This window comes from Pyrus communis, chromosome 2, assembly GCF_041283825.1.
Source record: "Pyrus communis isolate YQ-2024b chromosome 2, ASM4128382v1, whole genome shotgun sequence".
Classification (NCBI taxonomy): domain Eukaryota; kingdom Viridiplantae; phylum Streptophyta; class Magnoliopsida; order Rosales; family Rosaceae; genus Pyrus; species Pyrus communis.
This window is the reverse complement of record NC_142566.1, coordinates 5,808,007-5,946,122: the sequence shown is the minus strand read 5'-3', so window position 1 is coordinate 5,946,122 and position 138,116 is coordinate 5,808,007. Positions and strand designations below refer to the sequence as shown.

The window sequence follows — 138,116 nt, the reverse complement described above, 5'->3', positions numbered from 1 at the left end:
AACGGTCCAAATTTAAATCCAACGGCTAAAATAATTTAAAACAATTATTTAACTTAAAATTCAACCAAAAACTCTATAAATCCAACTTCTTCTTTTGCAAGGCCCCCGGGTAGAGATAAGCAAAAGGAAGCAAAGAGAAAAGGGAAGTCCCAAGATCCGACACATGCCCAATTTGCTAGCGAAATGGCAATAATGAACGAAATCTAGTGCCGTCGGCAAGAAGAATCGTCCCAAATGCTTTTGGCCATGAAGGAAGAAGGGGATAGGGAGCAAGAAGGTACGAAACTAATTTGATAATGGAGGACCTCGACAAATACACTCCAGACAGGAAGAGATACTTACGTGGTAAGCAAAAGGAAATTTTACGAAGGAATGCCACAAGGAGTATATTTCAAGATGATGATTCATCTCAAGACTATCACCCAAGTCCATCACCATGTTAAGATGGTGAATATCATTATTAAGTTTATGTAGTCTATGAGTTTTCGATTGTATTAAGTTTATGTAGTTTATTAATTGTTTTTTTTTTATTTTTTAAGTTTATGTGGTTTATTAATTGTCTTTTTTATTTTTTAAATTTATGTGGTTTATTAAATGTCGTTGGTATTAAGTTTATGTGGTTTATCTTGATTTTCATGTATTGATTTAGTGATTTTTCAAAATTTATCGGAATTTTAATATTTTTAGGTTAAAATGTTCATAACATTAATTTAGGATAGTCTACATAAATTTTTTTTTTTTAAAAAAAAGTTAATTTAAAAAAAAATAGCCTTAATTCATTCTTTGATAATCTGGGGCTAAAATTTTAAGCCAGAAGGGTTGGAATAGAAAAGCTGTTTCTGGGCTAAAACCTAAATTTTTTGGGCTAAATATTTTTAGGTTTTAGGTTACCATTGGAGATGGTCTTAAGGGGAACTCCAATCTGGTGAAACACTTGAATTACTAACCATGTTCATCACTAATTAAAATCAAAGCAATATAATTTAAATAACTAGTGACAAAATAGAACCTTTTGAACTAAAAACTCAAATTTAATTTTTCAGAAAAAGAAATCACATTCCCCCACAGAGTGGTTAGTAACAAAACTTGATTAATATTGTTTTTATTAATTTTCAGTTAACAAAAAACAATAGCAAGTGGTCATCTGCCACAATGGTGGAGAGGATCCGCTATCTAATCTAATATCTTGTCTAATAAATCTATAATTTGAATCACGAGCTGGTGACCTAGTGGTAAATGGCAGATTATGAGACTTTCTTTAAACTAAAAACTAGAGGTCTTGGGTTCGAAACCCGCTGCTGGTATAGAAGCCAGACTTGTGGCCAGGAGGAGGTTGAAATGCCTTAAAAAAAATCTATCGTTTGAAAAAAAAAAATATATATATATATATATTACACAACTATGATCTACGTACACATGTTTTCCAGATATATAAAATAAACCTAATACAAGATATATATATATATATATAGTACACAACTATGATATGCGTACACATGTTTTCCAGATATATAAAATAAACCTAATACAAGTTGATCCTTTCTACATTTTCATCAAATTAGTTGAGGTCCTCTTGGGAGTCGAGTAGACTGGGGAGGTGTTGAACGGGAAAACCCTCAACAAATAAGCCTCTTGCGGGTTGCACAAGGTTTGATGTTAACCCTATCATGGGGAGGCAATATTGTGGGGGAGGGCTTGTTTGGGGACACCCTCTTGTGTTTTTCTTCTTGGCTAAGAAAATAAGTTAATATTATGGGGAGAGCCTTTTGGGGAGGCACAGCGATATAGAAAGAAATGATTTTGGATTTTAGCTCTCTTGACCTTGACTTCGTCAGTGCTTGTTCAAATCCAATTCTCGTACTTAATCCAAGTTGCATTTTCATATTCTCTAACGGTCAACTTCTATCCATAAATATCCTCCTACATGCATGATGTTGGCAAATCAAAAGTTTCCTACATGCATGATGTTGGCAAACCAGAAGTTTGATAAAGTAGAACAGGAAAAATATGAAGAATAATGTGGGGGAATTCAACTAATAACGTATTTTCACCATAAAAATTTATAGTTGGAACCATGCAATGTCTTAATTTTCATTTAAAATTATTTTTGAAAAAAGATCATTTGAATTTGAAATCGTTTAGTCATCCAAATGCATCAAACAAATTGATAGTTCATCACGCATATGTTATTTGGTAATCATATAGTCAATTTGTTTCTACATTTAGATGCATAAACGATCTCCGGTTCAAATGATTTTTTTTCAAAGATAATTTTAAAATGAAAAATAAGAAAGTGAACGATTTCAATTATAAAATTTATATATAATAAACATATGTTATTTGCAATATATATATATGCATTCAGCATGCAAGTATTACAAAAAATGAAAAAAAAAAAAAAAAAAGGAACCACGACATTTAATTTTTATTTTTTTGAAGATATTTTGAATTCAAATTCCATATATTGTTAATGATGAAAAAAAATCATTTAGTACTACGATCTAGTAGCATTCTTCTTTACTTGTAAGTGAGAGGACTTATGTTCAATTTTCGCCAAAAACGAATTTCAACCACATTATTGCTAGCCCATTGTGTCACATCCCGGCCCGGGGCGGACCACTTCCCGGGCCCGCTCCACCACCGTAGCACGATATTGTCCGCTTTGGGCCCCGACCACGCCCTCACGGTTTTGTTTTTGGGAACTCACGAGCAACTTCCCAGTGGGTCACCCATCATGGGATTGCTCCAGCCTCCTTCTCGCTTAACTTCGGAGTTCCGATGGAACCCGAAGCCAGTGAGCTCCCAAAAGGCCTCATGCTAAGTAGGGATGGGAATATACATATAAGGATCACTCCCCTGGGCGATGTGGGATGTCACAATCCACCCCCCTTAGGGGCCCGACGTTCTCGTCGGCACATCACGACCAGGGTTAGGCTCTGATACCAAATTGTCACATCCCGGCCCGGGGCGGACCACTTCCCGGGCCCGCTCCACCACCGTAGCACGATATTGTCCGCTTTGGGCCCTGACCACGCCCTCACGATTTTGTTTTTGGGAACTCACGAGGAACTTCCCAGTGGGTCACCCATCATGGGATTGCTCCAGCCTCCTTCTCGCTTAACTTCGGAGTTCCGATGGAACCCGAAGCCAGTGAGCTCCCAAAAGGCCTCGTGCTAAGTAGGGATGGGAATATACATATAAGGATCACTCCCCTGAGCGATGTGGGATGTCACAATCCATCCCCCTTAGGGGCCCGACGTCCTCGTCGGCACATCACGGCCAGGGTTAGGCTCTGATACCAAATTGTCACATCCCGGCCCGGGGCGGACCACTTCCCGGGCCCGCTCTACCACCGTAGCACGATATTGTCCGCTTTGGGCCCTGACCACGCCCTCACGGTTTTGTTTTTGGGAACTCACGAGCAACTTCCCAGTGGGTCACCCATCATGGGATTGCTCCAGCCTCCTTCTCGCTTAACTTCGAAGTTCCGATGGAACCCGAAGCCAGTGAGCTCCCAAAAGGCCTCGTGCTAAGTAGGGATGGGAATATACATATAAGGATCACTCCCCTGGGCGATGTGGGATGTCACACATTGTGAGGCTAAGTCAACCCCCTTCCTCTTAGTGTAAATAATATCGTTATTAAAAAAAAAAAAAAAAAAAAGGTGTAGAGTGCAAGTTGAACCCATATGCTTATACCAAACAAGTTTGATTGGGTGCAGCCTGAAATATGTAAATAGCCAGAGGGCAGTTTGAAATTTATTTGGCGAACTTTGTTTATAGAGAACCAAGTTTGACCCTTCCATGAACTTTGAAATCTTCATTCTCTTTGTTGCAAAGGAAAAAAAAAACAAGGAAACAAGTTTGATTTAAACGGTTGATTTGACAAAATTCTACCAAAACAGAACAAACATTGTTAGCCTAATGGATGAACACTCAAGAAAAAAGGGGAGGGTGTCCGCTAAAGGGTTTACGATGCCTAAGTCAGAAAAAGTACAGAGAAAATAGAACTTGACAGAGTTATGAGTGGTAAGTGACGATTACCATTTTCTCTTAATGACACTTATAGGGAAGAAATCCTAGTAGGCAACTAGGAGGGGAAGCTGCAGAGCATACTAGGCAGTCAGTGATGATCAGGCAAGCCTTCACAATCCTGCCATCTAGCATTCCTGAATTTTTTTTAGGTCTAACCGGCCTAGTCAGGTCGAGTCTGGCTGTAATTTTTTTTTCTTCGTTCTTCTTAATTCAATCCACCTCAAACATTGTTATCAACATAAGCGATATTGGTTAAACTAAGGTCTTGCAAGTATTCTTTTGAAATTTCTTTGTTTCTTTGGCATGTGCAATGTCTTCTTCGAAGACAATGTTAAGCAGCATTGAATTTCTGTTGTACAAAAAGGGAGGAAACATTTCCATTGGCAAGAACTTTTCTCCAAACCTGCCATAACTGGACTCGAATGAGGCTTTCTTGACCTTGTTGGAAAAGAACTATGTAGCTTTTCCTTCGAACGTTAACATGGAGCTGGTGAAAGATTATATACCAATGATCTGACACACAAATCGAAGAGGAAGATAAAATTTCATCCATTCTACATCTCCTTGGGCTTCAAATTTCCAATAAGAGGATTAGTTAAAAAGGTGCTCTACAATGAGATGTACTCCTACTCAATATTCTCCAAATGTATATAGATACATGTTGGGGTTCTTGAACTTGAGTGAGTTCTTCGATCTAGGGCTGACCTTCCGGAAATTCTTTTACTTCCTTCAGGTTAGCAGGTTCAAGAAGTATGTACTATTGAAGTTAGTTCACAAGCTCTACAACAAAACGAGCACATGCAACCATAAGTGGAGGAAGGCGAAAATTTCTTGATGCCCATGAAGAGAGGCGAAAATCCTTTGCCCATATGTTGAAATTGAAAGCTCCTGGTACCCTACAAGAACATTGGGTAAACGAAGACAGGGCTTGTTTAATACCTGGCTAGATGAAGAACATTTTTCTTACGTTCCTGTTCCTGAATACAGATCAATTTCATTTAAAGTGTGGTTAGATCAAAAGGTTGGGGGACTTTCACTTCGGCCCTAAACAAGCCTTGGCCAAAAGGATTATCAATTCAATCGGGAAAAAGTTAGGCCGCCTATTCTTTCACCTGAAAAGAAGAATATGGTTAACCTGGAAGAAATTATTCAAGTTTCTAAGCCAAATACAAAAATTAGCTCAGGAGATGATTTATCAAAGGAGTACTCCAATGACGAACCAGGCCAAAACACCATGTCAAGTGATATGGTTATTGGAACTAAAGCTGATGCAAAGCAATCTCATTTAGCTGAATTGTTCGAGTTAACTTCCAATGTGGGCGAAGTGATTATGCTTGGGGGGCATAATAAATCAATACATTCGGCGATCGAGAATTGAAAATATTTGGCCAAATTAAGAATATTTGAAGATGGTCCCTTATTCGGCTTGGAGCAAAATCAAATCAAAGACAATGGTATAAAAAATGTCGGCTCAGAATAAAGCATTGTTGGCCTCTTTCTCGTTATGGTTTATCCAATTTTATTTCTGTTTGTTAAAAATAACTTTTATTTTCTCAACCATTCAGCTGTTTTAGCCGATGCTAGAGAAAATAAGGGAGGTAATAAGTGGCAGTTAAAAATAAAACAAAGAAAAAACAAAAGAAGGGCAATTTTAATGGCCACCCATTTTAGTTAGTAGGCCTTCATGTGGATTTGTCGATTAGTTCGTTCGAAAAGGTTCATATCTAGTTTAGCCGAAAAGGTTTATATTATTATCTTGTCGAGTGTGGCGGTATCTTACTTTCAGTCTTTTACTTCTTGACTGAGAGACTTCAGGAAGCCAACAGTCAAATGATTACTTTCCTTAACCATTCGGCTCATGGGCCAAAACTCAAGAAACTAAGGGGGCAATGTTTATACTTGATTTTGCAATCGATTTATAGGTTTGGAGCTGTCGGATTAAAAAAATGTCAATATAATTAGCAATAACTTTTTAGATATTATTATGATTTTGATTATCATAGTATTATCTAATGGGTTATTGGCAATTATTGTGAAAGTGCTTGAGAATCAGGATTGGATTCTGTATTGAGTTTGAATTAATTGTATGACCGGACTAGGTTTAGAATCTTAGTTTGAGCCAAAGAAGACGAGGCGGCCATAGATTTTCGGCCGAGAATAGCCAAGAATTGGAAAATCAGAATTATAATATTCGACAGACTTGGGCTTCGTTCTATTAATGCAAGGGGATTTACAACTTAGAAGACCTTCAACTCAACACACAAATGCTCTGTGCAAAATCTCACTCTACACGAACCATTCTCATAGTTTGAGAAATTACTAATTGCCTTAACTCCATCAACACATCTTCAGTTTGGAGTAACACCACTGTGTTGACAACCAACTACATCTTTAGTTTGGATTATCAACATTGGCGCCGTAGAATGAGGAGACCGAGAAGTACCTTCAATTTAGATTAACAACATTACTTCGAATTCGGGTTGTTACAAGTCTCTGCCAACGAGGAGTCGTTGATTTTCTCGCTGAAGGAGGTCATCTCATAGCCTTTTCAGCGAAGTGAGATGTTACCAGGTTATTTTTTGTTCCACGCATTGAAAGTCGAATCTTATTTGAACTTCATAGTGAACTAACAACCTTGTCTTTAGGTTCTAGGACCCAAAGCATAGGTGTGTTCCTTCTTCAGCCATGATCACTTGGATACAAAAGTTAGCACCGGATTCAACACCACCACTATATCAATTCTACCTCTTGGTCGAGAGTTGACACGCCCCGCATTCACCAAAACAGCGTAATTAGCTCTTAGTTACTTGTTATGTGCGCCACGTAAGTTTAATAGTTTTTAGGTTCAACATAATGGCCTAATTCTTTTTTCTTTTTTTTTTTTGGTTAATATGAGTACATTTTCTTTTGGTTAATATGTGTCATGAGAATGTCGTATGTGGACGTAGTGGAAGATGCCATGGCCAAGTCTTTGCCAGAAAAAAGATGTTGCTGTTTCTTTAGCTTGATATATGTTACCATTTAAGGAAAACAGTTAAAGGTAAATGGGGATAGTACGAACCCAAAGGAGTCATCTGACCTAAGAGGGAATGCTACACCATTATTTTGTGCATAAATAGTCATATCCGGTTGACCAAAAGGAAAACAAGAGAGAGAGAGAGAGAGAAGGGGGGGGGGGGGGGGGGAAGGGGGGGAGAATTAGGTTCGCATCCTTTTTTTGTTACTTTATTGATTAAAATCTTATTCATTTTGAATTTTTGATCAAGGTCCTTGGATATTAATGTTACATCCCACATCGTTCAGGGGAGTGGATCCTATAAGCCTTATATGTATATTCTCATCTCTACCTAGCACAAGGCCTTTTGAGAGCTCATTGGCTTCGGGTTCCATCAGAACTCCGAAGTTAAGTGAGTTCGAGCGAGAACATTTCCAGGTTGGGTGACCCACTGAGTTCTCGTGTGAGTTTCCAAAAACAAAACCATGAGAGCGTGGCCAAGGCCCAAAGCGGACAATATCGTGCTATGGTGGAGTCGAGCCTAGGATGTGGTGGGGGCCCGGGCCGGGATGTGACAATTAATAACATCATTAATTATTTGAATAATAAAATATTTTTATTTTTAAATATATTCCTTTAGTGTTAAAAATGTTACAATTAGTATATTTATATTTATGGCTAAATTTTTTATCGTATATTTTTATTTTTAGTTTGTACCTATTTTTAATTTGCAAATATTTTTTAATTTGTACCAATTTTGTTTTCATTTTTAATTTGTACCCATATATTAGTGTCTTTTTGTGCCCATAATTTTTTAAAATTTTATTTGTGTTTGTACCCATGTGTATACCGTCACGTAATATTGTATATTTAATCAATGATAGAAAAATTACATATGGTATATTTATGTTTTGTGCCTAAACTTTGTATCATATATTTATATTTTTAGTTTGTACCCACTTTTAATTTGCAACATTTTTTTTTAATTTGTAGTGTTTTCTTTTTAGTTTTATTTTGTACCCATGTATTAATTTCTTTTAGCGTCTATATTTTTAAAAATTCATTTGTACTCATAATTTTTAATCTTTTATCTGTACCCTAATTTGTTTATAATGTACCCATTCTTCTTTATTAATGTACCACTTTGTCATATGTGAAATGTGATTTTTTTAAAAGAAAAACTAATGAAAAGGGTTTGAAAACTTTAAGTTTTAATGATAAGGATAAAATAAAGGGTAAAGTGAATAGTACCAAGTTTGACTTTTTAGTGTAAAAATATGATTTTTCGTTAAAGTAAACAGTACCGTAGGTTTTTCGTTAAAACTTTTTTTTTTTAACACTATGGATACATTCTTTTGTCATTTATTATTTCTTATTTTTATGTAGTTTTTATCCATTTATTCAATCAAAATGTTTGAATTTTTTTATTGTAACCGTTTCTAATGGTATTATAATGAGGGATTTTAAAATTATAGGATTTTAAATCTCATAAAATATCAAACAATTAATGTCAAAACTAAAAAAATATAAATATTAATAGTAATATAATGAGATGTACAAAATCAAGGGATCTTAATCAAACTTTGAATACTATTAAGATTTTAATCAAAGAATGTTAAGGATTAGGGATCGCATTTAAATCATCCCTTGTAAAAAACAGTCATATCCTATAAACATTTATTAAAAGGTGATCGTTTTGAAGAAGTTTTTATATGAAAATAGAAACTAGGATTTGTATTTTGTTGCCTTGAAAGTTGTGTCGTCGATCACGGTGGGTCAAGTGCATTGTCGTTTTTTTATTTTTGTTTCTGTAGAACTTTGCTCGTGTAAAAGGTTTGATAATATATTCGTAGCAGGTGAAAGCCTATAAAAACATGTACGATGTTCACGGATGTCGGATATACTGGCAAGCTGCAAACACCGTTCTTCAAAGGGGCAATAGTATTCTACAGAACAAAACTCTTAAGTCTGGTGTTTCAACGGTTCGATATTCTACGTTCTCTTAGAATATAAGATATTTTGAGTGTTTTATCTATTAAATTTTTGTTTAAAGATATAAAATTATAATTTAATGGTTAAAACACTGGATATGTATTTCAGAGCATCATTGAATTTTTGTAAAGAAATTAAGAAAGAATTAAACATAAGTAGGATGAGTTTGTATTAGAGCCATTTTATCTGTTTTTCTCTTAACCTCGCACACGCAGCAGAGAGTTGGAAGCAAAGGGTGTGTGGATGGTATCGGGACTTCTGTAACACAGCATGTGGTACATGACAATATATAGTGCTTTGATGGCGACTAGGCAATGCAATGCAAACTTTTGTTCGGTAGGACCTTACACTATGGACCTATTGAATTGGAAGGTATCAGTCAATGAAGGGGAGTGTGATAAGTGGAGAGAAGGGTTTTTATTAAGTGGCCCTTAAAACATACTCCTATCATTAAGATAATCTGTAAAAATTGAAAATCAATTAATGCAATCCATGAATATGGGTGTCGCAAATTAATGTCGTCTTTTCATTAGAATTTTCATCAAAATTTCTGTTAGTTTAATAACGTAGCAAATATGTAAATCCACAAGTCTATTAAATATTTCCATATGGAAAGAATAAGAACGTGAAGAATCTTTTGAGACTTAATTATAAGAAGCATTCTTTTTGTGTGTATTATGTTGCCATCGTTCTTTTGTCATATTTTTGTGGATGTTGTGAAATACAATATTCTAGCTATGACATTTGATAATAGTGGTTCATAAATTTTTTTAGTACCATGACATATTCATATACTTAAAAAGATATGAGGTAATTGCATGATGGGATAACCATAATAATTTGAAGTTGATCTTGCCATTTATGAAGATCAAACTTAAAAGCTCATACTTACAAATGAAAAGAAATATCAGTAAATCGTACATAGTTGGAAATCGGTTAGAATAAGAATTAGGATAGGTTGAGATACCATTCCCTCCCTTGAATTTTTTTAAATAAATGATAATCATAAATTAATTCATAATCATCTCAACAACTTTGAGCTGAAGGGTCCGTCACGATCACTAATTTGCAAGATTTGGAATTATTTGGTTGTAGTCAACTTACATAATTTTGGGGCCACTTTGTATCAGAAATGTAATGATCTAATCTTTTATTCTTCCCAAGTCGGCACTTGGCTTTTATCCTCCCTCCCCACTGCCCCAAAAATAAAAAATATGTGCAGCCAACAATTCATGCGATAGAAATGCGATGCTTTCATATTTTGAGAGTATAGCCAACCAATCATACTTCCAATAGTAGCAAGCTAGGTGACCCATGCATTTGATAGAAATCGGCACAAGAGGTAATGCCCGAGCTATTTGCAATCTGGCATGGACTAAACGTTTTGAAATAAATCACTCTATAACAGGCAATGGAATGGGTTAACTGAAACTCACTTTGAAATTTGATACGATTCGAAAAATGCTGTTAACGTGATCGTACCACGAGAATTTGACTTTCGAATGCTAGTTGCGATAAAAATGAATAAACTATATGTATAACCTAGGATGTTGTTTTTCCTTTGCATCACTCTTGTTGATAGGATGTTGTTTGTTGCTTAAGATTTAAGATATCCTTTAATATATATATATATATATATATATATATATATATATATAAAAGTAATTGACTGCCCTTAATCCTTCGCCCTAACCTATTGACCTTATCTTGGCTGTTAAAAAATTGCCCATCCAAAATCTTTATACATTTTTTTTTTGGGAAGCTGTTGAAAAACCTATCACAGTTTCGAGGTCGGGATATGGTTTAGTTTATATATAAATATGGTAACGTCTAATTGTATTTGATCTAATTTATTTATTATTTGGTCAGAATAAAGTTGTTTTCTCCCACCATGTATGTCGCAATGATTGATTGAATGAACATGGATAGGAAGGCGTGTTTAGGGTGCAGTTGACTCGTTACATATGGGTTTGACTAACACAATTCGATCAGTTTGCTGTGCTCATCAATGAAGTTGCGTTGCAACTCTTGTTTTTTAGTTTCTTTTTTAAATACAATGTGAATATTATTCAAACCTTGGGGCGTTTGATGTTCCAACTTTTTTCATGTAGTTTTTTTTTTGTTACAAACGAAATTCTACACTTAGAAAATGAGGAAGAGTTTAAACTCGAAATATAGTAAATAAAAGAAGAAGAGACAATAACCACCAAGGCAATCAACCACATGCATTTTCTAAACCTAATGTAAAGCAATTCACCCCACTTAATTTATTTTTGGTCACTTCCAAATTTTTTGACTTAAGAATTATTTGTGGTGAATTGTATTCTCCTTCATTCAAGAAAGAAAAAAATTTCCTTGCCACACCATCCACAGTAGGTACATTTTAATTTAAGTTTGCATTCTTATAATCCATTGCGTTAAAGGGTATGTCCTAATGGCTTTATTCCAAAAAATAATTATATAAACAAGTTGCATTTGTTGACATTAGCACAAATAAAACATCATGAGCATGCAGAAATGGCCCCAAAGATTCCCGAGTCCCTCCAATCCGCATTTTGTTTTATGGAATTTTGTAGGGTAAAGTGCATGGGTTTGGAAAATGCGAAATTTCTCTTCCGATTTGTCTATGTCGGAAGGTTCGGATATGGACTTGGGAAACAAAAGCATGACAGCGATCTGAAACTGATCATGATTAATGACTTGTATATCAAGTCATCATTTCACAAGGGAATTTTCTTGCATCTCTTCGTGAACCTTCTCTTAATTGTCTTCTCATATCCAATGCAAAATGTGGGAAATGTGCTGGTGTTGGTTTACTCGCAATAGCACTTTGTTAAGAGGGACGGGTCCAGAAAATTATGAGTATGTGTTGCGAGTATTATGAGTTTAAACAATAAAATAAAAAATTCAACAATATGTGAATATAAAAGTTGAAATACTATTTCATAGTATTTACCATCTGGACGAGAACTTTACATGTCAATTAACTTTGTGTAATTAATGTTTTTAATGATGAAGTTTAAACAGTTTCATTCACTATCAAGACACAGAATCATAATTTTGACCATGATTTTCATGTGGTTCACGACTGGCCAAGTTGAATATCGACAAATGACATCCAGAGTTAATGCGTCCTCCTCTAATGTGGCCTAATAATTGTTTGTTTTGGGGCTACTACTTAGTAACTCAGCTCAGCTGGACTCGATCGGGTAGCTTCTTTTTTACTATATAATTTGAATGTGTAATATATAAAGGGACAGTCCACGGTCTATACATATAGAGATGAGAAATTTTTGACAGTACTCAAAACACAAGTTGGTATACTATGTTTTATAAAATAAATGAAGAAACACCATCAAATTTGACACATACCATACCAACTTATATTTCGGTTACAAAAAAAAAAAAAAAAAAAAAAAAATTCTCTCCATAAATTCTTTTTGTAAATTTCCTGGAGCTAGAAAACTCTATTGATTCATGGGCTTCGGTTTTGCACGCCGTCTCGCAAGGGCGAAATTTTGAAGGTGAAAGTTCAATAGTAATTTATTACCTTTTAGACTTTAGTTCATGATAATTAAGGACCAGAAGTTTCATTAGCAAGAGGTTCATTCTTTTATCATTGTAATACGGAAAAACATGATTTATGAAAGGTTCTCTTTCATTAACCACCACGGAGTGGTCTAGTGATTGGGAATGAATTTCATGCCCATATTCAACACAGAAAATCTTGTATATGAATCTTTCCGTCCTCAGAAGGGTAAACTATCGTGATGAAGCTATCTAGTCCTCTTTAAAAAAAATAATAATAAATAAATAAAAGTTCTCTCTCATTTCAGTAGAGACAAATATTAATAAATCAAACAACTAATTGCATACCACGTTGACTCATTTGGAATGTTGTTGAACTATGAATTTAACCATGTCAAAACTGAATCTCCATCTTTTTGGCCCTAGGTCACGTTTGATCTGTTTTGTCATTTTATCATTCACAAATCCCAGTCTGGTTTTAGTAGTTGGCATAGCTAGTGGGAAGTTGTTAAGACTATGACGCATTTGGTCAACACATCCTACCTTATGAATTATGATTCTGTGAAGATGAGTTTTGGCAAATTGGCATGCTCTTGTGTAAGGAAATCAATTGTAATAATACTCGAGTTCAAATACAATTAGAATCGTGTCATTTCTCTTTCTTCTAGTATAGATAATATTGTTTGTTCAAAGAAAAAAAATACACTTAGAGTGTGAAAGACTGCATCTTGATTCTTGAATGATCAAAAGCACCTCATTCCACATTATTGCACTTTGAAGTGAAAGTTCAAACTTCGGGAGCCTATTTGCTTTGGTGTTTTTTTTTTTTTTTTTTTTAAAAAAACTACTATTATTATTATTTATTTTTGGTTCAATCTTTTCCTTGTTCAACATGCTATAACTATATATATAGTGGTTTTTTTTGCAGCATCTTCTCTCACATTTTATAATTTCATCACATTACAACACGAAATTCAGTTTTCTTCCCTTTTTATGCTAAAAGGAAACCAAATACCAAACATTCCAGGGCGTAATTCATTCTTTTTTAATGATTTTTATATATTTAATTTCCTTTATGTGTAACATTATCTGATCACAATCTATAAAGGTGTGATCTTGATAAGATCATTGGTTGATCCCACATGCAGGTCAGTATTGGCCAGTCATTTTATTTGGATATTATTGGCAAATCTTCAACATTTATTATTGTATAAAGAGCTTATTTTGTCGCTGGACAGAAATTCGAATTTAAAATCTCAAATAAAATGGAAGCAAAATTATTGCATTAAAGAAATTTTCGAAGGACTACTGGGGAGGTGATTTAGATTTGAAACCTTTTTCTAATGTTTGAACAAAAAAATATCACTGAACCAAGTGTGGGTTAGTTTTCTATAAAACCTTTGATTGGTAGAATGTGCTTGTGCAACTATGTCTGCATCATTGATTAATCAAAGAGTGTTGAACTAATTATAGTTTTCAATAATTTACTCAACAACTAATCCTAACATTTCTCTGTATAATTACTAAAATAGGATTGGGATGCTTCAGGACCAATACCCCTTGTGCTTTTCATGGATGAGAGAGTGATATCAAATTTAAGGATGAGTGATCATGTATTTCTTGGTCACCTGGTGATCAAAAGAACGTTTTCGTTTTTTTTACGTGTGATATAGCTACTTTAAGCTAGACTAAGGAAATGAGGGAGTGTTTGACAAAACACAGTGAGTTGAAGAGGAAAACTTTATCCATCAAAGCAATTAGCCACTTGCATAAAACATTTCTGTTTACTAATAATGTTAGGGATTTGGCTACAATACTTACATATATTTCATATAATCACTATTTTGAGGATTAGATGGTAATTGCATTAAATACATATATTCACTTGAATTACATATGACCGTCAAATGATAATTGTCATAAATACATGTAAGTACAATCATCGAACCAAACGATATATCATTATCATAAATACATGTAAGTACAATCATCGAACCAAACGGTATGCTACCAGCCCAACTCTTTTTATGGATGATAAGGGATCTTCATGGGCCCAACTCTTTTTATGGATGATAAGGGATCTTTATGGACCCAACTCTTTTTTGGAATGCTTGTTAAGGGAACTTTTTAATTTCAATCCTCTAAAATAGGTGAATAATAACGGATCAATTCTCTCATGTCTAATTATCTCAAAATAAAAAATCATTCATTTCTATCTTCAATATGCTTTAGGCTTAATTGTAGTAATGATCTATAAACCTACCCCTAGTTTAATTTTAGTTCCTAAATATTAGTTTCTTTAGCCCTCAAACTTAACAATGTGTTTACAATTAGTCTTTTTCACTAACGTCGTTTATTTTTCCGTTAAATTTAGGGATACATTAGGAACTTCATCCTACATCAAAATGAATTTTAAAATGAAATGAGAAAGAAAGAAAACCTAAAAACATCTATTTTTTGTGCGTAAGAAAATTGAATACTCAAGATTTTTTTTTCGTTAACCAATATGCGATTTGTCAGTTGTTGAAGTCTAACAGTAGTTCGATGTCTGGTCAATTTTGAAATTTTGGTCTTTATTTAATATAGTTTTTTATGGAATGACAAAAATGATTGATGTGGACAAACTCAGTGATCACTTTTATTGATTTGAAATCTCAGAGACCAAAGTAATGAGTTATGCAAATCTCAGAGACCATTTTGATTAAAAAGTCTTTTTCATATTATTTTCTGATACACATGACAACCATGTTACAATTGAGGATAAATGGATTAAAAAAAAAAAGTTACTTTCAACTTGGGAATAAAAACAAAGACAGAATCCAGATTCTCTTCGTGAGGATCCTAGAGATCCTTACATCTTAGCCGTTTATCTTATATTTTGATGTCAATATTCGTTTGGTATTATTGATTTCTAACCACACGATGTACGATAAACGACAAATATGTAAGAATTCCTAAGATCCCCACAATTTGGACCCGAATGAGATCCAAATCCAGTAACTAAAACTTCTCTTTTGCGGCTTTGCGTGGTCAACAATAGTAAAAATAAAATAAAATGGAATAATTTAATGTTAAACAAGATATGAAGAAAAATTAATGGGAGGGAGGGACGTGGAAAGAGAGGGGCGTGGGGGAGGATGCGGCGCTCGGTATAGGACGCCGAGAGGTGGGAGGCGATGTGGTGGGGAGTTGAGGGTGGTGTGGTTGTGGTGACGGCGCACGATAGGTGACAGGGGAGAGAGCCCAATATAAGAGCCCAAAAGAGACTCAGCAGCCCATAGTTCTTTGAACAAAGTGCAATTAGGGTTCCCCGCGTCCTCTCCATCCTTACACAATTCACAGCCCCTGTTCGATGCTCAGCCGCCCACAGAGACATACGATCTACAAACAACGATGGTATTGGTGGTAACGGAGGGATTTTGCTATCTTTTCTATGGCCCTCCTGAGTTTCTCAAGGGCATTTCTCTATTTGTTCGACCGACCGTGATTTTTCTGTATAATCATTTGCGCCTTCAGTCTTCGTCTCCGGCTGCAGATGCCGAATTTTCTCTGCGCCCTCCCCCTCCAGTAGGTTCAGTCGCATTGCGAGCTCTCGCGCGTTATTCCTTGTCTCCTCCTCCTGAATTCTAATTCCCTTCGAGAGACCAGGGTTACCAAATAGGTGGATGCAGAATTTGATGACTTAATTTCTTTTGTCATCAGGTTGGATGGAGAATCTGATTGGCATAGTTTCTTCTGTCATTGACTTAGTTTCTTCTGCCACCAGAAATACGTAGAGTGCGGACTTGGGTTCCTTCCTGTAACAATTTCTCCTGAAAGCTGAAAGAATCTTTTCTTTGTGTATCAATGATGGATTTAATTGCTTATATCAATTTGAGTGTTTATATCAACCCTCATGAATATGTTGTCTTGTATGCTGAAATTTCGTTAATTCATTGTTACTTTTTATGTTGAAGGGAATCTATCAATCCAAATCCAAGAAATTTATCCCTAAAAAGGTCGCTTGTAATCCTAATTTCCAAGAAATTGCTATCATTTCATCTCAAAAAGTTTATGTGGTAGTAGTTCATGGAATTCTGTTTTTGCTATAAGACGGCACGATTAGGTCCGGTAATTTCTTGCACAATTATTAACAGAGTCGGGTTTTTATGGGTTACTAGGTCATTCACTTGTAAAGAATCTGTTAACAAGTACGTTTAATTCGACTCGAAACGATATAATCTACTCGAAATAATACAATCTTTTAATGGCTATAGTAATTATCAGGTGATATGTTAAAAATCTGTTAAAACGATATGAACAGGACAAACGTAATCTGTTATAGGCACAATGCTGAGCCAAATGTTAAATTTAAGGGTGTTGTTATCTACACACCCAATTAAAGAGGTGTGAATAGTACTGCCCATAAATAAATGAAACAACTATGAAAAAAAAAAAAATTAAACAACCGAAATTTAAAACCTATCAGAATTATTGTTGCTTGGTTACAAATTTTGAAACCCATATATGGCACGGTGGATTATTATGAAAAAAAAAAAAAAGTGTGCCATCTCACCTGGTTCTATGAATTTTAATATGAGCAATGCTGAAGAGATTATTTCAGAGTCGGATTCTTCATGAATTCTCTACAACTTCATGTTTTTGAAACATTGGTTTATAATGTTGGCATGAAAATTGTGCTAAAAACATGGCAGAAAGTCCATAGAGAGTCCTACTTTTGAGTCTCCTTAGCATTTCTCTTTCATCTTTATAGAAATGCTTAGGAGACTCTAAAAAATGGGACTATTCATGCTCTCTCCACCTAATGTTTTTGGCACAGGTCTCATGCCAAACATTATAAAATATTGTGTCAAAAACATGAGGTGCAATCATCAACTTCCATTTCGTTTAATTTACAAATTTGGTCTCCTTAACATTAACGAGAAAGTTAGAAAAAGTGGAAAGAAAAAAAAGGAGACGTGGGTGCAAATGAGAGAGAGAGAGAGAGAGAGAGAGAGAGAGAGAGTGAGTGAGAGTGAGCCTAGGGTATTGATCAGGTGAGGCTCATAAAAAACAGCAAAAATTTGTTTGTGCGAAATTATTTTAACGTTCACATTTTGTCCTTTCTACTATTTTCGTTGGTTTTTTTGTTGGCCAACAAATAAGGTTATATTAATACGTAGTTTACATTTATTCAAAACGTCCAAAGAATCTAATGGTCCAAAAGTTCAATGCATACCGTACTCCAGTGTACAGTAGAAAAACCTTCCAATCCGAATAACCACCAAACATTGACAGATTCCATGACCAACAAAGATGGATTGAATTCTTTAAAGTCTAGTCCCACATGCAAGCCTGCCAAAGCAACATTTCCTGTGTCTCGGGTTCAAATCATATCCCTCCGCTTAGTGTAGTTTCGAACAATATTAACATTTGTATTAAAAAACCAAACACTCCCTTTGGGATCTAGAATTTTGAATGTTTCTTCTTATAGAAAAGTAGAAGATTTCAATATATGAAATGCAAACAAAATTTTGGTATACACTTTACCTTAAAATACAAGACAAGAGCGAGACCTAGATCAGCACAATCAAGTAGCTGCTTTCTTGCGAACAAACCTCTGCAAAGCTGTTGGTTGTTCTACATGCTCACTTACTTTCTGCTTCTTCCTAGCCACTTGTTCTTCCTCTTTCTTTTGTTGCTCCAAGAACGGCCTTTTGGCGCTCACAATCATCTCCTGCTTCTTCTTTGCCCTCTTACTCCGCTTATTCCTCCCTTTTGTTTTCTTCTTATGTTCAACGCCCTTGACAGCTTCCATGGCAGCTTCCATCTCTGCCTCTTTCTCCTCCTTTGTTCGCCTCTCTTTCCTCCTCCGAGGCTTTAGGGTGCCAAGCTCCGTCGGATTCAACATGATTGTCTCAGGTGGGAGCTTATCAAGTAGAGAGTGCACTTCCTTCTCCCTTCTCTGTTTAGATGTTTCAAATGGATTCGCCACCCAGGTATCAAAGTTGGGTTCTCCAGAACCAGGAATCAGAATACTAGACCACCCCATGGAGTGCCCTATGCCCAGGACATCTTCGTAATCAGAATTGCTTTTAATTGTGAATTAAGCATTTATTATGAAAAGACCGGAATCACAGTTTGAGTAATAAGATAATGCACCAATCTTAAAATACTTTTAATGTTACAGACCATCACGGATCTATCTGGAGAGCTTTAAAAACTTCATTCCATCTTTTATATAGACTCTTCAGGAACACGAAGTCAAGAAATAAGTGATTAGCAGGTTCATAATACATACACCACCATGAGATAACTCAAACACAGAGACATGCGAAAAGAAAATTAGCATATGCAATAATAGAGTAATTGGTTATGTAACTAAAAGTTGGGCAAAGGCTTAAGAATGCTTGCAGGATTGTGAACCATGTGGTTAGACACAGTTTATTCAATACTGTAAACTAACCTTCAAGCAGTGAAGTTCAGTACCATCGCGGTTATAAATATATGGATACCTATTATTAATTAAAATGGTTAGCCACACTAAATAATATAAAACATTATGTAACACAACATCATTTAGAAAACTTATGTAGAACATAAACTATAACAGAATACAAAATGAGTGTTGCTTATAATTTGTAAACATTCAGGTTGCAAAATAAAAGTGAAAAAAAAAAAAAAAAAAAAAAAAACTTGTACATGACCAAAATGCCACAGTAGAATATAGGTTGTAAAGAAACATGAGTTGAAATTATAATTGGTTAAATGAGTACAGTAGGATGAGTCCTAAAGAACTTTGTATGGAAACAGAAGCAAAAAGATGACTGTGATTGATGATAAAACAGTTTTGAGCACCATAAACCAAGCCTTGCACCTGTAACATAGTATGGTAGTAGCACTAAGTTCAGAGAGCAAAGATGCAGAGAAATATTTTAGTCACTGATAACTAGCAAGAGGATTGCTGCTTTATGGAAACCACTGGCCAAAACAACTTAATTTGAATCCCACAACTAGGAAAAAGGGCAAACTCGCTAAGTCAGTGTATAGAAAACGAAGTAAAATTCATCACCATGCAACCACCAGGGATAGAAAAATGTGGTTGTGAGAGGATTAATAACTCTCCAAACCAACAATGTCTAGTGTAGTCATCCATTTTTTGAAACCGAAAAACATATAAGACAGGAATATTGATGTTTGACAATGTCAATCGCATGCAGCAGAAGAAAATTTCCATCTATATCAAGCAACAGTTTACCCAATAAAACTCAAAAGATTGCCAACACAGATAATATTGAGTCAAGTACAGAAAACAGTTTTATACTTTTTCTGGGCAGCAGCAAAGAACATCTCATTGTGCAAGAACGTCACATCATGCACTGTTTCTCTAACCTGAACAAAAACAATTGGCTTATCGGTCCAATGTTCCAATTAAACCCAGAGGTACAAATAAAAGAAGCACCCAACATTCCAGCATATCATTTAAAACATAGAAAGTATGTTTCACACTAATGACCATAAAAAAAAAGAAAATTGACTAACATTCACCCATCTAAAAGAACTAATAGAAAACTCCCATTACATTGAACTGATAATTTGACTCAAAACATCACACAACTTGACAAGGTGCAAAGATTAAATTGTTTAAACAAACTTGCATGATGAATTTCATTCTTTCTCCCTGTGACTTATCTACAAACTACAAAAAGTAAATTGTTTCAACAAACAATGAAGAATTAAAAATGCTTGTTAGAAAATTAGCATCTTATTTAGTCCATTAAATTCACCACTAGTACATTCAAACTTTACATATGAAGCCTAGGACAAGGGAACACATCTAAATATACATAGCAAGAGATGAACAATTTTGTATAATGTATGGTCACAATATAAAACTGCAAAAGTATCACTACTGATGTTGAAACTATAGTTTGGCTATTTTATTTTGAACTCATACTGCCAAAAATACCTGAATTTCTCTAATCAGGCTCATATTTTTCATGTCTACAATAGCCAGATGGCCCTTGCGTCCACCGACTGCCATATATCGACCACTTGAGGTAAAGTCCAGTGTGTACGGACCCAGATCTGCAGATAAGATTTATGAGTCAGTGACACATTTTAGAGTAAGATCAGACATTTCCAAGACTAAGTGGGTAGCCACCTTGGGTTGGGTTGTAGTTAGCTTCAAACGTTAGTTACTTTTATTTGTTTTGTTTGCGTTTTATGTTCTGTTCACTATTTATGTTCCTAGTCGTTATTAAGGAGCCATGTCATATTCGAGTGATTTTTCAAGTATCTTGGACTGTAGGCAGTCCAAAATGAACAATTTAGCTAAAAAGAACAGCGGTTAAGATGGTTAGCATTACTAATAAATCGGTGTACAATGAAGTGAATGAACATCCACAATAACATGAATTGGAATCATCTGTATAATAGGACCTAATGCATAAAAAAATAAGGAACTATCTGAGTCCAAGTTCAGGTCATTCGAAAAGTAAATTTGATTAGGTCAGCTAAAGCAGAATTTGCATAACTGATATGAGAAAGATACACAACAAGATATGGTTTCCAAATTCAGGACATTCCAAAAATAAATTTGCTTAGGTCAATAATAGAAGATTGGGTTTCAACCTGGTAAGACAATATCATGTTGACTTCTTGAGGTTAAGATATCTACTTCACGTGCAATTGACTCTTGTTTGATCCTCCATGTCTTCTCTATACCTTCAGTCTCCAAATAGCCTCCCTCACTTGGCAGAAGCCACTGATAATTTTGATAAAATAAAAAATAAAGAAAAAAAACATTCAAATCAATTGTCATGAGTATGACATGGACTAAAAGAACAGGAGAAGCAAAATATCATATAAAAGATCGACTGGTATGAACTCAGTAAATCAGAGAAAATTCTAATACTAAAAGTATGCAACTGGAAAAGAGAAAATACAGAATCCAGTCTACTACTTAAGCATGGCACTATGTAAGATTCTTTTTCGCTTCCATTCGAAGTTTTAAAAGACCGACAAATCACATTAAAATAAATAAATCACCTTCTCAGCCTTGGCAGCAGCTTGTGCAGATTTTCCATATAATTCTTCTCTAACAGCGAGTTGGACCCTTCAATTTCTTATCTTGCAAGCCCTGAAAACAAAACAAAAAACAAAAAAATTCAAGATACAGTGACAAAAAAGCAAGTAAAAAGCTTCATGAAAAATCAAACTTTCTAGGCCATACCTCCAAAATGGCTTCTGCACCTCTTAGAAACTTCTTCACTCTCTTATCTAACTCATCAGAAACCTTCACCTGCAAATTAAGATACTGCCGATTTATTTTTCAATTTCGTAAGTGAAAGACATTCCAACCTCCCACTCTCCTCCAGCTTGAACCAGAGAGCTATTGTAACTAAAATGCCAAAAAACCTCGAATATCTCCACCTAACAAAACATCTAACAAACATATCCAATGAGACTGAGTAGAATCATGACTGCAAGCAGATCTTACAGAGCTTCTAGATAAAATATAACCAATTGATTTACACAAAGATAAAATAAAATAAGAATTCATCCATACCTGTTCCGTTGCAGGCGCAATAGTGCCACCATCTAGTTTCACGCCCATCTTAATTACCGCAGTTTCGTATCCTTCAAACTCAAAATGCCCTGAAACTTAATGAGTAATAGAATTCAACTGCGACATTCAAATTTGATTTTTCTAAAGAATAAAAGATAAACCGGTCCACATAAATCTTTTGGCTTGAAAACCCACAACATTTCACGCTCCACACCCACACACATCCCGTACAAACCAACCAACCAACCCAATTCAAATGGTGGGTTTGTAATAGATGAACATTAAAGCAAGAGAAAAACAACTGAGTTTGACATAATCAAATTCTGGGATTTTTCGAGCACCTAAGGAATAGCAAATCACAAACGTAAGAAATTAAACAGAAACATAAGAACATAAGGTGCCTAGCACAAAAAAGTATACAAAAATAATGAAATGTTAATACTAAACAATTGACAAAAAAAAAAAAAAAACATATGTAGTAATATAGCATGTACAACGGGTAAACTTCATCTATTTCTCTTAGTGTAGATAATATCATTTGTTAAAAAAAAAAACATTTGTTTCTTAGTATTGGAAATGTTAATGGCAATGTGCGATGTAATGGACTAAGGACAAACTATAAGAAAAAAAACCAAAAACAACTTACGTTATGCTGCGTAGGAATTGACATTTTTATTGGAAAATACTGAAGCTGTTTTTTTTTTTTTTTTTTTTTACTGTTATTACTCATGTAGACTTTTTTACTCATATTTTAGAGATGCTCTAAAATTGGGCTAAAAGGTAACGCAGAAACCATTGATGGGCCTTAAATGGGCCTCAAGCGCAGAAATGGGAATGTTAAAAACGCGTAGAATTTTGAGCGAATATCCATCGACAATGCTTCACAAAGGCGTTGACATCGATCACGGCCAACTTTGTCATCGGCATCACCGTCGTCGATGTACATACGTAGGACCCACAACGACGATAACAACAACATAATCCTTTTCAGACTTTTCTTTTCTTTTTTTCAATCCCTCTATAAATAATAAAAACAAAAAAAAATAAAAGGATTAAATCTCTAACGAATTCCTGAATTCTGCTTCCATCTGAATCAGACTTTGCTTCTTGCTTCTCTCTCTCTCCCAAGTTGAATTGAATGGCGAGCGGTGGGTCCGATCAGCAGGGTCCCGTCACGTGCGGGTCGTGGATCCGCCGTTCCGAAAACGCCAATTGGGTGGTGTTTGGGAGGTCCAGGGCTAAGGACTCCCCTTCTTCCTCTTCGTCAGTTCTCGAGATCTTCTCCTTCGACCCCAAGACCACTTCTCACTCCTCCTCTCCCCTGGTCTCTCTCTTTCTCTCTCTAAAATCCGTGTTTATATATATATATATATATATATATATATATATATTTTTTTTTTTTTTTTTTGGAAGCTTTTTCTTCCTCTGTGAATTGGGTTTTTGTTTTGTTTGAGGGGTTAACGTAAGAGAGCTCCAAGGAAGGTTGAGTTTGACTTTTGTGTTGGGTTGGGGTTTACTAATTTGGTTGTTGGTTATTTTGTAGACGACGTATGTGCTTGAAGAAGTGGAGGGTGACGTAGTTTCGATTGCGGTGCACCCAAGCGGCGACGACCTCGTTTGCTCTACCTCTAATGGTGGCTGCAGGTGAGCATCTTTCTCTTGTACTTTTTTTTTTTTTTTCCTTCCAAATTTACCATCTTTTTTGTTGTTTTCTATGAATCGTACCGTTGCGAGATTTATATAAGATGAATCTGTAGCCTATATGTATAATTTTCTAGTCAGCGAATCCATCACTTTATTTAATGACACACTTTATTGATTAACTAGTGGTAATTAAGGCCTCTAGTAAAGTGGTTTTAAAATAGCTAAGGTGGTTTTAGATAACCAGAAGCATTTACGACAATGTTTGGTCGAAAAAGTTACAAAAGTGCTCATGGGTTTGAAATTACCTGGAAGTGCTTTTTATGGAAGCAATTGAATTTTTATTAAAAATTTCAGCAGGCTTCTAATAGAAGTGCTTCTAGTAATAGCGCTTATGTAGGGTTTTCGAGAAGCATTTCCAGATTGGCCCTTACTATGTTTACAATTCATGTTCAGTGGGATATGTCATTCTTGGTTGAGCACGGAGTTTCCATTTTATGTTTCCCTTGGAGCTTATCTTTTTCCTTTCCTTCATACACTTTCACGCGTGTATGATATGCTGGAAAATTTATCATCAATATGAACCAAGTTTATATAGGGTCTTGTGATAGTTAATTTGCTTTTGGTCTCTGTAACCGGTGAATGTCTCAATGAAGCTTTCACCATTTATAGCATCACAAACCAGTTTGGAACCTAAGTAGGGACTCAACTTTGACATGGAAAAGGTGGTTGATGTTGTTGGTGTAGCTCTGTTTGATTAACCTAAAGCTAACCATATGATTCACTGCTTGAATATTTGATAAAACTATACACTATTAGGGCTTTGATAGCAGGGTAAACATATCGGTGGAATTCCTTCCGGCTTTTCAATGCTATTTTATTTGAGTGGAAATGATATCTTTGCTTTATTGGATCAGATGAAATTTAGAAACCAAAAGATAATTTGGTCTCGTTCTTCTTGATTCTGAAGTGGCCTAATATCAATGCTTTATAGTTGCATATTTTGATTCACTTAAACTGAAGAACAGAAGTTTCATATCAAGATATCATTCAATTTTTGGTGGGGTTTATAAGGAGAAAACTAAGACAGAGTCAAAAGGATGATGAGGATACTTTATTGCATGAATTTTATGTCTAACTCGCTATTGGTCATAGACTAGTCTACCTTCTTCTCCTTTTGCTTCTCCTTCTGTGTTAGCTGGTCTTTTTATCGACACTTAGCAGACACTGTGTATTCCAAATATGACCACCATTGGTACTTTGCCTTACGTTGCCACTTTAGCATCTAGCCGTCAAATGAGGTTTTTTTAAATATTGTAGATCGTTTGAGTTATATGGCCAAGAATCAACAGCAAAGCTGCTGGCAAAAGAACTACCTCCTCTGCAAGGAATTGGTCCCCAGAATTGTCTAGCTTTTAGTGTTGATGGATCTAAATTAGCTACTGGCGGTGCGGTAAGCAGTAATCTATAGTTCCATCCATTATTATCATTTGACTTCTCGTGCTGCTACTCTAGTTATCTTTTTTTTGGTTTGAAACATGTTTTTACTTATGTCCTAATTAACTGTAGGATGGGCATTTGAGAATTTTGGAGTGGCCAAGCCTGCGAATAATCTTAGATGAACCAAAGGCGCATAAGTCTGTGCGTGATATGGATTTCAGGTGAGAAACGAGATTGGGATATGACTGTAAAAGGAGTTATGTATTTTTTTAAGCAATGTCATTGTAGTTACATAGGAGAAAACCTTTACGCTTTCTTGCAGTACTTATTCCACTCATCAAAGAATCTCTGAACTCATTGTTGAACCATCTCAGTCGTGATTGAATATAGTATAAAAATTACAAGTTGGTAATATAATGAAAAAAAAAAAAAAAAAAAAAAACAGGCGCTAATGGGTTTATTTTCCTTTTTATTTTCTTTTGTTTATGGACTGAATTTATTTTCAGATTTCCATATTTGTCCTATTCTTGATTCTTAATATTTCAAACCTTTTTGTATTATATTCTAGCCTAGACTCTGAGTTCCTAGCTTCAACATCTACTGATGGCTCAGCAAGAATATGGAAGCTGGAAGATGGTGTTTTGACTACTTTGACTCGCAACTCGGTATAAATGATTTCTTTAACTTTTGAAAATAAACTGCCGATTTTCTTATATTCGCATAATATTAGGTTTCTTTTTTCCTTTGGTGGGATTTTGGCTTAATGTTTTGTTTTTTATTTTTACAGGATGAAAAGATTGAACTATGCCGGTTTTCCAAAGATGGGACAAAACCCTTTCTGTTTTGCACTGTTCAAAAAGGTCTACCTCTCTGAATTCTGAAGTAAAATAATCTGTACTGCTATATTATTGGTTACCAGACAATTAAATGTATTTGTATGAATCAAACAGGCGATAAAGCTCTCACTGCAGTTTGGGACATAAGTACATGGAGTAAAATTGGGCATAAGCGGCTACTTAAAAAGTCTGCTTCTGTTATGTCTGTTAGCAAAGATGGGAAATATCTTGCACTGTAAGCACTTAACTTTGCATTTGATCCTTTGTTTATAGTAATAGGCTTTACTTGACTATTTGTTAGATAACAAATTTCTCTGCTGGGTGCATCGATTTTAAACTCACAGATTGCTGGTAGTTGGATACTATATGGAAGACTTGTTGACACTTAGCAACTCGAGTAGGTTAATAGTTTGATACACACAGATTGGTGTGCTTACACATGTATTCACTTACTGAGTACACGTATAAGAGCGAGAACACCATACTTTCAATCTGCTATTTTACTTATTCAAAACCAAAGTATATGAATCAATCATTCATTATGTTCTTTTTTCGATCGTACAATGAGTCACAAAACATGAGGATACAGTGTTCTGATGACTTGGTAAATTTGAGAATGCCATATGTTTGTAACATGGTTTATGATATCGCTTTGGCTAATGTGCAATTATTTATTCTTAAAATTGCAGGGGAAGCAAAGATGGTGATATATGCGTGGTTGAAGTTAAGAAAATGGAAATTTGCCACTGGAGTAAGAGGCTACATCTGGGTACAGGCATTGAAACTTTGGAGTTCTGTCCAACTGAAAGGTAAGGCTTTCGAACCAGTTCTACACATGTGTTGTATTTTGAAGCACCATAATTGATTGATCAATGCTTAAACATCAAAGGACTTCTTAACCATTTCTTAAATATAATTGAATTTAACTTTATTTTGTAAAGCAGTAAAAATAAGTACATGCTTGCTCTTTTTTTTTTTTCGTTCTTCTGATTCTTTATACTTTTCTGAAAGCATTTGTCTTGATTCTTGATACTTTTCATTGGAATGAGTACCAACCCTTGCTGGATACGTCGAATGAAATTCAAATTTGAGACGATTTTGCTGTATATTTAGATATTGTATTTCTCACCCAAAAAAATATATATAATTCTCTCCCCTTTTGGTTGTTTTATACTAACATATTCCTTGGTTTCAGGGTTGTGCTTACTACTTCTAATCAATGGGGAGCTGTGGTGACTAAGTTAAATGTTCCAGCAGATTGGAAAGGTATCTCTCTCTCTCTCTGTTTGTGTGTGTTTGTGCGTGCGCGTGCGTATGTGGTTGACAATTTTGCTTACCCCTTGTTTCAAAAATGCAGAGTGGCAGATCTATCTGGTGCTTTTAGGGATGTTTTTGGCATCCGCTGTCGCATTTTACATCTTCTTTGAGAACTCTGATTCATTTTGGAACTTCCCTCTTGGAAGAAATCAACCAGGAAGACCGCAACTCGGAGCTTTTTTAGAGTCTCCGCCTTCTGATGATAGAAATATTTGGGGTCCGGTAGATATGTGATGACCTTAGAATCGGCAAGTGGACACAAACTATGCCAGTTATTTGAGGCGTGTAGAACATTTCTTGTAGCATGCACAGAAAGCGTCTAGCTTTTCGAAATGCATATTTGATTTGGGATTCCCCGGGGTTGTGTGCGAATGCATTTTATGTGTGTAAACTTGTTCGTGCTACTAAGCGACGTTCTTGATTACGGAAGAAATTTGGATTTTTCTTCTCATATGTATAAGGGAGTGGACTGACCACACCATACTTCCCGACGATCGAGTTTTTACCGTCTTTGTGTTTTTCCTTTTCAAGGTGGCCTACTAAAGTTGACAATAACAGATTGGGAAGTAGTAGTCTTTGAGAAGATGGATGCCCAAGATCTGGAGATACTCTAAACGCAATGGATATCGGTGAACTGAATACTGTCAAATCAAAGGGGTGAACCATTTTTTAACGCGTGGAAGCGTTTTGTCCACAAAAGGGAAGTCCGATTTTGGCAAGACTTGATCTTAATATGCCTCCCCGGAACGGGAAGAATTTCTTCCCGTTGCGGAGGAGTTTCGAAAGTTTCCTATTAAGAAATCGGAAGTTCCCCATTAAGAAACAAAAGTATTCTAGTTGAAAACTAGTTCTCCTAATTAAATTAACTGACTCATATTCTTCAAAATATAATGAAAGCACCAGATATAATGGTTTCAAACTATCTGGAAATGCTATTGTTGCCTTCAAAATATAATGACTTTTGAAAAGGTAACCATTTTTCTCATATTACACCATAAGATAATGAAACTGTACCAATTTTGGCATTTTATCTGATTAATTAATTGATCTTTCACTAAATTGATGACATAATAAGCTTGTACATGAAACTAGCGTGTAAGTCACATTTGCATCATATTGATGAAAAAACTCATCAATCTAATGGAGGATGAGATGGTTCAAACATACAAGAGGTATAAATTTATACAATTTTAAAACCTCAAAGCACAATGTGAAAAAAATTCAAATGTTATGGTTTTTTTTAGAAAATTACCCTAAATGTAAAGGGTGTAAATGTCATTTGGCCTTTTTTTAATTACACGAGCGATTAATAATAGATTCAGTTATACTTAGGTTCTCTAAGATGGACACATTTTACAAAAGTTTCTAATTTTTTTTTCGCTGCATAATTACTATAATACCCTCATATCTTTATTGACAGCCTAGTAATCCTAAGGAAATAAGGAACCCCACTCTTAATATATTTTTTTTATTGAAGAAATTAGGTTCACATCCTTCTTTTTTTCAACTTCATTGATTGAAACCTTATTCCTTTTCAATTTTAATCCCTCAATACTATGATCTGGTGGTATTCATCTTCACTTAAAAGTGAGAGGTCTTAGGTTCGAATCTCGTGAATGGTGAATTCGATACCAAATTAGTCTGCCTATTGTATGGCTTTGCCGAACTCCTTCTCCTCTTAGTGTACAAATATCGATGTACTCAAAAAATCAGGTCCCTTGGTTTTAATAAACATCATTAATTATTTCAATAATATAATATTTTACATATCAAGATAATTAAATTTTATTTCTAAATTATTCATTTAGTGTTAGAAACATTACATTTGATATATTTATATCTATTTCTAAATTTTATATAATATATTTTTATTTTTAGTTTGTACCCATTTTAATTTGCAACCTTTTTTTTTATTTATTTAAATTGTGCCAATTTTCTATTCAATTTGAGTTTGTATCCATATATTAAATTCTTTTTGTGTCCATATTTTTCAAACTTTTATTTGTACTCATATTTTTTTTTTGACCTTTTATTTGTACCCATAATTTATTAATAATGTACCCATTTGTCTTTGCAAATGTACCACTTTGTTATATGTAAAATGTACCGATTTTTTTTTTTTGTTGGTAAGTACCATCTCTTTTGTGTAAAATGTACCCATTGTTTTTTTTTTAATTTTTTTTTATATGAAATGAAATGTACCTATTATATAAAACATATCATCTTTTTTTGTATAAAATGTGCCAACTTTTTGTATGTAAAATGTATCATATAAAAATTACCAATTTTTTGTATGTAAAATGTCATTAATATAAGTAATGACAAATCATGGGTTTTATTTAAGTATAATTTTTCTTTTTTATATATTTTCAACAAATTATGAATTTTATTTAAAATCTCATTAATATAAATAACTTATCAAATTTTAAATTAAAAATTATAATAACCTACATAGAAATACATTATTGCATTAATTTCAAGGACTTCAATAAAAAACCGAAAACCAACAAGGTTTCAATCAAAGAACGTTGATAAATAGGTACCGCATCCAAAATCATCATTTTTTATTATTATTTCCGAATCCTGGTTTCATTTGGAAATATGATTCCTACCCTAACAAGGAAATTCGCGCGCGCGCGTGTGTGTATATATATAGGTGCGTAGGTGGATTATGATTCATAGCTCAAGTAATTCACGTATTAATTCGCTTTCGGAAGAACTAGAAATAGCGTACTAATTAATTCCATCTCTCAGGTTCTTAGTTTCTTCTTAATTTTCTTAAATTTCTTTTTGTGATCCACCGATGGAAAGTGAAGGTGATCGGCAAGTGGTGGGATACCATTGCGAAGTGAGGCACTTGGAGGTTTTTGAACCTGACAACGAGTTGCCGCGCACCCAGTTCTTGCTGGCTGTCAAGGCCATAATATTTTCAAGTCAGCCTGCAGCCTTGCACTCCGAGGACGAGGATGACGGTGAACACTACGAAGGAACCTACTCCGAGGAACTCGAACTCGAACTCGATTTCTTGATGGATGAAGACAGGTCAAGGGCTGCCCTAGCTGAAGCTCTAGTTTCTTTCCTGCATGTCCCTCCTCAGATTTGCGACTCCGTGGCGGAAAAAATAGTACAAGAATCCCTAGACGCTGAAACTGATTCTAGACCTTACAGTGATGACATGTTTGTTCAAATGGCAGCGTTCATCACTGTTGTTGTTGATGATGAATTTGAGGGCTTGGAGACGGATGACCCTAAATTTGTGCCCGCAAGTAAGTCATCGATCGAGAAGCTAAAGAGGGCGAGAGTGGAAGTATCTGCGACGTGTTCGGTTTGCATGGAGGAGATGGAGGTTGGTTCGCAAGCAATTCACATGCCATGCTCGCATCTTTACCATAAGGATTGCATTGTTAAGTGGTTGGACAAAAGCAGGGTTTGCCCACTGTGCCGCTTCGCCATGCCTTCCGAAATAAGAACAAAAAATTAAGTGATTAATTTGGCCACGGAGGGCTTTTAGTTCATGGTTCACTCGACATGCATTTGTTTTGTTTTGATGTTAATTTGTGCAATTTATCTGAAAGTTTGATGAGTTACTTGTTCCTTTAGTTGCGGTATCCTTTTCTTATTGCTGAAACCATATCTATCTGTTTTCCAATAATATATACTTACGATATCAGAAGAGTGAATGCCACTGCCTATAATCTTATCAGTTTCATGCCATTTGTTCATGATAAATTACTCGTCCTTGAAGTTATTCAAGCTCCTACCAAATTATTTTCTCGTCCACATGGAAAATTTCATGCCATTTAACGTGATTATGACACATTAATTATATTTGGATCTCAGCTTGTAGTTCATATGTTAGCCATTAAATTTGAAATCCAACTAAATTTACTGTATTAGAAACACTCGTGAATTCAAACGGAGAGAAAGCACATGTAAATTTGAATGTAATTAGACTGTCGTAAACAAGTAGTATTACCAGATAATCTATAGAAAAACATAGCAAAGAACAGATGAAATTCTTTCACTCTTCCTGTAACAAAAAGTATTACGTTCATGGTTAAGACGTAGGATAAGACTATATTGGAAAATCAACCGTTACAGAACAGAATTGGATCTTCAATATATACCATGTCAATTCAAAGTCGCCGGGGGATATGGTTGCATGCCTTCCCGTGCGTTTCTAGTCTTATGGTGGAGGCGGAGGAGGTGATCGGGCGGCTCTCGTTGTTTGTGTAGAAGAAGGTTTCATGGAGGTTGAGTGGAGTCGGATTCGAAAACTCTCATTGACATGATTAAGGGTGATATCCAAATTGACGCTGTGATGGAAGGGGCGGTATTTGATATACAAAGGCTCAGAAAACAGTTGAAGTCGGTAGTATTTGTGTTTGCTCCCAGTGTCAGTAGCTGGGCGGTACACCCACTGGATTCTTTGTGACTCGTAATGGTGCGGTTTATAGGTGGGATTAGTTTAAGCATACACGATACATTTGCATCCAATGTTACTGTTTCCATTTGAATCCAATAGAATTTTCTATCGTGTGACCGAAAAAAAGAACTACTTCAAAACAGGAAAGTACCAATACATGAATATTAATTATTAGGGGCGAAAATATGAATGTGTCTCTATTAATTTGCATTAGGGGCGGTAATTTATAAATTTTTTTTGAAATCCATGTGTATTCAATTAAGATTTGAAATAAGTTTATAACAATTCAGGTGGAGGAATTTATTTTAAAGGAATGCTAACTACCTTCTTCATTTGCTTTTCTTATCTACCTTCTTCACTCATCACTTGACACGTGTATTCCACGAGCAAAATAACCACATAATTAATGCATTGAAATCATAAATTTTACTTTTCCACCTTAAAAGCATGAATTATGCTGATTTGCTAGTAGAATATACATGTCAAGTGATGAGCGGGGAAGGTAGCTAGAGAAAAACAAATAGGGAAAGCAATTAGCATTTCTCTTTATTTTAAAGAATTTTAAAAATTGAGGAATTTGAGAGAATTAGAAATAAATAGTAATGTATTTTAAGCATTCACAAATCTCACAATTCCCTCTTAAATTTCAAAGAAATTAAATTAAAATTTTACATGAAATTTCTACAAATTAATTAAACTTAATCACATCTATGGAATACGCCCTCCTTAATTTATAATTTTAGAGTGTTTTTGGCCTTATTAATATCAAAAGTTAAAAAGTTTCTCATTTTAGAGAACAAACACATCTAATAGTGTTATAAATAGGTAAAAGTTAGAGAGATGACATTTACTAGTGACAAGAGCGAAACAGGTATAAAATATCACACTATAATTGTAACACAAGGGAATGACTAATAAAAGTGGGAGAAATAGATACTGATGTTATTTTTCTTTCATTTCTTTCTCTTTTCTATCTCTGTTGATAGCAGTCGGAATGCTCTATTTATAGAACAACTCCGTATTATTACATGTTGAAAATTTACAACACACCTTTTGAAAAATGATCTCCTTCATTTCCAAGTCCACATATCAACACTGCCAATGTTTTTATGCATCTGCCAATGTTGCAAATCCAATATGTGTGAGTATTAAAAAAATCTACCAAGATTTTCAGTATCACTGTGGGCATTCATTAACCCATTAGCATTTTCAACAAATAGCATATAAAAACAAAATTTTAAAGAGAAAATCAACTTAAAATAAAGTTTTAAATTTTGATTTGTGTGCCTTTTTTATACACTTCTCATTATGTATTCTTCAAGATTCTAGTTTTTTAGACGCTCATCAGACGACTAGTTTGACCAAAAAAAAAAAAAAAAAAAAAAGGGAGAAGATAGTAATAAAGAGTGCGAAATGTGTACGGTGCAATATAGCATTTTTGTTCCAAATTTCAATTATTTGACGAGTAAGAAAAGAGACCTTGTTCAACTAAAAGGATAAAAAAATGAGACCGATTATATGGGCTAAAATGGTTTCAGTCCATTACACTGTTTCGTTGGACAATTGGAACAGAATGCCAAACGCAACCGGTTGCTGTGTTATATAATTGCATCTCAATTTTCTGGTGGGAAACAAGTTCAGATCCTTCCGATTCCACAATTTTTTTTCTGGATTTTTCAGAAATTCGGAATCTGAAATCTGAAATTGCGAATTTGAGTCGAGGGAGCAGCAGAATCCCCAGCAATGTCGAGCGACGGCGATGACGAGGATGAGCTCCTCCAGATGGCTCTCAAGGAGCAAGCCCAGCGCGACGTCAACTACAGGAAGCCTACCTCCAGCAACTCCCGTTCTGCCCCCGTAGCCAATTACGTCCAGCAGCCCCACCAGCAACCGCCCAGGAAACCCGCCGCTTCTCCTGCCCCCAATCACGCCGGCAAAACCAGCAACACCAGCAACAGGCGGCGGGTGGTGGATGACGACGACGAATCCGATGTCGACATGCTCAGCATATCCAGCGGCGATGAGGACTCCACCGCCAAAGATCAGCAGCGCGCGCGGTATCGAGGCGGCAGCGCCGCTTCTGCTGCTGCTGCCGCCAGACGTGGTTCTCGAGGAGATGATGATGCCGCTTGGGACGGCGGAGAGCCCGGTATCTGGAAGCACGTCGACGAGGCCGAGGTATACATATAATACACATTTGAAGAGAGAGAATTGGGTAATTGAATGCTTTGAGTTTTCAACTTTGGGAATGATTTGGGTTTGTGTTGGCAGCTTGCTCGTAGGGTTCGTGAAATGCGAGAGACAAGATCAGCACCGGTGGCCCAAAAGGTTGAGCGCAAAGTTTCGACAGTGGGCTTGGCACGAAAGGGGCTTAACAATTTGCAGTCTTTCCCACGGGGCATGGAATGCATTGATCCCTTAGGCTTGGGGTTAGCACTTTATTCCACTATTTTCCGAATTTATTTAGAGTGGAGGGTCTCGCTTTTCACCTGCATTTGCATTTGCATTGTGTTGTTCTTACAGGATCATAGACAACAAAACCTTAAGATTGATTACTGAGTCGTCGGACCATTTTCCGTCCAAGGATGACAAACTGGATAACAACCTTCGTGGTAATGTACCACCTTCGCTCTTGCTATGCTGCATTATCTTCTTATTCTTTGTATTTAATTGGCTTTCAAGTTTCAAGTTTCTAGTACCACCTTGCCGTTTTGCTTAACAAACACTAATACGTGAATTGGATTATTTACAGAGAAGTTGTTGTATTTCTCTGAGAAATTTGATGCCAAGCTCTTTATATCACGGATACACCAAGATACTGGTGCAGCAGATTTGGAGGCAGGTGCTCTTGCTCTAAAAAGTGATCTTAAAGGACGGACTCAGCAGAGAAAACAGCTGGTCAAAGACAATTTTGACTGCTTTGTCTCTTGTAAAACCACAATTGATGGTAAGAAATTGTCACATCTCACTTGGGGATCTGGTTTTTTATGGAGATGCTTAATTTTAGATGTGTTTTACAGTTCAAAATTTTGAAATTACCGAAAATGTGCCATATGTAATATCTAGACATAGTGTAGTTTGGTTAATTGTTTGGAAGGTAAAATGTAAAATAGAGAAACATTATCTGATAGTCTTCCTAATTTCGGACCCAAAAAGCAAAAGGGATGGCTAATTGTTATGATCACTATGTCAATGTAAGCCTTTCTGCATTACCCTCATGTTAATCTTGTAGAGACATCTTGTTCATGTGGTAACTATCCAATAACATCTAGCTGGAAGTCATCAGCGCCTGTCATGCACTTCTGGTTGCTTAAAAGATTGGACTTCCAACTGACATGCCTGCATTCTTGTAATTTGTTTGAGAGATGTAATTGCTTTAGTGATTAAAATACACCTATCTTGACATAATATAAACAGCCACTTTTGAACTTGTAATTTGGAGTACCTCTGTGGAAAGCACATCAAAACAAGGCAGCTGGTTTACTTTTATGTTTAAGATTTGCTTGTTAGCTTAGTCCTATTGGATTGAGACACAACTTCCCAATGCCCTTATTTATTTCTTCCTATTGCCTAAAAATGTGAAAGCTCATTTGAAACATAGATACTAGTTAAGTGGGATGCTTCTTGATTTCTGATGTGGAAGATATTGATTATTGCACAGATATTGAGTCAAAGTTAAAACGGATTGAAGAAGACCCTGAAGGTTCAGGCACTTCTCATTTGTTTAACTGTATGCAAGGAGTGAGTTCGTTGGCTAATCGTGCATTCCAGCCTCTATTTGAGAGACAGGTTGGTAAGACTTAAATTTTTTATTTGGTTGGAGATTTATGTGCAGTTATGCAACTTGGATGATATAAGCTTCATCTAGTTTTTGAATGACTATAGGCTCAAGCTGAGAAGATCAGGTCCGTGCAAGGAATGCTACAGAGGTTCCGAACGCTATTCAACTTACCCAGTACAATTCGTGGTAGCATAAGCAAGGGAGAATATGACTTGGCAGTTAGGGAATACAAGAAGGCCAAATCGATAGCTCTGCCTTCTCATGTATAAACAATCTTTATTGATTAGATTTTCTTATGTGTGGGTAAAATTAGATAATTTTAATGCTCTTAAATCGCATCTATGCTAGTCTTGTGCATATTTGGAAAGAAAGTCGCATATATTCTAGTCTTGTATTTATTTTTAATTCGTAAGTAAATATTTTGCAAGGTCCTGATAATAATTGTCACAAGACTCTATTAGACAGCTGGTTTCATTTCCCTTTATTCAGAATAAATACAGCTTAGTATGCTCTTAGATTTCTGTAATCTGTTCAATCATTTTGCATTAGAGTGCACTGTTCCCACTAAATTAGATGTACCTTTGCTATCATTTGATTGCAGGTGGGAATACTGAAGCGTGTACTTGAAGAGGTTGAAAAAGTGATGCATGAGTTTAAAGGGATGCTTTACAAGTCTATGGAAGATCCACAAATAGATTTAACAAATGTAAGCTCAACATATAAATCTCGGTAATATTATGTTCTTACCAATAATGAAAGTACCATGAGGTGTTCTGTCCTTAGTGCTATAGTCGTGAATTCCAAAGTACAAGTCTTTCACTGACAGAAGTAGAGTTTTTCCTTTATCCTTCTTCCACATTTTTGGTCATTATCTAGCATATCGTAAGGTGCAGGACCAGTTGCTATCTGGTTAACTTTCAAATTAAACCTCAAAGATTAGAATTTCATTTAAGATTATTGGAAAAGTTGTGAACAGAAGACTTTGTTAACCACCTATAATCTTTTCTTTTCTTCATTTCCTTTTTGTTTTTGAAATCTTTGTGGGCCCATGCCCATTTTTCACCTATGACTTTTTGAGAGGTGATAGGGTGATTTTGCTAGACAAAATGATGCACATGCATTGAAGTGAGTTATTGCGTGAGACTCCATATCTTGTTTACTAGTATCATACTTTCGTGTTTGTTAGCATTTATTATTGTTTATTCTTTTAATAATTTTCTACTAAAAGCTTTATTATGGTTAATGTAGCTTGAAAACACAGTGAGGCTGTTATTGGAGCTGGAGCCCGAGTCAGATCCTGTATGGCACTATTTAAATATACAGGTTAGTAAATTTGTAACTATACTTGGGATTTATTTGTTTATTTTTAAATTTCCTTGTTTGTAAACTAAGCAGTGCTGATTAGAATTTTAATCATCAAGATTATTACCATTGGAATTCGAAATTGCAGTGCTTGGTTGTTGAAGCCAGTCTCTTCGAGTATAAAAAGATTATTGTGCCACATTCTAATAGCTTAAAGCTTTTGGAAATAATGATAAACCAACCGAAGCAGGAAGTCTTGAATATAATCTTTGCAATTGCTGTTCCCAACTTATATTAAGCACATAGTATGTGCTCTCTAGTGATGGGAAAGGCCCACATATAAGCGGGAATGGTAGAGTGTCTCCATATCTTTGAATGATCTGAACGTCTATTTTTTATATTGCAAATCAAGGATCATCCTTGCTCAAAATCAATTAAAACGGAACCACCATTTGATTATCATAATGAAATTTCAGTGTTTACTGGCAACACCAAGTTTGTTTATTTGTTAGATCACAGTTAGATGCATCAGTCCCTTCAGTTTGGCCTTTTTTTTCTGACAAGGATAATCTTTGAATGGAAGCTTAAAAATTAGATTTGCATCACTGCACTATCACGTGGATGGAGTACAATTATCTTGCCAAACTGAATCTGGACCATACTGGCAATAATCAACCTGAGCAAGGGTTACAGTCTGGCGTCGGAATGGGGTGCTCCAAATTTGTGTAATATGTATTTCTAGTGGAGTGGTCTTACTTGTTGATGGTTGATATTTATGTTCTCTTCCTTTTAATTTGTGGATATCTCGTCCTCCTATGCATGTCACTCATTCTCCATGTTAGTAGAATCCCGTTCTTAGTAAAAAGAGAGGTTAAACCCGAGTTCCTTTTTCTGACACAATCTCTCTTGCCCCTCACACCACCAGATAAAAATCAGTCAGAATAAAAACAGAGGACATAGTTTGTCTGAATTTCCTATGCACCTGAATATGACTGTACGCGTTAAGAAACAACTACAGTGGGGCGCATTGTCAATGTACTGAATTCTTTTTGTTCGTTTCTTCTTCAGAATAACAGAATTCGAGGTTTGCTTGAGAAGTGCACATTAGATCATGAAGCTAGGATGGAGACTTTACATAATGAGTTACGTGAAAGGGCTCTGTCTGATGCAAGATGGAGGCAGATTCAAGAAGATTTAAATGAATCTGTAAGTGTAATCCTTGGATCATCTTACACTGAGGAACAGCTAAAGAGTGGGTCAGTGCTTAACAATTTGTTCTTTTACACTACTGTCAGTCGGATGTCAACTATTCTCTTGGGGACATCCACCTTCCAGTAGATTCTCTGCCAGTAGACTTGACAGGTGAAGAAGTTGATGCTCTTAGAGGGAGGTATATTCGCAGATTAACTGCTGTACTTATCCATCACATACCAGCTTTCTGGAAAGTGGCACTTTCTGTTTTCAGTGGAAAATTCGCAAAGGTATGGTTAACACTTTATTCTAACTTTGGCATATATGTAAGATCTACTCTTATTTATTGATAAAATTTGTCTAATAATGATGCTCATGCGTTTTGTCTTATATACAGCTAATAATTTTTGCGCTGTATTTTGTTCTACGGTTCCAGAAATACATGTATACATGCACGTAATGCACACATGAATATATTTGGTCTTCTGATGCTTTAGTATGATAAGAGATACAGTTTCACTTTCATAGAACTGATTAAATATATTTGGTCTGTTAACATACCGCTGTTTTCCTTAATCATATACATCAATACTGCAATATAAAGTCAACTGTAGAAGGTAGGCTGGAAACTTTGACCGGCTTATTTATTTAGAAAGCCATCAGTATATGGTGACTTTGCCAATAAAACTGTAATTTGGTAAAATTACAATATTCCACAGGGAAATCTTGTTAGTTACAAAGTTCCCCAGTACATGCTTATCTCCCACTTCATCTCTCATTTACTTTTTTACCTTCTCTTTTTGTATTTTTTAAATGATATTATTTTGCTTTTACGTATCGATTTTTCCATTGGTGAAATATATTCATTCAACATGAGACGTGAAGAATGCAATGGATAGAACTATAGATTGTTCTTAGTATACCTAGTCAGTCAATAGCTGCTATACTGTGGAGTATGGACTTCCAATTATCCTAACCTTAAAATCACTTTTTAACATAAATACCTGAGGAAAAGAATGTAAACTTCCAAACTGCATGAAGATGGATGCGCTCTGGGTTTTCTTTTTACCATTATCCCAAATGCAAAACCGGAGTTTCTCAGTTTCTGCATATTTTCCCTTCTTTTGGTATTATTATTTCTGATGCCGAAGAGGTTGATTTCTGTATCTCTACACTGTCATGTTTGTTCAAGCATCATATTTGAGCTGGTGCATATTTATGTGAGCTGCTTTATGAGAATATGCATGGAGAACTTTAAGCCTATTGCGTGTTCAACACTGATTGAAGCAGTTACATGGCCTTTCACCCCTAGCTACAGTTCATCCCCGTACTTTTCCACATACGTGGGTTCGGCCCTCCAATGCCTGTTAGAGCTCTCTTCAACCTGCTCATGCCTAGGTAGATCGGTTTCAGGTTAAATAGGAAAAACTAGAAGATTCCACCTCTGGAAAGTGCCTACACCTAATAGCTTAAGCCACTGTTCCCATTTTCTCGATGACCCATCATGCAAATTCAGTGATGAAAAACCATATTTATATTTGTGTTGCCATATTTAAGTGATCTTCTTTTGTATTTTTTTTTTTTTTTCCTGTGAGAGATGATTTCACTTCCATTCTTATGACTCTCAATCGTACAGTCGTCCCAAGTTTCTACTGAATCAAATGCTAATGCTCCGGCAAATAAAGCTGAGGATAAAGTTGGAAATGGGAAATACTCCACTCATTCTCTTGATGAAGTTGCTGGAATGATACGGAATACCATATCCGCGTATGGAGTCAAGGTGAGTATGCTGGCTGAACCTGCTTATTACCAATTAGCATTACATAAATGGAAGGCTTGGTTCATTAAGCTTAGGTACATAGATGAACGTGGATATGTTTGAGTACAAAATTTATCAATATAGTTTGTAATTTTTAGTAAAACTGAGTATTTTCTATTGTAATCGCAGAATGACAAATTTTCTTGATCAACTCTGTTCTACATTCTTTGATGCTTTATTTTGTTTAGAAATAAGGCTATCTGGATAGTGTAAAGAGAAATGGTGATTTTCCTTCAAATTTAAGTTGGTATTTTTCTTTTTTCTTTGTCTTATGACTCTAATCAGAGATAGGGAGCCTTACAAATATAAATATTAAAATGTATTTTAATTCTATATGCTGTATTTATATGCTTCAGATCAAAATTTAGTATCAGCTGATGCCAAACTCCATTCGACCGTCGTTCTTTGCATATCTTCAGTTTAAACCCACGTTCGGTAAGTAGTTATAATTTTATTACTCTTGTTCTTGATGCAGGTTTGCAATACATTCCGTGATCTTGAAGAATCAAATATTCTGCAACCGTATATGAGGGATGCCATAACAGAAATATCTAAAGCATGTGAAGCTTTCCAAGCAAAGGAATCAGCTCCTTCTATTGCTGGTATCTTAGCTTTCTCTTTACCTGCAATGTGCTGGTTTCTTGAAGTGTTCTGAAGGTTGGACTTGTTTTTGTAATAGTAACTGCAACTCGAGCGCTTCAGTCAGAGATTACGAAGATTTATATCCTAAGGCTTTGCTCATGGATGCGGGCATCAACTGCAGAGATTTCAAAAGACGAGACATGGGTTCCTGTATCAGTTCTTGAAAGGAATAAATCTCCCTACACAATCTCTTTCTTGCCTCTAGCATTCCGTAATGTTATGACATCAGCAATGGATCAAATCAAGTTGTAAGTCCCTAAGCGTGACTTAATCAAGGGTTTTTATTTGATAGACATGCTCAAGATTTTTTAAGTGTTCATTACCTGTTTCTCTGCAGAAGTTCAGAACATTCACTCATTATTTATGTATTCATCATTAACAGTATTATATATTTCAGGATGATTCAATCTTTAAGAACTGAGGCTACGAAGTCGGAAGAAATGTTCATGCAACTCCAAGAAACACAAGAATCTGTCAGACTTGCTTTTTTGAACTGTATGCTCGATTTTGCAGGTATGATGGATGACTACCTAACTCAACTTCATGTTAAGTATTTAATGTCCGGTTGTGATGCTTCCATTCTCTGCACACTAATCAGGTCATCTAGAGCGCATTGGAAGTGAGCTTTCCGTAAACAAATCCAAAGGAAGTTCACATGTACAAAATGGATATTCTCATACCCTAGAAGAAAAGTCTGATCTCCCAGGAAGTGTTGGCCCACATCAACAGTTGTTAATAGTCTTGAGTAATGTTGGCTATTGCAGAGAAGAACTTTCTTATGAGTTGTACAAAAATTACAAGCACATCTGGCTACAGTCTAGGTATGTGGGCCTTATTTTTCTCTTCATTGAACCGTAGGATATCATCGTGTTTCTTGCCCTATTTATTAGGAGCAGTTGGATATACCTGGTATATGGAATGTTGTACATAATCCACTGAAGTGGGAACCCAAGAACCAGAAATCATATTGGCTACTATCTTGTATCTTCCACTTTCAAATGGCGTAGTCATATTCAATAACTATTTGGTTGGATCAAAACTGACTAGAATTTGCATGTGAGCAGGCTTTAGGATATTGTTCTTTTGTTTAAAGATTCATTTGTGAAGCAAGGGCTTCTAGTTCAAATGGTTAACTGCATTTACTCATCCACATGAGGTTCTATGTTCAATTCCCCCTCCCCCAATAACACTTGTAGAAAATAAATAAAATGCATAAGTCGATTGTTGAAATCTACTAGTTCACATGAAAATTTGCTACACCTGTGATAAGAATGCGATAATGAAGGTGGTATTGAATTTAGTGTCAAGTAGATAGACCAATGGGTTTTCCTGGCCATTCGAAATGGAGGGTCAAAATGTTCCCTTAGAGGTTAGTCGGGTCAAAGATGTGGATGTTCCAGGTTATAAAAAAAGTTAAAAAACTCAAACAAAACATTGGACCTGTAGGTGATGCTCATCGATTGATAGTTGACTCATGCTCATTTATTGATGGTTTAAAACTTTTATGCACTTAATATGACCTGTTTGGTTATGCGTGATTACCTTGCTATATATTTTCTATTTACTTTTTAAAGGGAAAGAGAGGAGGAGGATGGTGACGTACAAGACCTAGTTATGTCGTTTTCTGGTCTTGAAGAGAAGGTCCTTGAGCAATATACTTTTGCTAAGGTATAGTTGAACACCCCAACAAACACGCACATCGATCATGTTCTTCTGTAGGTCTACTATATTATCTTGCTTTTCTCATTTGTCAGTTTGTGTTACTGTGTGGGCATTTTCTACACTTACTGCCTTCTTGGCTAAGAAAATGTAGTTAAAGTTATAGGTCCACTTCTGTTGATGTGTTCATAACTTCATATATGATATAACTAAATGAGTGCAGTGGTGCGTTCTTTCTGAAAGAATCTCTTTTTACTTTGTTTATAATAAGGCAATCCATTTCCTTTGTGCCACACGACATATTCTCTCCCAATTCTTTTGGGGAAGGGGTGAGTTTGCAACTTTTCAGGTTCAACACCTGTTCGGTTGTGTGAGTAAATTTGCCTGCAATCATTCCGTCCTTTATGTGAACACGGCTGACATTTTTTGCTCCTATCATTTGTTCACGAAATTCAAGTGGACATGAATTGAAGTTATGATGCTCTTTCTGTAGTCCTTTACGTGAAACTTAACAGTTCACTTTCCTCTCAGGCAAATTTGATCAGAACTGCTGCCTGGAACTATTTGTTGGATTCTGGTGTTCAATGGGGAGCAGCACCTGCTGTAAAAGTAAGAAACTTAAGAATTTAGCATTTGGCATTTATAGTTGTACTTCTATTAGTATTTTTTTTTCAATAACTGAACTGGAACCTCATAATAAAATGGTGTCTTGCAGGGTGTGCGTGATGCTGCTGTGGAGTTACTGCACACTTTGGTAGCTGTGCATGCAGAGGTACTTAGTGCAAGCCATGTATTATATTAATTTTTGATGTCTTTATTCTTTAGGCCATAGTATGAATTGGTACGTTGCCTGCTCCAATGAGCATGTAAATATTTTTTTTTTTTCTTTCTATATGTTATTTTCCAGTGGTTAGGACTTATGCATATATGCGGTTTCATATTCTTAGCTCTAACTTTTGAGTCGTCTTCTCAATAAACTTGATGAAATCAATTTCGACTTTCCAGGTATTCTCTGGTGCGAAGCCCTTATTGGACAAGACACTTGGCATTCTTGCTGAAGGTCTAATTGACACGTTTATCAGCCTGTTCCATGAATATGAATCGAAAGATCTTAGGTCACTTGATGCAAATGGTTTCTGTCAGCTAATGCTTGAGGTAAAAGATTTTTGCAGTATGCATGTTGTATCAAGTTGATGGTTTAATTTGCATATGGCTTTGGTGATGAGCAACAATAAATGGCAATTGCACCACATTCCTTTGGGTGCTCGATGAATGATATTCTCTGAGATAAAACCTTTTTGTTCTAAATGCACCTAATTTTGATAAGATATTAATGTATCCAACACGTTATGCATATAAAAAATGGAAAAATATTTTGACAACTTCCCTTGTAAAAATATATACATATATACATTGTATATGTATATGTGATAAAAATAAAACCTTGAAAGGTTGATGTGAAATAGAAAATTACAGAGTGTTCATTTCATATGATATCTCGTTGGGAGTGAGCAAGTCATTACCATCATTGATCATGCATAGTCGGATGTGGTTCTAAGAGATTTCCCTTTTGTGTAAATAATGCAGCTTGAATACTTCGAGACTGTATTAAATCCATATTTAACTGCGGGTGCAAGGGAGTCTTTGAAGTCCTTACAAGGTGTACTTCTCGATAAAGCCACTGAGAATGTATCAGAAAATGTGGAGAATCCAGGGCATAATCGACGAGCAACACGTGGAAGTGAAGAGGCGGCTGATGATAGACAGGATGGGATGAGTGTGTCACCCGATGACCTCATTGTAAGAAACCTTAATTCTCTAGTGATTTCTTCTTGTACAATGTTTAAAACACAATGCCAAGTTGACTAGTTGGTTATGGTGACAGGTATGTGTGCATACGTATGCATAGTCGACTAGAATAGTAATATTGGATAGTAAATAGGATGAAAGAAATCTTTACCACGTCAATTGGTTGTCATGTTAAACCTCGTAGTAAAGTTCTATGTTCCCGGTCTTTTTCTTATTTGCAAATAACTCGAAAGTAAATTGTTGAATGCTTCAGGCACTTGCCCAGCAGTATAGCTCTGAATTACTTCAAGCAGAGCTTGAGAGGACTCACATCAACACGGCATGTTTTGTGGAGTCAATTCCGTTAGACTCAGTACCTGAATCAGCTAAACGCGCTTATGCTTCGTTCAGGGGACCGCTAGATTCTCCGAGCAGAAACTACAGAGGCAACACTGGATCCCCAAGCTACTCACGGAATAGGCGTCGATGAATCTGTAAATGTCCCAAGGTTTTTGACTTTCTGAGATTTTACCATACGTGCTAGTGTTGTACTGTGATTACTCAGCTGAAAGCATATTCTTTTCATTGTATAAGCCCTCATTGAGCTGTTCTTTATTTTTACCTGACACTGTCAAGCACGACGTTGTATATTTCTTTCTATTGTGTTAATGCCAGTATAGTTCTTTTATGCTGTTAGATGGTTTTACACTTTTTTTTCTTTTTTTTTCTTTTTTTTGTTTTTTTGTATAAAAGCAATATTGGAGGAGAGAGGAATCTGAATACAGGATCTCGAGTGCAAAGGGTAAACATTCTTAACCGTTTGAGACATCAGTCCATTGCAGTTTGAACCAATTATGATGGATGCTCCAATGGCCCGTTTGGAAATGTTTCTCCAAAAGGCAGTTATGTTCAAAAGTGTTTTGTAATTCATTTTTTCATTATAATTGGGCTCTTTTGAAAATGAAGCGCTTAGGTGAGAAGTGCAAGTTCTAATGTAAGCAATTTCATGTGCTTCTCTGACAATGAAGCGGTTTTGGTTAGTTATACATCAAGAGTTCATTATCCCTCACAAATTGCAAATACTAATTTGTTAAAGAAATAATCGCATTGAAGCACATTCAGACCAAAAAGCGCTTTTAACAATTTTAAAACTACTTTTAGACTGAATTACAACACATGTACAAATTTAAGAGCTGAATTTTGAAAAAGAGATCAATTCAATATATATGTATAGAAACTCTGTTAACAAGCCGAAGCAATTCCAACTGTTTGAATACAATGGTTGAGATGGATCAAAATCACATTTAACACATTCTCATAAACAATACTTGCACCTTGATAAAAACACAAGTTATTTAATTTAATTAATAGGTGTTAAGAGTGGTTTCATTAGGTTGTAGCGTACGAAACAATTGTATAGTGTCACCAACATTTTCAAAGGCCTTGTGATCTTGTCGTCGTTGTTGCTTTTGGGTGCGTTGAGCTACGCAAACTATGTTTTTATTTATGATTCAAATAAACAAGGAAGTCATAATCCCCAAGGCGGCAATTCTTTTTTATCTCTCTATTCTGTTTCTTTTTATATTTCTAGTTATAACTAGATATAATTTGGTATTAGAAAATGAGATTAAACAACATAACATGTTACTCATAATTAGGTATCAAATTAATCATAAATATTAAATCATCATCTCCTTTTTTTCTTTTTCCATTTTTTAAGAAAGAATAAGTAGTTAGTGGTTTTGTTATGACAATCCATTCTTTCGGAGGCAAAGAAGACTTACATATGTATTTCAGTTTTCTCTAGCTACTATCGTATGATTCACCAACTTAAGAAATCGAATCCAAAATATAATGTGTGGAATATAGACCTGAAATTCATCCTTATTAAATATGAAATTCATAAATATTAAATCATTATCTTCATTTGTCATCTATAAGATCCGAGTTTGATCGCTCATTCCTTGTAGTGAGAGTTGTAGTTAGAGTTGGTATATAAGATTGGGCCGATTCTTGTTCATCCCCACCGCACCACTCTCGAGTAACCAAAACAAAGAAACAAAGAGAGAATCAGTCAGAAATTATGTTGAAGTTCCTATCGAGAGTGAGAATCGAGTTCAATGCCTTGGACCCCCGAACGGCGTCGTGTCTGGAGTTCCTGGCGCAGTGCAACGCCCGCAAGGCCAAGGAGTCCAACCCCTCCTGCGCCGTCCAAGTCAAGCGCCGCACCGACGACCAGCCCCCCAAGATCACCGTCACCTTCGTCAACGGCGTCGAGCAGGTCTACGACGCCACCGCCACTCCCGCCCAGGACATCCGCAACATGATCCTCGAAAAGGGTCAGAGCCTCGAGACCGAGCAGATGTTCCGCGACGCCGGCGAGTCCTGGCCCGTTATTATCCCCGCCGAAGAGCTCCATCAACCGGCCCCCGGCACCAAGGTAAAAGAACTTACATTTTACTCCTAAGGGTCCTAAGGGCTAAGTGCTTTTGTGTGTTAGCGAATGTATCCTTCTTCTGTCTGTGGCATTTCGTCGAACGTGTAACGTGCATTGCTTGAAACTTGTAATTATGCTATTCTTTTGATTGATGTAAATGTTATCACCATTGTTGATTGCTATCCTTGCTGCATGCAGTGCATAATGATCTATGCACACACACGCGCGCGCGCACACACCCACACACATCACACACACACACACACACACACACACATCACACGTTATAGTGTATGTTTTCCACACTGAATTTCTTCACTTAGTTACTCACAACTGACTCCCAGCTTCATTTATAATCATTCGGTTGATCAATGAAAAAATTCGTTGGGCTTCTTTTAATTTTCCCATTTTCCGTTTGGTGACTGTCTGTTGCTGAATTTCAGATGAAATGAAAGAAAATTGTAATTACTTGAAAATTACTCAGTTTTTGAACCCCAGAAAGATTATTCCAAATTATGGTAGTTTTGACACTGATACTGACACTTATATAGCATTTTCTTTAAGGTTTGTTTTAAAAATTGCAAACAAATCATGATTTCCGAAAGCCTTGGGTCAGTTTTTGGTGTCATTGTGCTGGGTTTTTGTTGTTCATGTACCTTTTTCTCCCTGTAAGCCGTATTCAATAAGATAAAGGTGGTATAAGTTTTTACATACCTTTTCTTTCATCTCATGACTTGATCAAGCTTCCATTCGTGACTTATATATGCTTGTGGGTTTTGATAGTGATAGTACAGTCAGGGTCATTTTGTTCTGAAATGGGAAGTAAGACTCATGACTCGTGACATGAGGCATGGTCCATGGTGATTGTGATAATGAGTCGTGATGGTATCTCTTCACCACTGTGGTTAACCAAATGGTTGACAATGTTTATATATGCCTTCATTTTGGTTTTGCATTACAGTTCAGATTGGCTTCACTGGCCTTTCCATACTAATTGATCTGCTTTACCGTCAATTTTGATCACAGTTTTCATATTTTACGATTGGTGTGTTATGTGTGTCCTTGTGCATCAAATACCATTGGTGTTTACTATTACCGGAATATGGAAAGTGCATGAAATTTTGCCTTAACATATTTTCAAGGTGAAGCAAGAATTTGGGGAACCGGAGTTGTTGGGATTTGTTATCTAAAAAGCACCCCAGTCACCTCTTCATATCAAATCATAGTTGTTGCATCACCGGTTCACATCCAAATCCTTATTTGTCTGTCAATATTTTATAATATTTTATGGATTATTCATCTTAAAGGCCATCGAATGCTTTGGCGGCATTTCCTTACACTGCCCAGGGGACTTCAATTTTATGCTTCTTGCATTTTGTATGTGTTTGTGTGCGCCTTTCGAGGCCTTTGGAAGACAATTCCGTAGCCTTTTGCATATGCATCATACCTTTGCTTTTATATAGAAGGATTGAAGACCTCTCTTTTGGTTATTTTAAATGATCTTTCACTTTCACTTTCAGGCCTAGAAGGATTTATTTGTTATACTATATTATTTTCCTCACGGCTCCATTTGCTTGTTTCTTTCAGCCGAAGAAAGCTGAAGAGAAAAAGCATTTGTTTGATCAAATACATCACTGGGGAACGACGCTTTAAAATAGTCAGGTCTGCTAGATTTCCATTCAATGTTTCATTCGGAAAAGAGAGAAGTGTATTGGAGTTGGAATTTAGACAATTCTGTCTTCTTGTGTTTTTGCTGCATCGTAGAGGCGTTTGATATATTTAGTTAATGTTGAATCCTTGCTTGGAGTATGAATTGGGGATGATATGAACCATCTTTTCTGGTTTTGACACATTGGTTGGTTCTTACCATCATTATGACATTGTTTGCAGCTTGTGGAAGCACACACATGAGTTCGCCTTATCAACTCGCGCTCAGTGTTAACAACAACACGATTTTGCATATATGCTTCTGTTTGTACCACCGGACTGTTTAGCTTATGACATAGAATTCCAAATAGTTGCTTTAGCATTAGAGCAATGAGCGTCCAGGATGATTTAGAAAGAAACTAGACTCTTCTAGTTTAAACATGTTTGAAAGGAAAAATTTAGAGAGAGGGGGGCTTTCTAAAGGGATTTTATCTCCAAATATTATTGGATTCTACATTTGTGGCATGTTTACCAGTCAGGGTTTGAATGGGGAGAACAGAATTGCAGTCCTTCCAAAACATTCCAGTGTTTACTAGCACTTAGGGAATAGAAATTAGGTGGGGTCCACCCAATATCCAGAGTCCAATTCCTAAATTCCCCGGAATTGGATTACCTATAAAGACGTGGTATTTGGACTCTGGGTAGAAGGCTCCATTAGGAATCAAAGTTTCTACCCAAAAAACACCTTGAGCAATCCCTCCCCTTTGTATTTGTGTCTCTCACAGCAAAGACCGCCCCCACCATATGATCTGGAACAATGAACGCTCAAATCTAAATCGATGAAAAGTGACTGCATGGCTAGGTTAGGGAGGCTGATGTTAGGTTTTTATTGTGTTTGCTAGGTTTATAACTAAAAGATAATTCCAAGAAAAAAAAGGATGAAGTACCTAAAACCCACCAATTTTTTGAATGTCATTTGAAATTTGTCCCGAGTCTTTTTAAACATTCCAAACAAGTATTCAACTTATTGAAAATGTCATATTCGTTAAGTTCTAGTTAAAAATCTGTTAAATTAGCTAGAGCTTTTGTGTTTTTCTGTTTTGGGCTCTTCCCTCGGGTTGGGTTTTCGTTTAGTGTTGGGGGTTCACTTTTTGTTTTGTGTTTAAAGTGTATTTGGGCCCCCTTGTATGTACTTGTACTCTCTTAGTAATAAAAATTACTTTTGACAATATATATATATATATATATATATATATATCAAAAATAGTTTTTTGGAAGCTCTTTAAGAAAATTTACTTCAACCAGGGGTTTAGAGAACTGTTGTTAGCACTCCATATCCATCCTTGAATCCGAATCTGAACCGAATAATATATATAATATATAGTAGAATAGAGAACTGTTATTAGTATTTCAAAAATTTCATTATGCACTCTCATAAATGTATTTTTCTTTCTAATTATAGAAAGTTTGGAATGCCAAATGAGATTTTTGAAATGCTAATAACAATTTCCATAATATATATAAATATTATATTTATATTTGAGTGAACCTATACTACTATTACCATATTCATTAATCACCGCATAAATATTTAGTATATAATATAATAGTATTCGCTGAACCCTATACTATGTTCATTATGCGCCAAATATCATGCTTATGGGAGATATCAACAACCAACATTATCATTGTTTTGTTCAATACTACTATTTTTACACTTGCCAAAATTCATTCATTGTTATGTTTTTTATTATTGGACGTGGCTTGTCTCATCCCGGCCCAGACCCCTACCGCATCCCGAGCTCGACTCCATCGTAGCACGATATTGTCCGCTTTGGGCCCTTACCACACCCTCACGGTTTTGTTTCTGGGAACTCACACAAGAACTTCCCAATTGGTCACCCATCCTGGGAATGCTCTTGCCCAAACTCGTTTAACTTCAGACTTGAAGCCAGTGAACTCCCAAAAGGCCTCGTGCTAGGTAGAGATGAGAATATACATATAAGGCTTACAGGATCCACTCCCCTGTGCGATGTGGGATGTTACAATCCACCCTCCTTAGGGCCTTGACGTCTTTGTCGACACACATTCGCCCAGGGATTGGCTATGATACCAAATTGTCATATCTCAGCCTGGGCCCCCACCACATCCCAGGCTCAACTCTATTGTAGCACGATATTGTCCGCTTTGGGCCCCTACCACACCCTCATGGTTTTGTTTATGGGAACTCACACAAGAACTTTCCAATGGGTCATCCATCCTGGGAATGCTCTCGTCTGAACTCACTTAACTTCGGAGTTCCTATGGAACCCGAAGCCAATGAGCTCCCAAAAAGCCTCGTGCTAGGTAGAGATGAAAATATACATATAAGGCTTACAAGATCCACTCCCCTGGGTGATGTGGGATGTTACATGGCTATTTAATGACGAAATTAATATCTACTAAATTATTGTGCGTCAATTGGATCAAAATAAATTTTTGTTTTTGACGAAGATGGATATAACCGTTAACCGATAGGATATGCATTACCAGGTGAGTATGATTATGGATAATCCCCGATGGTTAATTTGTGGTTATGAATATGATTAATTTTCATGGTTATGGGGATGGATATAACATTTCCGTCTCCAAACTAAATCGTTGTCATCCTTATGTACCAGCTTATGTTCAAAGGTACACTGATAAATCTTTCGGCTAGACCCTTCTTTCTCCTTCACCGTCTTAGGAGGTAAATAGGGATAATGATTGGAATACATATGACATTATCTGTACTTACGGGTGTAGGGAGTAAGCTAACCTCACAATAGCTATAATAATTTAGTTCAAATTTGTCTTTTTGCGAAAATCTAATCTAAGACTTTTCACTTACAAGGGGGAGCATGATTGGAGTTGATTATTATTTTTTAAATCCTCCACAAATTTTAGCTAAGAGCTCTCATTAAGATCATCTCCAAACAAGATGTCAAAAATGCCACATAGACATATAATAATAACAAATGACGTACTATTTACTCTAATCGAGATGTTAAAACTAACTTGGGAAAGAAGGCTAAGCTGACATGGACAAGGAGATGTCAAATTTGAAGCTGCCTTCAAATATGGTTTTTGCTATTTCCAAAGACATTCCACTTGCCTTACCTTAAATGCTAATACATTTAAATATTATTTAACTATTTTTATACCAAAAAACAACCCAACATTATTATTTTTATTTTTTTTTTAAAATAAAGCAATAAATTTTGGCCTATCAGTTGGAAGGAAAATATTGACAATATGTCAAATTGTCAAGTCAGCCATCAGATTGAAATTTGATGTTTTGAATTTGACGTCTCATTTGGGGATGCTCTAAAGATGCTCTAACCCATATTCGAGCCACCAAAGGAGGCTTACGACTTTATGGTGGCTGGGACTATTCAATCAATGGGTCTTGAAATTGTTTGCAATTTGAACTGTTCTATATTTTAAACACTTTTTAATAAAAATGTTCTTTAAGATTGACATAACTCCTGACTTTAGTCTTTGAGATTTAAAATCAATATAAGTAGTCCATAAGATTATCCACACCAATAATTTTGGTCCTTTTGTGAAAAACTCCATTAATTTAAGGGTATTTTGATCAAATCAATTCCTTCACTTGAACTAAAGGTTTCTTCAATTTAAGAGAGATTTTTGATAGAATGACCAAATGATTGACGGCGGACAATCTGATGGACCAAAATGAGGAGTTATGACAAGATAAATTTTATTTGAACTCATATAACCTCTTTCTACACTCAACTTACTCTTTACGCCCATATTATTATTTTTTAATTAAAGAATTAATATCTCTTTAAACCAAAATTTATTAAACTACCATTCTAAACCTAATTTAAAATTGCCTAGGCAAAATAGCCTAATGGATAACTTCTTCTCTCCCGTTTTGGTGAGAAAACTTCTCTCTCTTTGAGAGTTCTTCTGCCATTTGTGCGAGTTTAGTTTCAGAATCTGGTCTCCTTTTTGTTGTCGGGGACTGCAAGGTGCCTAGGGGTTTCTTGTTTTGGGCTCTTTTTTGTGTGCTTTTGAGGCCCAATTTTTTGTTATGTACTTAAGTTGTGTTTGGATCTCTGTGTAACTTTACTTGGCCTTTGCCCTAAAATAATATTTTCAGTTTACCCAAAAAAAAAAAAAAAAAAAAAGAAAACCTAATTTAAAATTTTAAGTTTTTTTTTTGTTTCCCAAAACAAAATTTAAAGTTATCTTTAAACCATTTGCTTTCTCTCTCTACCAAACCAAAATTCATGCTGTCTCAACCAAACCATTTACTTGGGTTGCTATCAACACCAGCACAATAATATCCCATCACCTTCTCTTCACAGACCAACTTTCTTCTTTGCAAATTTTTGTAATTCTAATGAGGTAATCTACCTTCTGCATTCTAATTGCCCCAACCAATTTTCATCTTAATTAGTTTTGGTCAGTATTTGATTTCATTACATAAGTGGTAATAAGCAGTTACAAACTATTATATCTTCTCAAAGACTCAAGATTGTGACTGTTTAGAGCTAATAACTAAATGGACACGGTTGGTCCGAACTCTTGGAATTAATCACTAACTAGCATATGGGCACACATAAAGTGTGTGAGAAAATTTTTTATTTTTGTTTTTGAAATAGAAGGAGAGAGGAAGACACTGATAGAGAATGTGAGAGTGAGAATTTTTTTTTTTTTTTGTTAAATTAGAGATATGTTAGGATTACATGTAGGTGAGGCTTTGAAAAAAAAAAAAATTAATGAAAAGGGCTTGAAAACTTTGAGTTTTAACGCTAATGACAAAATAAAGGGTATAGTGAATAGTACCTACCAGGTTTGACTTTTTAGTGTAAAAATGTGGTTTTTCGTTAAAGTGAACAGTATAGCGAGCTTTTTGTAAAAACTCCCAAGAAAAAAAAAGCAAAATTTGGTTGTGTGAAATTACATTTCTGCTCCACATTTCTTATTCATATTCTGTTTTAATTAGAGGGTTAAACTGGTAATTTCATAGGATTTTGGTTAACAATGAGTGTTTTATTATTTAGTAGAGATAATTCTGTACTTGAAACAAACACGCCAATAGTTACACTCAATATTGAAACAAACACAACATTCATAGAGATGTGCTTTAGAAAATCCCACAAACAGCAACAAAGTCGTAATTTTTTTGCTTACGACTGTTGTAGAAAGTTCAAACTACATCGGGATTGACGAAAAAAAAATTGAAACCCAAATACTCATATTCTAAAATTAAAAAAAAAAAAAATCAAAATCAAATGAACAAAAAATTTCCATAAATCGATTCACACTTTAGTTAGAGGATTCAAAAGTTCAAAATTAGTATCCAACTATAAGAAAAACTTGTTTTTCTCTATAAAAGTTATTAGGGTTTTAGTTGGAATGAACATAGGATAAACAAAGAGTCATGGTAGGGTTTAATTATAATGGGTGAGTTTATCGATATATTATTATTAATTCGTTTGGTACTTGATGAGAATTATGCACTAGGGTAAAAAATACAATTAACATCTGACATTTAAGTTGAGTGTAGAAATATGTTATATAGATTTAAATAAATTTTCCTTATGACAATCTCATGGACAATTTTAACTAAAAAAAACACACTTTAAATATAAATTTCATTTATTTGGTAAGGGCTTATTGGTCATTAGACAAAGGGATACAAAAGTAATTGACAAGGTTATTCTCTTCCTCTACCCTACGAAAGTCTAACCCAAATTTGCACTCATGGGCGCTTGTAGAACGACCCGAATTGAGTATTTATGATTTTGCCAATTACCACCCTTCTAACTTACACTATATTTGGATGAAAAAAATAAACTTAAAATTTAGATAAAAATCAGGCTTTATAAATCGGCATATATTAATTTCCTTGTTTAGATTCATAAGCATAGAAATTTAGAATTTTCGCGTAGAAAAAAAAAACTTGGAATTTGGAACCTCCAATACCCAAGTTTAAATTCTAGGTAAATATATGTCATTTTCTAATTTCTATGATTGAAGTTTAAAAATAAAAAATTTCAAATTCAATTTCATTTTTTTTAGGTTAACTAAACAAGATAATTCATAAATTCTAAAAAATAAAATTCCGTCATTAAAATTCCTTAATAATCTTAAATTTCTTCATCCAAACATAATGTTACACTATGTTTGGATGAAGATATTTAAGATTACTAAAGAATTTTAAAATGACGGAAATTGAAATGACAGAATTTTATTTTCTATAATTTGTGAATTTTCTTGTTTGACTAACTTAAAAGAACAATGAAATTGAATACAGAATTTGTTATTTTTAAACTCTCAATCATAGAAATTGGGAAATGACACCTATTCACATGGAATTTAAACTTGGGAATTGGAGGTCCTAAATTCCAAGTTTTTTTTTCCATGTAGAAATTCTAAATTTCTATGTTTATGAATCCAAACAAGGGAATTGATGCATATCAATTTATAAATTCTGAATTTTATCTAAATTTCAAGTTTATTTTCCACATCCAAACATAGTGTTCAGGAAATTACACATCTCCCGCCCCCTCACACACCCTCGCCAATTGCATAAAAAAAAGAAAAAAAGAAAAAAGAAAAAGAAAAAGAAAAAACACGCTCGCCAATTTACAACGTTGCCACTCAACAACAGTGGCATTGTCTTGCCTTTTATATGTTTTGACTTTTGGCTGCTGCTTTTATCTCTGTCGTCTCTCACTCTGTAAGTAGTGTAGTAGTAGGGTTTTGGAAAAACCCCAAAACGAAATCGTCCCCATCTCTTCAGGTGATTCTCTCTCTCTCTCTCTCTCTCTCTCTCTCTCTCCCCATTATTTATGCTTTATTCTGACTGTCATTTCCAGATTTTTTTTTAAAATTTAATTGTTGGAATTTAGGCATAATTAAGCGCATGGCAGCTGTAAGTTGTTGAGTTGTGTAAAATCCATGTTTTGATTGTTGGGTTTTGTTGATATAGATGTTTTCTCATGTGGGTTACTCTTGGATTTTGTTTCTGTCACTGTCTCTTGATTTTTGATTCTTGTCTTTTGTACGCATATATACAGATACACACAACACACTTCTAGTGTATGTTTTTCACACTCAATTTCTTCACGTAGTTACTCAAAGCTCACCGTATTTACTCGTAGCGGCCGGTTGATCGAAGAAAAGATTTCTTGGGCTTCTTTTTGATTTCCCCATTTTACCTCTGCTGGCTGTCTATTCTTCTGAACTTCAGATGAAATGAAAGAAATTTGGATTTGAAATTTGAAAAGAGGAACTTACACTTGTATTGAAATTTCTTTATGATCTTGTTTTGAATACCGATATTTTGATACCAAATTGCAAAGAAATCATGATTCCCAGAAGTGTTGGGTCAGCTTTTGGTGTCGTTGTGCTTGGTTTTTGTTGTTCATGTACAAAAGAAATTTCGCCATCAATTTTTCACTTCTTCTCCCTGTAAGCTGTATTGAATACGATAAAGGTGGTATAAATTTTTACATATTTTTTCCTTTTTTTCTCATGACTTAATTAAGCTTCCATTCTTGACTGATAAGCTTGTGGATTTTGAAGTTACTATCGAGAAACAAAGAAACAAAGAGAGAATCAGTCAGAAATCATGTTGAAGTTCCTATCGAGAGTGAGGATCGAGTTCAATGCCTTGGACCCCCGAACGGCGTCGTGTCTGGAGTTCCTGGCGCAGTGCAACGCCCGCAAGGCCAAGGAGTCCAACCCCTCCTGCACCGTCCAAGTCAAGCGCCGCACCGACGACCAGCCCCCCAAGATCACCGTCACCTTCGTCAACGGCGTCGAGCAGGTCTACGACGCCACCGCCACTCCCGCCCAGGACATCCGCAACATGATCCTCGAAAAGGGTCAGAGCCTCGAGACCGAGCAGATGTTCCGCGACGCTGGCGAGTCCTGGTCCGTTATTATCCCCGCCGACGAGCTCCACCAACCGGCCCCCGGCACCAAGGTAAAAGAACTTACATTTTACTCCTAAGGGCCAAGTGCTTTTGTGTGTTAGCGAATGTATCCTTCTTCTGTCTGGCATTTCGTCGAACATGTAACGTGCATTGCTTGAAACTTGTAATTATGCTATTCTTTTGATTGATGTAAATGTTATCACCATTGTTGATTGCTATCCTTGCTGCATGCAGTGCATAACGATCTATGCATACACACACACACACACACACACATCACACGTTATAGTGTATGTTTTCCACACTGAATTTCTTCACTTAGTTACTCACAACTGACTCCCAGCTTCATTTATAATCATTCGGTTGATCGATGAAAAAATTCGCTGGGCTTCTTTTAATTTTCCCATTTTCCGTTTGGTGACTGTCTGTTGCTGAATTTCAGATGAAATGAAAGAAAATTGTAATTAAAACTTGAAAATTATTCAATTTTTGAACCCCAGAAAGATAATTCCAAATTATGGTAGTTTTGACACTGATACTGACACTTATATAGCATTTTCTTTAACGTTTGTTTTAAAAATTGCATACAAATCATGATTTCCGAAAGCCTTGGGTCAGCTTTTGCTGTCATTGTGCTGGGTTTTTGTTGTTCATGTACCTTTTTCTCCCCGTAAGCCGTATTCAATAAGATAAAGGTGGTATAAGTTTTTACATACCTTTTCTTTCATCTCATGACTGGTTCAAGCTTCCATTCGTGACTTATATATGCTTGTGGGTTTTGATAGTGATAGTACAGTCAGGGTCTTTTTGTTCTGAAATGGGAAGTAAGACTCATGACTCGTGACATGAGGCATGGTCCATGGTGATTGTAATAATGAGTCGTGATGGTATCTCTTCACCACTGTGGTTAACCAAATGGTTGACAATGTTTATATATGCCTTCATTTTGGTTTTGCATTACAGTTCAGATTGGCTTCACTGGCCTTTCCATACTAATTGATCTGCTTTACCGTCAATTTTGATCACAGTTTTCATATTTTACGATTGGTGTGTTATTTGTGTCTTGTGCATCAAATACCATTGGTGTTTACTATTACCGGAATATGGAAAGTGCATGAAATTTTGCCTTAACATATTTTCAAGGTGAAGCAAGAATTTGGGGAACCGGAGTTGTTGGGATTTGTTATCTAAAAAGCACCCCAGTCACCTCTTCATATCAAATCATAGTTGTTGCATCATCGGTTCACATCCAAATCCTTATTTGTCTGTCAAAATTGGTCAATATTTTATAATATTTTATGGATTATTCATCTTAAAGGCCATCGAATGCTTTGGCGGCATTTCCTTACACTGCCCAGGGGACTTCAATTTTATGCTTCTTGCATTTTGTATGTGTTTGTGTGTGCGCCTTTCAAGGCCTTTGGAAGACAATTCCGTAGCCTTTTGCATCTGCATCATACCTTTGCTTTTATATAGAAGGATTGAAGACCTCTCTTTTGGTTATCTTAAATGATCTTTCTCTTTCACTTTCAGGCCTAGAAGGATTTATTTGTTATACTATATTATTTTCCTCACGGCTCCATTTGCTTGTTTCTTTCAGCCGAAGAAAGCTGAAGAGAAAAAGCAGTAACCTGTGTTTGTTTGATCAAATATATCACTAGGGAACGACGCTTTAAAATAGTCAAGTCTGCTAGATTTCCATTCAATGTTTCATTCGGAAAAGAGATAAGTGTATCGGAGTTGGAATTTAGACAATTCTGTCTTCTTGTATTTTTGCTGCATCGTAGAGGCGTTTGATATATTTAGTTAATGTTGAATCCTTGCTTGGAGTATGAATTGAGGATGATATGAACCATCTTTTCAGTTTTTGACACATTGGTTGGTTCTTACCGTCATTATGACATTGTTTGCAGCTTGCGGAAGCACACACGAGTTCGCCTTATCAACTCGCGCTCAGTGTTAACAACAAAACGATTTTGCATATATGTTTCGGTTTGTACCACCGGACTGCTTTAGCTTATGACATAGAATCCCAAATAGTCGCTTTAGCATTAGAGCAATGAGCATCCAGGATGATTTAGAAAGAAACTAGACTCTTATAGTTTAAACATGTTGAAAGGAAAGATTTAGAGAGATTTTATCTCCAAATATTATTGGATTCTACATCTGTGGCGTGTTTACCAATCAGGGTTTGAATGGGGAGAACGGAATGGCAGTCCTTCCAAAACATTCCAGTGTTTACTGGCACTAAGGGGAATCAGAAATTAGGTGGGGTCCACCCAATATCCAGAGTCCAATTCCTAAATTCCCCGGAATTGGATTACCTATAAAGAGTGGTATTTGGACTATGGGTAGAAGGCTACATTAGGAATCAAAGTTTTCTACCCAAAATACACCTTAAGCAATCCCTACCCTTTGTATTTGTGTCTCTCACAGCAAATACAGCCCCCACCATATGATCTGGAACAATGAACGCTCAAATCTAAATCGATGAAAAGTGACTGCATGGCTAGGTTAGGGAGGCCAATGTTAGGTTTTTGTTGTGTTTTGCTAGGTTTATAACTAAAGGATAATTCCAAGAAAAAAAAGGATTAAGTACCCAAAACCCACCAACTTTTTTAAGACTTGTTCTATTAACACCCTACATATTGTTGAATACACTCTACATACTTAATAAACCTCACATTTGCTTTTTCAATTAAAATTTATCTTAATACACTCCACACATTTTCCTACAATACCCTGGCAGCCTTTAGTATGCATGTAAATAAAATAACGAAACATAGTAACTCTTTAAGCCCTAGAGACTAAAGATCAGAAACGAACTTGGCCTCTGTTTGCCCCTCTTCCGGAACATTGTAAAATTCTTGTATTTCTCTCCAGCATCGGCACGAAAATGATCATGTCAAATCTCTTGGTGTTCTAGTCACTCATATCACAGATATCCCTCAGGCACAACGTGATCATTTGATAGCATTCTTAACGCAGTTATAGGCATAATGAAAAATATAAAGTCTTATCTCATATGATGCTTTCAAAACGTCAATTTCAATATAAAGTCTCATCTCATGTGAAGCTTTCAAAACGTCGATTTCATGTTCCATTCGTTAACAATAATTTCTTTCAATCAACATGTTTGTAGGTTCATTGGTTAAGATTTTGTTCCACAATGGAGGGTGACAATAGCTTTGAGAGTTGAAGAAAATAAATAATCTTGAGATATACATGTTAAAAATGATTTGGGGTGTATTTAGAATCTTTTATTTTTTTAAAAAGCGTTATGGGGTTGAAATTGTCATTGCATATTAGTCATTTAATATTAAATTTATATATGAGGTGTATTCAATATTATGTGGGGTACTAATAAAAAAAAAGCCTTTTTTTAATGTCATTTCAAATTTGTCTAAATCTTTTTAAACATTCCAAACAAGTACTCAGCGTATTGAAAATATCATATCCGTCAAGTTCCAGTTAAAAATCTGTTAAATTAGCTAGAGCTTACTTTGTCTACAAAATTATAGAAAGTCACGGAAGCATGACCTCCACCAACTAACGGTCACCACCACCCTATCATGCCATCACCTCCAAACCCAACACAAAACCACCAACTCCATCTACAACTCAAGTCACTGACATCGAGACGCAGATCATGGAGGTTGTTGAAATGCTATGGACTATCATGATGTGGCCACCACCATCCTTACCTCCCACAAAGAAGAACTGGAAGCTTTACGAGCTGAGAAATCGGCGAATGAGGAGATCACATGAGTAGAAACAAGTTCCTTGAAACCTTAACTGAATCCTTAACCCTTTTCTTTGTTAGGAGATGGTCCTCCTAATGTAATTTCAATTTGAGTTCATTTTCAATTCAATCAATACTCATTTGATCATGGGGTTCCGTAATATATAACCTATGCTTGAAATTCAGATTTTGAGCCAACTAATATTAATGTTGACCATGATATACCCAATTGATGGGTTTTGAATATAATCTATGTTAACATTAAGTAAGGCTTAACGAATGTGATATTTTCCCTTCTTTTGGTATTATTATTTCTGATGCCGAAGAGATTGATTTCTGTATCTCTACACTGTCACGTTTGTTCAAGCATCATATTTGAGCTGGTGCATATTTATGTGAGCTACTTTATGAGAATATGCATGGAGAACTTTAAGCCTATTGCGTTTTCAACACTGATTGAAGCAGCTATATGGCCTTTCACCCCAAGCTACAGTTCATCCCCGTATTTTTCCACATACGTGGGTTCGGTCCTCCAATGCCTGTTAGAGCTCTCTTCAACCTGCTCATGCCTAGGTCGATCGGTTTCAGGTTAAATAGGAAAAACTAGAAGATTCCACCTCTGGAAAGTGCCTACACCTAATAGCTTAAGCCACTGTTCCCATTTTCTCGATGAACTATCATGCAAATTCAGTGATGAAAAACCATATTTATATTTGTGTTGCCATATTTAAGTGATCTTTTTTTTTTTTTTTTTTCTTCCTGTGAGAGATGATTTCACTTCCATTCTTATGACTCTCAATCATACAGTCGTCCCAAGTTTCTACTGAATCAAATGCTAATGCTCCGGCAAATAAAGCTGAGGATAAAGTTGGAAATGGGAAATACTCCACTCATTCTCTTGATGAAGTTGCTGGAATGATACGGAATACCATATCCGCGTATGGAGTCAAGGTGAGTATGCTGGCTGAACCTGCTTATTGTTAAGGAATCTGCTCCATCAACTGCTGCTCCACCAGCTCCATCAACTGCTGCTCCACCAACTGCCGAATCTGCTCCATCAACTGCTGCTCCACCAACTGCACAATTGGAATACAACCTGGACAGCAGACCTCATGTGCTCTGATGTGTTGCAGCATGGGCACGTGGCTGCAATATTCCTGACAGCAGCATGGGCAGCAAGCATGTGTCTTTAGTTTAATATTCCTGACAGCAGCATGGGCAGCAAGCATGTGTCTTTAGTTTATTGCATGTGTGTCTGTGTAAGATGTATATAAAACATCTGACTATTATTACAAGAGAGGCTATACAGAAAACATATCATTTGTATATGGTATCACGAGCCCAAAAACTCCAACGAGAAATTTTTTTTTCTGATCCATCTCTTCCCTGTCTTCATCCATGGCCACTGACGCCTCTACAACCAACCCTCTACCAGACCTCAACTCCACTACTCCCACCTTGATCACCATAAACACTACAGCCCAATTACCTGTGAAACTCACACCCACTAATTACCCATCCTGGCGTGCTCAGTTCAACGCCCTTCTTTACGGCTACGATCTCATGGGTTATGTGGATGGTTCTCATCTCTGCCCATCAACCACTCAAACCGTGCTTCGCACCTTTTGGATTCGGCAAGATCAACTCCTTCTTCATGCGATTCTTGCTTCCGTCTCCCCGCAGGTCATCTCCCTTATTGCCTCTGCCAAGACATCCAAGGAAGCTTGGGACAAGCTTCTTCATCTCTTTGCTAGCAAAGCCCGTGCCCGTGTTCTTGGTCTCAAAGAACGCCTTACTCTCCTGCGTCGTGAGAACAAGCCTGTCTCTGAGTATCTACAAGAAGTCCGCATTATTGCAGACGAGCTTGCCATCATTGATGTTCCCCTCTCTGATGATGATCTCCTCCTCTACATTCTTAATGGTGTTGGCTCGGACTTCAAGGAAATTGCTGCGGTAGTTCGCTCCCGCGACACCTCAATCTCTTTTGAAAACCTGCATGACAAACTGGTTGAACATGAAGCTGCTCTTAAGCGTGATGATACCACTGTTCTACCCCCAGTGATCACTGCCAATGTCACTCAGACATCTCGCTTCCACACCTCAAATCGTGGCTTCCGCTCTCACAACTCCAACTCCAACCGTGGGTCCTTTCTCTCTCGCAATCCTTCTCGTAGTTCCTTTGAGCACCCCCACACATCTTCCACTGCCACCAATTCTCGTGGTTCCTACAAGTCCATCCAACAATCCTTCACCGACAATGGTCGCCGCTCTACCAACATGAACAACACAGGTTATCGTGGTTTCTGTCAATGGTGTGGCACTCAAGGTCATAGTGCCAAACGCTGCCCTCAACTCCAATCTGGACCTTCCAGTACGCTCGTGGCCAATCCTACCACCCCTGGCCGGTCCACCTCTTCTCCAACATGGTTGCTTGATTCTGGTGCCTCTCACCATGTTACCTCTAATGTCAACACTCTCTCTGGTGCAGCCATATATGATGGTCCTGATGAAATAATTATTGGTAATGGTTCAGGATCTGAGCACGGGGGCGGTTCTTCTTCGAGGCCCGAATAAGGATGATGTGTATGAGTGGTCTCCTAAATCTAAATCATTTCATCAACCACAAGCTATGGTGGGTGTGGTGGTCTCTCCCAACCTCTGGCATCGTCGTCTTGGTCACCCCAGCCATCAAACTCTCCAACAAGTCCTTCGTATGTCTTCCATTAATGTGTCTTCCAAGTTGTTCAAGTCTGTTTGTCATTCATGTCTATGTAATAAAAGCCATCGTCTCCCGTTTGGAACTTCGTCTCTCACCAGTCATGGTGCATTAGACCTCGTTTATAGTGATGTTTGGGGCCCTGCTCCATACTCTTCAATTGATGGTTTTTCTTACTATGTTATCTTTGTTGATCATTTTACAAAATATATATGGCTCTACCCTCTCAAAAAGAAATCTGATGTGTTTTCCACTTTTGTCACCTTCAAAGCACTAGTTGAAAATTACTTCAAAAGAAAAATCACTAGGTTATACACTGATGGTGGGGGTGAATTTATCAAACTCCAACATTTTCTCTCATCCAATGGCATCACCCATCTTCTTACACCACCTCACACTCCTCAACACAATGGAGTCGCCGAACGACGACATCGTCATATTGTTGAAACTGGTCTCACACTTCTTCATCAAGCTTCTTTACCTCTCACCTATTGGTCTTATGCCTTTAAAACAGCTACCTATCTTATCAACCGTATGCCCACTCCGATTCTTAATAATCTCTCCCCATTCACTCAACTATTTGATGAACAACCCAACTACTCCCGTCTTCGTACATTTGGGTGCTTGTGTTTTCCTTGGTTACGTCCTTACAATTCCAATAAATTACTCCCTCGTTCCCGCCCATGCCTCTTCCTTGGTTACTCATCTAATCAAAGTGCATTTCAGTGTCTTGATCTTTCCTCCCACAAAATTTTTATCTCTCGGCATGTTCAATTCGATGAGTCCACTTTTCCTCTTGCTAACCTCCCTTCCTCCACTCCCCATGTCACGGTTGATAACTCTCACACTTGGGTCTCTTCTCTTTCTCCAGTTACTCATGTTCCCGTCCACTTACCCACCAGGCCTGTTGAGTCGGCTGTTTCTTCTTCGCTGCCACCACACGTCACATCATCATCATCATCAGAATCTGCCCCTGTCTCAGAACCATCACCATCCGCTGCACCTATATTCACCCCACCACATTCTCCAACCCAAACTGATCACGTCCAGCCACCTCTCCCCAACAACCCCGTTCGTACATACACTAGAAACCCTTATAGGACTGTTGTCACCTTTCCATCCTCTAACCCAACCTCCCCCAACCCCCCCGTACCTCCTGTGCTCCCCAATCATTCCATGATCACCCGTGCCAAAGTCGGTATCCACAAACCCAATCCTCGGTATGCTATGACTGCTACTAAACATCCCATTCTCTCCTCAGTTGAACCGACATGTGTCTCTCAGGCTGTCAAGGATCCCCTTTGGCGACAAGCAATGTCCAATGAGTTCAATGCGTTAATTCGCAATGGTACATGGGAGCTCGTTCCTTCCCTTCCCTCTCAAAATCTTATTGGTTGTAAGTGGGTGTTTCGTATCAAACGACATCCTGATGGCAATATTGACAGGTACAAGGCACGCTTAGTTGCCAAGGGTTTTCACCAACGTCCTGGTATTGATTTTTCAGATACTTTCAGTCCGGTGATCAAACCTACTACCATACGCATTGTTTTGCATCTTGCCGTGACTCATAAGTGGCCAATTCGTCAGTTGGACGTCAACAATGCTTTCCTTCATGGCACACTCCGTGAAAATGTCTATATGGTCCAACCACCTGGTTTTGTTGACTCCAATCATCCATCTCATGTGTGTAAATTGAGGAAAGCCCTCTATGGCCTCAAACAGGCTCCCAGGGCATGGTACAAAGAATTACACTCATTTCTGCTCTCCCATGGCTTTGTTAATGCCATCTCTGATGCCTCACTCTTTCTCTTGAATAAAGGGACTGCTGTAATTTATTTTTTGGTTTATGTTGATGATCTTCTTATTACAGGAAACGATTCCTCACTTATAGCAAAGTTCATTCACCTGTTGGCAACTCGGTTCTCCGTCAAGGACTTGGGCTCCTTACATTACTTTCTTGGTGTTGAAGTCCTTCCCACAGCCACTGGCCTATTTCTCTCTCAGCACAAGTACATTCATGATCTTCTTGTCAATGCCAAGATGGATGGTGCAAAGGCTGTCAGTATGCCTCTCTCCACCACTCACTCACTCATGCTCCATGATGGCTCCTCCCCAACGGATCCCACTCCCTACCGTCGTCTTGTTGGTGGACTTCAATATCTCAGTCTTACACGCCCTGACATCTCCTTCACAGTCAATAAGCTCTCTCAATTCATGCATTCTCCTTCCGAGACTCACTGGCAGGCACTCAAGCGTCTTCTCCGCTACCTGAAGGGTACCATTTCCTTTGGCCTTCATCTTTGTCGTCGACCCTCTCATCGTCTCTATGCCTTTTCCGATGCTGACTAGGCTGGTGATCGTGATGATCGCAAATCTACGACTGGCTATGTTGTCTATCTTGGTGGCAATCTCATCTCTTGGAGCTCCCGAAAGCAGCGGTCTGTCTCTCGCTCCTCTACCGAAGCCGAATATCGGGCCATTGCTGCCACCACTGCTGAACTCATATGGATTCAGTCCTTACTGCGTGAACTTGGCATTTCTCTCCCCACAACACCGGCTGTTTCTTGTGATAACATTGGAGCCATGTTCTATTGTGCTAATCCGGTTCTCCATTCCCGTATGAAGCATATCGATATTGATTTTCAGTTTGTACGGGATCGTGTCACTCGTGGTCTTCTTCAAGTCTCTCATGTCTCCACTACTGATCAGCTTGCAGACGCTCTAACCAAATCCTTGCCACGTCCACGTTTCCATCTCCTTCGTTCCAAGATCGGTGTCTCCGATGGTGCCACCGTCTTGCGGGGGCGTGTTAAGGAATCTGCTCCATCAACTGCTGCTCCACCAACTGCACAATTGGAATACAACCTGGACAGCAGACCTCATGTGCTCTGATGTGTTGCAGCATGGGCACGTGGCTGCAATATTCCTGACAGCAGCATGGGCAGCAAGCATGTGTCTTTAGTTTAATATTCCTGACAGCAGCATGGGCAGCAAGCATGTGTCTTTAGTTTATTGCATGTGTGTCTGTGTAAGATGTATATAAAACATCTGACTATTATTACAAGAGAGGCTATACAGAAAACATATCATTTGTATACTTATTACCAATTAGCATTACATAAATGGAAGGCTTGGTTCATTAAGCTTAGGTACATAGATGAACATGGATATGTTTGAGTACAAAATTTATCAATATAGTTTGTAATTTTTAGTAAAACTGAGTATTTTCTATTGTAATCGCAGAATGACAAATTTTCTTGATCAACTCTGTTCTACATTCTTTGATGCTTTATTTTGTTTAGAAATAAGGCTATCTGGATAGTGTAAAGAGAAATGGTGATTTTCCTTCAAATTTAAGTTGGTATTTTTCTTTTTTGTTTGTCTTATGACTCTAATCAGAGATAGGGAGCCTTACAAATATAAATATTAAAATGTGTTTTAATTCTATATGCTGTATTTATATGCTTCAGATCAAAATTTAGTATCAGCTCATGCCAAACTCCATTCGACCGTCGTTCTTTGCATATCTTCAGTTTAAACCCACGTTCGGTAAGTAGTTATAATTTTATCACTCTTGTTCTTGATGCAGGTTTGCAATACATTCCGTGATCTTGAAGAATCAAATATTCTGCAACCGTATATGAGGGATGCCATAACAGAAATATCTAAAGCATGTGAAGCTTTCCAAGCAAAGGAATCAGCTCCTTCTATTGCTGGTATCTTAGCTTTCTCTTTACCTGCAATGTGCTGGTTTCTTGAAGTGTTCTGAAGGTTGGACTTGTTTTTGTAATAGTAACTGCAACTCGAGCGCTTCAGTCAGAGATTACGAAGATTTATATCCTAAGGCTTTGCTCATGGATGCGGGCATCAACTGCAGAGATTTCAAAAGACGAGACATGGGTTCCTGTATCAGTTCTTGAAAGGAATAAATCTCCCTACACAATCTCTTTCTTGCCTCTAGCATTCCGTAATGTTATGACATCAGCAATGGATCAAATCAAGTTGTAAGTCCCTAAGCGTGACTTAATCAAGGGTTTTTATTTGATAGACATGCTCAAGATTTTTGAAGTGTTCATTACCTGTTTCTCTGCAGAAGTTCAGAACATTCACTCATTATTTATGTATTCATCATTAACAGTATTATATATTTCAGGATGATTCAATCTTTAAGAACTGAGGCTACGAAGTCGGAAGAAATGTTCATGCAACTCCAAGAAACACAAGAATCTGTCAGACTTGCTTTTTTGAACTGTATGCTCGATTTTGCAGGTATGATGGATGACTACCTAACTCAACTTCATGTTAAGTATTTAATGTCCGGTTGTGATGCTTCCATTCTCTGCACACTAATCAGGTCATCTAGAGCGCATTGGAAGTGAGCTTTCCGTAAACAAATCCAAAGGAAGTTCACATGTACAAAATGGATATTCTCATACCCTAGAAGAAAAGTCTGATCTCCCAGGAAGTGTTGGCCCACATCAACAGTTGTTAATAGTCTTGAGTAATGTTGGCTATTGCAGAGAAGAACTTTCTTATGAGTTGTACAAAAATTACAAGCACATCTGGCTACAGTCTAGGTATGTGGGCCTTATTTTTCTCTTCATTGAACCGTAGGATATCATCGTGTTTCTTGCCCTATTTGTTAGGAGCAGTTGGATATACCTGATAAATGGAATGTTGTATATAATCCACTGAAGTGGGAACCCAAGAACCAGAAATCATATTGGCTACTATCTTGTATCTTCCACTTTCAAATGGCGTAGTCATACTCAATAACTATTTGGTTGGATCAAGACTGACTAGAATTTGCATGTGAGCAGGCTTTAGGATATTGTTCTTTTGTTTAAAGATTCATTTGTGAAGCAAGGGCTTCTAGTTCAAATGGTTAACTGCATTTACTCATCCACATGAGGTTCTATGTTCAATTCCCCCTCCCCCAATAACACTTGTAGAAAATAAATAAAATGCATAAGTCGATTGTTGAAATCTACTAGTTCACATGAAAATTTGCTACACCTGTGATAAGAATGCGATAATGAAGGTGGTATTGAATTTAGTGTCGAGTAGATAGAACAATGGGTTTTCCTGGCCATTCGAAATGGAGGGTCAAAATGTTCCCTTAGAGGTTAGTCGGGTCAAAGATGTGGATGTTCCAGGTTATAAAAAAAGTTAAAAAACTCAAACAAAACATTGGACCAGTAGGCGATGCTCATCGATTGATAGTTGACTCATGCTCATTTATTGATGGTTTAAAACTTTTATGCACTTAATATGACCTGTTTGGTTATGCCTGATTACCTTGCTATATATTTTCTATTTACTTTTTAAAGGGAAAGAGAGGAGGAGGATGGTGACGTACAAGACCTAGTTATGTCATTTTCTGGTCTTGAAGAGAAGGTCCTTGAGCAATATACTTTTGCTAAGGTATAGTTGAACACCCCAACAAACACGCACATCGATCATGTTCTTCTGTAGGTCTACTATATTATCTTGCTTTTCTCATTTGTCAGTTTGTGTTACTGTGTGGGCATTTTCTACACTTACTGCCTTCTTGGCTAAGAAAATGTAGTTAAAGTTATAGGTCCACTTCTGTTGATATGTTCATAACTTCATATATGATATAACTAAATGAGTGCAGTGGTGCGTTCTTTCTGAAAGAATCTCTTTTTACTTTGTTTATAATAAGGCAATCCATTTCCTTTGTGCCACACGACATATTCTCTCCCCATTCTTTTGGGGAAGGGGTGAGTTTGCAACTTTTCAGGTTCAACACCTGTTCGGTTGTGTGAGTAAATTTGCCTGCAATCATTCCGTCCTTTTTGTGAACACGGCTGACATTTTTTGCTCCTATCATTTGTTCACGAAATTCAAGTGGACATGGATTGAAGTTATGATGCACTTTCTGTAGTCCTTTACGTGAAACTTAACAGTTCACTTTCCTCTCAGGCAAATTTGATCAGAACTGCTGCCTGGAACTATTTGTTGGATTCTGGTGTTCAATGGGGAGCAGCAACTGCTGTAAAAGTAAGAAACTTAAGAATTTAGCATTTGGCATTTATAGTTGTACTTCTATTAGTATATTTTTTTTCAATAACTGAACTGGAACCTCATAATAAAAGGGTGTCTTGCAGGGTGTGCGTGATGCTGCTGTGGAGTTACTGCACACTTTGGTAGCTGTGCATGCAGAGGTACTTAGTGCAAGCCATGTATTATATTAATTTTTGATGTCTTTATTCTTTAGGCCATAGTATGAATTGGTACGTTGCCTGCTCCAATGAGCATGTAAATATCTTTTTTTTTTATTTCTATATGTTATTTTCCAGTGGTTAGGACTTATGCATATATGCGGTTTCATATTCTTAGCTCTAACTTTTGAGTCGTCTTCTCAATAAACTTGATGAAATCAATTTCGACTTTCCAGGTATTCTCTGGTGCGAAGCCCTTATTGGACAAGACACTTGGCATTCTTGTTGAAGGTCTAATTGACACGTTTATCAGCCTGTTCCATGAATATGAATCGAAAGATCTTAGGTCACTTGATGCAAATGGTTTCTGTCAGCTAATGCTTGAGGTAAAAGATTTTTGCAGTATGCATGTTGTATCAAGTTGATGGTTTAATTTGCATATGGCTTTGGTGATGAGCAACAATAAATGGCAATTGCACCACATTCCTTTGGGTGCTCGATGAATGATATTCTCTGAGATAAAACCTTTTTGTTCTAAATGCACCTAATTTTGATAAGATATTAATGTATCCAACACGTTATGCATATAAAAAATGGAAAAATATTTTGACAACTTCCCTTGTAAAAATATATACATATATACATTGTATATGTATATGTGATAAAAATAAAACCTTGAAAGGTTGATGTGAAATAGAAAATTACAGAGTGTTCATTTCATATGATATCTCGTTGGGAGTGAGCAAGTCATTACCATCATTGATCATGCATAGTCGGATGTGGTTCTAAGAGATTTCCCCTTTGTGTAAATAATGCAGCTTGAATACTTCGAGACTGTATTAAATCCATATTTAACTGCGGGTGCAAGGGAGTCTTTGAAGTCCTTACAAGGTGTACTTCTCGATAAAGCCACTGAGAATGTATCAGAAAATGTGGAGAATCCAGGGCATAATCGACGAGCAACACGTGGAAGTGAAGAGGCGGCTGATGATAGACAGGATGGGATGAGTGTGTCACCCGATGACCTCATTGTAAGAAACCTTAATTCTCTAGTGATTTCTTCTTGTACAATGTTTAAAACACAATGCCAAGTTGACTAGTTGGTTATGGTGACAGGTATGTGTGCATACGTATGCATAGTCGACTAGAATAGTAATATTGGATAGTAAATAGGATGAAAGAAATCTTTACCACGTCAATTGGTTGTCATGTTAAACCTCGTAGTAAAGTTCTATGTTCCCGGTCTTTTTCTTATTTGCAAATAACTCGAAAGTAAATTGTTGAATGCTTCAGGCACTTGCCCAGCAGTATAGCTCTGAATTACTTCAAGCAGAGCTTGAGAGGACTCACATCAACACGGCATGTTTTGTGGAGTCAATTCCGTTAGACTCAGTACCTGAATCAGCTAAACGCGCTTATGCTTCGTTCAGGGGACCGCTAGATTCTCCGAGCAGAAACTACAGAGGCAACACAGGATCCCCAAGCTACTCACGGAATAGGCGTCGATGAATCTGTAAATGGCCCAAGGTTTTTGACTTTCTGAGTTTTTACCATACGTGCTAGTGTTGTTGTACTGTGATTACTCAGCTGAAAGCATATTCTTTTTATTGTTTAAGCCCTCATTGAGCTTTTCTTGTTCTTTATTTTTACCTGACACTGTCAAGCACGACGATGTATATTTTTTTCTATTGTGTTAATGCCAGTATACTTCTTTTATGCTGTTAGATGGTTTTACACTTTTTTTTCTTTTTCTTTTTTTGTATAAAAGCCATATTGGAGGAGAGAGGAATCTGAATACGGGATCTCGAGTGCAAAGGGTAAACATTCTTAACCGTTTGAGACATCAGTCCATTGCAGTTTGAACCAATTATGGTAAATTTTTCTCTTACCCTGTCATGTAGCCATTATGATGGATGCTCCATTGGCCCGTTTGGAAATGCTTCTCTAAAAAGCAGTTATGTTCATAAGTGTTTTGTAATTCATTTTTTCATTATAATTGGGCTCGTTTGAAAATGAAGCGCTTTTGTGAGAAGCGCAAGTTCTATTGTGAGCAATTTCATGTGCTTCTTTGACAATGAAGCGGTTTTGGTTAGTTGTTATATATCAAGAGTTTATTATCCTTCACAAATTGCAAATACTAATTTGTAAAAGAAATAATTAGACTGAAGCACATTCAGATCAAAAAGCGCTTTTAACTATTTTAAAAGTGCTTTTATATTGAATTACAACACATATACAAATTTAATAACTGAATTTTGAGAAGGAGACCAATTCAATATATATGCATAGAAACTCTGTTAACAAGTTGAAGTAGTTCCAACTCTTTGAATACAACGGTTGAGATGGATCAAAGTCACATTTAACCCATTCTCACCAACAATACTTGCACTCTGATAAAAACACAATTTATTTAATTAAATTAATAGGTGTTGAGAGTGGTTTCATTGAGATGTAGCGTATGGAACAATCGTCTAGTGTCACCAACATTTTTAAAGACTTTGACATCTTGTCGTCGTTGTTGCTTTCGAGTGCATGAGCTACGTAAACTATGTTTTTATTTATGATTTAAATAAATAAGGAAGTCATAATCCCCAAAGCGGCAATTCTTCTTAATCTCTCAATTCTGTTTCTTTTTATATTTCTAGTTATAACTAGATATAATTTGGTATTAGAAAAAGAGATTAAACAACATAACATGTTACTCATAATTAGGTATCAAATTAATCATAAATATTAAATCATTATCTCCTTTTTTTTTTTCTTTTTCTTTTTTTAAGAAAGAATAAGTAGTTAGTGGTTATGTCATGACAATCCACTCTTTCGGGGGCTAGGAAGACTCACAGAGGCATTTCAGCTTTCTCTAACCACCATCGTACGATTCACCAATGTCAGAAATCGAATCCAAAACGTACCGTGTTGAATATAGACCTGAAATTCATCCCTATTAAACATGAAATTCATAAATATTAAATCATCATCTTCATTTGTCATCTATAAGATCCGAATTTGATCCATCCTTTCTTTGAAAGTGAAAAAAAATATATATATGAAAAGATTGTAGTGACAGTTGGTATATTAGTTGTAGTGACAGTTGTAGTTAGAGTTGGCATATAAGATTGGGCCGATTCTTGTTCATCCCCATTGCCGCTCACTCTCGAGTAACCAAAACAAAGAACCAAAGAGAGAATCAGTCAGAAATCATGTTGAAGTTCCTATCGAGAGTGAGGATTGAGTTCAATGCCTTGGACCCCCGAACGGCATCGTGTCTGGAGTTCCTGGCGCAGTGCAACGCCCGCAAGGCCAAGGAGTCCAACCCCTCTTGCGCCGTCCAAGTCAAGCGCCGCACCGACGACCAGCCCCCCAAGATCACCGTCACCTTCGTCAACGGCGTCGAGCAGGTCTACGACGCCACCGCCACTCCCGCCCAGGACATACGCAACATGATCCTCGAAAAGGGTCAGAGCCTCAAGACCGAGCAGATGTTCCGCGACGCTGGCGAGTCCTGGCCCGTTATTATCCCCGCCGACGAGCTCCATCAACCGGCCCCTGGCACCAAGGTAAAAAAAATTACATTTTACTCCTAAGGGCTAAGTGCTTTTGTGTGTTAGCGAATGTATCCTTCTTCTGTCTGTGGCATTTCATCGAACATGTAACGTGCATTGCTTGAAACTTGTAATTATGTTATTCTTTTGATTGATGTAAATGTTATCACCATTGTTGATTGCTATCCTTGCTGCAAGCAGTGCATAATGATTTATGCGCACACACACACACACACACACCCACACCCACACGCGCGCATACACACACACACGCACACACACACGCGCACACACACACACACACACACATCACACGTTATAGTGTATGTTTTCCACACTGAATTTCTTCACTTAGTTACTCACAACTGACTCCCAGCTTCATTTATAATCATTCGGTTGATCGATGAAAAAATTCGTTGGGCTTCTTTTAATTTTCCCATTTTCCGTTTGGTGACTGTCTGTTGCTGAATTTCAGATGAAATGAAAGAAAATTGTAATTAAAACTTGAAAATTACTCAATTTTTGAACTCCAGAAAGATTATTCCAAATTATGGTAGTTTTGACACTGATACTGACACTTATATAGCATTTTCTTTAAGGTTTGTTTTAAAAATTGCAAACAAATCATGATTTCCGAAAGCCCTGGGTCAGCTTTTGGTGTCATTGTGCTGGGTTTTTGTTGATCATGTACCTTTTTCTCCCTGTAAGCCGTATTCAATAAGATAAAGGTGGTATAAGTTTTTACATACCTTTTCTTTCATCTCATGACTGGTTCAAGCTTCCATTCGTGACTTATATATGCTTGTGGGTTTTGATAGTGATAGTACAGTCAGGGTCATTTTGTTCTGAAATGGGAAGTAAGACTCATGACTCATGACATGAGGCATGGTCCATGGTGATTGTGATAATGAGTCGTGATGGTATCTCTTCACCACTGTGGTTAACCAAATGGTTGACAATGTTTATATATGCCTTTATTTTGGTTTTGCATTACAGTTCAGATTGGCTTCACTGGCCTTTCCATACTAATTGATCTGCTTTACCGTCAATTTTGATCACAGTTTTCATATTTTACGATTGGTGTGTTATTTGTGTCTTGTGCATCAAATACCATTGGTGTTTACTATTACCGGAATATGGAAAGTGCATGAAATTTTGCCTTAACATATTTTCAAGGTGAAGCAAGAATTTGGGGAACCGGAGTTGTTGGGATTTGTTATCTATAAAGCACCCCAGTCACCTCTTCATATCAAATCATAGTTGTTGCATCACCGGTTCACATCCAAATCCTTATTTGTCTGGCAAAATTGGTCAATATTTTATAATATTTTATGGATTATTCATCTTAAAGGCCATCGAACGCTTTGGCGGCATTTCCTTACACTGCCCAGGGGACTTCAATTTTATGCTTCTTGCATTTTGTATGTGTTTGTGTGTGCGCCTTTCGAGGCCTTTGGAAGACAATTTTGTAGCCTTTTGCATCTGCATCATACCTTTGCTTTTATATAGAAGGATTGAAGACCTCTCTTTTGGTTATCTTAAATGATCTTTCACTTTCACTTTCAGGCCTAGAAGGATTTATTTGTTATACTACATTATTTTCCTCACGGCTCCATTTGCTTGTTTCTTTCAGCCGAAGAAAGCTGAAGAGAAAAAGCAGTAACCTGTGTTTGTTTGATCAAATATATCACTGGAGAACGACACTTTAAAATAGTCAGGTCTGCTAGATTTCCATTCAATGTTTCATTCGGAAAAGAGAGAAGTGTATCGGAGTTGGAATTTAGACAATTCTGTCTTCTTGTATTTTTGCTGCATCGTAGAGGCGTTTGATATATTTAGTTAATGTTGAATCCTTGCTTGGAGTATGAATTGAGGATGATATGAACCATCTTTTCAGTTTTTGACACATTGGTTGGTTCTTACCGTCATTATGACATTGTTTGCAGCTTGTGGAAGCACACACATGAGTTCGCCTTATCAACTCGCGCTCAGTGTTAACAACAACACGATTTTGCATATATGCTTCTGTTTGTACCACCGGACTGTTTAGCTTATGACATAGAATCCCAAATAATTGCTTTAGCATTAGAGCAATGAGCGTCCAGGATGATTTAGAAAGAAACTAGACTCTTCTAGTTTAAACATGTTTGAAAGGAAAAATTTAGAGAGAGAGGGGCTTTCTAAAGGGATTTTATCTCCAAATATTATTGGATTCTACATTTGTGGCGTGTTTAGCAGTCAGGGTTTGATTGGGGAGAACAGAATTGCAGTCCTTCCAAAACATTCCAGTGTTTACTAGCACTTAGGGAATAGAAATTAGGTGGGGTCCACCCAATATCCAAAGTCCAATTCCTAAATTCCCTGGAATTGGATTACCTATAAAGACGTGGTATTTGGACTCTGGGTAGAAGGCTCCATTAGGAATCAAAGTTTCTACCCAAAAAACACCTTGAGCAATCCCCCCCCCCTTTGTATTTGTGTCTCTCACAGCAAAGACCGCCCCCACCATATGATCTGGAACAATGAACGCTCAAATCTAAATCGATGAAAAGTGACTGCATGGCTAGGTTAGGGAGGCTGATGTTAGGTTTTTATTGTGTTTGCTAGGTTTATAACTAAAAGATAATTCCAAGAAAAAAAAGGATGAAGTACCTAAAACCCACCAATTTTTTGAATGTCATTTGAAATTTGTCCCGAGTCTTTTTAAACATTCCAAACAAGTATTCAACTTATTGAAAATGTCATATTCGTTAAGTTCCAGTTAAAAATCTGTTAAATTAGCTAGAGCTTACTTTGTCTTCAAATTATAGAAAGTCATGAAAGCATAACCTCCACCAACTAACAATCACCACCACCCTATCATGCCATCACCTCCAAACCCAACACAAAACCACCAACTCCACCTACAACTCAAGTCACCAACATCGAGAAGATCATGGAGGTTGTTGAAATGCTATGGACTATCATGATGTGGCCACCACCATCCTTACCTCCCACAAAGAAGAACTGGAAGCTTTACGAGCTGAGAAATCAACGAATGAGGATCACATGAGTAGAAACAAGTTCCTTGAAACCCTAACTGAATCCTTAACCCTTTTCTTTGTTAGGAGATTGCCCTCCTAATGTAATTTCAATTTGAGTTCATTTTCAATTCAATCAATACTTATTTGATCGTGGGGTTCCATATTATATAACCTACGTTTGAAATTCAAATTTTGAGCCAACTAATATTAATGTCGACCATGATATACCCAATTGGTGGGTTTTGAATATAATCTATGTTAACATTAAGTAAGGCTTAACGAATGTGACATTTTCAATAGGTTGGGTACTTGTTTGGAATGTTTAAAAATGTTGAAACCAATTTGAAATGACACTAAAAAGTTAGGAAGTTTTAGATACTTAATTCAAAAATAAAACTGAAAGATAATTAATGGCGTGTTTTAAAGCTTTTTTCACAAAGTTTTAAACAACACAAAAGAATTAGAGTTTTAATAAAAACACAAAGAAAAGAATTATTGGCATAAAAATTATTTACTTAGAATAAGGGCTTTTTAGTAATCACATAAGTTTATATTCCAATCAATTGAATTAGTAAACATCTTATATGAATCAATATCAATCATACTCTGATTCTACTAAGTTTTAGTAAACAACTTAAACAGGAATATGATTCTGACTCCATGTCATTCCAACTCCTTATCAATTCAATTCCTCCTTAATTCAATTCATCTTCAATTCAATTTCTCTTGTTCTGATTACATATTAGTAAACGAGCCACTAGTTTACTAATCACATTCCTTATCAATATTAACTACAACACTCCACTTGAGTGTGTAAAAATTAAGAAGTAGGGATATCAGGTCTTCTGGCAACGTGTATGTCAAAATGAAGCTTGTGAAGAGTGACAATTTTTATACCTCTGCCGGAGTGCAACACTGGCCGGAGAACCTCGAATTTCACCGTCAAAGTCGTGGATTGCCGAAAAATAGTGTACCTCGTCGTGGACTCGTCGGAGATTCAACGTCTAATCTGTCGTTTGGGTTTTGTTCTTGGGACCAAGAGCTGTCGAATGGTGGTGGACCGGTGGTGAGTGTTGTCAGGGTGGCTGAAAAAGGGGCCAATCCCCAGCATTGAAAATCTAGAAAACATCCAGCATCGATACGCCTTGTACGACGGTCCAACGTTGAGAATTCTGGGTGGGAAATGATCGTGGGGTGGCGTTGAGTTGTTACCAGTGGTGGCGTCGCTTGAAGCCACCAGATTTGGCCAAGAAAGCCGTCGGAAAAGTTGCCTAGAAACTAGTTCAATGTCGCAGTTCTGATTAGTGACTCGAGTTGTGCAACTGGTTGCTTTTCTAAAAATGGCTAGGTCCCCCTTCCAACAATCTGGGACCTTCTATTTATAGAAGATCCAATATACAAAAATATCCTTGATTTCCTTACCTATTTCTCCTTCGTTTTAACCTGGTTTCGCAAATGGTTTTTGCCTATGCGTTCGTTGGATCAAAGTCTATCCAAAAATGCTAAGAGTAACTCCGAAAGGTTAACGGACTTTTATACCTATTTGTGGAAAATCAAACTTTAACTAAGAAACCAAAAATCCAAAATTAATGAAATTAAAATAATTTGACGAAATTGCAGGGTAAAATCATTGAACAGTGAAATCCAGGGACAAGATTTCAAAAAATTAATTAATCAAATTTAATGGAAATAACAACCGTTATTGATAGGGTTCCAAATTTTCAAACTCACCAAATTTCAAATTTACTTGGGAGAATGAAGTATGACGTCGAGTATTGTGCAAGGACTCTGAATGCGACTCGAAGAAAGCAAGCAACACGTTCTTTTTGTCAAACAGATTGAAAAATATTCAAACCAACTTCGCCTCAGTTTTGAACATGCGGTGTGGAAGTTGAGTGAGTTTCGAACGCTGGGCCGGATACAAGAAGCACTAGACAACTCCGATTGAGTTTCGAACGGGAAGGAAGTCGACTACAAATTTTTTGAAATCATTCGCAAGAGGGGGAGATTAATTGTTGTCGGGTCCTATTTTAGATTTAATGATGGATCATTTATGATCCAGTTTCACCCTTAGATTGTTATGATTGATTTGTTTTCGACTGGTAAGATTAGATCCAACATATTATATTTTGTCCACACGTAAGGTGCGCAAAGTGCAGTTCGCACCTTACATAAAAAAATTACATTAAATAGTAGGCATGAATAAACTATCAACCCAATAATGTGATCAAGAGTATTGATATAGAAAATGACTATTGCATTGCAATTCCAACTGAATAGGTAGTTGGAATAGGTTCTCCGCATCTTCTGCTTAGTTTTGGGTAGCCATGATACACTGCTAGGTGTCACTCATGACTTGTGAAAGCTCTGAAGATTAGAAATCACTAATCTTCATTAAAGAAAGAATTGAAAAGTAAGTTTCAATTTATAATCAAATAGTAAGAGTTCTAAATAAAACTCAATGGTTTGTACACTGAGTAGGTAGAGATTAAAGTACAACGAAGTTAACAAATAAATAGTTAGGTTTTTATCATAAATGGTCCCTGAAATTGACTCACAACATCAAGATGGTCCTTGAAATTGAAAATCTATCAATGTAGTCCTTGAAAATATGTGTCACAAATCAATGTGGTTCTTCCGTTACAATTCTGCCAAAAGTTCTGTTATGTGCTGATGTGGCACATAAATGGGTCTCATAAAATAGTTTTTTTTAGGGTCATAAATGGTCCCTGAAATTGTTTATCAATCAATGTAGTCTTAGAAATAAGTGTCTCAAATCAACGTGGTGGTGCTGTCACAATTTTGCCAAAAATTATTTATGTGCTAATGTGACCCATAAATGAATCCCACAAATTTAATTCACTTAAAAATAAATAAAAATAGGTTTAATAATTTAATAATAAATTAAAAAAAGTTGTCAACCCAGTAACCTAGTCTTGGAATCACCTCTAATCGCAACCCACACCCCACTACATCCATCTATGGTAACCTAGTCTTGGCATAAATTATTTATGCCACCCGTATCACTTGAATCTTTAAAAAAGCCTATGAAGGAGGGGGTGCAACATGTCCTGGCATACTAGTTTGGTTTTATTGTGTCGTGTGGAAGGACAGTTTTCGGGGACGTATTTAATTACAAATTTATGAGGTGTGGATAGCAGAACCAACTCTTTAAACTCTGAAGCAGCTGATGCCCACCAAGAATAAGCAGATCTTGCAATGAAGAACTAATTTTCATTGCACGAAGTAGTCCAACTCCTCAGACCTTTTTTTTTTTTTGGCTGGATGACATATTGGACTGTATGTTTATGGTAAACCCTGTTTTGATAAATAGGCTAAATCTTTTAGAAGTATCTTGGAGCTGCCCGTCTTGTTTAAATCTTTATTTTCATATAATAATTAGAATATGGAGATGTGTACCTCAATATCATTGGCTACCATACTCACCATAATAGGCAATCTTATTTAATTCAACAAGTTTTATGCACCGAGTTGATTTTCACTTTTGGTTGTGCCTACTTTTGATACTTGTCAGATTTTGGGAAACATGAAGAAAGATCCACAATCTTTGATGTTGATTACCGTGATGAAGAATATCAAGAAACTGGGTTATGAACTTAAGGTCAGTTCTTAGTGCAAATGTGCTCATAATTTTGTTTTTCCATCTGATGAGAAACAAAATATTTTTATTTTTTTTTATTCGAGCGATAGCGTTAGTAAGTTAAATGTGAATGCAGAACAGAGAGGTCCAAACTTTGGGAACAAGCTGTTTTCTGATGATAAATAAACAACCTCTTTAATCCCTGTGCTAGAACCATGTGTATAACTTCCTTCAGTTTATCAAATTATAATTGCAAAATGGCTAAACTAAACAATATTGTAGGATTAAGATACAGCTGCCTTCCAATCCCCATGAATAAAGAAGAAAGGCTGATTTTGGAATTTCACAGGAAAATGATGCCCACAACAATGCCCCAAAGAAAACAAATTTTCATGTATTTCTTTGGTAGTTGAGGACATTTTGCTAATGGATTGGGAGAATGCAAAATTTTTACGGAATTGCAGTGTGTGATGGTTGTATTTGGGTGGTGTGGATAGAACAAGATGCGAGGGTTCTTAAAGATTACAAGGGGGATAAAGTGGATCCTGTTATCTTAATAGCATATGTTGTGGGCATCATTTGTATGGGAAAAGGAAGTAGAAGTGCAAATTAATTGTGTTACTAAATCAAGTCATTCATAGAAATAAGTACCTATGTACTCAACTGCTACTTATGCGCTCTTGCAATGCCTATGTAACAGATTTTTTCTGTAGCGAATGGTAAAGCACATAAAATGTGGGAGCAATTTAATGGCCAGATTTCCATTTTAGCTCCGGAGAGTTATGGGCTTATTGATTGGTCAATGTACGTTCGCCTCTTATTTTGTATTTGGGGTTTTTTACCCTAATTTTTGTCTTGTTATTTTTAATTGGACTGAAAGTCTTAAAAATTTGTTGATACTCAAGTAACTTCAAAATTTACCCTTACCCTTGGTTGGTTTACTCGGCAAGATATTGACACCTGTTACTTTCTACAGTTTTGGAGGTGTCATTGCTGACTCACTGGAAGCAAAAGAATCCATTTCAAGGTGGGTTTGTATGACAGTCCTTCTATGGTCCTGTAATTAACTTTAAGAGGATTTCTTTTGCATGCACTACCTACATGACCATGGATCCATTCATATCCCATCTCATAAACCCATAGTATTTTCACTGGTTGGTTGATCATATGTTTAGACTGATTTGTTATTCATTTTATGGCAACCCAACTTGGGAGAAAATACAAAACATGGAAGTTGCTAAGAATGTGTCTAATATATGTTTTGTATTACCACGTGGAGTTCGGAATAGATGTTAGAAGTTGTTATATATTTACAGAGCATATAAAAAGTTTGTACCATAATAAGTTATGTTTTTTGGGTAGCCAACAAATATTTGGTATTAGCACGCCTGTGTTTTGAAGCAATATCGCCTGATCAGGACTGAGTAACTATGACTAACTGCAGCATTGGAAGTAGCAACTTTTCAAATCCTTTCCTTTAGGGATAGACACCAATAAATAAAAGGTATATTTCAAGGAAGGAGGGAGGGGAAGAGAGAGAGGTTTGTTAAAATAATATAAACAATAGATTGGATACAAAACTTTTTGGGAAGTTGGAATCAAGGCAAGAGGCAGTAGATATTATTAAAGCTAATTGTTAAGTCCACAAACTTATGATATATTCCTTTGTTTTTTTTTGATTTTGAGGGTAAGACGTGGTTACTGCAGGTATTTAAGATGAGGCATGAGAGGTAGTAAACTTAAATCAGCTGTGGTTTTATTTATTTATTTATAAATTTAACCCATGGTCTGCTCCATTTTACTATTTTTAATTTCTTGTCTTTCTTTAATTCTTTCAGAAACAATATAAATGTTCTCATAAAGAATTTTCTACCTTCTCTTTTCTCATTCTTTTTTCTTTTATAACCGCAGCATACCATAGTTAAGTATACCAAAAGTAAAAGCGTACTCAAGCTAGTACTTTCACATAATGAAATGCATGTATAAAGTTGCTTCAGTTGAACTTGCTATGATTAGTGAGATTTAGATTCATGCAGCCTTATGCAGGAGCCTTTTTGTTCAGTACCACTGATATGGATAATTCAAGAAGATACACTTGCAAATCGGCTTCCCGTGTATGAAGAAATGGGCTTGAAGAATCTTATTTCTCATTGGAAAAGTGCTTTTAGCAGAGCTAATATTGTCGTGTTTCCAGATTTCACTCTGCCGGTAGATATTGCCTTCTTTTGTTTTAAAAATATTTTGTTGCACTGTATTCCTAATTATTTTTGCAAAATGATTGTTCTGTGGTTTCTTAAATTGTCTTATTTTTTCCTTCCATCCTGTGTCAGATGTTATATAGTGTTCTTGACACTGGAAACTTCTTTGTCATTCCGGGATCACCAGTAGATGTTTGGGCTGCAGAAAGGTACAGAAAAACCCACTCCAAGAATCAGTTGAGGAAGATAAATGGATTTAGTGAAGATGATATGCTGGTTGTAGTTGTTGGAAGTTCTTTTTTCTACGATGAGCTTTCATGGGACTATGCTGTGGCAATGCATTCTATAGGGCCACTGCTAATAAAATATGCAAGGAGGGATGATGCAGGAGAGCCGTTTAAATTTGTTTTCTTATGTGGTAATTCCTCTGATGATGCTTTCCAGGTAATTAGCCTTAATCGATGCCTCTAGATTATGCTGTTGCCCCAGTACGCATAACAATTTGAGCTTCTTGCATCTTATCTAATGTATTCAAGCGCCTCTATTTTCCCAACAAATGATTTCTCTGGCTAATGGCAACTGAAAAAAAATATTTGCGATATGAATCTGGTTGCTGACAGAATGACAACGTTGACTGAAAATGATGTCCTTTGTATATTTCATTGTGATATCTGGTTAATCTTCTGGCGTGTTTTACTCTTGCACTGGCATTTATTCATAGTCATTTTGATCCATTGATCTCTCGTGTAGGAAGTTACTTCACATCTGGGACTTCTTCATGGATCTGTACGGCATTATGGCTTGAATGGTGATGTGAACAGTGTGTTATTAATGGCTGACATTGTTCTCTACGGTTCTTCACAAGATGTGCAGGGTTTTCCGCCATTACTTTATCCGTGCCTTGACCTTTGGGATCCCTGTTATTGCACCTGATTTTCTTGTCTTGAAGAAATATGTGAGTTCATTCAAATTCTTTTTATCCTGACAGTAATTTTCTTATACAAGTGAAGGTGTCTGTTTTGTTGTCTTTTACATCTGTGATATTACAGGTGGTTGATGGAGTTCACATGATATTTTTCCCAAAACATAATCCTGATGCTTTAATGAGTGCTTTCTCACTTATGATTTCAAATGGGAAACTTTCTAAATTTGCTCGAACGGTTGCCTCTTCGGGAAGGCTGCTTGCTACGAACTTGCTGGCATCAGAATGCATAACCGGTTATGCAAGGCTTTTGGAGAATGTGCTAAATTTTCCATCAGATGCTCTGCTGCCAGGGCCAATCTCTCAGCTTCAACAGGGTACATGGGAGTGGAATTTGTTAGGGAATGAAATCGATTACAGAACAGGAAATGTTATGGACATTGATGAGCAGTCATCCTGGAAAAACACTAGTGTTGTTAATGCCCTAGAAGAAGACTTGTTCGGCATTAGATACTCCAACTCAATTAGATTGGGATCTCTTCAAGGAAATTGTAAGCTCGGAAGAATATGAGACATTAGAAATGGAGGAGGTATGTCATTTCCTGAAAATACAGAACTTGTGTGTCTCTAGGTCAATTCCGACTCTTCTTTTCCCTCCCTTTTTATGTTAATATAGTCATTCTCGAAAGACATCTGAAACAGGACATTCTTTCTTGTAGCTATCAGAAAGAATGGAGAAAGATCCTGGTTTATGGGATGACATATATCGTAATGCTCGAAAAGCTGAAAAGCTTAGATTTGAAGCAAATGAGAGGGATGAGGGTGAACTTGAGAGGACAGGCCAGACAGTATGCATTTATGAGATATACAGTGGGTCTGGGACCTGGCCGTTCTTGCACCATGGCTCTCTGTACCGTGGATTAAGCCTTGTGAGTTCCTTTTTTATTCTTTCTATTTTATTTTTTTTGTATGCTGTATGTTTTTTAATACCTTCAAGATTCATTATTTTCACTATTCTCTTGGTTATACTTATCATCTTTTCTAATATCCTATGCTGTATTAAGATGCATTTCTTGTAAGGACAACAATGAAAGCTTTAAACTTGCGTTTACTGTATGCTTTCATTTAATTAACAGCTAGAAACTTTGTTTTAATGCAAAAGCTCCAGTTCTTTTTGAAGTTTCAAAATAATACTTACATCTGAACAGTTGCCTAATGTTTTTTAAATTATCCTACAATGTATGTGGTAGTCAAAAAGAACACATAGGTCAACATCAGATGATGTGGATGCTGTTGACCGGCTTCCCGTATTGAATGAAACTTACTATCGCAATATTCTCTGTGAGATTGGTGGAATGTTCGCTATTGCAAACAAGGTGGATAGCGTTCATAAGCGACCTTGGATTGGGTTTCAATCTTGGCGTGCTGCTGGTAGTAAGGTATTTCTTATTTTTGGTAATTTTATTCAGAAGCATTTGTCTAATCTCATTTAAGTTCCACAATCAATCTTGTCCAGTGGTCCAACCTGTATATTTAATTGGTTTCTGTTTAATTATTGTCGCTGCAAAAAAATAAAAATAAATAAATAAACAAAGTATAGTCATGTAATTGCCATCCTTGTCGTCCAAGCAAATAGATGAACACAATATTCTGAATAAATATAGAATAATCGGGATCATAAATAGCTATATAACATTTTATGACTTATATTTTGCATGGATGACTCGTGTTTGCCTACAAACATACATTCCTATATAGACACACAAAACTCTAGATTCCTTTGAATGGTTTTGGTGACAGATAAATTGAACAGAAGTATAGTTACAAGGAAACATATATGGTAGAAGTATTGAAACTTGTACATAATGATTGACGTATGAATTTATGTAGGGGTGTGTGTGTATAATCTATACTCTGTATACATATAATATTGTTCTTTAGGGCACGTTTTGATACATGGGATTTGTTTGGGTTGGGTTGGTTCTATTTACGCCCCTCATTTTAAATGGTACAAAATAAACCTGCATAAGGGTCCCAGCTTATCAGTTGTTTATTAACCCCATGTCTGGTCCAAGCTGATATTGGTGTTGAATAACCCATATCAGTCCTAGTCCAGTCAATCAAACACCTCATAAGTGCATGTAAGCATGCATTGTTCTTTAGTTTGCCATCATATTCATCATTGTTTTTCAAAGCAGGTTGCTTTGTCCAAGAAAGCTGAAAGGGTTTTGGAAGAAGCAATACAAGACAACACAAAAGGTGATGTGATATACTTTTGGGGACGCTTGAACATGAATGGTGGAGTGACAGGAAGTAAAGATGCACTCACGTTTTGGTCTGCATGCGACATCTTAAATGAGGGACACTGCAGGTACTTGTATGGAATATTAGTTGAACATTTCGTGAATGAGATATAACTGTGATTGTTGTCAAGGGTTTGGGAATCTAATAAGTGATGCCATGCTCCACAGAGATACCTCCTTGAATGAGGAATTCTTTGGTGAGGCAGCTGTATGCAACCACTCTCTCACAGTGGGTGGGACAGTGGCCGCATAGGGCTGTCCGGTACAAGAATTTGTCCTTTTAAACAAGTGAGTTTTAACGAAAAGCCCATGGTACTGTTCACTTTAACGAAAAACCACATTTTTACACTAAAAAGTCAAACCTGGTACTATTCACTTTACTCTTTATTTTGTCTTTATCATTAAAACTCAAAGTTTTCAAGCCTTTTTCATTAGTTTTCCTTTTAAACAATGGATGTTGGTATTATGAGAGTGAGGTTCCCTATTGTCATCCAATGCCAATGGTACACTTAGAGCCAAAATCCATGGAATAATGAGTCCAGTTGCGTTACTCTATACGGTAAATTTTGGGTATACAGTACACTCCAACCACAACTTACCTTTGATGCTAGCTCAGTGGGTCTGGCTGAGGCACATTGGTTTCTCCCGTGTGGTCTTAAGCTCTAAAACCCCAAGATACCAATCTAGCAATTGCTAGTGTGTCCTGCCCTAAAAAATTGTCAGGTTCGGTGGTGGACCTCAGTTTGGAAGCTGTGTGAACGAAGCTGACAGGAATCATGGATTACAAAAGTTAATTTTCTTTATCTGCCGACTACTCTCTAATATTGTCAAGCACAAAAATAGAAATACGAAGGTGTAGAGATTTTGTTTTTCATGAACCCAAATGATGGGGGCATTGTCAATCTCAAAATGTGTGCATGGCTGCATGTGCAAAACGTTAATTCATATAGATATTCACACAGATTTATGAGGCATTTAGGTTTCTTATATCCATAAAGCAAATGCCAATGAGTTCATTAATTCATCAGAGTATGATTTTTTTTTGTTTTTTTTTTTACTTAAAATGAATGCAGAAACGTTTTTGAAGATGCATTTCGTTGGATGTATAACTTGCCCTCAAATACAGAAGCTCTCCCTCCCATGCCAGAAGATGGTGGTCACTGGTCTGCCTTGCATAGTTGGGTGATGCCAACTCGTTCCTTCGTTGAGTTTGTCATGTTTTCTCGGTAATTTAATCACAACATTTTCTGCTTTTCTGTTACAGCTCCTGAGACAAAGGAACTTGCGGATGATTAATATAACTGAAATTTTGTATTTAAACTACAGGATGTTTGTTGATTCTCTGGATGCCTTACACGCCAATTCTGGCAATAGAAGTATTTGTTTGTTGGGTTCTTCAGAACTTGAGGTATGTTATTTAGATCACGTTTTCTGGTCTCACATGGAGTTTAACATTCGTCACTTACATTTTTTAAATATCAACAGAAAAAGCATTGTTACTGTCGGGTATTAGAAGTCCTTGTGAATGTCTGGGCTTATCATAGTGGACGAAAGATGGTTTTTATAGATCCAATTTCTGGTGCACTGGAAGAGCAGCACCCAGTTGAGCTACGGAAAGGATTTATGTGGGCTAAGTATTTTGATAGTGCATTGCTAAAGAGTATGGATGAAGATTTAGCAGAAGCTGCAGATGACGGTGATCATCCAAGGGAGATGTGGTTGAAAAAAGTTTCTGATCTTAATTATAATACTTCAAAATCTCACCCTTTCCAAGCCTTACGGGAAGGCTTTTATATGTACATCACATCAACAACTTTACATATTAAATTACTAGGTGACAGCATGTACACCCATGCCTCAGCACTATCTATACACCTTTACATATTAAACTACACACACATGCAGCAGCACCATCTGCTGTCTTCTGACAGCAGCTTTAGCAGTAACCAAGCACGCATGGGAATACCAAGCACGCATGGGAATACTTCGGACAGCACACATGCACCTGCACATTCCTTCCTGCTGTTCATGAGTCAGCAAATGCTTGCTGTGCTGTCTGTACAGTTTGGCCTGCTGTCCTTCTTCCAATACTTGGGTTAACAAGAAAAGCTTGAGCTTGACTTCGTCTAACACCCCCCCGCAAGCTAACAGGTTGAGGAGCAACTGGAAGCTTGGACACCAACAAATTGAATCGAGACGAAGACAGACCTTTGGTAAATAAATCTGCAAGCTGATCTTGTGAACAAATATAATTAACCAACAGTTCACCACGAACCACTTTCTCCCTGACATAGTGATAATCAACCTCTAAATGTTTGGTTCTAGAATGGAACACTGGATTGGAAGCAAGAGCAATTGAAGACACATTGTCACACCATATTTGAGGTCGAGTAAGATGTAACTGCAAGTCCCGAAATAAAGACCTCAACCACGAAAGCTCAGCTGCGGTGTAGGCAAGTTGCCTATACTCGGCCTCAGCACTCGATCGAGAAACAGTTTTATGTTTTTTTGAACTCCATGAAACCAGATTTGAACCAAGATAAATACAAAACCCCCCAGTTGAATGCCGAGTATCCGGATTCCCAGCATAGTCCGCATCTGAAAAAGCAGAAAGATGAGTAGTACCTGGCTTGTAAAGGAGACCATGACTATGCGTCGTCTTCAAGTATCGTAGAATCCGTTTGACTGCCATCCAGTGAAGAGTTGTTGGAGCATGCATAAACTGGCATACTTGGTTAACTGCATAAGATAAATCGGGACGAGTTATCGTTAAGTATTGTAGAGCACCGACAACACTACGATACATTTCTGGTTTATCAAACGAATCTCCAACATATGCACTGAGTTTTTGACCAGAAGACATGGGTGTAGAAATCGGTTTGGCATCAGTGAAATGTGTGCGTGACAATAAGTCAAGAGCATACTTGGATTGGCACAAATGCATTCGATTTCCATCGTACTTAACCTCTACACCCAAAAAATAATTAAGTAGTCCCAAATCCTTCATGGAAAACAAAGTACCCAGCTTTTGAATTAACTGAATGATGTGAGAAGAACTGTTGCCAGTAATCAGAATATCATCCACGTAGATGAGCAGGATAAGATACACCCCTTTTTGGTTGAACACAAACAAACTATAATCACAAGTTGATTCCTGAAAACCAAGTTGAAGCAGGAAATCTGAAAACCTCTGAAACCATGCCCTCGGAGCCTGTTTAAGACCGTAAATGCTCCGTTGAAGTTTACAAACATGATTGGGTAACTGTTGATCAACAAAACCCGACGGTTGACGCATGTAAACTTCTTCGTTCAAGAAACCATGCAGAAACGCATTTTGGACGTCAAGCTGCCTAACTTGCCAACCTTTGGAAACTGCAAGACTTAAAACAAGCCTAATGGTGCTGTGTTTAACCACAGGACTAAAGGTCTCATTATAATCCACACCAGCCTTCTGATGAAAACCATTTGCGACAAGGCGAGCCTTGTAGCGCTCAATTGTTCCATCTGCATGTCTTTTCAATTTGAACACCCATTTATTTGGGAGCAAATTCATCTTTGGATGAAACGGGACCAAACTCCACGTGCCACATCGTTGTAGCGCATTAAATTCCTGTACCATGGCATTTCTCCATTCCTGAGACTTGACAGCTTGACTGAAACAAGTCGGTTCAATTGGAAACTGATCAACAGTTACATGCATAGCATATTTAGGGTTAGGTTTTTGGATGCCAGACTTTGATCGTGTAGTCATTCGATGGTCATTATTTTCTGACAGCACTTGTACTGATTCCATAGATACCACAGCTTGTTCATGTGAAGGTATGGGTGATGACAGAGGTAAGGCCGACACGGGTGTAGTAGAGGGTGGACTGGATGAGTCAATTGAAGGATTGGGGACAGGTTCAGACGGTGCAGTGGAGGGTAAGGAAAGAATTTCATTAGAAGGACAATTTTGACGGAGAGGAATAGCAGGTACATTAGGTGAGTGAGATAAAGGAGACGTGCTAATATCATCAAAATTAAATAATACCACGGGAGAGTTAAATGTACCTGAATCGACGACATTTTCTGAGGTAGATGTGAGTCCCTTAAAAGGGAAAGAGTCCTCATCGAATAGGACATGGCGAGACAAGTAAATTCGTCTTGTGGACAATTCCAAACATTTGTAGCCTTGGTGATTCAGTGAATAACCTAAGAAAACACAAGCTTTTGATTTTGGTTGCAGTTTATGTTGTGTGTATGGGACTAACCATGGAAAACATCGACAACCAAACACTTTCAACATGTCATACTTTGGAACTCTTTTAAACAACTTCTCATAAGGTGACATATTGGATAAAAGTTTTGTTGGCATGCGATTTATCAGGTACGTAGCGGTAGAACAAGCATCAAACCAAAACTGATTAGGAACGTGAGATTGAGAAAGCATAACTATACTGGTTTCAACAATATGGCGATGTTTCCTTTCTGCAAGTCCATTTTGTTCAGGATGTTTTGGGCAGGAAAAACGTTGTGAAATCCCACTGTCAGAAAGAAACTGTTGAAAAGCACGACTTTTATATTCCCCCCCTTCATCACATTGAAAAGTTTTAATGGCAAGATTAAACATGTTCTCGACAGTGGCTTTAAATTTTACAAATATCTCAAAAACTTCACTTTTATTTTTCATGGGAAAAATCCAAGAATACCTAGAGTAGTCATCCACAAACAACACATAGTAACGAAAATTTTCATTAGAAATAACGGGAGAAGACCAGACATCAGAGTGCAAAAGTTCCAATGGAGACGTAGAAACAGACTCGGACAAATTGAAAGGTAACTTTTTACTCTTTCCTAAGGGACATGACTCACAAAAGCTTACATGAGGAGGACCATGAAGTGGTACTAGTTTATTGGAAATTAAAAACTTAATTATTGAGTTGGCAGGATGACCAAGTCTAGCATGCCATTTTTGCACTGAACACCGTACCCCTACCAAGGCTGACATTGAAGACTGGAACCGTCCACTGCCATTTGGAAATGGGTATAACCCATTCTCACATCTCCCTCGGAAAAGCGTCTTCCGAGTCTTGAGGTCCTTAACAAGAAAAAAATATGGGAAGATTAGCAGGTAGCAATTGTTGTCTAAAGTAAACCTATGAGCAGATATGATGTTTTGAGAAGCAGTTGGGCAGTGAAGAACATCATTCAAATCAAAAGAACAAGCTTTAGTATTTAGTTGTTGGAAACCAAAATGAGAAATAGGAATGCCAGAATCATTACCTACACCTCCAATAGTTTCATTACCAGTGTACTCTTTGGGATTAACCAAATTTTGAAGGTCAGGAGTGACATGTGCATTCGCACCACTGTCTAACAGCCAGGTACCATTGGATTGCTTGTTGAGAGTAATAGGCGAGGAGGACATGGCTGTGAGTTTGTGAGCAGGAATCCGACCTTCATAAGCAGAATTCATCCTTTGGAAGCAATCAAGCGCAGGATGACCTGGTTTGCCACATATTTGGCAAATAATACGCTCACCAGAAAACGAGGATTTCTCACCATTAAACTGCTGGTTGCGCTGATTGGTGGGATTGCGGGGATTGTTGCCATGCTGATTTGACAGAGAAGCACGGGTGAAGGAAGACATTCCTCTTCCATTCCCACGCGATCGTCCACCACCACGTCCTCTAGTGGCAACGAAGGCGTTGACAGGTGCAGGTGCAGCCAAGGAATTATTCTGATCCACCATTCGTCGTTCAGTTGTCAACAGAAGTGCCTCAAGGGTGGGATAGGTGATCGGGGTATCCCTAGCTTGAGCAGCACTTACTGTCATCTCAAATGCAGGTCCTAGATTGTTCAACACAATCTGCACGAGTTCATCATCACTGACCGGTTGACCCGCGAGAGCAAGATTATCAGCAATCGCATTCATGCGATCCAGGTAATCCGCAACAGAAAGATTACCTTTTTTTGTCTGCAGCAACTCATTCCGCAGGAACAAAATTCTGTTCTGAGAAGTGGAGGCATACCTTTGCTCTAAAGCTTCCCAAGTGGCACGCGCAGTTCTCTTGCTTGCCACAGTAGCTAAAACAGACGCTGTCAAGGAGCCATTTATCCAACTCAAGATCATTTGATCTTGTTGAATCCACGCACTGTATGCAGGATTGACAGTGGTAGCACCAGGCAAGTTTTTTGGAGGGCACACCAAAGTACCATCAACATACCCCATCAGATCTCTACTTTTGAGAATTGGGAGAATTTGAGCCAACCACAGTGGGTAGTTGGTTCTGTCAAGCTTGATATTAACAATAGTGGAAAACGGATGAAACTGATTGGTGGTAGGTGGGTTGGTGGAAGAACTGACATTGTTTTCAGCCATTGAAGCGTGGGAAAAAAAACAAACAGGATCTAGTCGTTAGACAATGAGAGGCTCAATACCATGAAAAAAGTTTCTGATCTTAATTATAATACTTCAAAATCTCACCCTTTCCAAGCCTTACGGGAAGGCTTTTATATGTACATCACATCAACAACTTTACATATTAAATTACTAGGTGACAGCATGTACACCCATGCCTCAGCACTATCTATACACCTTTACATATTAAACTACACACACATGCAGCAGCACCATCTGCTGTCTTCTGACAGCAGCTTTAGCAGTAACCAAGCACGCATGGGAATACCAAGCACGCATGGGAATACTTCGGACAGCACACATGCACCTGCACATTCCTTCCTGCTGTTCATGAGTCAGCAAATGCTTGCTGTGCTGTCTGTACAGTTTGGCCTGCTGTCCTTCTTCCAATACTTGGGTTAACAAGAAAAGCTTGAGCTTGACTTCGTCTAACAGTGGTTATGGCCACTCACCGGGGAAGTGCATTGGCAAGGAATTTATGAGAGGGAGAGGGAAGAGAGATATAGACTAAAGATGGACAAGAAAAGGAAAACAAAAGAAAAGTTATTTGAAAGAATGAGGCATGGATACAGACAGAAGTCACTTGGAGGATAGAAAGGTTATACTTGTAGTTGAAATGGTCTAGTTTCCGTCACACTTGAATTGATACAGCTACTGAACACGCTATTTCTCAACTGTGGAGTGCGAAAGGGACTCTCGACGATTGAGGATAAGATTTATTCTTTCTAACAGCGACAGCATGGTCTGGAAAGACGGATTTTGTAGGTATTTTTCTCCGACAGGATATAGATATTCAAAGTGGATGGAAGACGGTAGCTTTTCCAGCGATGGCAGCTCACTTAGCATGTGGGGCATTTACCGTCGCATTTGAAGTGGCAGAGAGATGTCAGGTTTTTGAGCAGTACACACAACATTCGTTGAAATTCTTTTTCACAAATTGACAGCATCATGTATTCTTTTGGCAGCGCTGATAGGAAATTTTGATTAAAATAAAAAGCAGTTGTTGGCGGTTTCTTGTTTTGATTTTTGTCACACTGAATGGACCAGCGATTTTATTGTTCGTGTTGGGAAAGATTCGACAAGAGTAACTACTTGTGTTGGCCCAACCGACTATGTTGGTTTGGTTTCGGTTTTGGCTCACCGAGCCAAACCGACCCGCACCCATCCCTATTACACATTGTGTTGTACATAGAGATGGAATGAATGGAAAACCGCAGAAATTTTATAGGGTAAGAGCATCTCAATCATTCTTTGTGTTTCATAGATGTGTTTAGGACTTTCTCACTGGTGTGTGAGTGTTCTTAATTCCGTCAACCCGCTCAGTCGCCGGCCCTAGCAGTGGCCAGGGTAGGTGGCATCCCTTTGTCTTCTTCTTTTGTCTCTCTTCTCGTATCTGTGCGACTGACTTTCTCCATGTTTTTCGATCCGTTTTTCTTGGTAATCCACCCCTTATGGCCTCCGATCTTACATTGCATCGGCCTCAATTAGAAAATCCCACTTCGAACCTTCTTTTTCTTCTTCTCCCTCAAGTTTTTCCACCTCCGTGACTCTAATCCAGCCATCTTCTGACTTTTCTATTTGCTTTTGTCCTCCATCGTTCTCACACATGTCCGATTCAACAACCATATCTTTCGCCCACATTACGTGGATTTCTCGGAAGGTGTGTAGAGCTTCAGTTTGGGTGTACGCACCACCACCTTCCAATTGTATGTCGTTTTTGACTTTGTTGCTGGGGGAAAGTTCTTTCCCACTGGCTTCTTCCTTTGGTGGTTGCAGTTTTGATTTGTGTGGTGCTTGGTGGAGGAAGATGGAGCCTTCATCTTTTCTGATTATGGGGCTGTGTTTGGTGCGATTTAGGGCATGGAATGCAGGCTTGTGGTTGACGACAGGTACTTTGACGACAGCGAATGAAGCTAGTCTTTTAGGGATTTTTTGCTTTTGTGTTTTTCTGTTTTGGGCTCTTCCCTCGGGTTGGGTTTTCGTTTAGTGTTGGGGGTTCACTTTTTGTTTTGTGTTTAAAGTGTATTTGGGCCCCCTTGTATGTACTTGTACTCTCTTAGTAATAAAAATTACTTTTGACAATATATATATATATATATATATATATATATATATATATATCAAAAATAGTTTTTTGGAAGCTCTTTAAGAAAATTTACTTCAACCAGGGGTTTAGAGAACTGTTGTTAGCACTTCATATCCATCCCTGAATCCGAATCTGAACCGAATAATATATATAATATATAGTAGAATAGAGAACTGTTATTAGTATTTCAAAAATTTCATTATGCACTCTCATAAATGTATTTTTCTTTCTAATTATAGAAAGTTTGGAATGCCAAATGAGATTTTTGAAATGTTAATAACAATTTCCATAATATATATAAATATTATATTTATATTTGAGTGAACCTATACTACTATTACCATATTCATTAATCACCGCATAAATATTTAGTATATAATATAATAGTATTCGCTGAACCCTATACTATGTTCATTATGCGCCAAATATCATGCTTATGGGAGATATCAACAACCAACATTATCATTGTTTTATTCAATACTACTATTTTTACACTTGCCAAAATTCATTCATTGTTATGTTTTTTATTATTGGACGTGACTTGTCACATCCCGGCCCAGACCCCCACCGCATCCCGAGCTCGACTCCATCGTAGCACGATATTGTCCGTTTTGGGCCCTTACCACACCCTCACGGTTTTGTTTCTGGGAACTCACACAAGAACTTCCCAATTGGTCACCCATCCTGGGAATGCTCTTGCCCAAACTCGTTTAACTTCAGACTTGAAGCCAGTGAACTCCCAAAAGGCCTCGTGCTAGGTAGAGATGAGAATATACATATAAGGCTTACAGGATCCACTCCCCTGGGCGATGTGGGATGTTACAATCCACCCTCCTTAGGGCCTTGGCGTCTTTGTCGACACACATTCGCCCAGGGATTGGCTATGATACCAAATTGTCATATCTCGGCCTGGGCCCCCACCACATCCCAGGCTCAACTCTATTGTAGCACGATATTGTCCGCTTTGGGCCCCTACCACACCCTCATGGTTTTGTTTATGGGAACTCACACAAGAACTTTCCAATGGGTCATCCATCCTGGGAATACTCTCGTCTGAACTCACTTAACTTCAGAGTTCCTATGGAACCCGAAGCCAATGAGCTCCCAAAAAGCCTCGTGCTAGGTAGAGATGGGAATATACATATAAGGCTTACAAGATCCACTCCCATGGGTGATGTGGGATGTTACATGGCTATTTAATGACGAAATTAATATCTACTAAATTATTGTGTGTCAATTGGATCAAAATAAATTTTTGTTTTTGACGAAGATGGATATAACCGTTAACCGATAGGATATGCATTACCAGGTGAGTATGATTATGGATAATTCCCGATGGTTAATTTGTGGTTATGAATATGATTAATTTTCATGGTTATGGGGATGGATATAACATTTCCGTCTCCAAACTAAATCGTTGTCATCCTTATGTACCGGCTTATGTTCAAAGGTACACTGATAAATCTTTCGGCTAGACCCTTCTTTCTCCTTCACCGTCTTAGGAGGTAAATAGGGATAATGATTGGAATACATATGACATTATCTGTACTTACGGGTGTAGGGAGTAAGCTAACCTCACAATAGCTATAATAATTTAGTTCAAATTTGTCTTTTCGCGAAAATCTAATCTAAGACTTTTCACTAACAAGTGGGAGCATGATTGGAGTTGATTATTATTTTTTAAATCCTCCACAAATTTTAGCTAAGAGCTCTCATTAAGATCATCTCCAAAAAAGATGTCAAAAATACCACATAGACATATAATAATAACAAATGACGTACTATTTACTCTAATCGAGATGTTAAAACTAACATGGGAAAGAAGGCTAAGCTGACATGGACAAGGAGATGTCAAATTTGAAGCTGCCTTCAAATATGATTTTTGCTATTTCCAAAGACATTCCACTTGCCTTACCTTAAATGCTAATACATTTAAATATTATTTAACTATTTTTATACCAAAAACAACCCAACATTATTATTTTTATTTTATTTTTTTTAAAATAAAGCAATAAATTTTGGCCTATCAGTTGGAAGGAAAATATTGACAATATGTCAAATTGTCAAGTTAGCCATCAGATTGAAATTTCATGTTTTGAATTTGACGTCTCATTTGGAGATGCTCTAAAGATGCTCTAACCCATATTCGAGCCACCAAAGGAGGCTTACGACTTTATGGTGGCTGGGACTATTCAATCAATGGGTCTTGAAATTGTTTGCAATTTGAACTGTTCTATATTTTAAACACTTTTTAATAAAAATGTTCTTTAAGATTGACATAACTCCTGACTTTAGTCTTTGAGATTTAAAATCAATATAAGTAGTCCATAAGATTATCCACGCCAATAATTTTGGTCCTTTTGTGAAAAACTCCATTAATTTAAGGGTATTTTGATCAAATCAATTCCTTCACTTGAACTAAAGGTTTCTTCAATTTAAGAGAGATTTTTGATAGAATGACCAAATGATTGACGGTGGACAATCTGATGGACCAAAATGAGGAGTTATGACAAGAGAAATTTTATTTGAACTCATATAACCTCTTTTTACACTCAACTTACTCTTTACGCCCATATTATTATTTTTTTAATTAAAGAATTAATATCTCTTTAAACCAAAATTTATTAAACTACCATTCCAAACCTAATTTAAAATTGCCTAGGCAAAATAGCCTAATGGATAACTTCTTCTCTCCCGTTTTGGTGAGAAAACTTCTCTCTCTTTGAGAGTTCTTCTGCCATTTGTGCGAGTTTAGTTTCAGAATCTGGTCTCCTTTTTGTTTTCGGGGACTGCAAGGTGCCTAGGGGTTTCTTGTTTTGGGCTATTTTTTGTGTGCTTTTGAGGCCCAATTTTTTGTTATGTACTTAAGTTGTGTTTGGATCTCTGTGTAACTTTACTTGACCTTTACCCTAAAATAATATTTTCAGTTTACCAAAAAAAAAAAAAAAAAAAAAAGTAAACCTAATTTAAAATTTTAAGTTTTTTTTTGTTTCCCAAAACAAAATTTAAAGTTATCTTTAAACCATTTGCTTTCTCTCTCTACCAAACCAAAATTCATGCTGTCTCAACCAAACCATTTACTTGGGTTGCTATCAACACCAGCACAATAATATCCCATCACCTTCTCTTCACAGACCAACTTTCTTCTTTGCAAATTTTTGTAATTCTAATGAGGTAATCTACCTTCTGCATTCTAATTGCCCCAACCAATTTTCATCTTAATTAGTTTTGGTCAGTATTTGATTTCATTACATAAGTGGTAATAAGCAGTTACAAACTATTATATCTTCTCAAAGACTCAAGATTGTGACTGTTTAGAGCTAATAACTAAATGGACACGGTTGGTCCGAACTCTTGGAATTAATCACTAACTAGCATATGGGTACACATAAAGTGTGTGAGAAAATTTTTTATTTTTGTTTTTGAAATAGAAGGAGAGAGGAAGATAGTGATAGAGAATGTGAGAGTGAGAATTTTTTTTTTTTTTTTGTTAAATTAGAGATATGTTAGGATTACATGTAGGTGAGGCTTTGAAAAAAAAAAAAAATTAATGAAAAGGGCTTGAAAACTTTGAGTTTTAACGCTAATGACAAAATAAAGGGTAAAGTGAATAGTACCTACAAGGTTTGACTTTTTAGTGTAAAAATGTGATTTTTCGTTAAAGTGAACAGTATAGCGAGCTTTTTGTAAAAACTCCCAAGAAAAAAAAGCAAAATTTGGTTGTGTGAAATTACATTTCTGCTTCACATTTCTTATTCATATTCTGTTTTAATTAGAGGGTTAAACTGGTAATTTCATAGGATTTTGGTTAACAATGAGTGTTTTATTATTTAGTAGAGATAATTCTGTACTTGAAACAAACACGCCAATAGTTACACTCAATATTGAAACAAACACAACATTCATAGAGATGTGCTTTAGAAAATCCCACAAACAGCAACAAAAGTCGTAATTTTTTTGCTTACGACTGTTGTAGAAAGTTCAAACTACATCGGGATTGACGAAAAAAAAATTGAAACCCAAATACTCATATTCTAAAATTAAAAAAAAAAAAAAATCAAAATCAAATGAACAAAAAATTTCCATAAATCGATTCACACTTTAGTTAGAGGATTCAAAAGTTCAAAATTAGTATCCAACTATAAGAAAAACTTGTTTTTCTCTATAAAAGTTATTAGGGTTTTAGTTGGAATGAACATAGGATAAATAAAGAGTCATGGTAGGGTTTAATTATAATGGGTGAGTTTATCGATATATTATTATTAATTCATTTGGTACTTGATGAGAATTATGCACTAGGGTAAAAAAGACAATTAACATCTGACATTTAAGTTGAGTGTAGAAATATGTTATATAGATTTAAATAAATTTTCCTTATGACAATCTTATGGACAATTTTAACTAAAAAAAACATACTTTAAATATAAATTTCATTTATTTGGTAAGGGCTTATTGGTCATTAGACAAAGGGATACAAAAGTAATTGACAAGGTTATTCTCTTCCTCTACCCTACGAAAGTCTAACCCAAATTTGCACTCATGGGCGCTTGTAGAACGACCCGAATTGAGTATTTATGATTTTGCCAATTACCACCCTTCTAACTTACACTATATTTGGATGAAAAAAATAAACTTAAAATTTAGATAAAAATCAGGCTTTATAAATCGACATATATTAATTTCCTTGTTTAGATTCATAAGCATAGAAATTTAGAATTTTCGCGTAGAAAAAAAAAACTTGGAATTTGGAACCTCCAATACCCAAGTTTAAATTCTAGGTAAATATATGTCATTTTCTAATTTCTATGATTGAAGTTTAAAAATAAAAAATTTCAAATTCAATTTCATTTTTTTTTAGGTTAACTAAACAAGATAATTCATAAATTCTAAAAAATAAAATTCCGCCATTAAAATTCCTTAATAATCTTAAATTTCTTCATCCAAACATAATGTTACACTATGTTTGGATGAAGATATTTAAGATTACTAAAGAATTTTAAAATGACGGAAATTGAAATGACAGAATTTTATTTTCTATAATTTGTGAATTTTCTTGTTTGACTAACTTAAAAGAACAATGAAATTGAATACAGAATTTGTTATTTTTAAACTCTCAATCATAGAAATTGGGAAATGACACATATTCACATGGAATTTAAACTTGGGAATTGGAGGTCCTAAATTCCAAGTTTTTTTTTCCATGTAGAAATTCTAAATTTCTATGTTTATGAATCCAAACAACGGAATTGATGCATATCAATTTATAAATTCTGAATTTTATCTAAATTTCAAGTTTATTTTCCACATCCAAACATACTGTTCAGGAAATTACACATCTCCCGCCCCCTCACACACCCTCGCCAATTGCATAAAAAAAAGAAAAAAAGAAAAAAAGAAAAAAAAAAAAAAAAAACACGCTCGCCAATTTACAACGTTGCCACTCAACAACAGTGGCATTGTCTTGCCTTTTATATGTTTTGACTTTTGGCTGCTGCTTTTATCTCTGTCATCTCTCACTCTGTAAGTAGTGTAGTAGTAGGGTTTTGGAAAAACCCCAAAACGTAATCGTCCCCATCTCTTCAGGTGATTCTCTCTCTCTCTCTCTCTCTCTCTCTCTCTCTCTCTCTCTTTCTGCTCTTCTCTCCCCATTATTTATGCTTTATTCTGACTGTCATTTCCAGATTTTTTTTTTGTAAATTTAATTGTTGGAATTTAGGCATAATGAAGTGCATGGCAGCTGTAAGTTGTTGAGTTGTGTAAAATTCATGTTTTGATTGTTGGGTTTTGTTGATATAGATGTTCTCTCATGTGGGTTGCTCTTGGATTTTGTTTCTGTCACTGTCTCTTGATTTTTAATTCTTGTCTTTTGTACGCATATCTACAGATACACACAACACACTTCTAGTGTATGTTTTTCACACTCAATTTCTTCACTTAGTTACTCAAAGCTCACCGTATTTACTCGCAGCGGCCGGTTGATCGAAGAAAAGATTTCTTGGGCTTCTTTTTGATTTCCCCATTTGGATTTGAAATTTGAAAAGAGGAACTTACACTTGTATTGGAATTTCTTTATGATCTTGTTTTGAATACCGATATTTTGATACCAAATTGCAAAGAAATCATGATTCCCAGAAGTGTTGGGTCAGCTTTTGGTGTCGTTGTGCTTGGTTTTTGTTGTTCATGTACAAAAGAAATTTCGCCATCAATTTTTCACTTCTTCTCCCTGTAAGCTGTATTGAATACGATAAAGGTGGTATAAATTTTTACATATTTTTTCCTTTTTTGTCTCATGACTTAATTAAGCTTCCATTCTTGACTGATAAGCTTGTGGATTTTGAAGTTACTATCGAGAAACAAAGAAACAAAGAGAGAATCAGTCAGAAATCATGTTGAAGTTCCTATCGAGAGTGAGGATCGAGTTCAATGCCTTGGACCCCCGAACGGCGTCGTGTCTGGAGTTCCTGGCGCAGTGCAACGCCCGCAAGGCCAAGGAGTCCAACCCCTCCTGCGCCGTCCAAGTCAAGCGCCGCACCGACGACCAGCCCCCCAAGATCACCGTCACCTTCGTCAACGGCGTCGAGCAGGTCTACGACGCCACCGCCACTCCCGCCCAGGACATCCGCAACATGATCCTCGAAAAGGGTCAGAGCCTCGAGACCGAGCAGATGTTCCGCGACGCTGGCGAGTCCTGGCCCGTTATTATCCCCGCCGACGAGCTCCACCAACCGGCCCCCGGCACCAAGGTAAAAGAACTTACATTTTACTCCTAAGGGCCAAGTGCTTTTGTGTGTTAGCGAATGTATCCTTCTTCTGTCTGGCATTTCGTCGAACATGTAACGTGCATTGCTTGAAACTTGTAATTATGCTATTCTTTTGATTGATGTAAATGTTATCACCATTGTTGATTGCTATCCTTGCTGCATGCAGTGCATAACGATCTATGCATACACACACACACACACACACACACACACACACATCACACGTTATAGTGTATGTTTTCCACACTGAATTTCTTCACTTAGTTACTCACAACTGACTCCCAGCTTCATTTATAATCATTCGGTTGATCGATGAAAAAATTCGCTGGGCTTCTTTTAATTTTCCCATTTTCCGTTTGGTGACTGTCTGTTGCTGAATTTCAGATGAAATGAAAGAAAATTGTAATTAAAACTTGAAAATTATTCAATTTTTGAACCCCAGAAAGATAATTCCAAATTATGGTAGTTTTGACACTGATACTGACACTTATATAGCATTTTCTTTAACGTTTGTTTTAAAAATTGCATACAAATCATGATTTCCGAAAGCCTTGGGTCAGCTTTTGGTGTCATTGTGCTGGGTTTTTGTTGTTCATGTACCTTTTTCTCCCCGTAAGCCGTATTCAATAAGATAAAGGTGGTATAAGTTTTTACATACCTTTTCTTTCATCTCATGACTGGTTCAAGCTTCCATTCGTGACTTATATATGCTTGTGGGTTTTGATAGTGATAGTACAGTCAGGGTCTTTTTGTTCTGAAATGGGAAGTAAGACTTATGACTCGTGACATGAGGCATGGTCCATGGTGATTGTAATAATGAGTCGTGATGGTATCTCTTCACCACTGTGGTTAACCAAATGGTTGACAATGTTTATATATGCCTTCATTTTGGTTTTGCATTACAGTTCAGATTGGCTTCACTGGCCTTTCCATACTAATTGATCTGCTTTACCGTCAATTTTGATCACAGTTTTCATATTTTACGATTGGTGTGTTATTTGTGTCTTGTGCATCAAATACCATTGGTGTTTACTATTACCGGAATATGGAAAGTGCATGAAATTTTGCCTTAACATATTTTCAAGGTGAAGCAAGAATTTGGGGAACCGGAGTTGTTGGGATTTGTTATCTAAAAAGCACCCCAGTCACCTCTTCATATCAAATCATAGTTGTTGCATCACCGGTTCACATCCAAATCCTTATTTGTCTGTCAAAATTGGTCAATATTTTATAATATTTTATGGATTATTCATCTTAAAGGCCATCGAATGCTTTGGCGGCATTTCCTTACACTGCCCAGGGGACTTCAATTTTATGCTTCTTGCATTTTGTATGTGTTTGTGTGTGCGCCTTTCAAGGCCTTTGGAAGATAATTCCGTAGCCTTTTGCATCTGCATCATACCTTTGCTTTTATATAGAAGGATTGAAGACCTCTCTTTTGGTTATCTTAAATGATCTTTCTCTTTCACTTTCAGGCCTAGAAGGATTTATTTGTTATACTATATTATTTTCCTCACGGCTCCATTTGCTTGTTTCTTTCAGCCGAAGAAAGCTGAAGAGAAAAAGCAGTAACCTGTGTTTGTTTGATCAAATATATCACTGGGGAACGACGCTTTAAAATAGTCAAGTCTGCTAGATTTCCATTCAATGTTTCGTTCGGAAAAGAGATAAGTGTATCGGAGTTGGAATTTAGACAATTCTGTCTTCTTGTGTTTTTGCTGCATCGTAGAGGCGTTTGATATATTTAGTTAATGTTGAATCCTTGCTTGGAGTATGAATTGAGGATGATATGAACCATCTTTTCAGTTTTTGACACATTGGTTGGTTCTTACCGTCATTATGACATTGTTTGCAGCTTGCGGAAGCACACACGAGTTCGCCTTATCAACTCGCGCTCAGTGTTAACAACAAAACGATTTTGCATATATGTTTCGGTTTGTACCACCGGACTGCTTTAGCTTATGACATAGAATCCCAAATAGTCGCTTTAGCATTAGAGCAATGAGCATCCAGGATGATTTAGAAAGAAACTAGACTCTTATAGTTTAAACATGTTGAAAGGAAAGATTTAGAGAGATTTTATCTCCAAATATTATTGGATTCTACATCTGTGGCGTGTTTACCAATCAGGGTTTGAATGGGGAGAACGGAATGGCAGTCCTTCCAAAACATTCCAGTGTTTACTGGCACTAAGGGGAATCAGAAATTAGGTGGGGTCCACCCAATATCCAGAGTCCAATTCCTAAATTCCCCGGAATTGGATTACCTATAAAGAGTGGTATTTGGACTATGGGTAGAAGGCTACATTAGGAATCAAAGTTTTCTACCCAAAATACACCTTAAGCAATCCCTACCCTTTGTATTTGTGTCTCTCACAGCAAATACAGCCCCCACCATATGATCTGGAACAATGAACGCTCAAATCTAAATCGATGAAAAGTGACTGCATGGCTAGGTTAGGGAGGCCAATGTTAGGTTTTTGTTGTGTTTTGCTAGGTTTATAACTAAAGGATAATTCCAAGAAAAAAAAGGATTAAGTACCCAAAACCCACCAACTTTTTTAAGACTTGTTCTATTAACACCCTACATATTGTTGAATACACTCTACATACTTAATAAACCTCACATTTGCTTTTTCAATTAAAATTTATCTTAATACACTCCACACATTTTCCTACAATACCCTGGCAGCCTTTAGTATGCATGTAAATAAAATAACGAAACATAGTAACTCTTTAAGCCCTAGAGACTAAAGATCAGAAACGAACTTGGCCTCTGTTTGCCCCTCTTCCGGAACATTGTAAAATTCTTGTATTTCTCTCCAGCATCGGCACGAAAATGATCATGTCAAATCTCTTGGTGTTCTAGTCACTCATATCACAGATATCCCTCAGGCACAACGTGATCATTTGATAGCATTCTTAACGCAGTTATAGGCATAATGAAAAATATAAAGTCTTATCTCATATGATGCTTTCAAAACGTCAATTTCAATATAAAGTCTCATCTCATGTGAAGCTTTCAAAACGTCGATTTCATGTTCCATTCGTTAACAATAATTTCTTTCAATCAACATGTTTGTAGGTTCATTGGTTAAGATTTTGTTCCACAATGGAGGGTGACAATAGCTTTGAGAGTTGAAGAAAATAAATAATCTTGAGATATACATGTTAAAAATGATTTGGGGTGTATTTAGAATCTTTTATTTTTTAAAAAAGCGTTATGGGGTTGAAATTGTCATTGCATATTAGTCATTTAATATTAAATTTATATATGAGGTGTATTCAATATTATGTGGGGTACTAATAAAAAAAAAGCCTTTTTTTAATGTCATTTCAAATTTGTCTAAATCTTTTTAAACATTCCAAACAAGTACTCAACGTATTGAAAATATCATATCCGTCAAGTTCTAGTTAAAAATCTGTTAAATTAGCTAGAGCTTACTTTGTCTACAAAATTATAGAAAGTCACGGAAGCATGACCTCCACCAACTAACGGTCACCACCACCCTATCATGCCATCACCTCCAAACCCAACACAAAACCACCAACTCCATCTACAACTCAAGTCACTGACATCGAGATGCAGATCATGGAGGTTGTTGAAATGCTATGGACTATCATGATGTGGCCACCACCATCCTTACCTCCCACAAAGAAGAACTGGAAGCTTTACGAGCTGAGAAATCGGCGAATGAGGAGATCACATGAGTAGAAACAAGTTCCTTGAAACCTTAACTGAATCCTTAACCCTTTTCTTTGTTAGGAGATGGTCCTCCTAATGTAATTTCAATTTGAGTTCATTTTCAATTCAATCAATACTCATTTGATCATGGGGTTCCGTAATATATAACCTATGCTTGAAATTCAGATTTTGAGCCAACTAATATTAATGTTGACCATGATATACCCAATTGATGGGTTTTGAATATAATCTATGTTAACATTAAGTAAGGCTTAACGAATGTGATATTTTCCCTTCTTTTGGTATTATTATTTCTGATGCCGAAGAGATTGATTTCTGTATCTCTACACTGTCACGTTTGTTCAAGCATCATATTTGAGCTGGTGCATATTTATGTGAGCTACTTTATGAGAATATGCATGGAGAACTTTAAGCCTATTGCGTTTTCAACACTGATTGAAGCAGCTATATGGCCTTTCACCCCAAGCTACAGTTCATCCCCGTATTTTTCCACATACGTGGGTTCGGTCCTCCAATGCCTGTTAGAGCTCTCTTCAACCTGCTCATGCCTAGGTCGATCGGTTTCAGGTTAAATAGGAAAAACTAGAAGATTCCACCTCTGGAAAGTGCCTACACCTAATAGCTTAAGCCACTGTTCCCATTTTCTCGATGAACTATCATGCAAATTCAGTGATGAAAAACCATATTTATATTTGTGTTGCCATATTTAAGTGATCTTTTTTTCTTTTTTTTTCTTCCTGTGAGAGATGATTTCACTTCCATTCTTATGACTCTCAATCATACAGTCGTCCCAAGTTTCTACTGAATCAAATGCTAATGCTCCGGCAAATAAAGCTGAGGATAAAGTTGGAAATGGGAAATACTCCACTCATTCTCTTGATGAAGTTGCTGGAATGATACGGAATACCATATCCGCGTATGGAGTCAAGGTGAGTATGCTGGCTGAACCTGCTTATTACCAATTAGAATTACATAAATGGAAGGCTTGGTTCATTAAGCTTAGGTACATAGATGAACGTGGATATGTTTGAGTACAAAATTTATCAATATAGTTTGTAATTTTTAGTAAAACTGAGTATTTTCTATTGTAATCGCAGAATGACAAATTTTCTTGATCAACTCTGTTCTACATTCTTTGATACTTTATTTTGTTTAGAAATAAGGCTATCTGGATAGTGTAAAGAGAAATGGTGATTTTCCTTCAAATTTAAGTTGGTATTTTTCTTTTTTCTTTGTCTTATGACTCTAATCAGAGATAGGGAGCCTTACAAATATAAATATTAAAATGTATTTTAATTCTATATGCTGTATTTATATGCTTCAGATCAAAATTTAGTATCAGCTCATGCCAAACTCCATTCGACCGTCGTTCTTTGCATATCTTCAGTTTAAACCCACGTTCGGTAAGTAGTTATAATTTTATCACTCTTGTTCTTGATGCAGGTTTGCAATACATTCCGTGATCTTGAAGAATCAAATATTCTGCAACCGTATATGAGGGATGCCATAACAGAAATATCTAAAGCATGTGAAGCTTTCCAAGCAAAGGAATCAGCTCCTTCTATTGCTGGTATCTTAGCTTTCTCTTTACCTGCAATGTGCTGGTTTCTTGAAGTGTTCTGAAGGTTGGACTTGTTTTTGTAATAGTAACTGCAACTCGAGCGCTTCAGTCAGAGATTACGAAGATTTATATCCTAAGGCTTTGCTCATGGATGCGGGCATCAACTGCAGAGATTTCAAAAGACGAGACATGGGTTCCTGTATCAGTTCTTGAAAGGAATAAATCTCCCTACACAATCTCTTTCTTGCCTCTAGCATTCCGTAATGTTATGACATCAGCAATGGATCAAATCAAGTTGTAAGTCCCTAAGCGTGACTTAATCAAGGGTTTTTATTTGATAGACATGCTCAAGATTTTTTAAGTGTTCATTACCTGTTTCTCTGCAGAAGTTCAGAACATTCACTCATTATTTATGTATTCATCATTAACAGTATTATATATTTCAGGATGATTCAATCTTTAAGAACTGAGGCTACGAAGTCGGAAGAAATGTTCATGCAACTCCAAGAAACACAAGAATCTGTCAGACTTGCTTTTTTGAACTGTATGCTCGATTTTGCAGGTATGATGGATGACTACCTAACTCAACTTCATGTTAAGTATTTAATGTCCGGTTGTGATGCTTCCATTCTCTGCACACTAATCAGGTCATCTAGAGCGCATTGGAAGTGAGCTTTCCGTAAACAAATCCAAAGGAAGTTCACATGTACAAAATGGATATTCTCATACCCTAGAAGAAAAGTCTGATCTCCCAGGAAGTGTTGGCCCACATCAACAGTTGTTAATAGTCTTGAGTAATGTTGGCTATTGCAGAGAAGAACTTTCTTATGAGTTGTACAAAAATTACAAGCACATCTGGCTACAGTCTAGGTATGTGGGCCATATTTTTCTCTTCATTGAACCGTAGGATATCATCGTGTTTCTTGCCCTATTTATTAGGAGCAGTTGGATATACCTGATATATGGAATGTTGTATATAATCCACTGAAGTGGGAACCCAAGAACCAGAAATCATATTGGCTACTATCTTGTATCTTCCACTTTCAAAAGGCGTAGTCATATTCAATAACTATTTGGTTGGATCAAGACTGACTAGAATTTGCATGTGAGCAGGCTTTAGGATATTGTTCTTTTGTTTAAAGATTCATTTGTGAAGCAAGGGCTTCTAGTTCAAATGGTTAACTGCATTTACTCATCCACATGAGGTTCTATGTTCAATTCCCCCTCCCCCAATAACACTTGTAGAAAATAAATAAAATGCATAAGTCGATTGTTGAAATCTACTAGTTCACATGAAAATTTGCTACACCTGTGATAAGAATGCGATAATGAAGGTGGTATTGAATTTAGTGTCAAGTAGATAGACCAATGGGTTTTCCTGGCCATTCGAAATGGAGGGTCAAAATGTTCCCTTAGAGGTTAGTCGGGTCAAAGATGTGGATGTTCCAGGTTATAAAAAAAGTTAAAAAACTCAAACAAAGCATTGGACCAGTAGGTGATGCTCATCGATTGATAGTTGACTCATGCTCATTTATTGATGGTTTAAAACTTTTATGCACTTAATATGACCTGTTTGGTTATGCCTGATTACCTTGCTATATATTTTCTATTTACTTTTTAAAGGGAAAGAGAGGAGGAGGATGGTGACGTACAAGACCTAGTTATGTCATTTTCTGGTCTTGAAGAGAAGGTCCTTGAGCAATATACTTTTGCTAAGGTATAGTTGAACACCCCAACAAACACGCACATCGATCATGTTCTTCTGTAGGTCTACTATATTATCTTGCTTTTCTCATTTGTCAGTTTGTGTTACTGTGTGGGCATTTTCTACACTTACTGCCTTCTTGGCTAATAAGAAAATGTAGTTAAAGTTATAGGTCCACTTCTGTTGATGTGTTTGTAACTTCATATATGATATAACTAAATGAGTGTAGTGGTGCGTTCTTTCTGAAAGAATCTCTTTTTACTTTGTTTATAATAAGGCAATCCATTTCCTTTGTGCCACACGACATATTCTCTCCCCATTCTTTTGGGGAAGGGGTGAGTTTGCAACTTTTCAGGTTCAACACCTGTTCGGTTGTGTGAGTAAATTTGCCTGCAATCATTCCGTCCTTTATGTGAACACGGCCGACATTTTTTGCTCCTATCATTTGTTCACGAAATTCAAGTGGACATGGATTGACGTTATGATGCACTTTCTTTAGTCCTTTACGTGAAACTTAACAGTTCACTTTCCTCTCAGGCAAATTTGATCAGAACTGCTGCCTGGAACTATTTGTTGGATTCTGGTGTTCAATGGGGAGCAGCACCTGCTGTAAAAGTAAGAAACTTAAGAATTTAGCATTTGGCATTTATAGTTGTACTTCTATTAGTATTTTTTTTTCAGTAACTGAACTGGAACCTCATAATAAAATGGTGTCTTGCAGGGTGTGCTGTGGAGTTACTGCACACTTTGGTAGCTGTGCATGCAGAGGTACTTAGTGCAAGCCATGTATTATATTAATTTTTGATGTCTTTATTCTTTAGGCCATAGTATGAATTGGTACGTTGCCTGCTCCAATGAGCATGTAAATATCTTTCTTTTTTTTCTTTCTATATGTTATTTTCCAGTGGTTAGGACTTATGCATATATGCGGTTTCATATTCTTAGCTCTGACTTTTGAGTCGTCTTCTCAATAAACTTGATGAAATCAATTTCGACTTTCCAGGTATTCTCTGGTGCGAAGCCCTTATTGGACAAGACACTTGGCATTCTTGCTGAAGGTCTAATTGACACGTTTATCAGCCTGTTCCATGAATATGAATCGAAAGATCTTAGGTCACTTGATGCAAATGGTTTCTGTCAGCTAATGCTTGAGGTAAAAGATTTTTGCAGTATGCATGTTGTATCAAGTTGATGGTTTAATTTGCATATGGCTTTGGTGATGAGCAACAATAAATGGCAATTGCACCACATTCCTTTGGGTGCTCGATGAATGATATTCTCTGAGATAAAACCTTTTTGTTCTAAATGCACCTAATTTTGATAAGATATTAATGTATCCAACACGTTATGCATATAAAAAATGGAAAAATATTTTGACAACTTCCCTTGTAAAAATATATACATATATACATTGTATATGTATATGTGATAAAAATAAAACCTTGAAAGGTTGATGTGAAATAGAAAATTACAGAGTGTTCATTTCATATGATATCTCGTTGGGAGTGAGCAAGTCATTACCATCATTGATCATGCATAGTCGGATGTGGTTCTAAGAGATTTCCCCTTTGTGTAAATAATGCAGCTTGAATACTTCGAGACTGTATTAAATATTAAGGATACTATTGTAAATTCATCCTCAAGGGATAATACTTAGAGACTAAGGAAAACTGTTAGTTTGTTATAGGTTTGTTTTCTCTTAGTTAGAAAGTGTTGTGACTTGCTTTTGGCTCACAACTAGTATATATACTCATATTGTAATCTTATTCAAGTGTGAAATACAAATATAATTTCCAAACATGGTATCACCCGCCTGAGTCTCACGACCTTTCGATCCCCAATTTTTCCCGCTTCTCTGCTTTTCTTTGCTTTTTCCCGCTCCTCTGTCGATCTTCTTTCTTTGATCTTGTTCTTGCTCGTCTTTGATCTTGCAATCCTATTGCTTGTCTTCTCCTCTGATTTCTGTATCTCCAATCATGGCGTCTGATTCCTCCTCGGCCTCAGAATCTCAATCTTTTCCCCCAATTGTTTCTTCAAACCCTAATTCTTCGATTACGATCCAGAACATTGGATCTATGGTTCCGATTAAGCTCACCACTACCAATTACCTGACCTGGAGTGCTCTCTTTGCTCCAATCTTTCGTCGTTACAATCTCACCGGGCTGATTGATGGCTCTATGGTGGCGCCGCCTCAATTTCTCACTGATTCCTCTGGTGCTCGCACTCTCAATCCGGCGTATATTGCCTGGTATGAAAATGATCAGAACATCCTCATCTGGATCAACTCCTCTCTCTCTGAATCCCTAATTCCCTATACTGTTGGCGTTTCTTCGGCTCGTGAACTCTGGGCCAAATTGGAGTCACGACTTGCTGCTGCCTCCCATTCTCATATCCATGAACTCAGATCTCGCCTTCGGAATCTTACCAAAGGTGATCTCACTGCTGCTCAATATCTTCAACGCACTGAAGAAATTGCAGATGCTCTTGCCAGTGCTGGTGCTCCAGTTGAAGATTCTGAATTAATTTCTGTGGTTCTTCATGGCTTACCTCCTGAGTTTGATTCTTTTGTGGATGCTATCCAATTTCGTCTCGGCTCTACAACTCTTGATGAGTTACATGGATTGCTTCTCAGCAAAGAGATTCAATTGACCAGTCGCAAACAAAGTACCCCTGTGTCTTCCTTTCAGGCTTACAACACCTCCACTGGTCTTCTACCTTTGCCTGTCAACTCTGTCTCTCAAGGTCCTGTTGCTCAGTTTTCTTCATCTTTCAACAATTCCAGTCGTGGACTGGATCGTAATTCTAATCGGAGCAATCAGTATAATCGAGGTAATTTCAGGCAATCTAATTCTCAGAGGTTTTCCCAATTTCATCGAGGCAATAATCAGAGGTTCAATCGTGGTGCTCGCCCTAATTTTTCATCCACCCGGAAACTCTCGTGTCAAATCTGTCGCCAATCTGATCATGAGGCCTGCGCTTGTCCTCATCGCATGGATCCTCACTATAATACCAAGTCCTCTCAATCGGCTTTGGCTGCTAGCACCTCCAATCCTTCTTCTTCTCCGTGGATTGTCGACTCCGGTGCCACATCTCACATGACCAACAACTATGCCACGCTCCAGAATCCTGAAGCTTACACAGGCCGTGAACAAGTGTATATTGGTGATGGCAAAGGTTTGCCTATCACTCATTCTGGCTCTTCTCTTCTTACTGCTTCCCCTAGTAATTTTGCACTCAAATCTGTGTTGTATGTGCCTGCTCTGAAACACAATCTTCTGTCTGCCAATCATTTTTTAATTGATAATCAAGTCTCTATGCATCTTTATCCATCTCACTTCGTTGTGAAGGATCTTTCTTCGGGGAGGATGCGTTTTAAAGGTCCTGTTCAGCATGGGTTCTATCAGTTTCCTCCACATTCTTGTACTACTGCCAGGCCTCTCGCTCTCACTGCTGCTCCCAAAGCTTCCAGGACTCTTTGGCATGGACGATTGGGCCATCCTTCTGTTGCAGTTCTTAATAAGCTAGCTTCCCTCTCTAGTATCTCTCTGTTACAGAATAAGAGCACTTCTCTTTGCTCATCTTGTGTATTAGGCAAAAGTTCTCGGTTGCCATTTGTTTCTACTACTAGTACTACAAAGAAACCTCTAGAACTAATTCATACGGATGTCTGGGGCCCCTCTCCTATTGCTTCTAAGGAAGGTTTTCGGTTCTATGTCATATTTGTGGATGACTTTACTAGATATTGTTGGTTCTACCCTCTGCGATACAAATCTGATGTACTCTCGTGTTTCATGCAATATAAGTCATTGGTTGAGAATGTTCTGTGTACTAAAATAATTGCTCTAAGATCTGATTCTGGTGGTGAATTCTTGAGCACTCAATTTTCCAATTTCCTGGCTCAACATGGCATTCAACGTCAACTGTCCTGTCCTCACACTCCTGAACAAAACGGATGTGCAGAACGTAAACATCGCCATGTTGTGGAAATTGCAAGAACTCTCTTGGCAGCCTCTAAAGTCCCTCATAACTATTGGGTTGATGCGTTTGCCACTGCCATTTATCTCATAAATCGGTTGCCTACTCTATCTCGCCCTTCTCCTTGGGAGTCTCTTTTCCAGAAAGCTCCTAATTACAGTACACTGCGAGTCTTTGGCTGCTTATGCTTCCCATGGTTGAAGCCTTATATTTCTTCCAAGCTGGATGCTAAGAGCAAGCATTGTGTTTTCCTGGGGTACAGCCTTCACCATAAAGGTTACAAATGTCTTGATCCTGTTACAGGGAGACTGTACATCTCTCGGCATGTGGTCTTTGATGAGGTTCAATTTCCATTTCATACTCTTCCTCCTCCTCCTCTCTCTTCCCACCCTCCCTCTCCCCTCTCCCCCTCTTTTATACCATCTTCTCTTACTTTTACCTCGATCCCTCCTCCTTCTCCTCCTGTCCCTTCTCCTCAACCTGTCCTTTCCACTCACCCTCCTCTTCACCCTGTTTCTTTCTCAGCTTCCCCACCCCCTGCCTCTTCCTCCCCACTGTTAAACACTCATCCTATGCAAACTCGCTCAAAATCTGGTATACACAGGCCTCGCGCCCTCACTGCCACTAAACATCCTCTACCCTCTCACTTGTTACCAGATTATCTTCCCACCACTTATCTTCAAGCTTCTAAACATCACCATTGGCGCACTGCAATGCAGGAGGAATTTACTGCTCTCTTACACACTCGAACCTGGTCATTGGTTCCTTCCCATCCCTCTCAAAACCTAGTGGGTTGTAAATGGGTCTTTCGGATTAAAAGGAAGCCCGATGGCTCTATTGATCGTTATAAAGCCAGGCTGGTTGCCAAGGGATTTCATCAACAAGAAGGCCTCGACTACACTGAGACCTTTAGCCCTGTGGCTAAACCTGTGACAATTCGTCTTCTCCTTACTTTCGCTGTTCAATTTGACTGGTTCTTGAATCAACTTGACGTCAGCAACGCCTTCTTGCATGGTACTCTTTCTGAATCAGTCTTTATGCAGCAACCTCCTGGTTTTCAGGATCCCTCTAAACCAAATCATGTCTGTCAGCTCCATAAATCCTTATATGGTCTGAAACAGGCTCCTCAAGCCTGGTATGATAAGCTGCATGCTGCTCTTCATTCACTTGGCTTTGTTGGTTCTCAGAGTGACCACTCTCTCTTTGTCAAAACGGATCCTTCCTTAATCTTCATCCTGGTTTATGTGGACGATATTTTGGTTACTGGTCCTTCCTCTGCTGCCTGTCAAGTTGTGATTCAAAAACTCAGTGATATGTTTCCCATCAAGGACCTTGGCACTTTACACTACTTTCTTGGCATTGAGGTCAAACATTCCTCTACTGGTATTTTCTTATCTCAAACTAAATACATTCTTGATTTGCTTACTAAAGCAAACATGGTTGGTGCCAAGCCCTGTGCTACACCCCTTAGCACCTCCAAACTTGATCATGACTCTCCTCCTCTTGAAAATGTTACCGAGTATCGATCCTTGGTAGGTGCTCTCCAATACTTAACCTGGACACAGCCTGATCTTAGTTTTGCTGTTAATCTTGTCTGTCAGTTCATGCATCTTCCACGAGTGTCCCATTTTCAAGCTGTCAAGCGTATTCTTCGCTATCTTAAGGGCACTCTTGATCTTGGCCTATGGTTTACTAAATCCTCCTCTCCTCTCTCTCTCACGGCCTTCTCCGATGCTGACTGGGCCGGTTGTTCGTTAGACAGGCGCTCTACTGGAGGTTATTGTATCTATCTGGGCAATTCTCTTATTAGTTGGAGTGCTAAGAAGCAACTCACTGTTGCTCGTTCTTCCACCGAGGCTGAGTATCGTTCCCTTGCTAACACTGCCTCTGAAATCACTTGGCTTTGTAAACTGCTTACTGATATTGGGTATTGTTTACCTTGCTCTCCTCAACTCTGGTGTGACAATATCTCTGCCCTGTCTCTTGCTAAGAATCCTGTTTTCCATGCTCGCACCAAACACGTCGAGATCGACTATCATTATATCCGTGAACAGGTTCTAGCTCAGCAGGTCTCTCTTCATTTCATATGCTCCCAGGACCAAGTCGCTGATATATGTACTAAGTCTCTGTCCAAGCCCAGATTTCTGTTCCTCCGTGCCAAACTTCCACTTCGACCTCTCCAGTTTCGTTTGAGGGGGGATATTAAGGATACTATTGTAAATTCATCCTCAAGGGATAATACTTAGAGACTAAGGAAAACTGTTAGTTTGTTATAGGTTTGTTTTCTCTTAGTTAGAAAGTGTTGTGACTTGCTTTTGGCTCACAACTAGTATATATACTCATATTGTAATCTTATTCAAGTGTGAAATACAAATATAATTTCCAAACATTAAATCCATATTTAACTGCGGGTGCAAGGGAGTCTTTGAAGTCCTTACAAGGTGTACTTCTCGATAAAGCCACTGAGAATGTATCAGAAAATGTGGAGAATCCAGGGCATAATCGACGAGCAACACGTGGAAGTGAAGAGGCGGCTGATGATAGACAGGATGGGATGAGTGTGTCACCTGATGACCTCATTGTAAGAAACCTTAATTCTCTAGTGATTTCTTCTTGTACAATGTTTAAAACACAATGCCAAGTTGACTAGTTGGTTATGGTGACAGGTATGTGTGCATACGTATGCATAGTCGACTAGAATAGTAATATTGGATAGTAAATAGGATGAAAGAAATCTTTACCACGTCAATTGGTTGTCATGTTAAACCTCGTAGTAAAGTTCTATGTTCCCGGTCTTTTTCTTATTTGCAAATAACTCGAAAGTAAATTGTTGAATGCTTCAGGCACTTGCCCAGCAGTATAGCTCTGAATTACTTCAAGCAGAGCTTGAGAGGACTCACATCAACACGGCATGTTTTGTGGAGTCAATTCCGTTAGACTCAGTACCTGAATCAGCTAAACGCGCTTATGCTTCGTTCAGGGGACCGCTAGATTCTCCGAGCAGAAACTACAGAGGCAACACAGGATCCCCAAGCTACTCACGGAATAGGCGTCGATGAATCTGTAAATGGCCCAAGGTTTTTGACTTTCTGAGATTTTACCATACGTGCTAGTGTTGTACTGTGATTACTCAGCTGAAAGCATATTCTTTTTATTGTATAAGCCCTCATTGAGCTTGTCTTGTTCTTTATTTTTACCTGACACTGTCAAGCACGACGTTGTATATTTCTTTCTATTGTGTTAATGCCAGTATAGTTCTTTTATGCTGTTAGATGGTTTTACACTTTATTTCCTTTTTTTTTTTTTTTTGTATAAAAGCGATATTGGAGGAGAGAGGAATCTGAATACGGGATCTCGAGTGCAAAGGGTAAACATTCTTAACCGTTTGAGACATCAGTCCATTGCAGTTTGAACCAATTATGATGGATGCTCCAATGGCCCGTTTGGAAATGTTTATCCAAAAGGCAGTTATGTTCATAAGTGTTTTGTAATTCATTTTTTCATTATAATTGGGCTCTTTTGAAAATGAAGCGCTTATGTGAGAAGCGCAAGTTCTAATGTAAGCAATTTCATGTGCTTCTCTGACAATGAAGCGGTTTTGGTTAGTTATACATCAAGAGTTCATTATCTCTCACAAATTGCAAATACTAATTTGTTAAAGAAATAATCGGATTGAAGCACATTCAGACCAAAAAGCGCTTTTAACAATTTTAAAACTACTTTTAGACTGAATTACAACACATGTACAAATTTAAGAGCTGAATTTTAAAAAAGAAACCAATTCAATATATATGTACATAAACTCTGTTAACAAGCCGAAGTAGTTCCAACTGTTTGAATACAACGGTTGAGATGGATCAAAATCACATTTAACACATTCTCATAAACAATACTTGCACTCTGATAAAAACACAAGTTATTTAATTTAATTAATAGGTGTTAAGAGTGGTTTCATTAGGTTGTAGCGTATGAAACAATCGTATAGTGTCACCAACATTTTCAAAGGCCTTGACATCTTGTCGTCGTTGTTGCTTTCGGGTGCGTTGAGCTACGCAAACTATGTTTTTATTTATGATTCAAATAAACAAGGAAGTCATAATCCCCAAAGCGTCAATTCTTTTTTATCTCTCTATTCTGTTTCTTTTTATATTTCTAGTTATAACTAGATATAATTTGGTATTAGAAAATGAGATTAAACAACATAACATGTTACTCATAATTAGGTATCAAATTAATCATAAATATTAAATCATCATCTCCTTTTTTTTCTTTTTCTTTTTTTAAGAAAGAATAAGTAGTTAGTGGTTTTGTTATGACAATCCATTCTTTCGGGGGCAAAGAAGACTTACATAGGTATTTCAACTTTCTCTAGCTACTATCGTATGATTCACCAACTTAAGAAATCGAATCCAAAACGTACTGTGTGGAATACAGACCTGAAATTCATCCTTATTAAATATGAAATTCATAAATATTAAATCATCATCTTCATTTGTCATCTATAAGATCCGACTTTGATCGCTCCTTCCTTTGAAAGTGAACAAAAATATATGAAAAGATTGTAGTGACGGTTGGTATATAAGTTGTAGTGACGGTTGTAGTTAGAGTTGGTATATAAGATTGGGCCGATTCTTGTTCATCCCCACCGCCCCTCACTCTCGAGTAACCAAAACAAAGAAACAAAGAGAGAATCAGTCAGAAATTATGTTGAAGTTCCTATCGAGAGTGAGAATCGAGTTCAATGCCTTGGACCCCCGAACGGCGTCGTGTCTGGAGTTCCTGGCGCAGTGCAACGCCCGCAAGGCCAAGGAGTCCAACCCCTCTTGCGCCGTCCAAGTCAAGCGCCGCACCGACGACCAGCCCCCCAAGATCACCGTCACCTTCGTCAACGGCGTCGAGCAGGTCTACGACGCCACCGCCACTCCCGCCCAGGACATCCGCAACATGATCCTCGAAAAGGGTCAGAGCCTCAAGACCGAGCAGATGTTCCGCGACGCCGGCGACTCCTGGCCCGTTATTATCCCCGCCGACGAGCTCCATCAACCGGCCCCCGGCACCAAGGTAAAAGAACTTACATTTTACTCCTAAGGGCTAAGTGCTTTTGTGTGTTAGCGAATGTATCCTTCTTCTGTCTGGCATTTCGTCGAACATGTAACGTGCATTGCTTGAAACTTGTAATTATGCTATTCTTTTGATTGATTTAAAGGTTATCACCATTGTTGATTGCTATCCTTGCTACATGCAGTGCATAACGATCTATGCACACACACACACACACACACATCACAGGTTATAGTGTATGTTTTCCACACTGAATTTCCTCACTTAGTTACTCACAACTGACTCCCAGCTTCATTTATAATCATTCGGTTGATCGATGAAAAAATTCGTTGGGCTTCTTTTAATTTTCCCATTTTCCGTTTGGTGACTGTCTGTTGCTGAATTTCAGATGAAATGAAAGAAAATTGTAATTAAAACTTGAAAACTACTCAATTTTTGAACCCCAGAAAGATAATTCCAAATTATGGTAGTTTTGACACTGATACTGACACTTATATAGCATTTTCTTTAACGTTTGTTTTAAAAATTGCAAACAAATCATGATTTCCGAAAGCCTTGGGTCAGCTTTTGGTGTCATTGTGCTGGGTTTTTGTTGTTCATGTACCTTTTTCTCCCCGTAAGCCGTATTCAATAAGATAAAGGTGGTATAAGTTTTTACATACCTTTTCTTTCATCTCATGACTGGTTCAAGCTTCCATTCGTGACTTATATATGCTTGTGGGTTTTGATAGTGATAGTACAGTCAGGGTCATTTTGTTCTGAAATGGGAAGTAAGACTCATGACTCGTGACATGAGGCATGGTCCATGGTGATTGTGATAATGAGTCGTGATGGTATCTCTTGACCACTGTGGTTAACCAAATGGTTGACAATGTTTATATATGCCTTCATTTTGGTTTTGCATTACAGTTCAGATTGGCTTCACTGGCCTTTCCATACTAATTGATCTGCTTTACCGTCAATTTTGATCACAGTTTTCATATTTTACGATTGGTGTGTTATTTGTGTCTTGTGCATCAAATACCATTGGTGTTTACTATTACCGGAATATGGAAAGTGCATGAAATTTTGCCTGAACATATTTTCAAGGTGAAGCAAGAATTTGGGGAACCGGAGTTGTTGGGATTTGTTATCTAAAAAGCACCCCAGTCACCTCTTCATATCAAATCATAGTTGTTGCATCACCGGTTCACATCCAAATCCTTATTTGTCTGTCAATATTTTATAATATTTTATGGATTATTCATCTTAAAGGCCATCGAATGCTTTGGCGGCCTTTCCTTACACTGCCCAAGGGACTTCAATTTTATGCTTCTTGCATTTTGTATGTGTTTGTGTGCGCCTTTCGAGGCCTTTGGAAGACAATTCCATAGCCTTTTGCATATGCATCATACCTTTGCTTTTATATAGAAGGATTGAAGACTTCTTTTTTGCTTATTTTAAATGATCTTTCACTTTCACTTTCAGGCCTAGAAGGATTTATTTGTTATACTATATTATTTTCCTCACGGCTCCATTTGCTTGTTTCTTTTAGCCGAAGAAGGCTGAAGAGAAAAAGCAGTAACCTGTGTTCGTTTGATCAAATATATCACTGGGGAACGACGCTTTAAAATAGTCAGGTCTGCTAGATTTCCATTCAATGTTTCATTCGGAAAAGAGAGAAATGTATTGGAGTTGGAATTTAGACAATTATGTCTTCTTGTGTTTTTGCTGCATCGTAGAGGCGTTTGATATATTTAGTTAATGTTGAATCCTTGCTTGGAGTATGAATTGAGGATGATATGAACCATCTTTTTTGTTTTTGACACATTGGTTGGTTCTTACCATCATTATGACATTGTTTGCAGCTTGTGGAAGCACACACATGAGTTCGCCTTATCAACTCGCGCTCAGTGTTAACAACAACACGATTTTGCATATATGCTTCTGTTTGTACCACCGGACTGTTTAGCTTATGACATAGAATCCCAAATAGTTGCTTTAGCATTAGAGCAATGAGCGTCCATGATGATTTAGAAAGAAACCAGACTCTTCTAGTTTAAACATGTTTGAAAGGAAAAATTTAGGGAGGGGGGGGGCTTTCTAAAGGGATTTTATCTCCAAATATTATTGGATTCTACATTTGTGGCGTGTTTACCAGTCAGGGTTTGAATGGGGAGAACAGAATTGCAGTCCTTGCAAAACATTCCAGTGTTTACTAGCACTTAGGGAATAGAAATTAGGTGGGGTCCACCCAATATCCAGAGTCCAATTCCTAAATTTCTCGGAATTGGATTACCTATAAAGACGTGGTATTTGGACTCTAGGTAGAAGGCTCCATTAGGAATCAAAGTTTCTACCCAAAAAACACCTTGAGCAATCCCTCCCCTTTGTATTTGTGTCTCTCACAGCAAAGACCGCCCCCACCATATGATCTGGAACAATGAACGCTCAAATCTAAATCGATGAAAAGTGACTGCATGGCTAGGTTAGGGAGGCTGATGTTAGGTTTTTATTGTGTTTGCTAGGTTTATAACTAAAAGATAATTCCAAGAAAAAAAAGGATGAAGTACCTAAAACCCACCAATTTTTTGAATGTCATTTGAAATTTGTCCCGAATCTTTTTAAACATTCCAAACAAGTATTCAACTTATTGAAAATGTCATATTCGTTAAGTTCCAGTTAAAAATCTGTTAAATTAGCTAGAACTTACTTTGTCTTCAAATTATAGAAAGTCATGAAAGCATAACCTCCACCAACTAACAGTCACCACCACCCTATCATGCCATCACCTCCAAACCCAACACAAAACCACCAACTCCACCTACAACTCAAGTCACCAACATCGAGAAGATCATGGAGGTTGTTGAAATGCTATGGACTATCATGATGTGGCCACCACCATCCTTACCTCCCACAAAGAAGAACTGGAAGTTTTACGAGCTGAGAAATCGACAAATGAGGATCACATGAGTAGAAACAAGTTCCTTGAAACCCTAACTGAATCCTTAACCCTTTTCTTTGTTAGGAGATTGCCCTCCTAATGTAATTTCAATTTGGGTTCATTTTCAATTCAATCAATACTTATTTGATCATGGGGTTCCATATTATATAACCTACGTTTGATATTCAAATTTTGAGCCAACTAATATTAATGTCGACCATGATATACCCAATTGGTGGGTTTTGAATATAATCTATGTTAACATTAAGTAAGGCTTAACAAATGTGACATTTTCAATAGGTTGGGTACTTGTTTGGAATGTTTAAAAATGTTGAAACCAATTTGAAATGACACTAAAAAGTTGGGAAGTTTTAGGTACTTAATTCAAAAATAAAACTGAAAGATAATTAATGTCATGTTTTAAAGCTTTTTTCACAAAGTTTTAAACAACACAAAAGAATTAGAGTTTTAATAAAAACACGAAGAAAAGAATTATTGGCATAAAAATTATTTACTTAGAATAAGGGCATTTTAGTAATCACATAAGTTTATATTCCAATCAATTGAATTAGTAAACATCTTATATGAATCAATATCAATCATACTCTGATTCTACTAAGTTTTAGTAAACAACTTAAACAGGAATATGATTCTGACTCCACTTCATTCCAACTCCTTATCAATTCAATTCCTCCTTAATTCAATTCATCTTCAATTCAATTTCCCTCGTTCTGATTACAGATTAGTAAACGAGCCACTAGTTTACTAATCACATTCCTTATCAATATTAACTACAACACTCCACTTGAGTGTGTAAAAATTAAGAAGTAGGGATATCAGGTCTTCTGGCAACGTGTATGTCAAAATGAAGCTGGTGAAGAGTGACAATTTTTATACCTCCGCCGGAGTGCAACACTGGCCGGAGAACCTCGAATTTCACCGTCAAAGTCGTGGATTGCCGAAAAATAGTGTACCTCGTCATGGACTCGTCAGAGATTCAACGTCTAATCTGTAGCTTGGGTTTTGTTCTTGGGACCAAGAGCTATCAAATGGTGGTGGACCGGTGGTGAGTGTTGTCAGGGTGGCTGAAAAAGGGGCCAATCCCCAGCATTGAAAATCTAGAAAACATCCAGCATCGATACGCCTTGTACGACGATCCAATGTTGAGAATTCTGGGTGGGAAATGATCGTGGGGTGGCGCTGAGTTGTTACCAGTGGTGGCGTCGCTTGAAGCCACCGGATTTGGCCAAGAAAGCCGTCGGAAAAGTTGCCTAGAAACTAGTTCAATGTCGCAGTTCTGATTAGTGACTCGAGTTGTGCAACTGGTTGCTTTTCTAAAAATGGCTAGGTCCCCCTTCCAACAATCTGGGACCTTCTATTATAGAAGATCCAATATACAAAAATATCCTTGATTTTCTTACCTATTTCTCCTTCGTTTTAACCTGGTTTTTGCCTATGCGTTTGTTGGATCGAAGTCTATGCAAAAATGCTAAGAGTAACTCCAAAAGGTTAACGGACTTTTATACCTATTTGTGGAAAATCAAACTTTAACTAAGAAACCAAAAATCTTAAATTAATGAAATTAAAATAATTTGACGAAATTGCAAGGTAAAATCATCGAACAATGAAATCCAGGGACAAGATTTCAAAAAATTAATTAATCAAATTTAATGGAAATAACAACCGTTATTTATAGGGTTCCAAATTTTCAAACTCACCAAATTTCAAATTTACTTGGGAGAATGAAGTATGACGTCGAGTATTGTGCAAGGACTCTGAATGCGACTCGAAGGAAGCAAGCAACACGTTCTTTTTGTCAAACAGACTGAAAAATATTCAAACCAACTTCGCCTCAGTTTTGAACATGCAGTGTGGAAGTTGAGTGAGTTTCGAACGCTGGGCCGGATACAAGAAGCACTAGACAACTTCGATTGAGTCTCGAACAGGAAGGAAGTCGACTACAAATTTTTTGAAATCGTTCACAAGAGGGGGAGATTAATTGTTGTCGGGTCCTATTTTAGATTTAATGATGGATCATTTATGATCCAGTTTCACCCTTAGATTGTTATGATTGATTTGTTTTCAACTGGTAAGATTAGATCCAACATATTATATTTTGTCCACACGTAAGGTGCACAAAGTGCAGTTCGCACCTTACATAAAAAAATTACATTAAATAGTAGGCATGAATAAACTATCAACCCAATAATGTGATCAAGAGTATTGATATAGAAAAGGACTATTGCATTGCAATTCCAACTGAATAGGTAGTTGGAATAGGTTCTCCGCATCTTCTGCTTAGTTTTGGGTAGCCATGACACACTGCTAGGTGTCACTCATGACTTGTGAAAGCTCTGAAGATTAGAAATCACTAATCTTCATTAAAGAAAGAATTGAAAGTAAGTTTCAAGTCACAATCAAATAGTAAGAGTTCTAAATAAAACTCAATGGTTTGTACACTGTGTAGGTAGAGATTAAAGTACAACGAAGTTAACAAATAAATAATTGGGTTTTTATCACAAATGGTCCCTGAAATTGACTCACAACATCAAGATGGTCCTTGAAATTGAAAATCTATCAATGTAGTCTTTGAAAATATGTGTCGCAAATCAATGTGGTTCTTCCGTTACAATTCTGCCAAAAGTTCTGTTATGTGCTGATGTGGCACATAAATGGGTCTCATAAAATAGTTTTTTTTTTTTTAGGGTCATTAATGGTCCCCGAAATTGTTTATCAATCAATGTAGTCTTAGAAATAAGTGTTTCAAATCAATGTGGTGGTGTTGTCACAATTTTGCCAAAAATTATTTATGTGCTAATGTGACCCATGAATGAATCCCACAAATCTAATTCACTTAAAAATAAATAAAAATAGGTTTAATAATTTAATAATAAATTAAAAAAAGTTGTCAACCCAGTAACCTAGTCCTGGAATCACCTCTAATCCCAACTCACACCCCACTACCTCCATCTATGGTAGCCTTCTTTGTCTCCTCTGCAAAAAAAAAAAAAAAAAATCTCAAAACGTCCATCTTTACATCTTTTGACACCCTTCATCGAATTGGGACCACCTTTAGTTACACCTTAGATTGACGACGACTTCTATGACATTCAGTTAACACTTGGGTGATCGACAGCCTCACAACCTTAAACTTAGAGAGCTTGTTGGGTGCTTCCCTAGTGATCTTGGTAACATGGAGAGCGATTAGCTTTGCCTTGAGATAATCCCATTGTTCAAAAAGGTATTTTGATAACTTTTTAAATTAAATATTAAATTATTAAACTCACATAAACACATAACAAAATTTTTGAAAAAAATGTGGCGGAATAGCTATATTGATTTATGACACCTCTTTTCAAGATCTACATTGATCGATTTTCAATTCTATGGACCATTTTGATGGTGTGGATCAATTTCAGGTACCAATAAAAATCCATAAATCTTGTGGGACCCATTTATGTGCCACATTAGCATATAACATAATATTTGACATAATTGCGACGGAAATACCAAATTGATTTGCGATATTTTTTTAGTGACTGCATTAATCGATTTTCAATACCAAGAATTATCTTGATAGTGTGGGTCAATTTCAAAAACTATTTGTGATAAGGACCCTAAATAATTTGATTGTTTATGACTAAAATTAATTAAAAGTTAAACGAATAAGTTTTGAATTCAACCTTAACTTAGTATTGGGCTTTCGTAGCCGTCACATGAAGTTAGCATCAATGGGACTGGATCCATCAAGTCCAACAAGTTAAATGATTTAACTTGCAACTAAGCACCAAAAGGGCCCACTATTAACACCGGTGAGGCCGTCCCTCAACTCTTCGAAGGTAGAATCTCTCTCTCTCTCTCTCTCTCTCTCTCTCTCTCTCCATATATAAATATATATATATATATATATATGTATGTATATATATATATCTCGCTATCTCTCTCTTTCTCTCCATGTCCATGCCACATCGCACCAGCACCCCACCATCACCTCCTTTACTTTCTCTCTCTCTCGGAGGCTGCTTCTCGTCACTTTGCCGGGAAAATAGCCTACGAGGATAAAAGAACAATATTAACTCCTTGCAATGGGCCGGAACTCATCGTCTCCTCCAGCTATCCTCGACGACAATGGCGGTACCGATCTCGGCTTCCACTCGATTCGCGATCGCTTTCCTTTTAAGCGGAACCCTAACCCTATCCACCAGAGAGACCGACCCAGGGGGCTCTTCACGGATCGACAACCTTTCCCTCGCCCCCCGCCGAGATCGCACCACCGCTTCTATCGCAAGGGCTTGCTCTGTCTTTTTCCCTTCAAAGGAAAGTCGGCGTTCTACGCGGTCCTCATCTTCGCGCTCTTTGTGTTCGCCGTGGCCACGATGCTGTTGCAGAGCTCCATGACCTTGGTCTTCAGGCAAGGGAGTGAGAGAGGGCGCTTGCTCAGGGAAGGCTTGAAGTTTGGGAGCACCTTGAGGTTTATGCCTGGGAGGGTTTCGAAGAGGGTCGTGGAGGGTGATGGGCTTGATCGGGCTCGAAATGAGGCGAGGATTGGTGTTCGACCGCCGAGGCTTGCTCTTGTGAGTGTTATTTTCTTGCTGCATTTGCCTGAATCTGGATTGTTTGTTATGAATTTGAAATTTGAAATTACATTTCGTAGTAATCGTGTTTATCAAAGTGTGCTTGAGGTCTTTTACTTGAGCACTTTTGGACAATGGGAGCATATCGGGAGCTGGTAAACTAGATTTTTGATTCTGGCCAATAAGGAAAGTAGAATTTTAATCTCCCTAGCATTAAAATATGTATTTTATGGTTCCGATGTACAGTTTTCTCTAATGAAATAGGAGGGATTATTTCGTTGGGTTTGGATACGTTACGACGGAGAAAACAATTTTGTTGGAATGGGGTGGAGATTAATTGGAGCTATCTATCAGCAGAGGCTGATGCTATCAGAATGTACTTTATGAGAGTGGTAAATGAGGTGTTTGGGTAGTAATATTTTCATTTTGGAGAGATATTTGAATGCCACCCGTATCACTTGAATCTTTAAAAAAGCCTATGAAGGAGGGGGTGCAACATGTCCTGGCATACTAGTTTGGTTTTCTTGTGTCGTGTGGAAGGACAGTTTTCGGGGACGTATTTAATTACACATTTATGAGGTGTGGATAGCAGAAAATGCCAACTCTTTAAACTCTGAAGCAGCAGATGCCCACCAAGAATAAGCAGATCTTGCAATGAAGAACTAATTTTCATTGCACGAAGTAGTCCAACTCCTCAGACCTTTTTCTTTTTTTTTGGCTGGATGACATATTGGACTGTATGTTTATGGTAAACCCTGTTTTGATAAATAGGCTAAATCTTTTGGTCTCAATAATTTGGCTGCTTGAAGCTGAGCTAGCCGGTTTATGGTAGTGTAAGGGGCTTTCAGTATTTTCTTCTAATAACTAGTAATTCTCTTCTAGTAACTCACAGGACCAGTATATTTTATTGGAAAACATTCCGTTTGATCTCTGTATGTCACAATGCTGCCTCGTATTAAAGCATAGAGTGGCTAATGGTTATGTGTAAGCTTGATCTTTGTGTTCATCTCATATGCCATTCTTCTTTGTTTAAGACATCTGGTCCTCTCTTTCTATGTTTATTGTATATGCAATTTTCTTGTGAATGTAAATATATGGTTAGAAGTATCTTGAAGCTGCCTGTCTTGTTTAAATCTTTATTTTCATATAATAATTAGAATATGGAGATGTGTACCTCAATATCATTGGCTACCATACTCACCATAATAGGCAATCTTATTTAATTCAACAAGTTTTATGCACCGAGTTGATTTTCACTTTTGGTTGTGCCTACTTTTGATACTTGTCAGATCTTGGGAAACATGAAGAAAGATCCACAATCTTTGATGTTGATTACCGTGATGAAGAATATCAAGAAACTGGGTTATGAACTTAAGGTCAGTTCTTAGTGCAAATGTGCTCATAATTTTGTTTTACCATCTGATGAGAAACAAAATATTTTTATTTTTTTTATTCGAGCGATAGCGTTAGTAAGTTAAATGTGAATGCAGAACAGAGAGGTCCAAACTTTGGGAACAAGCTGTTTTCTGATGATAAATAAACAACCTCTTTAATCCCTGTGCTAGAACCATGCGTATAACTTCCTTCAGTTTATCAAATTATAATTGCAAAATGGCTAAACTAAACAATATTGTAGGATTAAGATACAGCTGCCTTCCAATCCCCATGAATAAAGAAGAAAGGCTGATTTTGGAATTTCACAGGAAAATGATGCCCACAACAATGCCCCAAAGAAAATAAATTTTCATGTATTTCTTTGGTAATTGAGGACATTTTGCTAATGGATTGGGAGAACGCAAAATTTTTACAGAATTGCAGTGTGTGATGGTTGTATTTGGGTGGTGTGGATAGAACAAGATGCGAGGGTTCTTAAAGTTTACAAGGGGGATAAAGTGGATCCTGTTATCTTAGTAGCATATGCTGCTCATTTGTATGGGAAAAGGAAGTAGAAGTGCAAATTAATTGTGTTACTAAATCAAATCATTCATAGAAATAAGTACCTATGTACTCAACTGCTACTTATGCGCTCTTGCAATGCCTATGTAACAGATTTTTTCTGTAGCGAATGGTAAAGCACATAAAATGTGGGAGCAATTTAATGGCCAGATTTCCATTTTAGCTCCGGAGAGTTATGGGCTTATTGATTGGTCAATGTACGTTCGCCTCTTATTTTGTATTTGGGGTTTTTTACCCTAATTTTTGTTTTTTTTATTTTTAATTGGACTGAAAGTCTTCAAAATTTGTTGATACTGAAGTAACTTCAAAATTTACCCTTACCCTTGGTTGGTTTACTTGGCAAGATATTGACACCTGTTACTTTCTACAGTTTTGGAGGTGTCATTGCTGACTCACTGGAAGCAAAAGAATCCATTTCAAGGTGGGTTTGTATGACAGTCCTTCTATGGTCCTGTAATTAACTTTAAGAGGATTTCTTTTGCATGCACTACCTACATGACCATGGATCCATTCATATCCCATCTCATAAACCCAGAGTATTTTCACTGGTTGGTTGATCATATGTTTAGACTGATTTGTTATTCATTTTATGGCAACCCAACTTGGGAGAAAATACAAAACGTGGAAGTTGCTAAGAATGTGTCTAATATATGTTTTGTATTACCACGTGGAGTTCGGAATAGATGTTAGAAGTTGTTATAGATTTACAGAGCATATAAAAAGTTTGTACCATAATAAGTTATGTTTTTTGGGTAGCCAACAAATATTTGGTATTAGCACGCCTGTGTTTTGAAGCAATATCGCCTGATCAGGACTCAGTAACTATGACTAACTGCAGCATTAGTAGTAGCAACTTTTCAAATCCTTTCCTTTAGGGATAGACACCAATAAATAAAAGGTATATTTCAAGGAAGGAGGGAGGGGAAGAGAGAGAGGTTTGGTAAAATAATATAAACAATAGATTGGATACAAAACTTTTTGGGAAGTTGGAGTCAAGGCAAGAGGCAGTATATATTATTAAAGCTAATTGTTAAGTCCACAAACTTATGATATATTCCTTTGTTATTTTTATTTTTTGATTTTGAGGGTAAGACGTGGTTACTGCAGGTATTTAAGATGAGGCATGAGAGGCAGTAAACTTAAATCAGCTGTGGTTTTATTTATTTATTTATAAATTTAACCCATGGTCTGCTCCATTTTACTATTTTAAATTTCTTGTCTTTCTTTAATTCTTTCAGAAACAATATAAATGTTCTCATAAAGAATTTTCTACCTTCTCTTTTCTCATTCTTTTTTCTTTTATAACCGCAGTATATCATAGTTAAGTATACCAAAAGTAAAAGCATACTCAAGCTAGTACTTTCACATAATGAAATGCATGCATAAAGTTGCTTCAGTTGAACTTGCTATGATTAGTGAGATTTAGATTCATGCAGCCTTATGCAGGAGCCTTTTTGTTCAGTACCACTGATATGGATAATTCAAGAAGATACACTTGCAAATCGGCTTCCCGTGTATGAAGAAATGGGCTTGAAGAATCTTATTTCTCATTGGAAAAGTGCTTTTAGCAGAGCTAATATTGTCGTGTTTCCAGATTTCACTCTGCCGGTAGATATTGCCTTCATTTGTTTTAAAAATATTTTGTTGCACTGTATTCCTAATTATTTTTGCAAAATGATTGTTCTGTGGTTTCTTAAGTTTCTTATTTTTTCCTTCCATCCTGTGTCAGATGTTATATAGTGTTCTTGACACTGGAAACTTCTTTGTCATTCCGGGATCACCAGTAGATGTTTGGGCTGCAGAAAGGTACAGAACAACCCACTCCAAGAATCAGTTGAGGAAGATAAATGGATTTAGTGAAGATGATATGCTGGTTGTAGTTGTTGGAAGTTCTTTTTTCTACGATGAGCTTTCATGGGACTATGCTGTGGCAATGCATTCTATAGGGCCACTGCTAATAAAATATGCAAGGAGGGATGATGCAGGAGAGCCGTTTAAATTTGTTTTCTTATGTGGTAATGCCTCTGATGATGCTTTCCAGGTAATTAGCCTTAATCGATGCCTCTGGATTATGCTGTTGCCCCAGTATGCATAACAATTTGAGCTTCTTGCATCTTATCTAATGTATTCAAGCGCCTCTATTTTCCCAACAAATGATTTTTCTGGCTAATGGCAACTGAAAAAAAAAAAATTGCGATATGAATCTGGTTGCTGACAGAATGACAACGGTGACTGAAAATGATGTCCTTTGTATATTTCATTGTGATATCTGGTTAATCTTCTGGCGTGTTTTACTCTTGCACTGGCATTTATTCAGTCATTTTGATCCATTGATCTCTCGTGTAGGAAGTTACTTCACATCTGGGACTTCTTCATGGATCTGTACGGCATTATGGCTTGAATGGTGATGTGAACAGTGTGTTATTAATGGCTGACATTGTTCTCTACGGTTCTTCACAAGATCTGCAGGGTTTTCCGCCATTACTTATCCGTGCCATGACCTTTGGGATCCCAGTTATTGCACCTGATTTTCTTGTCTTGAAGAAATATGTGAGTTCATTCAAATTCTTTTTGTCCTGACAGTAATTTTCTTATACAAGTGAAGGTGTCTGTTTTATTGTCTTTTACATTTGTGATATTACAGGTGGTTGATGGAGTTCACATGATATTTTTCCCAAAACATAATCCTGATGCTTTAATGAGTGCTTTCTCACTTATGATTTCAAATGGGAAACTTTCTAAATTTGCTCGAACGGTTGCCTCTTCGGGAAGGCTGCTTGCTACGAACTTGCTGGCATCAGAATGCATAACCGGTTATGCAAGGCTTTTGGAGAATGTGCTAAATTTTCCATCAGATGCTCTGCTGCCAGGGCCAATCTCTCAGCTTCAACAGGGTACTTGGGAGTGGAATTTGTTAGGGAATGAAATAGATTACAGAACAGGAAATGTTATGAACATTGATGAGCAATCATCCTGGAAAAACACTAGTGTTGTTAATGCCCTAGAAGAAGACTTGTTGGGTTTTGGTTACTCACCAAACATCTCTGAAAATGTAACTTGGGATTCGGCATTAGATATTCCAACTCAATTGGATTGGGATCTCTTCAAGGAAATTGTAAGCTCTGAAGAATATGAGACATTAGAAATGGAGGAGGTATGTCATTTCCTGAAACTACAGAACTTGTGTGTCTCTAGGTCAATTTCGACTCTTCTTTTCCCTCCCTTTTTTATAGTCATTCTCGAAAGACATCTGAAACAGGACATTCTTTCTTGTAGCTATCAGAAAGAATGGAGAAAGATCCTGGTTTATGGGATGACATATATCGTAATGCCCGAAAAGCTGAAAAGCTTAGATTTGAAGCAAATGAGAGGGATGAGGGTGAACTTGAGAGGACAGGCCAGACAGTATGCATTTATGAGATATACAGTGGGTCTGGGACCTGGCCGTTCTTGCACCATGGCTCTCTGTACCGTGGATTAAGCCTTGTGAGTTCCTTTTTTATTCTTTCTGTTTTTTTATTTATTTTTTATTTTTTATGCTGTATGTTTTTTAATACCTTCAAGATTCATTATTTTCACTATTCTCGTGGTTAAACTTATCATCTTTTCTAATATCCTATGCTGTATTAAGATGCATTTCTTGTAAGGACAACGATGAAAGCTTTAAACTTGCGTTTACTGTATGCTTTCATTTAATTAACAGCTAGAAACTTTGTTTTAATGCAAAAGCTCCAGTTCTTTTTGAAGTTTCAAAATAATGCTTACATCTGAACAGTTGCCTAATGTTTTTTAAATTATCCTACAATGTATGTGGTAGTCAAAAAGAACACAGAGGTCAACATCAGATGATGTGGATGCTGTTGACCGGCTTCCCGTATTGAATGAAACTTACTATCGCAATATTCTCTGTGAGATTGGTGGAATGTTTGCTATTGCAAACAAGGTGGATAGCGTTCATAAGCGACCTTGGATTGGGTTTCAATCTTGGCGTGCTGCTGGTAGTAAGGTATTTCTTATTTTTGGTAATTTTATTCAGAAGCATTTGTCTAATCTCATTTAAGTTCCACAATCAATCTTGTCCAGTGGTCCAAACTGTATATTTAATCAGTTTCTGTTTAATTATTGTCGCTGCAAAAAAATAAAAATAAAAAAATAAACAAAGTATAGTCATGTAATTGGCATCCTTGTCGTCCAAGCAAATAGATGAACACAAGATTCTGAATAAATATAGAATAATCGGGATCATAAATAGCTATATAACATTTTATGACTTATATTTTGCATGGATGACTCATGTTTGCCTACAAACATACATTCCTATATAGACACACAAAACTCTAGATTCCTTTGAATGGTTTTGGTGACAGATAAATTGAACAGAAGTATAGTTACAAGGAAACATATATGGTACAAGTATTGAAACTTGTACATAATGATTGATGTATGAATTTATGTAGGGGTGTGTGTGTATAATCTATACTCTGTATACATATAATATTGTTCTTTAGGGCACGTTTTGATACATGGGATTTGTTTGGGTTGGGTTGGTTCTATTTACACCCCTCATTTTAAATGGTACAAAATAAGCCTGCATAAGGGTCCCAGCTTATCAGTTGTTTATTAACCCCATGTCTGGTCCAAGCTGATATTCGTGTTGAATAACCCATATCAGTCCTAGTCCAGTCAATCAAACACCTCATAAGTGCATGTAGGCATGCATTGTTCTTTAGTTTGCCATCATATTCATCATTGTTTTTCAAAGCAGGTTGCTTTGTCCAAGAAAGCTGAAAGGGTTTTGGAAGAAGCAATACAAGACAACACAAAAGGTGATGTGATATACTTTTGGGGATGCTTGAACATGAATGGTGGAGTGACAGGAAGTAAAGATGCACTCACGTTTTGGTCTGCATGCGACATCTTAAATGAGGGACACTGCAGGTACTTGTATGGTATATTAGTTGAAAATTTGGTGAATGAGAGATATAACTGTGATTGTTATCAAGGGTTTGGGAATCTAATAAGTGATGCCATGCTCCACAGAGATACCTCCTTGAATGAGGAATTCTTTGGTGAGGCAGCTGTATGCAACCACTCTCTCACAGTGGGTGGGACAGTGGCCGCATAGGGCTGTCTGGTACAAAAATTTGTTCTTATCATTAAAACTCAAAGTTTTCAAGCCTTTTTCATTAGTTTTCCTTTTAAACAATGGATGTTGGTATTATGAGAGCGAGGTTCCCTATTGTCATCCAATGCCAATGGTACACTTAGAGCCAAAATCCATGGAATAATGAGTCCAGTTGCGTTACTCTATACAGTAAATTTTGGGTATACAGTACACTAAACCCAACCACAACTTACCTTTGATGTTAGCTCAGTGGGTCTGGCTGAGGCACATTGGTTTCTCCCGTGTGGTCTTAAGCTCTAAAACCCCAAGATACCAATCTAGCAATTGCTAGTACGCCCTTAAAAATTGTCAGGTTCGGCGGTGGACCTCAGTTTGGAAGCTGTGTGAACAAAGCTGACAGGAATCATGGATTACAAAAGTTAATTTTCTTTATCTGCCGACTACTCTCTAATATTGTCAAGCACAAAAATAGAAATACGAAGGTGTAGAGATTTTGTTTTTCATGAACCCAAATGATGGGGGCATTGTCAATCTCAAAATGTGTGCATGGCTGCATGTGCAAAACGTTAATTCATATAGATATTCACACAGATTTATGAGGCATTTAGGTTTCTTATATCAATAAAGCAAATGCCAATGAGTTCATTAATTCATCAAGATAGAGTATGATTTTGTTTTTTTTTTTTTTTTACTTAAAATGAATGCAGAAACGTTTTTGAAGATGCATTTCGTTGGATGTATAACTTGCCCTCAAATACAGAAGCTCTCCCTCCCATGCCAGAAGATGGTGGTCACTGGTCTGCCTTGCATAGTTGGGTGATGCCAACTCGTTCCTTCGTTGAGTTTGTCATGTTTTCTCGGTAATTTAATCACAACATTTTCTGCTTTTCTGTTACAGCTCCTGAGACAAAGGAACTTGCGGATGATTAATATAACTGAAATTTTGTATTTAAACTACAGGATGTTTGTTGATTCTCTGGATGCCTTACACGCCAATTCTGGCAATAGAAGTATTTGTTTGTTGGGTTCTTCAGAACTTGAGGTATGTTATTTAGATCACGTTTTCTGGTCTCACATGGAGTTTAACATTCGTCACTTACATTTTTTAAATATCAACAGAAAAAGCATTGTTACTGTCGGGTATTAGAAGTCCTTGTGAATGTCTGGGCTTATCATAGTGGACGAAAGATGGTTTTTATAGATCCAATTTCTGGTGCACTGGAAGAGCAGCACCCAGTTGAGCTACGGAAAGGATTTATGTGGGCTAAGTATTTTGATAGTACATTGCTAAAGAGTATGGATGAAGATTTAGCAGAAGCTGCAGATGACGGTGATCATCCAAGGGAGATGTGGTTGTGGCCACTCACCGGGGAAGTGCATTGGCAAGGAATTTATGAGAGGGAGAGGGAAGAGAGATATAGACTCAAGATGGACAAGAAAAGGAAAACAAAAGAAAAGTTATTTGAAAGAATGAGGCATGGATACAGACAGAAGTCACTTGGAGGATAGAAAGGTTATACTTGTAGTTGAAATGGTGTAGTTTCCGTCACACTCGAATTGTGATACATCTACTGAACACGCTATTTCTCAACTGTGGAGTGCGAAAAGGACTCTCGACGATTGAGGATAAGATTTATTCTTTCTAACAGCGACAGCATGGTCTGGAAAGACGGATTTTGTAGGTATTTTTCTCCGACAGGATATAGATATTCAAAGTGGATGGAAGACGGTAGCTTTTCCAGCGATGGCAGCTCACTTAGCATGTGGGGCATTTACCGTCGCGTTTGAAGTGGCAGAGAGATGTCAGGTTTTTGAGCAGTACACACAACATTCGTTGAAATTCTTTTTCACAAATTGACAGCATCATGTATTCTTTTGGCAGTGCTGATAGGAAATTTTGATTAAAATAAAAAGCAGTTGTTGGCAGTTTCTTGTTTTGATTTTTGTCACACTGAATCGACCAGCGATTTTATTGTTCGTGTTGGGAAAGATTCGACAAGATTAACTACTTGTGTTGGCCCAACCGACTATGTTGGTCCCATCCCTATTACACATTGTGTTGTACATAGCGATGGAATGAATGGAAAACTGCAGAAATGTTATAGGGTAAGAGCATCTCAATCATTCTTTGTGTTTTATAGATGTGTTTAGGACTTTCTCACCGGTGTGTGAGTGCTCCTAATTCCGTCAACCCGCTCAGTCGCCGGCCCTAGTAGTGACCAGGGTAGGTGGCATCCCTTTTTCTTCTTCTTTTGTCTCTCTTCCCTTATCTGTGCGACTGGCGTTCTCCATGTATTTCGACCCGTTTTTCTTGGTAATCCACCCCCTTATGGCCTCCGATCTTACCTTGCATCGGCCTCAATTAGAAAGTCCCACTTCGAACCTTCTTTTTCTTCTTCTCCCTCTAGTTTTTCCACCTCCATGACTCTAATCCAGCCATCTTCTGACTTTTCTATTTGCTTCTGCCCTCCATCGTTCTCACACATGTCCAATTCTACAACCATATCTTTTGCCCGCATTTCGCAGCTTTCTCGGAAGGTGTGTTGAGCTTCAGCTTGGGTGTACGCACCACCACCTTCCAATTGTATGTTGTTTTCGGCTTTGTTGTTGGGGGAAAGTTCTTTCCCACTAGCTTCTTCCTTTGGTGGCTGCAGTTTTGATTTGTGTGGTGCTTGGTGGAGGAAGATGGAGCCTTCATCTTTTCTGATTATGGGGTTGTGTTTGGTGCGATCTAGGGCATGGAATGCTGGCTTGTGGTCGACGGCAGGTACTTTGACGGCGGCGAAGGAAGCTAGTCTTTTAGGGATTTTTTGCTTTTGTGTTTTTCTGTTTTGGGCTCTTCCCTCGGGTTGGGTTTTCGTTTAGTGTTGGGCGTTCACTTTTTGTTTTGTGTTTAAAGTGTATTTGGGCCCCCTTGTATGTACTTATACTCTCTTAGTAATAAAAATTACTTTTTGACAATATATATATATATATATATATATCAAAAATGGTTTTTTGGAAGCTCTTTAAGAAATTTTACTTCAACCAGGGGTTTAGGGAACTGTTATTAGCACTTCATATCCATCCCTGAATCCGAATCTGAACCGAATAATATATATAATATATAGTAGAATAGGAAACTGTTATTAGCATTTCAAAAATCTCATTCTGCACTCTCATAAATGCATTTTTCTTTCTAATTATAGAAAGTTTGGAATGCCAAATGAGATTTTTGGAGTGCTAATAACAATTTTCATAATATATATAAATATTATATTTATATTTGAGTGAACCTATACTACTATTACCATATTCATTAATCACCGCATAAATATTTAGTATATAATATAATAGTATTCGCTGAACCCTATACTATGTTCATTATGCACCAAATATCATGCTTATGGGAGATATCAACAATCAACATTAACACTATTTTATTCAATACTCCTATTTTTATACTTGCCAAAATTCAATCATTGTTATGTTTTTTATTATTGGACGTGGCTTGTCACATCCCGGTCCAGGCCCCCACCACATCTCGAGTTCGACTCCATCTCTGCACGATATTGTCCGCTTTGGGCCCCTACCACAGCCTCACGATTTTGTTTTTGGAAACTCACACGATAACTTCCCAATGGGTCACCCATCCTGGGAATGCTCTCGCCCAAACTCGTTTAACTTCGGAGTTCCTACAGAACCCGAAGCCAGTGAGCTCCCAAAAGGCCTCGTGCTAGGTAAAGATGAGAATATACATATAAGGCTTACAAGATCCACTCCCCTGGGCAATGTGGGATGTTACAATCCACCCCCCTTAGGGCCCTGACGTCCTCGTCAGCACATATTCAACCAGGGATTGGCTCTGATACCAAATTGTCACATCTCTGCCTGGGCCCCTACCACATCCCGGGCTCAACTCTATTGTAGCACGATATTGTCCTATTTGGGCCCCTACCACACTCTCACGGTTTTGTTTCTGGGAACTCACACAAGAACTTCCCAATGGGTCACCCATCTTGGGAATGATTTTGCCCGAACTCACTTAACTTCGGAGTTCCTATGGAACCCGAAGCCAGTAAGCTCCCAAAAAACCTCGTACTAGGTAGATATGAGAATATACATATAAGGCTTACATGATCCACTCCCTTGGGCGATGTTGGATGTTACATGGCTATTTAATGACGAAATTAATATCTACTAAATTATTGTGCGTCAATTGGATCAAAATAAATTTTTGTTTTTGACGAAGATGGATATAACCGTTAACTGATGGGATATGCATTACCAAGTGAGTATGGTTATGGATAATCCCCGATGATTAATTTGTGGTTATGAATATGATTAATTTTCATGATTATGGGGATGGATATAACATTTCCGTCTCCAAACTGAATCGTTGCCATCCTCATGTACCGTCTTATGTTCAAGGGTACACTGATAAATCTTTCGGCTAGACCCTTCTTTCTTTTTCACCGTCTTAGGAGGTAAATAGGGATAATGATTGGAATACATATGACATTATCTGTACTTACGGGTGTAGGGAGGAAGCTAACCTCACAATAGTTATAATAATTTAGTTCAAATTTGTCTTTTTGAGAAAATCTAATCTAAGACTTTTCACTTATAAGTGGGAGCATGATTGGAGTTGATTATTATTTTTTAAATCCTCCACAAATTTTAGCTAAGAGCTCTCATTAAGATCATCTCCAAAAGAGATGTCAAAAATGCCAAATAGACATATAACAATAACAAATGACGTATCATTTACTCTAATCGAGATGTTAAAGCTAACATGGAAAAGAAGGCTAAGCTGACATGGACAAAGAGATGTCAAATTTGAAGCTGCCTTCAAATATGGTTTTTGCTATTTCCAAAGGCATTCCACTTGCCTTACCTTAAATGCTAGTACATTTAAGTATTATTTAACTATTTTTAAACAAAAAACAACCCAACTTTTATTATTTTTATTTTTATTTTTTTAAAATAAAGCAATAAATTTTGGCCTATCAGTTGGAAGGAAAATATTGACAATATGTTAAATTATCAAGTCAGCCATCAGATTGAAATTTGATGTTTTGAATTTGACGTCTCATTTGGAGATGCTCTAACCCATACTCGAGCCACTAAAGGAGGCCTACGACTTTATGGTGGCTGGGACTATTCAATCAATGGGTCTTGAAATTGTTTGCAATTTGAACTGTTCTATATTTTAAACACTTTTTAATAAAAATGTTCTTTAAGATTGATATAACTCCTCACTTTAGTCTCTGAGATTTAAAATCGATATAACTAGTCCATAAGATTATCCACGCCAATAATTTTTGTCCTTTTGTGAAAAACTCCATTAATTTGAGGGTATTTTTATCAAATCAATTCCTTCACTTGAGCAAAAGGTTTCTATAATTTAAGAGATATTTTTCATAGAATGACCAAATGATTGACGGTGGACAATCTGATGGACCAAAATGAGGAGTTATGACAAGAGAAATTTTATTTGAACCCATATAACCTCTTTCTACACTTAACTTACTCTTTACGCCCATATTATTATTTTTTAATTAAAGAATTAATACCTCTTTAAACCAAAATTTATTAAACTACCATTCCAAACCTAATTTAAAATAGCCTAGGCAAAATAGCCTAATGGATAACTTATTCTCTCCCGTTTTGGTGAGAAAACTTCTCTCTCTTTGAGAGTTCTTCTACCATTTGTGCGAGTTTAGTTTCAGAATCTGGTCTCCTTTTTGTTGTTGGGGACTGCAAGGTGCTAGGGTTTTCTTGTTTTGGGCTCTTTTTTGTGCGCTTTTGAGGCCCAATTTTTTGTTATGTACTTAAGTTGTGTTTGGATCTCTGTGTAACTTTACTTAGCCTTTGCCCTAGAATAATATTTCCAATTTACCAAAAAAAAAAAAAAAAAAAAACGTAATTTAAAATTTTAATTTTTTTTTTGGTTGCCCAAAACAAAATTTAAAGTTATCTTTATACCATTTGCTTTCTCTCTCTACCAAACCAAAATTCATGCTCTCTCAACCAAACCATTTACTTGGGTTGCTATCAACACCAACACAATAATAACGCATCACCTTCTCTTCACAGACCAGCTTTCTTCTCTGCAAACTTTTGTAATTCTAATGAGGTAATCTACCTTCTGCATTCTAATTGCCCCAACCAATTTTCATCTTAATTAGTTTTGGTCAGTATTTGATTTCATTACATAAGTGGTTGTTGAATAAGCAGTTACAAACTATTATATCTTCTCAAAGACTCAAGATTGTGACTGCTTAGAGCTAATAACTAAATGGACACGGTTGGTCCGAACTCTTGGAATTAATCACTAACTAGCATATGGGCACACATAAAGTGTGTGAATTTTTTTTTTTTTTTGGTTTTTGAAATAGAAGGAGAGAGGAAGACAGTGATAGAGAATGTGGGAGTGAGATTTTTTTTTTAATTAAAGATATGTTAGGATTACATGTAGGTGAGGCTTTGGAAAAAAAAAAAGGAAAACTAATGAAAATGACTTGAAAACTTTGAGTTTTAACGCTAAGGACAAAATAAAGGGTAAAGTGAATAGTACCTATCAGGTTTGACTTTTTAGTGTAAAAATGTGGTTTTTCGTTAAAGTGAACAGTATAGCGAGTTTTTTTTGTTAAAACTCCCAAAAAAAAAAAGCAAAATTTGGTTGTGTGAAATTACATTTCTGCTCCACATTTCTTATTCATATTCTGTTTTAATTAGAGGGTTAAACTGGTAATTTTATAGGATTTTGGTTAACAATGAGTGTTTTATTATTTAGTAGAGATAATTCTGTACTTGAAACAAACACACCAATAGGTACACTCAATATTGAAACAAACACGACATTTGTAGAGATGTGCTTTAGAAAATCCCACAAACAGCAACAAAGTCGTAATTTTTTTGCTTACGGCTGTTGTAGAAAGTTCAAACTACACCGGGATTGACGAAAAAAAATTGAAACCCAAATACTCATATTCTAAAATTAAAAAAAAAAAATCGAAATCAAATGAACAAAAAATTTCCATAAATCGATTCACACTTTAGTTAGAGGATTCAAAAGTTCAAAATTAGTATCCAACTATAAAAAAAAACTTGTTTTTCTCTATAAAAGTTATTAGGGTTTCAGTTGGAATGAACGTATGATAAACAAGGAGTCATGGTAACGTTTAATTATAATGGGTGAGTTTATCGATATATTATTATTAATTCATTTGGTACTTGATGAGAATTATGCACTAGGGTAAAAAAGACAATTAGCATCTGACATTTAAGTTGAGTGTAGAAATATGTTACATAGGTTTAAATAAAATTTTCCTTATGACAATCTCATGGACAATTTTGACTAAAAAAAAATACTTTAAATATAAATTTCATTTATTTGGTAAGGGCTTATTGGTCATTAGACAAAGGGATACAAAAGTAATTGACAAGGTTATTCTCTTCCTCTACCCTACCAAAGTCTAACCCAAATTTGCACTCATGGGCGTTTGTAGAACGACCCGAATTGAGTATTTATGATTTTGCCAATTACCACCCTTCTAACTTACACTATATTTGGATAAAAAAAAAATAAACTTAAAATTTAGATAAAAATAAGGATTTATAAATCGATATATACTAATTTCCTTGTTTAGATTCATAAGCATAGAAATTTATAATTTTCTCGTAAAAAAAAAAAAAAAAAACTTGGAATTTGAAATTTAAAATTTTCGCGTAGAAAAAAAAAAAAACTTGCACAAATTTCATATTCAATTTCATATTTTTTTAGGTTAACCAAACAAGATAATTCACAAATTTTAAAAAGTAAAATTCTGTCATTTCAATTTTCATCATTTTAAAATTCCTTAATAATCTTAAATTTGTTTATCCAAACATAATGTTTTACACATCTCCCGCACCCTTACACACCCTCGCCAATTGCATAAAAAAAAAGAAAAAAAGAAAGAAAAAAAGAAGAAAAAACACCCTCGCCAATTTACAATGTTGCCACTCAACAACAGTGGCATTGTCTTGCCTTTTATATGTTTTGACTTTTGGCTGCCGCGTTTATCTCTGTCATCTCTCACTCTGTAAGTAGTGTAGTAGTAGGG

General features: G+C 36.9%; 12 protein-coding genes and 2 pseudogenes across 17 annotated transcripts in view; 13 read left to right on the top strand and 1 right to left on the bottom strand.

Moving 5' to 3' along the window:
- Nucleotides 1–17,997: 17,997 nt before the first annotated feature.
- LOC137748992 (putative U3 small nucleolar RNA-associated protein 7) lies at nucleotides 17,998–22,487 on the bottom strand (annotated as a pseudogene). Its single transcript, XR_015952444.1, has 9 exons — nucleotides 22,100–22,487; nucleotides 21,764–21,832; nucleotides 21,580–21,670; nucleotides 21,163–21,295; nucleotides 20,498–20,616; nucleotides 19,853–19,920; nucleotides 18,995–19,043; nucleotides 18,726–18,776; nucleotides 17,998–18,634 (listed from the first exon to the last, which is right to left on the bottom strand). The product of XR_015952444.1 is annotated as a putative U3 small nucleolar RNA-associated protein 7 (transcript).
- A 506-nt stretch (nucleotides 22,488–22,993) lies between these two features.
- Nucleotides 22,994–27,824, top strand: LOC137747194 (SEC12-like protein 1). The gene is made up of 10 exons (XM_068487245.2): nucleotides 22,994–23,423; nucleotides 23,643–23,743; nucleotides 25,061–25,193; nucleotides 25,310–25,401; nucleotides 25,749–25,845; nucleotides 25,968–26,040; nucleotides 26,131–26,251; nucleotides 26,706–26,825; nucleotides 27,212–27,282; nucleotides 27,374–27,824. The coding sequence occupies exons 1-10, from the start codon at nucleotides 23,238–23,240 to the stop codon at nucleotides 27,565–27,567; spliced, it is 1,188 nt and encodes a 395-aa protein (XP_068343346.2). The 5' UTR covers nucleotides 22,994–23,237; the 3' UTR covers nucleotides 27,568–27,824.
- A 2,312-nt stretch (nucleotides 27,825–30,136) lies between these two features.
- Nucleotides 30,137–30,814, top strand: LOC137747977 (E3 ubiquitin-protein ligase BIG BROTHER-like). Its single transcript, XM_068488097.2, has one exon. The coding sequence runs from the start codon at nucleotides 30,137–30,139 to the stop codon at nucleotides 30,812–30,814; it is 678 nt and encodes a 225-aa protein (XP_068344198.2).
- A 2,284-nt stretch (nucleotides 30,815–33,098) lies between these two features.
- On the top strand, nucleotides 33,099–44,637 carry LOC137747066 (exocyst complex component SEC5A). Its single transcript, XM_068487071.2, has 21 exons — nucleotides 33,099–33,937; nucleotides 34,031–34,188; nucleotides 34,283–34,371; nucleotides 34,512–34,706; nucleotides 35,421–35,548; nucleotides 35,645–35,803; nucleotides 36,142–36,246; nucleotides 36,789–36,863; nucleotides 37,911–38,048; nucleotides 38,138–38,323; nucleotides 39,670–39,813; nucleotides 40,328–40,454; nucleotides 40,532–40,742; nucleotides 40,892–41,007; nucleotides 41,093–41,315; nucleotides 42,069–42,162; nucleotides 42,685–42,762; nucleotides 42,869–42,925; nucleotides 43,159–43,308; nucleotides 43,741–43,953; nucleotides 44,216–44,637. Exons 1-21 carry the CDS (start codon nucleotides 33,503–33,505, stop codon nucleotides 44,429–44,431), a joined length of 3,297 nt encoding a protein of 1,098 aa, XP_068343172.2. The 5' UTR covers nucleotides 33,099–33,502; the 3' UTR covers nucleotides 44,432–44,637.
- Nucleotides 44,638–45,901: 1,264 nt separating this feature from the next.
- LOC148698416 (uncharacterized) lies at nucleotides 45,902–48,174 on the top strand. Its single transcript, XM_088683265.1, has 2 exons — nucleotides 45,902–46,381; nucleotides 47,966–48,174. The coding sequence occupies exons 1-2, from the start codon at nucleotides 46,025–46,027 to the stop codon at nucleotides 48,029–48,031; spliced, it is 423 nt and encodes a 140-aa protein (XP_088539391.1). The 5' UTR covers nucleotides 45,902–46,024; the 3' UTR covers nucleotides 48,032–48,174.
- A 6,530-nt stretch (nucleotides 48,175–54,704) lies between these two features.
- Nucleotides 54,705–57,835, top strand: LOC137748799 (uncharacterized). Its single transcript, XM_088683271.1, has 3 exons — nucleotides 54,705–54,824; nucleotides 55,610–56,012; nucleotides 57,563–57,835. Exons 2-3 carry the CDS (start codon nucleotides 55,656–55,658, stop codon nucleotides 57,590–57,592), a joined length of 387 nt encoding a protein of 128 aa, XP_088539397.1. The 5' UTR covers nucleotides 54,705–54,824; nucleotides 55,610–55,655; the 3' UTR covers nucleotides 57,593–57,835.
- A 2,158-nt stretch (nucleotides 57,836–59,993) lies between these two features.
- Nucleotides 59,994–70,321, top strand: LOC148698415 (exocyst complex component SEC5A-like). Its single transcript, XM_088683267.1, has 11 exons — nucleotides 59,994–60,655; nucleotides 66,010–66,136; nucleotides 66,214–66,424; nucleotides 66,574–66,689; nucleotides 66,775–66,997; nucleotides 67,751–67,844; nucleotides 68,367–68,444; nucleotides 68,552–68,608; nucleotides 68,842–68,991; nucleotides 69,424–69,636; nucleotides 69,899–70,321. Exons 1-11 carry the CDS (start codon nucleotides 60,620–60,622, stop codon nucleotides 70,112–70,114), a joined length of 1,521 nt encoding a protein of 506 aa, XP_088539393.1. The 5' UTR covers nucleotides 59,994–60,619; the 3' UTR covers nucleotides 70,115–70,321.
- Nucleotides 70,322–71,709: 1,388 nt separating this feature from the next.
- LOC137747978 (uncharacterized) lies at nucleotides 71,710–74,053 on the top strand. The gene is made up of 2 exons (XM_088700730.1): nucleotides 71,710–72,162; nucleotides 73,781–74,053. The coding sequence occupies exons 1-2, from the start codon at nucleotides 71,806–71,808 to the stop codon at nucleotides 73,808–73,810; spliced, it is 387 nt and encodes a 128-aa protein (XP_088556856.1). The 5' UTR covers nucleotides 71,710–71,805; the 3' UTR covers nucleotides 73,811–74,053.
- Nucleotides 74,054–78,691: 4,638 nt separating this feature from the next.
- LOC137747470 (uncharacterized) lies at nucleotides 78,692–91,612 on the top strand (annotated as a pseudogene). The gene is made up of 14 exons (XR_015955173.1): nucleotides 78,692–78,792; nucleotides 79,472–79,575; nucleotides 79,748–79,798; nucleotides 80,808–80,979; nucleotides 81,102–81,413; nucleotides 81,720–81,924; nucleotides 82,019–82,481; nucleotides 82,611–82,820; nucleotides 83,142–83,330; nucleotides 84,090–84,262; nucleotides 85,268–85,420; nucleotides 85,521–85,602; nucleotides 85,680–85,909; nucleotides 91,030–91,612. The product of XR_015955173.1 is annotated as an uncharacterized LOC137747470 (transcript).
- Nucleotides 91,613–98,156: 6,544 nt separating this feature from the next.
- On the top strand, nucleotides 98,157–101,256 carry LOC148698414 (uncharacterized). 2 transcript variants are annotated; one of them, XM_088683257.1, is made up of 3 exons: nucleotides 98,157–98,263; nucleotides 99,021–99,423; nucleotides 100,984–101,256. In XM_088683257.1, the coding sequence occupies exons 2-3, from the start codon at nucleotides 99,067–99,069 to the stop codon at nucleotides 101,011–101,013; spliced, it is 387 nt and encodes a 128-aa protein (XP_088539383.1). In that variant the 5' UTR covers nucleotides 98,157–98,263; nucleotides 99,021–99,066; the 3' UTR covers nucleotides 101,014–101,256. The 2 variants fall into 2 exon arrangements, with proteins under 2 accessions (XP_088539383.1, XP_088539387.1); XM_088683261.1 differs by having other exon boundaries at nucleotides 98,167–98,263; nucleotides 99,005–99,423.
- A 2,865-nt stretch (nucleotides 101,257–104,121) lies between these two features.
- LOC148698413 (exocyst complex component SEC5D-like) lies at nucleotides 104,122–107,565 on the top strand. Its single transcript, XM_088683254.1, has 9 exons — nucleotides 104,122–104,149; nucleotides 104,590–104,716; nucleotides 104,794–105,004; nucleotides 105,154–105,269; nucleotides 105,355–105,577; nucleotides 106,331–106,424; nucleotides 106,950–107,027; nucleotides 107,134–107,180; nucleotides 107,416–107,565. Exons 2-8 carry the CDS (start codon nucleotides 104,641–104,643, stop codon nucleotides 107,164–107,166), a joined length of 831 nt encoding a protein of 276 aa, XP_088539380.1. The 5' UTR covers nucleotides 104,122–104,149; nucleotides 104,590–104,640; the 3' UTR covers nucleotides 107,167–107,180; nucleotides 107,416–107,565.
- A 7,526-nt stretch (nucleotides 107,566–115,091) lies between these two features.
- Nucleotides 115,092–121,579, top strand: LOC148698412 (uncharacterized). Its single transcript, XM_088678043.1, has 2 exons — nucleotides 115,092–115,448; nucleotides 121,508–121,579. Exons 1-2 carry the CDS (start codon nucleotides 115,092–115,094, stop codon nucleotides 121,577–121,579), a joined length of 429 nt encoding a protein of 142 aa, XP_088534169.1.
- A 730-nt stretch (nucleotides 121,580–122,309) lies between these two features.
- Nucleotides 122,310–131,952, top strand: LOC137748473 (uncharacterized). Of its 2 annotated transcripts, none has more exons than XM_068488628.2 (14): nucleotides 122,310–122,945; nucleotides 124,235–124,321; nucleotides 124,995–125,098; nucleotides 125,272–125,322; nucleotides 126,338–126,509; nucleotides 126,631–126,942; nucleotides 127,248–127,451; nucleotides 127,546–128,055; nucleotides 128,178–128,387; nucleotides 128,719–128,907; nucleotides 129,667–129,839; nucleotides 130,734–130,886; nucleotides 130,987–131,068; nucleotides 131,146–131,952. In XM_068488628.2, the coding sequence occupies exons 1-14, from the start codon at nucleotides 122,457–122,459 to the stop codon at nucleotides 131,533–131,535; spliced, it is 3,126 nt and encodes a 1,041-aa protein (XP_068344729.2). In that variant the 5' UTR covers nucleotides 122,310–122,456; the 3' UTR covers nucleotides 131,536–131,952. The 2 variants fall into 2 exon arrangements, with proteins under 2 accessions (XP_068344729.2, XP_088539374.1); XM_088683248.1 differs by having other exon boundaries at nucleotides 122,326–122,945; nucleotides 124,649–125,098.
- A 6,104-nt stretch (nucleotides 131,953–138,056) lies between these two features.
- The window catches only part of LOC137748643 (uncharacterized), a 4,165-nt gene continuing 4,105 nt past the window's right edge, over nucleotides 138,057–138,116 (top strand). For both annotated transcript variants that reach the window (XM_068488809.2, XM_088683235.1), the window contains exon 1: nucleotides 138,057–138,116. This exon is cut by the window's right edge and continues 42 nt beyond it. The gene's annotated coding sequence lies outside the window, so the exon portion shown is untranslated.

Excerpts from the sequence above, each read along its gene's own strand:
- LOC148698414 (XM_088683257.1), top strand. The coding sequence starts at position 99,067 with ATGTTGAAGTTCCTATCGAGAGTGAGGATCGAGTTCAATGCCTTGGAC. Across the intron at positions 99,424-100,983 it reads AACCGGCCCCCGGCACCAAG|CCGAAGAAAGCTGAAGAGAA; the intron begins GTAAAAGAACTT and ends TGTTTCTTTCAG.
- LOC137747977 (XM_068488097.2), top strand. The coding sequence starts at position 30,137 with ATGGAAAGTGAAGGTGATCGGCAAGTGGTGGGATACCATTGCGAAGTG.
- LOC137747194 (XM_068487245.2), top strand. The coding sequence starts at position 23,238 with ATGGCGAGCGGTGGGTCCGATCAGCAGGGTCCCGTCACGTGCGGGTCG. Across the intron at positions 25,194-25,309 it reads AATTAGCTACTGGCGGTGCG|GATGGGCATTTGAGAATTTT; the intron begins GTAAGCAGTAAT and ends AATTAACTGTAG. Across the intron at positions 26,252-26,705 it reads GATGGGAAATATCTTGCACT|GGGAAGCAAAGATGGTGATA; the intron begins GTAAGCACTTAA and ends TTAAAATTGCAG.
- LOC148698415 (XM_088683267.1), top strand. The coding sequence starts at position 60,620 with ATGATACGGAATACCATATCCGCGTATGGAGTCAAG. Across the intron at positions 66,690-66,774 it reads CTGTATGCTCGATTTTGCAG|GTCATCTAGAGCGCATTGGA; the intron begins GTATGATGGATG and ends CACACTAATCAG. Across the intron at positions 68,992-69,423 it reads TCTGTCAGCTAATGCTTGAG|CTTGAATACTTCGAGACTGT; the intron begins GTAAAAGATTTT and ends TAAATAATGCAG.
- LOC148698416 (XM_088683265.1), top strand. The coding sequence starts at position 46,025 with ATGTTGAAGTTCCTATCGAGAGTGAGAATCGAGTTCAATGCCTTGGAC. Across the intron at positions 46,382-47,965 it reads AACCGGCCCCCGGCACCAAG|CCGAAGAAAGCTGAAGAGAA; the intron begins GTAAAAGAACTT and ends TGTTTCTTTCAG.
- LOC137747978 (XM_088700730.1), top strand. The coding sequence starts at position 71,806 with ATGTTGAAGTTCCTATCGAGAGTGAGGATTGAGTTCAATGCCTTGGAC. Across the intron at positions 72,163-73,780 it reads AACCGGCCCCTGGCACCAAG|CCGAAGAAAGCTGAAGAGAA; the intron begins GTAAAAAAAATT and ends TGTTTCTTTCAG.
- LOC148698413 (XM_088683254.1), top strand. The coding sequence starts at position 104,641 with ATGAGGGATGCCATAACAGAAATATCTAAAGCATGTGAAGCTTTCCAA. Across the intron at positions 106,425-106,949 it reads AGCAATATACTTTTGCTAAG|GCAAATTTGATCAGAACTGC; the intron begins GTATAGTTGAAC and ends CTTTCCTCTCAG. Across the intron at positions 107,028-107,133 it reads GAGCAGCACCTGCTGTAAAA|GGTGTGCTGTGGAGTTACTG; the intron begins GTAAGAAACTTA and ends GGTGTCTTGCAG.
- LOC148698412 (XM_088678043.1), top strand. The coding sequence starts at position 115,092 with ATGTTGAAGTTCCTATCGAGAGTGAGAATCGAGTTCAATGCCTTGGAC. Across the intron at positions 115,449-121,507 it reads AACCGGCCCCCGGCACCAAG|CCTCACAACCTTAAACTTAG; the intron begins GTAAAAGAACTT and ends GGTGATCGACAG.
- LOC137747066 (XM_068487071.2), top strand. The coding sequence starts at position 33,503 with ATGTCGAGCGACGGCGATGACGAGGATGAGCTCCTCCAGATGGCTCTC. Across the intron at positions 34,707-35,420 it reads TTGTAAAACCACAATTGATG|ATATTGAGTCAAAGTTAAAA; the intron begins GTAAGAAATTGT and ends ATTATTGCACAG. Across the intron at positions 39,814-40,327 it reads TATCCGCGTATGGAGTCAAG|GTTTGCAATACATTCCGTGA; the intron begins GTGAGTATGCTG and ends TTCTTGATGCAG.
- LOC137748473 (XM_068488628.2), top strand. The coding sequence starts at position 122,457 with ATGGGCCGGAACTCATCGTCTCCTCCAGCTATCCTCGACGACAATGGC. Across the intron at positions 125,099-125,271 it reads GGGCTTATTGATTGGTCAAT|TTTTGGAGGTGTCATTGCTG; the intron begins GTACGTTCGCCT and ends TACTTTCTACAG. Across the intron at positions 125,323-126,337 it reads GCAAAAGAATCCATTTCAAG|CCTTATGCAGGAGCCTTTTT; the intron begins GTGGGTTTGTAT and ends AGATTCATGCAG.
- LOC137748799 (XM_088683271.1), top strand. The coding sequence starts at position 55,656 with ATGTTGAAGTTCCTATCGAGAGTGAGGATCGAGTTCAATGCCTTGGAC. Across the intron at positions 56,013-57,562 it reads AACCGGCCCCCGGCACCAAG|CCGAAGAAAGCTGAAGAGAA; the intron begins GTAAAAGAACTT and ends TGTTTCTTTCAG.